Raw genomic sequence first — 144,179 nt, 5'->3', positions numbered from 1 at the left:
GTAGCAGAAAGAAATAACCCCTTTTGTGTGAGTGGGTGTGGATGAGTGTGCATGGGGGAGGTTGTTTGGGTTGATGCACTGATTGAAAGTGTATCTTGTGTTTTCTCTATGTAGATTTAATTTTTTTTTTAAATATATATGTATATTTTTTTTTTTTTTTTTTTTTTTAGAACAGGCCCGCGGGCGACTCATCTGGTCCTTACGGGCGACCTGGTGCCCGCGGGCACCGCGTTGGTGACCCCTGATCTAGTGCTTGTCAGGGGTGTCACCACCTCTAAAGTTACGATACTCCCGTACACTACCGATCATTACCTTATAAAATTCGAAGTTCTGACTCATTGTCAACAAACTAATAATAATAATAATAACTACTATAGCAGCCGCAACATTAATGCTGCTACAACGACGACTCTTACTGACCTACTGCCTTCGGTAATGGCACCATTCCCAAATTATGTGGGCTCTATTGATAACCTCACTAACAACTTTAATGACGCCCTGCGCGACACCATTGATAGTGTAGCACCGCTAAAGCTAAAAAGGGCCCCTAAAAGGCGTACCCCATGGTTTACAGAAGAAACTAAAGCCCAGAAATGATCATGTAGAAAGCTGGAACGCAAATGGCGTGCGACTAAACTTGAGGTTTTCCATCAAGCATGGTGTGATAGTTTAATAACTTATAAACGCATGCTTACCTCAGCTAAAGCTAAATATTACTCAAATCTCATCCACCTCAACAAAAATGATCCTAAATTTCTGTTTAGTACAGTAGCATCGCTAACCCAACAAGGGACTCCTCCCAGTAGCTCCACCCACTCAGCAGATGACTTTATGAATTTCTTTAATAAGAAAATTGAAGTCATTAGAAAAGAGATTAAAGACAATGCATCTCAGCTACAACTGGGTTCTATTAACACAGATATGACTGTATATACGACGGATACCGCCCTCCAAAATAGTTTCTCTCTCTTTGATGAAATAACATTGGAGGAATTGTCAAAATGTGTAAATGGGACAAAACAAACAACATGTTTACTTGACCCAATTCCTTGGAAACTTATCAAGGAGCTTTTTGTATTATTAGGTCCATCAGTGTTAAATATTATAAACTTATCACTTTCCTCTGGCACTGTTCCCCTAGCATTCAAAAAAGCGGTTATTCATCCTCTACTCAAAAGACCTAACCTCGATCCTGATCTCCTGGTAAACTACCGTTTATCTCGAAAATCCTCGAAAAAATTGTAGCACAGCAGCTAAATGAACACTTAGCGTCTAACAATCTCTGTGAACCTTTTCAGTCCGGTTTCAGGGCAAATCACTCTACGGAGACAGCCCTCGCAAAAATGACTAATGATCTATTGCTAACGATGGATTCTGATGCTTCATCTATGTTGCTGCTTCTTGATCTTAGCGCCGCTTTCGATACTGTTGATCATAATATTTTATTAGAGCGTATCAAAACGCGTATTGGGATGACAGACTTAGCCTTGTCTTGGTTTAACTCTTATCTTACTGACAGTATGCAGTGTGTCTCCCATAACAATGTGACCTCGGACTATGTTAAGGTAACGTGCGGAGTTCCCCAGGGTTCGGTTCTTTGCCCTGCACTCTTTAGTATTTACATGCTGCCGCTAGGTGACATCATACGCAAATACGGTGTTAGCTTTCACTGTTATGCTGATGACACCCAACTCTACATGCCCCTAAAGCTGACCAACACGCCGGATTGTAGTCAGCTGGAGGCGTGTCTTAATGAAATTAAACAATGGATGTCCGCTAACTTTTTGCAACTCAACGCTAAGAAAACGGAAATGCTGATTATCGGTCCTGCTCAACACCGACATCTATTTAATAATACCACCTTAACATTTGACAACCAAACAATTAAACAAGGCGACTCGGTAAAGAATCTGGGTATTATCTTTGACCCAACTCTCTCGTTTGAGTCACACATTAAGAGTGTTACCAAAACGGCCTTCTTTCATCTCCGTAATATCGCTAAAATTCGTTCCATTTTGTCCACAAGCGATGCTGAGATCATTATCCATGCGTTCGTTACATCTCGTCTCGATTACTGTAACGTTTTATTTTCGGGCCTCCCTATGTCTAGCATTAAAAGATTACAGATGGTACAAAATGCGGCTGCTAGACTTTTGACAAAAACAAGAAAGTTTGATCATATTACGCCTATACTGGCTCACTTGCACTGGCTTCCTGTGCACCAAAGATGCGACTTTAAGGTTTTACTACTTACGTATAAAATACTACACGGTCAAGCTCCTGCCTATCTTGACGATTGTATTGTACCATATGTCCCGGCAAGAAATCTGCGTTCAAAGAACTCCGGCTTATTAGTGATTCCCAGAGCCCAAAAAAAGTCTGCGGGCTATAGAGCGTTTTCTAATACTATGGAATGCCCTCCCGGTAAAAGTTAGAGATGCTACCTCAGTAGAATCATTTAAGTCTCATCTTAAAACTCATTTGTATACTCTAGCCTTTAAATAGACTCCCTTTTTAGACCAGTTGATCTGCCGTTTCTCTTCTTTTCTTTTCTACTCTGCTCCCATCAGATGGGGACATCTCTACGCTGCTGACCCGTCTCCACTCGGGATGGTTTCTGCTGGCCCCACTATGGACTGGACTTTCGCCGATGTGTTGGACTTTCACAATATTATGTCAGACCCACTCGACATCCATTGCTTTCGGTCTCCCCTAGAGGGGGGGGGGGGGGGGGGGGGGTTACCCACATATGCGGTACCCTCCAAGGTTTATCATAGTCATTCACATTGACGTCCCACTGGGGTGAGTTTTCCTTGCCCGTATGTGGGCTCTGTACCGAGGATGTCGTTGTGGCTTGTACAGCCCTTTGAGACACTTGTGATTTAGGGCTATATAAATAAACATTGATTGATTGATTGATTGATTGATTGATTGATAAAAAAGTAAGCTGTTTTTTTGTTTTTTTTTAAAGGGCCTAAAACGAACAAACAAAAAACATAAACAACAATACAACTTATAATTGATGGATGGATCTGAAGTTGATCTCCAGATTATTGTGTTAAAAGTAAACAGTTAAAAAATGTATAATTTATTTTTTAACAATTTAATGAGTAGAACCCTTTTGGATCCCCAATCATTTTTGTGTGATTTGTTTTTAAGTGTCATTGCTAAAAAAAAAAAAAAAAAAAAGAATTATAATCAATGTTGAGTTATTGAGTTATTGACCTTTTTAAGGCTCCAATTATTATATAATCTCAAATATTCCACTTAAAAATTTAATTGGGTGAAAATATTACATATTTTGTGTTTTTTCCATTAAAAAAACGTCTTATTGACAGATAGACCTAATGTTGATCTAGAGATTTAAACTTTGAATAATAATAACAATAATAATACTGAATAATGACACATTTTTTATAATTTTTGGACCAAAACCCTTTGCGGCCCCCGAGATCAAGCCTGAGTGGAAGCCTAAATGTAAAACGTTTTTATACATATATTGTATTGGTTTTTAAAAGAAAAAATATAAAAATGGCCCCCGCTTGCTTTGATTTTTCAGTGTGTTGCCCTCAGTGGAAAAAGTTTGGACACCCCTGCTGTAGGTAGTAGGAATGCTGGAAAAAAAATGTAATCACATCCAAATCGCAATTTTTTGTAAATTACTGTTGTGAAGTGATTCAACATTTTCAAGGATCAATTTTTAAAGACATATTTTTAGGCCGTCGCCTCCTTTACTTGCTGCAAGTATACAACGAGTATATATATATATTTCATCCCTACAAGCCTGTTTCGCAGGTTTCCCTGCTCTTTAAAATCCCCTGAAGAGCAGGGAAACCTGCAAAATATTCCGTATATTGCGCTCTACCCCGGTATTGAGCACTGTATAACGGATAAACCACGGAAACCTCGACTATAAAATAATGTATACATATAAATTCATATACCAAATAATAAACTGTGAGAATCGGATTGAACCGAGAATGGACTCCAAGAATCAAACTGAATTGTCGTACGATCCTCGTCCTTATGGATGTACTTTATTAATTCTGAAAAAAATTACCAGCTCATTTTAGAAATGTTTTCCGTCCAGATAATAATATTGTGTCCATTTTGTCCCATTTTTACAGTTTTGGACATGTTTACGTTTGAAAGTGTAAATATTTAAAGTAACACAATGTAACCTGTATGCATGTTTGAGATAAACGAATACCATGAACATAAAAGGTCTTGTTGTCGTGTTTCCGTTTCTTCCCCAGCTGACATGACCCCCAGTGATAGGCAGAGAAACGAGGCACGCATGAGAAAAGATCCAGAATACATGCTGAGGAAGAAACCCAAGTCATCCTGCTTAAAAGAGCAGAAATACGGCAGTTTGGTGCTCGAGATTCTTCTGCACGCCTCCATGTTTTCTGGATCCTTCTGCCCTTCTCTGCACTACTCCTAAAGTTTAGTTGCTGAAAGAGTTTCCCTTTTTCTGTTGCCTATAGTTGACTTCCGCCCTTGACTCTTTAAGGCAAGGCAAGGCAAGGTCAGCCCAGAGCCTGGGGGTCTTCAAAACCCTTCTTAAGACCTACCTCTTCTCACCTGAGCTGAGCCCGCCCACTAGGCCACCATTTTCTAGTCCTCCCCCACCCCCCTTTTTTTTTTCCAATTTGTGACACTTTTATTATTTCATTATTTTTATCTTGCAATTTTACTTATTATTCGAACCCTTTTACCCTATTGCTTTTGCACTATCTTGTTTAGCTCATTCATTGTTTATGTACTTTGTTTGTTTTTGTTTAGTTTTTTTACTCTATGCTTTTTAACCTGTAAAGCACTTTGGTCCAATTTAAAAATTGTTGTAAACGTGCTATATAAATTAAGTTGCCTTGCCTTGCCTTGCCTTTAAGGTTCAAACGAACTTTGCTCCAAGCCGCCATATTCTGCTTTTTTTTCTCCAGTCCCTATGCACCATTCCACATTTGTCTTACACATTATTTCCACCAAAAATGAATAAAAAATCTGTACTTAGCCTTTGTCTTTACATCACGTTTATAATCTTATTTTCGATGCATGTCTTGTTTAGGGGTTTAACCCAAACTAGTCCAGCAGGCACAATACATTTATACAACTTTGATTATACATACATGTCCTTTAAAAGTGACTTTGAAACAACGTTGCAAAATAGTTGTATTTGTAAATATAGACAACGTTGATGTCTAATGTTGGATCCACGTTGTTGGTTGGGAAATGACCAAATTTCAATGGACAAATCAACGACACAACATGACACTGAATAAACTTTGTCAAAAAGCATGTTGTTTTAACGTTGTATTGGTTTTGTAGAATATTGGTTGGGAAATTACCAAAATTCAATGGTCAAATCAACGTCAGAACCCGTCATCGGATAGATGTCGTCAAAAAGCATGTTGTTTCAACATTGCATTGGTTTTGAAGAATATTGGTTGGGAAATGAACAAAAGTCAATGGTCACATCAATGTCAGAACCCAACATTGATTAAACGTTGTCAAAAAGCATGTTGTTTCAACATTGCATTGGTTTTGAAGAATATTGGTTGGGAAATGAACAAAAGTCAATGGTCACATCAATGTCAGAACCCAACATTGATTAAACGTTGCCAAAAAGCATGTTGTTTCAACGTTGTATTTGTTTTGTAGAATATTGGTTGGGAAATGACCAAAATTCAATGGTGAAATCAATGTCACAACCTGACATTGAAAAAAACATCGTCAAAAAGCATGTTGTTTTAACATTGTATTTATGTTGTAGAATATTGGTTGGGAAATGACCAAAATTCAAAGGTGAGATCAACGTCAGAACCCAACATTGATTAAACATCGTTGTGGAGGGGGGCGTGGCCTGCGGGCCTGCAGCGAAGCGGGGTGTGCCCGGACCGGCCTCGAAGTCAGCGACAGGTGATTAGATAACAAGGCCCAGGTGGGCCATCTACGCACCCGTCGCTGACTTCGCGGCCGGTCCTGGCACACCCCGCTTCGCTGCAGGACCGCAGGCCGCGCCCCCCTCCACAGTCATCAAAAAGCATGTTGTTTCAAAGTTGCATTGGTTTTGTAGAATATTGGTTGAGAAATGACCCAAATTCAATGGTCAAATCAATGTCAGAATCCAACATTGATTAAAGAATGTCAAAAAGCATGTTGTTCCAACGTTATGTTTGAGTTGTAGAATATTGTTTGGGAAATGAAAAAAAGTCAATGGTGACATCAATGTCAGAACCCAACATTGATTAAACGTTGTCAAAAAGCATGTTGTTTCAACATTGTATTTGTTTTGTAGAATATTGGTTGGGAAATGACCAAAATTCAATGGTCAAATCAACGTCAGAAACCAACATTGATTAAACGTCGTCAAAAAGCATGTTGTTTCAAGGTTATGTTTGAGTTGTAGAATATTGGTTGGGAAATGACCAAAATTCAATGGTCAAATCAACGTTAGAAACCAACATTGATTAAACGTCGTCAAAAAGCATGTTGTTTCAACGTTATGTTTGAGTTGTAGAATATTGGTTGGGAAATGACCAAAATTCAATGGTGAAATCAACGTCAGAACCTGACATTGAAAAAAACATAGTTAAAAAGCATGTTATTTTAACATTGTATTTGTGTTGTAGGATATCGGTTGGGAAATGATCAAAATTCAATGGTGAGATCAACGTCACAACCCAACATTGATTAAACATCGTTGTGGAGGGGGGGCGTGGCCTGCGGGCCTGCAGCGAAGCAGGGTGTGCCCGGACCGGCCTCAAAGTCAGCAACAGGTGATTAGATAACAAGGCCCAGGTGGGCCATCTACGCACCTGTCGCTGACTTCGAGGCCGGTCCTGGCACACCCCGCTTCGCTGCAGGCCGGCAGGCCACGCCCCCCTCCACAGTCATCAAAAAGCATGTTGTTTCAAAGTTGTATTGGTTTTGTACAATATTGGTTGAGAAATGACCAAAATTCAATGGTCACATCAACGTCAGAACCCAACATTGATTAAAGAATGTCAAAAAGCATGTTGTTCCAACGTTATGTTTGAGTTGTAGAATATTGTTTGGGAAATGAACAAAAGTCAATGGTCAAATCAACAACACAACCTGACATTGAAAAAAACATTGTCAAAAAGCATGTTGTTTCAACGTTGTATTTGTTTTGTAGAATATTGGTTGGGAAATGACCAAAATTCAACATCACAACCTGACATTGAGTAAACATCGTCAAAAAAGCATGTTGTTTCAACGTTGTATTTGTGTTATAGAATGTGGGTTGGAAATGACCAAAATTCAATGGTCAAATCAACAACAGAACCCAACATTGATTAAACGTCGTCAAAAAACATGTTTCAACGTTATGTTTGAGTTGCTCAACGTCAGGACCTAATTCAACCAGTTCTCAACGTTATTTTAATGTCTTGTGTCTGTTGGGAGGTAACATTTGTTGGTAGTGTCATGCGAGCCCTTGACTGCAGAAGAAATGCACGCAAAGAAATAATCAAAACATGTAATCAGTCCTCACGAGGTACGACTTCACGGGTTACTTTTCCTCCCGGGCGGCGTTCCTAACGGGAGTGGAGCAGCGAGACACAGAAACAAAAACACCTCAGGAATCCGAGGCCTCCACAAGGGAATGCATCCATCCGAACCAGTCGGTTTGCATTCTCGCATGTGCTGCACCGATCGACACACCCCAACTTGCCGCATGGAAATCCTAACCAAGCCCAGCTGCAACAAAAAAAAGACAAAGGGACAGTGTGTGCCAACGCCGGGCGGGGAAATAAGAACAATAAACAACGAAGGACGTGCATATCCAACTAGCTACATTAGCTTCAGAAGCAACAATAACACCAAGCAAGTTCCTTAATGAGGACACGCAGAAGTCCTAAAAATAGCTTTAATTATTGCTTTGAGGCCACACTAAATATAGACAAGTTTACTAGATGCCGAGTTGAAATGTTTGTCATTCGGATTGATTTCACTGACAAAAACATGTTATTCTTTCATTTTTCTGTTAGCAGAAACATGTTTTGTCTTCATTGAACTGGTGCACACGTTTCACAGCAACGATTGCACACGTACGTGAAGGTAATGAAAGAGGTGTTGTGTTGACACACGCAGGGTGTGCACCGTGCAATCATCACTTCCGAAAGAACGTCGTCTTAGTCCGATTTCTGCAGGCATTTGCATCGTTTAAAATCAGTGCACACTTGCCACACATCCATTATGTTGACAATGTTCCAGCAGCGTTGGTATTCATCCCCAAACAGAGAACTGTGCACTGTGACTGTCTCCATGAGTCCCTGTATTCAACAAAATGGTCCAGGCATTGACCCCTGGGGTGCCCCGCGAAATATACCCAAGCATTTGTATTCTTCAACTGGTACTCACTGTGTGCTGCTTCCAAAGACGCCTCCAACTATACGCCCGGGGAGGAAAGAAGTGTCCTAGTCAGCGCGTCCCTCTGCTTCTGTCACTAGCGTGCCACCGATCTGCCAGTTAAATGCCGAGGAGCCGCGACGCAACCAGGAGAACCGGTCGGGCCGCTTCTCCAAGTACCCCCTGGCCCCTTGCAACACACACGTACACCTCCGTGTAAAAGTATGTTGGCGAAAGCGACGTGCAGGCCTTTTGGCATTCCAAAAAGGCTGGAAGCACATCGAGAGACAAAAAAACATGGAGAGAAACACGCCGCTCCTTTTTGTAACTGGACGGACCAGAACCAAGGATCAGCCATTTCATGAATAGCTGAACGTCCCTTTGTCACATTTGTGCTCGCATCTGTCGCAATTGTTTACCATTCATTCATTCAATCTTTCATTTATTTATTCATGTATCCATTCGTGTAATCATTGATTTGTTGATTCGTTTATTGATACATTCAATTAATCATTAATCCATGTATTTATTTTAGCAGTCAATCGCTTGTCTGTTCTTCCATATATTTATTAGTTTATTTATTCATTCATGTATTTATTTATTTATTTATTTATTAATACATTTGATAAAAAAGATGTTCATTTATTAGTTCACTGTTTATTCGTTTATTCATTTATTCATTAATGCAGTCATTTATTTATTCAATAACTTATTTATCTATTTGTTCAATTACTTATTTTGTCATTAATTTATTCAATCACTTAATTCATTCATGAGTTCATTCATCTGTTTATTCATTCTTTAATCTTTTTCATTTATTCATTAATGTCTCCATTTGTGTAATTATTGATTTGTTGATTCGTTTATTGATACATTCAATTAATCATTAATCCATGTATTCATTTCAGCAGTCAATCATTTATTCAATCGCTTGTTTGTTCTTCCATATATTTATTAGTTTAAATATTAATTTATTCATTCATGTATTTATTAATTTATTCATTAATACATTTGATTAAAAAAAGATGTTCATTTATTCATTCACTGTTTATTTGTTTGTTCATTTATTCATTAATGTAGTCATTTATTTATTCAATAACTTATTTATCTATTTGTTCAATTACCTATTTTGTCATTCATTTATTCAATCACTTAATTCATTCATAAGTTCATTCATCTAATCAGTGGCCTAGTGGTTAGAGTGTCTGCCCTGAGATCGGTGGGTTGTTAGTTCAAACCCCGGCAGAGTCATACCAAAGACTATAAAAATGGGACTCGTTACCTCCCTGCTTGGCACTCAGCATCAAGGGTTGGAATTGGGTGTTAAATCCCCAATAATAATTCCCGGGCGCAGCCACCGCTGCTGCCCACTGCTCCACTCACCTCCCAGGGGGTGAACAAGGGGTTGGGTCAAATGCAGAGGACACATTTCACCACACCTAGTGTGTGTGTGACAATCATAGGTACTTTAACTTTAACTTTAATCTGTTTATTCATTCTTTAATCTTTTTCATTTATTTATTAATGTATCCATTTGTGTAATAGTTGATTTGTTGATTAGTTTATTTATGCATTCAATTAAACATTAATCCATTTACTCATTTTAGCAGTTAATCATTTATTCTATCGCTTGTTTGTTCTTCCATATATTCATTAGTTCAATCATTAATTTAGTCATTCATGTATTTATTAATCCATCCATCCATCCATCTTCTTCCGCTTATCCGAGATCGGGTCGCGGGGGCAGCAGCCTCCCGAGGGAGGCGTTCGGTTGGCATCCTGACCAGATGCTCGAACCACCTCATCTGGCTCCTCTCGATGTGGAGGAGCAGCGGCTTTACTTTGAGCTCCCCCCGGATGGCAGATCTTCTCACCCTATCTCTAAGGGAGAGCCCCGCCACCCGGCGGAGGAAACTCATTTCGGCCGCCTGTACCCGTGATCTTGTCCTTTCGGTCATGACCCAAAGCTCATGACCATAGGTGAGGATGGGAACGTAGATCGACCGGTAAATTGAGAGCTTTGCCTTCCGGCTCAGCTCCTTCTTCACCACAACGGACCGATACAGCGTCCGCATTACTGAAGACGCCGCACCTATCCGCCTGTCGATCTCACGATCCACTTTTCCCTCACTCGTGAACAAGACTCCTAGGTACTTGAACTCCTCCACTTGGGGCAGGGTCTCCTCCCCAACCCGGAGATGGCACTCCACCCTTTTCCGGGAAAGAACCATGGACTCGGACTTGGAGGTGCTGATTCTCATCCCAGTCGCTTCACACACGGCTGCGAACCGATCCAGTGAGAGCTGAAGATCCTGGCCAGATGAAGCCATCAAGACCACATCATCTGCAAAAAGCAGAGACCTAATCCTGCAGCCACCAAACCAGATCCCCTCAACGCCTTGACTGCGCCTAGAAATTCTGTCCATAAAAGTTATGAACAGAATCGGTGACAAAGGGCAGCCTTGGCGGAGTCCAACCCTCACTGGAAACGTGTCCGACTTACTGCCGGCAATGCGGACCAAGCTCTGACACTGATCGTACAGGGAGTGGACAGCCACAATCAGACAGTCCGATACACCATACTCTCTGAGCACTCCCCACAACACCTCCCGAGGGACACGGTCGAATGCCTTCTCCAAGTCCACAAAGTATGTATTAATTTATTCATTAATTCATTTAATAAAAAAGATGTTAATTTATTCATTCACTGTTTATTTGTTTATTCATTTATTTATTATAATCACTTATTTATTCATTCATGTATTCATCTATTTGTTCAATTACCTATGTTGTCATTAATTTATTCAATAACTTAATTCATTCATTAGTTCATTCATATGTTTATTCATTCTTTAATTTTTTCATTTATTATATAACTCAATTATTTATTAACTGATCTATTTATGTATTCATTCATTCATCCATTCATTCAGTTATGTATTAATTCATTCAGGCATTGATTCATTTATTTATTTGTGTACTGATTCATTCCTGTATCCATTCCATTTGTCTTTAATGTATTTATTTATTCACTCATTTATGTATTCATTTATTCATTCTTTCTTGTATTCATTCATTTGTTCGTTTATTTGTTATTTAGTCATACACGTATTCAATTATTTATTTATCAAATCACTTATTTATTTATTCACATATTCATTGGTTTAGTTATTGATGTATTTGTGTATACATTTGTGTAATCATTATTGTATGTAATCCCTTATTTGTGTATTCACATTGTCATTTAAGTGTGTATTTATGCATTTATTTGTATATTTAGTCATTTTTTTATTCATTCATTTGTATATTCATGTATTTATTTCTCTGTGTATTTATTCATTCATTTATTTCTGTTCATTAATTTATTCAATCGCTTAAGTATTCATGTATTCATTTATTGACAGGCAGTTTCATCTTTTTAGTCACCTTGAAAAGAGTTAGTTTTTCTCACTTGCTTAAGCACGATTTTGAGTAAAGGGCCACACGACTCACAATTACCACAACATCTCAGATTATTTTCAAAATGAAACACTTGTAAAAACGACACACAATTGTATGAAAATGATATTTTGTTGCCATTAATTCAGTCTGAGCCAGTTACACACTGCCGTGCTTGACGTAAAACCCTTTTAGTAATTGTACTTCTCAGGGATTTGAGTAATGTAAGTGAAGTACACAGGGAAAACGCAAATATACAACACAAAACATTCACCAAGTACAACATAAGAACCAATACTGCAGAATGATGAAAACATAATTTATACCTCTAAATCGATCAAACTTTTGAAGTGTATTTCTGGTCTTGTCATCCTCGTCCGGACAGAAGGGCGACACGGCACTGCGGCTGGATCAAAAGAGACGTCGGAGACGCTTTACTGAACCAAAAGTTGCTTTATTCCAAGCGAGCGTCATTATTCAGGGCTGCAGCGCCTTGAGGAGAAAGGCAAAATTATATGTCTCTCCCAACATGGAGAAGCCAAAACATCAGTTTTATATTCCTCCTTCCTGTCTGTGTGTGTGTGTGTGTGCTAAGTCAGGAGAGCACATCCTGACCATAAAAGGAGATGTTCGTGTGTAAGTGTCTGGAAAACAACTGCTTTAAGTCATAACTTAAATGTTGGCGTTGAGCTCGACACATAGTCTCTACACAAGGATACGGCTATCACTTTTGCATGTTGAAGTCCCAATTAGAGCCTCTTTCCTACGAGAAGTGATCCAATCCACCTGTCAATATCTTATCTTAGCCTTATCTTATTATGTGCTCAAACTGAAATACCGCTATTTAATTAAACTTGGTGGTTCGCCTTTTCCAAGTTGGATGTAAATCTTCACCATAAGCAAAACATGATATGAGTTAATTAATTCACTTCACTTTCAACAAAAGATGTCAATTGTCACAGCGCATGCGCAATCCCTCATGCCTTCTGCTGCAAGTTCGGCTGGCAAGTCCGCTGGAAGCGCGCCGGGACACGCCCCTGCTCGCTCTGGCCGCAATGCGGTCACACGCCGGCAAAGCTGCAGGCAATCAGTAATCTGCGCAACTGGGACTAATGAAGACAGACAGCATAAAGACCAGCGGGCCCGAAGATCCAGTGCCGGAACTAGAGATGTCCGATAATGGCTTTTTTGCCGATATCCTATAGTCCGATATTGTCCAACTCTTAATTATCGATTCCGATATCAACCGATACCGATATATACATTTGTGGAATTAACACATTATTATGCCTAATTATGTTGTGATGCCTCGCTGGATGCATTAAACAATGTAACAAGGTTTTCCAAAATAAATCAACTCAAGTTATGGAAAAAAGTGCCAACATGGCACTGCCATATTTATCATTGAAGTCACAAAGTGCATTATTTTTTTTTAACATGCCTCAAAACAGCAGCTTGGAATTTGGGACATGCTCTCCCTGAGAGAGCATGAGGAGAGTGAGGTGGGCGGGGTTGGGGGGGCGGGGATGAAGTGAGGGGGGGTGGCGGGGGGTGTATATTCTAGTGTCCCGGAAGAGTTAGTGCTGCAAGGGGTTCTGGGTATTTGTTCTGTTATGTTTATGTTGTGTTACGGTGCGGATGTTCTCCCGAAATGTGTTTGTCATTCTTGTTTGGTGTGGGTTCACAGTGTGGCGCATATTTGTAACAGTGTTAAAGTTGTTTATACGGCCAACCTCAGTGTGACCTGTATGGCTGTTGACCAAGTATTCAAGTGTGAAAAGCCATAGATATTATGTGATTGGCCGGCACGCAAAGGCAGTGCCTTTAAGGTTTATTGGCGCTCTGTACTTCTCCCTATGTCCGTGTACCACTCCGTACAGCGGCGTTTTAAAAGTCATAAATTTTACTTTTTGAAACCGATACTGAAAATTTCCGATATTACATTTTAAAGCATTTATCTCTAGCCGTAACGTAGTTCACTCCTCGTAGTAAGCTCCCGCGTACTTGCTCTCTCTGTGTGACTTCCCCGTTCCCGTGTCTTATGCCCTTCGTGTTCCCCGCAGTGCTTCTGTTTCCCGTGATCGAGCTGTGTGCCTCGACTTCCTTCTGGATTCCGGACTGCCTCCCTCGATCCTCGACCCCTGCTTGGACACGGACCTCGTTGCTTCTCTCCAGCCCACGACCGCTTGCTCGCCCACGGGCTTCCTTCTCGTCTGACGAAGGATTCATCCAACACGCACATACAACAAACTCTGGTAACATTTACATGATTAATTCCACACATCGTCTTGCACCATTCACTTAGAGTAGCATACACACCCCAACACTTCATCATCGGGTTCAATAAACCTACTGTACTGATTCTTGCTGTTGTGTCGTCTCCTTCCCCCGCCGTACGTAACGTCCATGCTACAACAGTAGTGTGCATAACACTAAATAAATACCAACAAAAAAGAGAATATTATGATAAAAGATGGGGGGGGGGGACAACTGAAAAAAGAAATACATAAAAAGAAAATGGACAATACTAAGGATTAGAATTTCATCAACATCACAGGCGATATCTTCATTAGCGAAACAACACGGGAAGAACCGCCGTGCATGTTGAATCCATCCTTGAATGGCGATGGGGCCTCCTCCACGGCCAGAATGAGGGCAACATGAGCCTGAGGCTGGAGATCATACACATGTTGAGAAGAACTCCTGGATTGGATTGGGACATGGAGAGTATGGTGGAAGGTATAACACAGAAAACTGAGGACTGTGCCAAAGCCAGTTGTGGACCTGTGCAGAGTGGTGGACTGACACGTCGTCCCAGATGCCAACTTGTTGCATCTGTTGTACTTGGTCCGCTGTCAGGATGTTGTGCAGTTGGTTCAGAAATGTCAGAACGCGAGCTGTGTTCAAAGGGCCCGTGTCGGCATGACGTGTAGAACCCAGCAGGCAAAAGACACTGAAACGTCGTTTAGAACCTGTTGAATTAGGTCCTGACGTTGAGCAACTCAAACATAACATTGAAACAACATGTGTTTTTCAACCACTCACACTAGTGTGCCGTGAAATACAGTCTGGTGTGCCGTGGGAGATTAACTAATTTCACCTAATTGGGTTAAAAATATTTTTTGCACACATGTAATTATAATCCGTAAATAATGTGCCGTTGTTGAGTGTCTGTGCTGTTTAAAGCTCGGCAGAGTAACAATGTAATACTCTTCCATATCAGTAGGTGGCAGCCGGTAGCTAATTGCTTTGTAGATGTCGGGAACACGTCGCGTCGTGATCAGAATATGCAGACAACAGCGGGAAGCAGCGTGCAGGTAATAAGGTATCTTATGCTTAAAGGCCTACTGAAACCCACTACTACCGACCACGCAGTCTGATAGTTTACAAATCAATGATGAAATCTTAACATTGCAACACATGCCAATACGGCCGGGCTAACTTATAAAGTGCAATTTTAAATTTCCCGGCAAACTTCCGGCTGAAAACGTCTATGTATGATGACGTATGCGCGTGACGTCACTAGTTAAACGGAAGTATTGGTACCCCATTGAATCCAATACAAAAAAGCTCTGTTTTCATCTCAAAATTCCACAGTATTCTGGACATCTGTGTTGGTGAATCTTTTGCAATTTGTTTAATGAACAATGGAGACTGCAAAGAAGAAAGTTGTAGGTGGGATCGGTGTATTAGCGGCTGGCTGCAGCAACGCAACCAGGAGGACTTTGACTTGGATAGCAGACGCGCTAGCCGACGCTAGCCGCCGACCGCACGGATGATCGGGTGAAGACCTTCGTCCTTCCGTCGATCGCTGGAATGCAGGTGAGCACGGGTGTTGATGAGCAGATGAGGGCTGGCGTAGGTGGAGCGCTAATGTTTTTATCATAGCTCTGTGAGGTCCCGTTGCTAAGTTAGCTTCAATGGCGTCGTTAACAACAGCATTTTTAAGCTTCACCAAGCTGGAAATTATTAACCGTGTATTTACATGTCCACGGTTAAATAGTATTGTTGATTTTCTGTCTATCCTTCCAGTCAGTGGTTTATTTATTTTGTTTCTATTTGAGCCCGATGCTATCACGGTAGCTCAGTAGCTAAAGAGCTTCACCGATGTATTGTCGTGGAGATAAAAGTCACTGTGAATGTCCATTTCGTGTTCTCGACTCTCATTTTCAAGAGGATATAGTATCCGAGGTGGTTTAAAATACAAATCCGTGATCCACAATAGAAAAAGGAGAGAGTGTGGAATCTAATGAACCCTTGTACCTAAGTTACGGTCAGAGAGAAAAAAGATACGTCCTGCACTGCATTCTAGTCCTTCACTCTCACGTTCCTCATCCACAAATCTTTCATCCTCGCTCAAATTAATGGGGTAATCGTCGCTTTCTCGGTCCGAAAGTCTCTCGCTGCATTGTAAACAACGGGGAAATGTGAGCAGCACTCCAGCCTGTGACGTCACGCTACTTCCGGTAGGGGCAAGGCTTTTTTTTATCAGCGACCAAAAGTTGCGAACTTTATTGTCGTTGTTCTGTACTAAATCCTTTCAGCAAAAATATGGCAATATCGCGAAATGATCAAGTATGACACATAGAATGGATCTGCTATCCCCGTTTAAATAAAAAAAAATTCATTTTAGTAGGCCTTTAAACCAAAAAAGAAAAGGCATTGAAGCTTAGGCATGGCTATGCAAAACGAAACTAAAACTGAACCGGCTGCAAAGTAAACAAAACACAAAATGCTGGACGACAGCAAAGACTTACTGTGTGTGGAGCAGAGATGGCGTCCACAAAGTACATCCGTACATGACATGACAATCAACAATGTCCCCACAGAAAAACAAAAAAACTCAAAATAAGTCAGGGCGTGATGTGACAGGTGGTGACAGAGCTATAGTGATGCATGCTTGGTTATGGTTCAAATTCATATCCAATAATTGAGAGAACGACTTTTTATTGTCAATATTGGCTACTAAGTTTTGTTTTTTAATGATTTCTGCTTGTGGTGTGCTCTAGGAATTTTTCAATGAAAAAAATGTGCCTTGGCTCAAAAAAGGTTGAAAAACACGGTTTTAGACGACGTTAAATCAATGTTGGGTTCTGACCTTGATTTGACAATTGAATTTTGGGTCATTTCCCAACTAAGAGTCTACAACACAAATACAACGTTGAAACAACATTCTTGTTGATGTTTATTCAATGTCGGGTAGTGATTGAAACGTGGTAATTTTCCCAACCAACAACGTGGACACCAACGTTGTCTGAATTTACAAATACAAACTATTTCGCAAGGTTGTTTCAAAGTCCGTTTTAAAGGACATGTACGTATAATCAACGTTGTATCAATGTCTTGTGCCTGCTGGCTTGGTTATAGCCCAGTGGCCAATGATGTTTCTGCCCCTCCTTCTTGACTTTTGTGAGGTTAAACGCTGCCTCATCAATGCAGATAAACTTGTGTGGGATCTGTAAAACTCTTTGTAAACCTTCCGCCTTCACCTCTTTCTCGACCTCCTTCTCCCTCTCTCTCGTCCTTGTCTTACTTGTTTCATTGTGGTTGAACACAGATGAACTCACCTGCTGCCTTTGTGTGGTGCTTGAACCTGATTGCTGCGTCTGCAATTAAGCATTTATGTGCTGCTGCTTGTGTTCAACCAATTGGCTAATGAGTGTGCTTCTTTGAAAGTCAGCGCTTTGGTCTTTGCAAGGAAGTGACATCATGATATGCAACGGTGTTTACTTAGTGGTTTGCAAAAATTGAGGACATTGTGCTTATAGTTGTGCTAATCTGCTCGGTTGTTTTGCTCCTTGAGTGTAAGGTTTCGATAATTCTATAAGACTTTTGGTTTTAGTGTTCATGCATTTAAAAAAAAACTGTAGGCATCATGTGTTATGTTTGGTGTTATGTTGATGAAAGTAATATATCTGCATTGTCAGATCCAACAGCTTTTTATTTGTCGTGAGAATGCAATTAATAATAATTACCTCCGCCAGGAGGTTATGCAATCGGTTTGTTTGTTTGTTACTTAGTTAGATTGTTAGCTAGCAGCAAAACTCAAAATGTTATGGGTGGATATTCATGGAAGTTTCAGGAAATCTCAGAAATGGGATAAGAAACAAGTGATTAGATTTTGGGGCTGATCCGGATCATTTCTACTTTGTTATCTTATGTTACAAGCTTCATCTTCAGTGTGTGTGTTTGAGTGTGTTTATGATAGTGTCCTGCCTCCACCCATAGAGACAAAGACGGTGGGTGACTAACAAGAGTGCTCACTTCCTTTCTTTTATTCTAACTCAAAACATGAAATGAGATGAGGAACACTTCTAGATTCAGGACTTTTTTACTATTGGAAGGTCTGCGTGCAAACATAGAAATTGAAGGGCCACATCAATCCACCAATCTTAAGAAATTTCTGACACCAAATCAGATTTTTTTGCCCTAAAGTGAAACAGATCTTATTTTTTTCCCCCAGTCTGAACGCTCCAGACTTTTGGCATCAGATTCAGACCACATCAGGAGGTAGTCCTGAATCCGATTGAAATCTGATCTATTCAAATGTGACTTCAGTCTAAATGCAATGCGACCTGAATGTGAATTTTTGTTTCATCTGACATCACATGAACAAAGATAAGACCTTCTGGAGGAGAGTTCTATGGTCAGATGAAACAAAAATTGAGCTGTTTGGCCACAATACCCAGCAATATGTTTGGAGGAGAAAAGGTGAGGCCTTTAATCCCAGGAACACCATCCCTACCGTCAAGTATGGTGGTGGTAGTATTATGCTCGGGGCCTGTTTTGCTGCCAATGGAACTGGTGCTTTACAGAGAGTAAATGGAACAATGAAAAAGGAGGATTACCTCCAAATTCTTCAGGACAACCTAAAATCCTCAGCCCGGAGGTTGGGTCTTGGGCGCAGTTGGGTGTTCCAACAGGACGATTACCTCAAACACACGTCAAAAGTGGTAAAGGAATGGCTAAATCAGGCTAGAATTAAGGTTGTAGAATGGCCTTTCCAAAGTCCTGACATAAACCCCATTGAGAACATGTGGACAATGCTGAAGAAACAAGTCCATGTCAGAAAACCAACAAATTTAGCTAAACCGCACCAATTTTGTCAAGAGGAGTGGTCAAAAATTCAACCAGAAGCTTGCCAGAAGCTTGTGGATGGCTACCAAAAGCGCCTTATTGCAGTGAAACTTGCCAAGGGACATGTAACCAATTATTAACATTGCTGTATGTATACTTTTGACCCAGCAGATTTGCTCACATTTTCAGTAGACCCATAATAAATTCATAAAAGAACCAAACTTCATGAATATTTTTTGTGCTTCAATCACTCCATCACAAAAAAATAAGAGTTGTAGAAATGATTGGAAACTCAAGACAGCCATGACATTATGTTCTTCACAAGTGTATGTAAAGTTTTGACCACGACTCTACATCCATTCATACATTATATTACTTTCATTTATTTTCACGTAAAAAAAAAAAAAAAATTGAAGGTGTGGCAACTTTTATTTTATTTTGTAGTAGTAGCGATTTTTCTCCCTGTCAACTTCCTTTGTTTTCACTTTATAGAACTGCGCATGCAAGTGACGTCGGGGCCACATTGGGGCCAGATGCGTGTTTACGCTGGAGTCTGATAAAAATCACATTTTACTTGCAGTGTAAACAGACAGCTGGAAAAAAATCTAATCTAAAACATAACAGATTTAGAAAAAATATCAGATTTGGGCCACTTTGGCCTGCAGTGTAAACGTAGCCAAAAACTATTTTTTTGTTAAGATTTTTTTATAATGTTCTAATGGGATGTGGAAGTTTCCCTCCTCAGGGTTCCTCGGACCACCAAACATCCCCACACGAGCCCGGATCAGGGCTACAACACTGTTTTATTTCTCAATAATGTCTCTTCGTTGTGCTTTTCAGCAAGTCTTTCTCTGGTTGTCTCTCGCTCTCGCTCCAGCTCCACCTCTCTCCTCCCCTGAGACAGGTGATTAGATAAGCAGGCCCAGGAGGGCCATCTACGCACCTGTCGCTGATTTCGCAGCCGGTCCTGGCACACCCCGCTTCGCTGCAGGTCTGCAGGCCACGCCCCCTCCACATGTGGCCTCAAAATATTTCAGTGTGTTTTTAAAACTACAAAATAAGCCATCAAATAACTGATAGGCAGGTGGGGTCAATGATCCTCAAAAGACATTATCCTCCATATTTGATTCTGTTTATGGTAATAAATACAGTAACTGCATCATTAGATTCACTACCACAATAAAGTATAAATATAAAAATAGTGAGTCAATGTTATGTAGAAGAAGAAAACATTTGAAACATTAGCATAAAAAGTCAAAACACTTGAAAGTACTGAAGTTGTATGTGCATGCTATGGTAATTACTACTGTATTGTACAATTATTAGAACACAAAGTGGACAAAATTATGACACATAAAGATTACATAATAACTCATGCTGTAACGTTAATGTTGATCTCGCTAAGCTAGCCGCATGAGTCACTACATTCATATCATCATCATCATCATCATCGTCGTCGTTCCCATGACACTCCCAGAAGAAGAAACTACTGCTGATGAAGAACATTTGTACTTTTTTTTTTTAAATGTCTCTTTAAAGAACAAATATCATGATCTGGTTTTCGTTCATAATTGAAGGGTGAGCTAGGAAGATGGTAAACAGAAGCTGTGTCTAAAGTACAGCATAAAATACACATTTAAAATACTTTTATGTACATAAAGCTCATATTTTAAATGACTAAATATTGAATAATTAAACATTGGATAATAACAAATAATTGACAGAAGTACATCTTAATTATACGTATTTATAGGGGTGACTGATACAACTTTTTTTTAATATATATTAAATAATAATACATTAACATGAAAAAAATTAAGGCAAATTGAGCCACAATAACTTAACAGCACCATAGGCTCAGTAGGCAGAGATTACAAAGGAAAATAACAAGTTAGCCTTTACGCAAACCATAAACTGATAGGTATGGGCTGCACGTGGCATTGGAGCAATCAAAACTGCTCACACGGTCACTAAGGTGGGCACCTTGTTTGACATGTCAACATTGTTGTTGTAAATTGTGAGGTGTGTCTGTTAAAATCAAGGTGCGGTTGTATTGTATATTAAGTATGTGTCCATGAAAGGGCATTTTATGACTTTTTTCTTAATACTTGTGTATGATTTTATTGTCATAATTTTATTGCATGATTTTTGTATCCCTTTAATTTAGGTAGCCAGGGACTGCAGATGGAAATGAGCTATTTAGCTCTAATCTGGTACAGAACATATCTGTCTTTGAGCTTAATGTTTCTGTGCATTGTCCCTTCAAATAAAGACTAAACTAACTAAACCTGGGAACACACTGTGCACTTCTGATTGGTGTTTCTATGCATGCGCGTGTGTGTGTGTGCGACTGTGCGTGTCTATGAGGCTGCAGTGCGTTAAAAAATGTCCCCACACAATGTACATTTGACAGTGATTAATAGCAGGGAAGCTAACATCAGCCTACGGTGACAGCCAAAATATCTACTAACGTTACTTACCGCGATGTGCTTCCTCAAATTTGATGTTGAGTTCATGTACGCTTAAGCTTGTTATTGTTTTTCCGCTGAAACTTTTATGTTTCAGCGTCACATGACCAGGCGGTCATGAGACGGCCTGGCTTTGTTTGATTGGTGAAACGAAGTCAAACGTCACCAGTGACTGTATTTTATTGGTGAAACGCAGGCATGTGATAGATCCTACTTTGAAGGTCTGTCTGACAAATCAAAAGAAACAAAGCGTGCATTAACAGATCGATAAAAATCAGTAGCGAGTAGCGAGCTGAATGTAGATAAATGGAGCGGAGTAAAAGTAGTGTTTCTTCTCTATAAATATACTCAAGTAAAAGTGAAAGTATGTTGCATTAAAACTACTCTTAAAAGTACAATTTATCCCAAAAGTTACTCAAGTAGATGTAACGCAGTAAATGTAGCGCGTTACTACCCACCTCTGTTAAAATGTAATAATCACTTATTCTTCTGTTGTTTGATACTTTACATTAGTTTTCGATGGTACCACAAATTTGGGTATCAATCCGATACCAAGTAGTTACAGGATCATACATTGGTCATATTCAAAGTCCTCGTATGTCCAGGGACATATTTCCTGAGTTTATAAACATAATATAAAAACATTTTAAACGAAAGAAGATGTTGTGATGCCAAAAAATATCGACGTAATCATAGTAGTATCAACTAGATACGTGCCTGTACGTGATATCATTACAGTGGATGTCAGGTGTCAATCCACCAATGGCGTATGTTTACATTTTGATGCCGGTGAGCTATGGTGTGTAGTGAAGCATGTTTAGCTATTCCTTGTCCTGCAGCAATGATACTTGTAAGAAACTCACTTTATTTGTTGCCATGGAGACCAGGATTAGTGATTTAGTAGCTAAAACACTGCCGACGGCGGAGGGACGTTAGCCGCTAGCTAGCTAGCCATGTCTTAAAGCATCTCTTCCTGAGGGGGTTTCAGTGTTATAACTTCACCTTTATCGTTAGTTTTTAAGCCAAAATGCGTCTGTTCTCCCTTTTCTGTCTACACACTGTGTCTGCTTGTAAGTACTCTGTGATTGTGCGCTGCCGAACATGCTCCTCTGCTTGTAAAACAAGCAAAAAGAGTCGATGCAGCAGAAAATAGACATTATAAACAAAGAGAGGTAGCTAACATAGAAGCAGTCAGACAAATAAAAAATTAAAACTTGAGACTTCCCGCGGGCCGGATTTTGGACGCTGGCGGGCCATATTCCTAGTTTGGGGACCGCTGATTTAGGTCGTTTGGCTACACATGGATACGTAATTATACAAACCCCGTTTCCATATGAGTTGGGAAATTGTCCATCCATCCATCCATCTTCAACCGCTTATCCGGAATCGGGTCGCGGGGACAGCAGCTCCAGCAGAGACCCCCAGACTTCCCTCTCCAGAGCAACATTTGCGACTTCCTCCTGGGGAATCCCGAAGCGTTCCCAGGCCAGAGAGGAGATGTAATCCCCCCATCTGGTCCTTGGCCTGCCGCGGGGCCTCCTCCCAGTGGGACGTGCAACGAGGACCTCCCTAGGGAGACGCTCGTGAGGCATCCGCACGAGATGCCCGAACCACCTAAGCTGGCTCCTTTCCAAGCGAAGGAGCAGCGGCTCTACTCCGAGTCTCTCTCGGGTGACTGCACTTCTCACCCTATCTCTAAGGGAGATGCCAGCCACCCTTCTGAGGAAACTCATTTCGGCCGCTTGTATCCGCGATCTTATTCTTTCGGTCATTACCCACACTTCATGACCATAGGTGAGAGTAGGAATGTAGATAGCTCGGTAGACCGAGAGCTTTGCCTTCTGGCTCAGCTCCCGTTTCGTCACAACAGTGCGGCAGAGAGACTGCAATACTGCCCCAGCTGCTCCGATTCTCCGGCTGATTTCCTTCTCCATCTTTCCCTCACTCGTGAACAAGACCCCGAGATACTTAAACTCCTCCACCTGGGACAGAGTCCTGTCCCCTACCCGGACTGTACAAACCATCGGTTTCCTGCTGAGAACCATGGCCTCAGATTTGGAGATGCTGATCCTCATTCCAGCCGCTGAACACTCGGCTGCGAACCGATCCAGTGAGAGCTGAAGGTCACGAACCGAAGGTGCCATCAGGACCACATCATCTGCAAACAGCAGTGACGCAACCTTTAGCCCCCCGAGACGTATACCCTCTCCGCCATGGCCACGACTCCGCCTAGAAATCCTGTCCATGAAAATCACAAACAGGATAGGTGACAGAGCGCAGCCCTGGCGGAGACCAACCCCCACTGGAAACGGATCCGACTTACATCCAAGCACCCGGACACAACTCTCGCTTTGGTTGTACAGAGATTGGATGGCCCTCAACAGGGTTCCCCTCACTCCGTACTCCCTCAGCACCTCCCACAAGATCTCCCGAGGGACGCGGTCATACGCCTTCTCCAAATCCACAAAACACATGTAGACTGGATAGGCATACTCCCAGGCCCTCTCCAGGATTCCCGCAAGCGTAAAGAGTTGGTCAGTTGTTCCACGACCAGGACGGAATCCACATTGCTCCTCTTGAATCTGAGGTTCGACTATCGGCCGGACCCTCCTTTCCAGTACCTTGGCGTAAACTTTCCCAGGGAGGCTGAGTAGTGTGATACCCCTGTAATTAGCACACACCCTCTGGTCCCCCTTTTTGAAAAGGGGAACCACCACCCCAGTCTGCCACTCCCTCGGCACTGTCCCAGACTTCCACGCAATGTTGAAAAGGCGTATCAACCAAGACAGCCCATCAACACCCAGAGCCTTCAGCATTTCTGGACGGATCTCGTCAACCCCCGGAGCTTTGCCACTGTGGAGTTGTCTAACTACCTCAGTGACTTCACTCCGAGAGATCGACGTCGATCCCCCATCATCCTCAGGCCCTGCTCCTATCAGGGAGGGTGTGTCTGATGTATTTGGGTTCAGGAGTTCCTCAAAGTGCTCTTTCCAACGCCCCACGACTTCCTCACTTGAAGTCAGCAAAGTCCCATCCTTGCCGTACACAGCTTGGATGGTTCCCTGCGTCCCCCTCCTGAGGTGCCGTATGGTCTTCCAGAACAGCTTTGGAGCCGCCCGATAGTCCTTCTCCATGGATTCCCCGAACTGCTCCCACACCCTCTGCTTAGCCTCGTCCACAGCCACGGCCGCTGCCCTTCGGGCCCGTCGGTACCTTGCAACTGCCTCCGGAGTCCCCTGGGATAACATACCCCGGTAGGACTCCTTCTTCAGTCGGACGGCTTCCCTGACCACCACTGTCCACCAGGGTGTTCGAGGGTTACCGCCCCTTGAGGCACCTAAGACCTTCTGGCCACAGCTCGCATCTGCAGCTTTAGCAATAGAGGCTTTGAACATTGCCCATTCCTGTTCAATGTCCCCAACCTCCACAGGGATGGCAGAGAAGTCCCGCCGGAGGTGGGAGTTGAAGTCCTTCCGGACAGAGGACTCCTCCAAACGTTCCCAGCTCACCCGCACTACACGCTTGGGTTTGCCAGGTCTGTCCAGAGGTTTCCCCCGCCATCTAACCCAACTCACCACCAGATGGTGATCAGTTGACAGTTCAGCCCCTCTCTTCACCCGAGTGTCCAAAACATACGGCCTCAGATCAGCTGATACGATTACAAAATCGATCATTGATCTTTGGCCTAGGGTGCTCTGGTACCAGGTACACCTATGAGCATCCTTATGCTTGAACATGGTGTTTGTTATCGCAAGTCCGTGACTAGCACAGAAGTCCAATAACAATCCACCACTCAGGTTCAGATCAGGGAGACCGTTCCTCCCAATCACGCCAGTCCAAGTATCACTGTCATTGCCCACGTGCGCGTTGAAGTCCCCCAGCAAGACTATGGAATCCCCTGCCGGCGCCCCATACAGGACCCCATGCAAGGTATCCAAGAAGGCTGAATACTCTGAACTCCTGTTTGGTGCGTATGCACAAACAACAGTCAGAGTTTTCCCCCCTCCAACCCTAAGGCGAAGGGAGGCGACCCTCTTGTCCACTGGGGTGAACTCCAACGTACAGGCACTCAGCCGGGGACTCGTGAGTATCCCCACACCCGCCTGTGCCCTCACACCCTGAGCAACTCCAGAAGTGAACAAGGTCCATCCCTTGTCCAGGAGTGTGGTTTCAGAGCCCTTGCTATGCGTAGAGGTAAGCCCCACCAGATCCAACCGGTAGCGCTCCACCTCTCGCACCAGCTCAGGCTCCTTCCCCACCAGCGTAGAGACGTTCCACGTCCCGAAAGTCAGCCTCTGCTGCCCCGAATTGGTCCGTCCGGAGCCTCCACTTTCACCGCCATCCACTTGGCAGCGCACCCGACCCCACTGGTTCCGACCGCGGGTGGTGGGCCCACGTGGCAGAGAAGATGGTGTGTCCACGTAGCTTCTTCGGGCTGTGCCCGGCCGGGCTCCGTGGCAAGCCCGGCCACCAGGCGCTCGCTGACGAGCCCTACCTCCGGGCCTAGCTCCGGAGGAGGGCCCCGGGCTTCCTCCGGGCCGGGTAACGCATCCTCTTTTAGGGTAGTTCATGGGGGGTATCGTAACCCTGATGGGGGGGGCATTCGGGTGCTACACCTTGCCCAAGGGTGACCCGGAACTATGTAAGGCAGGGGCGTTCAACTCCCTGAGGCTTAATACAAGCCCACATACCTGTGGTCTTGTATTATATAAAAGTTGGGAAAATTGTGTTAGATGTAAATATAAACGGAATACAATGATTTGCAAATCCTTTTCAACCCATATTCAATTGAATGCACTACAAAGACAACATATTTGATGTTCAAACTCATAAACTTTTTTTTTTTTTGCAAATAATAATTAACTTAGAATTTCATGGCTGCAACACGTGCCAAAGTAGTTGGGAAAGAGCATGTTCACTACTGTGTTGCATGGCCTTTCCTTTTAACAACACTCTGTAAACGTTTCGGAACTGAGGAGACACATTTTTTAAGCTTCTCAGGTGGAATTCTTTCCCATTCTTGCTTGATGTACAGCTTAAGTTGTTCAACAGTCCGGGGGTCTCCGTTGTGCTATTTTAGGCTTCATAATGCGCCACACATTTTCAATGGGAGACAGGTCTGGACTACAGGCAGGCCAGTCTAGTACCCGCACTCTTTTACTATGAAGCCACGTTGATGTAACACGTGGCTTGGCATTGTCTTGCTGAAATAAGCAGGGGCGTCCATGGTAACATTGCTTGGATGCTCCCAAACCTGTATGTACCCCCAGCATTAATGGCGCCTTCACAGATGTGTAAGTTACCCATGTCTTGGGCACTAATACACCCCCATACCATCACAGATCTGGCTTTTCAACTGTGTGCTTATAACAATCCGGATGGTTCTTTTCCTCTTTGGTCCGGAGGACACGACGTCCACAGTTTCCAAAACAATTTGAAATGTGGACTTGTCAGACCACAGAACACTTTTCCACTTTGTATCAGTCCATCTTAGATGAGCTCAGGCCCAGTGAAGCCGACGGCGTTTCTGGGTGTTGTTGATAAACGGTTTTCGCCTTGCATAGGAGAGTTTCAACTTGCACTTACAGATGTAGCGACCAACTGTAGTTACTGACAGTGGGTTTCTGAAGTGTTCCTGAGCCCATGTGTTGATATCCTTTACACACTGATGTCGCTTGTTGATGCAGTACAGCCTGAGGGATCGAAGGTCACGGGCTTAGCTGCTTACGTGCAGTGATTTCTCCAGATTCTCTGAACCCTTTGATGATATTACGGACCGTAGATGGTGAAATCCCTAAATTCCTTGCAATAGCTGGTTGAGAAAGGTTTTTCTTAAACTGTTCAACAATTTGCTCACGCATTTGTTGACAAAGTGGTGACCCTCGCCCCATCCTTGTTTGTGAATGACTGAGCATTTCATGGAATCTACTTTTATACCCAATCATGGCACCCACCTGTTCCCAATTTACCTGTTCACCTGTCGGATGTTTCAAATAAGTGTTTGATGAGCATTCCTCAACTTTATCAGTATTTATTGCCACCTTTCCCAACTTCTTTGTCACGTGTTGCTGGCATCAAATTCTAAAGTTAATGATTATTTGCAAAAAAAAAAGTTTATCAGTTTGAACATCAAATATGTTGTCTTTGTAGCATATTCAACTGAATATGGGTTGAAAATGATTTGCAAATCATTGTATTCCGTTTTTATTTACATCTAACACAATTTCCCAACTCATATGGAAACAAGGTTTGTAGAAAATGACATATTGATGATACGTTTATTTAAATTGTTATCATTGTTATCCCATTGGGTTGAATTTTTCCTTGCCCTGATGTGGGATCTGAGCCGAGGATGTTGTTGTGGCTTGTGCGGCCCTTTGTTACACTCGTGATTTAGGGCTATATAAGTAAACATTGATTGATTGATAAATGAGTTGCTACTTCAAAGTATTTTGGAGCAGTAATTTGAACTGAGGAATGAGAAAATTGTCGGGTTGAGTTTCTGACCTTCCAGTCAGTGTGACTGGAGGACAGTTTCAGCATCATGTGATCAATCAACTATCAGATTGACGGACAGGATTGGTTGAGTGGAAGACAACACAATCCTGTCGTACTTATTCAATGTACACCTTTAATGTGGGTCATGTTAGCACGACAAATATGTTACATCAAACACTAATAACTTACAATTTGGTCCATAAAAATTCAGACAATAGGATAATTACTGTGCTGAGATTTGAATCCTGAATCAAAATGTAAATATGATCAAATATGCTCTCTTGTATATGACAGAACTTACTTTTGTTCTTTGGCCTGCAGAGGACGTGAATGATGCAACTTCCTCTGGACCACGTGACTTGTGGAATAGTGCACATTTCTCAGAGGGGTTAATGTTTCAGGGCAGGGGTGTGGTGACAAAGATAATAGTTGTAGCGTGGCTCGGTTGGTAGAGCGGCCGTGCCCCAGCAACTTAAAGGCCTACTGAAACCCACTACTACCGACCACGCAGTCTGATAGTTTATATATCAATGATGAAATCTTAACATTGCAACACATGCCAGTACGACCGGGTTAACTTATAAAGTGCAATTTTAATTTACCCGCAAAACTTCCGGTTGAAAACGTCTATGTATGATGACGTATGCGTGTGACGTCAATGGTTGAAACGGAAGTATTCGGACACCATTGTATCCAATACAAAAAGCTCTGTTTTCATCGCAAAATTCCACAGTATTCTGGACATCTGCGTTGGTGAATCTTTTGCAATTTGTTTAATGAACAATGGAGACTGCAAAGAAGAAAGCTGTAGGTGGGATCAGTGTATTAGCGGCTGGCTGCAGCAACACAACAAGGAGGACTTTGACTTGGATAGCAGACGCGCTATCCGACGCTAGCCGCCGACCGCATTGATGATCGGGTGAAGTCCTTCGTCGCTCCGTCGATCGCTGGAACGCAGGTGAGCACGGGTGTTGATGAGCAGATGAGGGCTGGCTGGCGTAGGTAGATAGCTAATGTTTTTATCATAGCTCTGACGAGGTACCGTAGCTAAGTTAGCTTCAATGGCGTCGTTAGCAACAGCATTGTTAAGCTTTGCCAGCCTGGAAAGCATTAACCGTGTATTTACAGGTCCATGGTTTAATAGTATTGTTGATTTTCTGTCTATCCTTCCAGTCAGGGGTTTATTTCTTTTGTTTCTATCTGCAGTTAAGCCCGATGCTATCACGTTAGCTCCGTAGCTAAAGTGCTTCGCCGATGTAATGTCGTGGAGATAAAATTCACTGTGAATGTCCATTTCGCGTTCTCGACTCTCATTTTCAAGAGGATATAGTATCCGAGGTGGTTTAAAATACAAATCCGTGATCCACAATAGAAAAAGGAGAAAGTGTGTAATCCAATGAGCCCTTGTACCTAAGTTACGGTCAGAGCGAAAAAAGATACGTCTTGCACTGCACTTTAGTCCTTCACTCTCACGTTCCTCATCCACGAATCTTTCATCCTCGCTCAAATTAATGGGGTAATCGTCGCTTTCTCTGTCCGAATCGCTCTCGCTTCTGGTGTAAACAATGGGGAAATGTGAGGAGCCTTTCAACCTGTGACGTCACGCTACTTCCGGTACAGGCAAGGCTTTTTTTATCAGCGACCAAAAGTTGCGAACTTTACCGTCGATGTTCTCTACTAAATCCTTTCAGCAAAAATATGGCAATATCAATAATAAATGATCAAGTATGACACATAGAATGGATCTGCTATCCCCGTTTAAATAAAACAAATTCATTTCAGTAGGCCTTTAAGGGTTCCAGGTTTGATCCCCGCTTCTTGCCGTTGTGTCCTTGGGCAAGACACTTTACCCACCTGCTCCCAGTGCCAACCACACTAGTTGAAATGTAACTTAGATAATGGCTTTCACTACGTAATGCGATTTGAGTCACTAGAGAAAAGCGCTATATAAATATAATTCACTTCAGTAGTTAGTTTTTATCCAGGAATCTGCAAATCATACCAATATATTCAAACCAGGTCATGTCCTGTTTTTGCCTTTGTTGTGGTTCTATTTCTGTTTCAGAACTCCCTTCATATAATTCCCTCTGGTTGCTAGGGGCGCTGATTGAACGCATGCACCTGCCTCTGATTAGTGATCAGGAGACTCACCTGCTCCTGATCGCTAATTAGAGAGTTTTATATACAGTGGAATCTCCATTCACGAACGCCTCTATTTGCGTTTTTTGAGATGGAGCCAAATATGCCTCGGTGTACAGTCATTTCATTCATTTATTTATTTAATTATTCATTTTGTTTACCACCGTATACTCTATGGGGGCTGCCGTTTTGATGACAACACTTCCTGTAAAATGCCAATTTGAAGAGGAGGGACCTATTTGTCACATCCTGTTTATGTTTTGCTCGGAGTACTAGCCTAGCAGTGCCGCCCACGGGACATGGATTGGCTCACATGTATGGCAAAAACAAGTCCAAACATTATCAAAAAGGATGTGTTAATGGTTGCTGATCTTGCAGAGAGAGTTAAAATATCTTCACAAGGACAGACAGAACGTGCAAGACAAAGTACAAAACCCAAAACCAGTGAAGTTGGCACGTTGTGTAAATCATAAATAAAAACAAAATACAATGATTTCCAAATCCTTTTCAACCTATATTCAATTGAATAGACTGCAAGACAAGATACTTAACGTTCGAACTGGAAAACTTAGTTATTTTTTGCAAATATTAGCTCATTTGGAATTTGATGGCTGCAACATGTTTCAAAAAAGCTGACCTTACCACTTTGGAACATCCCACAGGTGAACAGGCTAATTGGGAACAGGTGGGTGCCCTGATTGGGTATAAAAGCAGCTTCCATGAAATGCTCAGTCATTCACAAACAAGGATGGGGTGAGGGTCACCGCTTTGTGAACAAATGTGTGAGCAAATTGTCAAACAGTTTAAGAACAACAGACTGATATGGAGATTAAATATAGCTTAAGTGACATAATGGAATGATTATAGAAAAATGTGTTCTTCAAAAACTTTCGCAACTACAGAGATTATTATTATATGGGTGTGGTTATGTGTGGGCGGAGTTTGGGTTCCTGGCTTCCCAGTCTGGCACACCTGGCACTGATCATCCCACTCACCTGCCCGCCATCTTCTAATCACCTCCACTCCACAAAAGCCCAGGTCTCCTCACAAAACATTGCCAGATCCTTTCACAGCTCTCCAAGTGGTAACGCTCCTCGCCAGTTCTCTTAGCATTTTTTTTTTTTTTAATGTCCTGCCCAGCTTCTCGGGCAAATCATATAGCAGATGTAGATGCCCATATCGGCTGTTCAGATTTACTTTACAAAAGAGAAGTGTAGGATACTTCTCTTGTTGCCTTACTTGTATTTTGACTTTATTAAATTTATTTATATTATCATTTGGTGCAGCCGGGCCGGAGCAGGAGGGGATAGAAAGAGAGAAAAAGGAAGACAGAGGGGGGAATTGTGGGGACAAGAGGGGGATTAGACAGAGAGACAAAAACAACAACAGCAAACACAACAACAACAACAACAACAACAACAGAGCAACATCAGCAAATACGACATGTACAAATATGATGGTAAAAGTAATAGCAAATAAGCAGTTAGCGAAAATTTAAAAAATAAAAAATAAAAAAAAAATACAGAAATGACAATGAGCATTATTACACTAAAAATGGAGCAATATGAATACCAATAGAAATAGTGCTATTGATAATAAACAATACCAGTACTTTACCTTTATTATCAACAATACAATTGTTCAAATGCAACAATACATATACGTAATGATAACTTGAGATACGAAAGAATGCAGAAAAATGGAGGGGAAGAAAGAGAAGCAACCTTAACCTTGTAGATTGTTATAGTAACAATAGGTTAAGCTTTGTCAGTGTGCCATGTGTTGTACCCAGTTCACCCTAGGGCAACAACGTTAATATATGTTTGATGAAACGTGATTATGTGCATGAGTGTATGTGTGCATATGTACTTGTATATGTACAGTATGTGTATGTGTGCTTGTACAGTGAATGTATATGTACAGTATGTGTATATGTGTGTACAGCGAATGTATATGTACAGTATGTGTATACAGTATGTGTGTTCTCTTAGCATTTTGATGATCTTGTTGATCTGCCGTTTGTGCTTTTTGCTCCTGGTGTTTTGTTCCTCGACTTACCCTTGTTTTTTCTGCCTCCAAGCCTGCCTGCCTGCCAGACACCTCCACTCCAGCCGACGACGCCTTTCCCTCATCCCTCGTTTGCCTAAATTAAACCCGTTGGACTTTGAATCTGTCCTCTTGTCTGCTTTTGGGTCCGCCAGCTTGTTAAATCGTGACAGTAATGAGTTGACCTCAAAAGTACTTTCTTGATGGGACGGGACAAATTTTTGCTTTGCACGGACACTCTGTGCACCACAACGCTTTCTGCGTGGAATGGGATGAAATATTGTTATCTTTTTAAGGAGGTAAACTTACAAAAGTCAGTGGTTTGCCGTCAGGGCCAGCAAGGCCTTCTCTGCTGGTCTAACATAACCAGAAATCATGATCACAATTAAAAATAAAATGTACTTTCCCTGAATATATCTAAAAGTATTCCTATTCTCTTCATGTCATATTATACTAGGGCAGGGGTCGGCAACCCAAAATGTTGAAAGAGCCATATTGGACCAAAAATACAAAAACAAATCTGTCTGGAGCCGCAAAAAATTAAAAGCCATATTACATACAGATAGTGTGTCATGAGATATAAATTGAATTAAGATGACTTAAAGGAAACTAAATTACCTCAAATATACCTACAAATTAGGTATAATGCTGCAATATGCACATATAGTTAGCCTAAATAGCATGTTAGCATCGATTAGCTTGCAGTCATACAGTGACCAAATATGTCTGATTAGCGCTCCACACAAGTCAATAACAGCAACAAAATTCACCTTTGTGCATTCATGCACAACGTTAAAAGTGTGGTGGACAAAATGAGACAGAAAAAGAAGTGTCATAAAACACGTCCTAGAAAGTCGGAGAAAGTTATACATGTAAACAAACTACGGTGAGTTCAAGGACCGCCAAAATTAGTAGGACAAAACGGCGCTCGCCAAATACTCAAATCAGTGAAGCATGTTTAATATAAACAGTGTGCTTTATAACAATTAGGGAGGTTTGTGTCATGTTTGTCCTCCTACAGAAACCATATTAAAACAAAAACTTTTTTTTTTTCCCTCATCTTTTTCCATTTTTCATACATTTTTAAAAAAGCTCCAGAGAGCCACTAGGGCGGCGCTAAAGAGCCGCATGCAGCTCCAGAGCCGCGGGTTGCCGACCCCTGTACTAGGGGGACGGCGTGGCGCGGTTGGGAGAGTGGCTGTGCCAGCAACCTGAGGGTTCCTGGATCAATCCCCACCTTCTACCAACCTTGTCACGTCCGTTGTGTCCTTGAGCAAGAGGTCGTGGTTAGCGCCTTGCATGGCAGCTCCCGCCATCAGTGTGTAAATGGGTGAATGTGGAAATACTGTCAAAGCGCTTTGAGTACCTTGAAGGTATAAAAGCGCTATACAAGTATAACCCAGTTACTCCTTCCAGTACTGTTGTTTTTAGTTAAGGAGTTTGTATCCAATCAGAATTCAGCCAGCTTATGTTGCCATGCTGTACGAAATCTTTAGAATCAACAATGCAGGTGTCCGTGCACTGTAAGTGAACGGGCACATACAGTTGATAGACAATTGCCACAGCCAATCAGATCACGAGTTGTTGTCAGTAAGGCCTTCTAGACGGCCTCACGTCGAACGTGACATTTACACGTCCTGTGATTGGATACTCACGGGACCGTTAGCAGGTGAATTTGAGAACACATATAGTTGATAGACAGTTGCGATAGCCAATCAGATCAAAAGTTTTTGACAGTAGCATATCTAGGTAGCCTGGTGTTAACAAGACTGTGATTGGATACGCACTTGTCATTCACAAGTTGCAATTTAGCAGGAAGCAGGAAGAGCTATGCCGTAACCCACAAAGAAGGAGAACAAAACGTTGTTTAGGTGGCACCTACTCAGTGGCCTAGTGGTTAGAGTGTCCGCCCTGAGATCGGTAGGTTGTGAGTTCAAACCCTGGCCGAGTCATACCAAAGACTATAAAAACGATGGCTTGGCACTCAGCATCAAGGGTTGGAATTGGGGGTTAAATCACCAAAAATGATTCCCGGGCGCGGCCACCGCTGCTGCCCATTGCTCTCCTCACCTCCTGGGGGGTGATCAAGGGGATGGGTCAAATGCAGAGGACAAATTTCACCACACCTAGTGTGTGTGTGACAATCATTGGTACTTTAACTTTAACTTAGATTTATATTTGCGAGGCCATTTTCAAGAAGGATATTTAAAGAGAAACTACATCTTGTGAGACGATGTCGGCCAACCCCAGAAGCTAGCTCAGCTGTTACGGCGATGAAATGGGGAAATGCCCGCCATTTCCACTTGAATCAGACGACTACAAGGGGTACCACTGGCTTATACGGCGTTAAATGGGTGCTACAAATTGTGAGTTCAAATATTGTATTACTTAATTTTTTTACATATAATAAGTTCTTTGCAATTTTAATTTTGACAGTACCACATAAGATATGTTTTAATTGCTGATGCGGGTTTATTGATTTTTAAATGCGCCAGAAAAAAACAACATTTTGTACACTGTTGAGGTGTTTCAATTCATAGTAGTGCATAAATGTGTTTCTGTATAGCATTTTTCCAGCAATGGTCATGTGGTGACATAAATGATGGTACTTTGAGAGGTAATCGTGGAAGTCGGACATCATTAATGGCCTAGGTGGGAAACGCACAGCCCGCCACTGACAAAATTATATATAAAAAACGTATTTCCTTACTGTATACTTTATGTAACCTAATAGTTGTATGTTTGTGGTGGATAATGAATAGGCTGCAAATAAGAGGAGTCAAGTTGGATAAATCCTCTGCATGCGTTGTGTGTGTGTGTGTGTGTGTGTGTGTGTGTGTGTGTGTGTGTGTGTGTGTGTGTGTGTGTGTGTGTGTGTGTGTGTGTGTGTGTGTGTGTGTGTGTGTGTGTGTGTGTGTGTGTGTGTGTGTGTGTGTGAGTGTGTGTGTGTGTGTGTGTGTGTGTGTGTGTGTGTGCAAGTGAAGTAAGTGCACACACTTCGCCTTTCCGGTTGTTGCGAAGTTGTCTGCTAAGTGATACCCCGTTGAGCAAAGGTATGTGAAGCATGTAGAGGAAAGTCAGCGTCCTGCAGCATTACACAGCCTGACATGAGCTCACTGATTAGACACCCAAGTATGCCAAGGGTTAGATTCCTGCCTGGCCCGTTGACAGTCTTGAACCAGAGCAGAAAAACAAACTTTGGTGCCATAGGAGTTACGGCAGCGTCAATGTGATTGCGTAGTTTAAAAAAGCAGTGTACCCTAAGCAGGCATACACCACTTCAAAGCACAGCGGCTTGAGAACAATAAATAGAAACACTTAAACATATAAACCTTGCCGACTGTTCCAAAACAACACACAAGTCATTGCTTTTTTTGTCTATAGATAGATGCTATTTTTTTTACTGTAGGTAGAGAAAATGGATAACATTATAGGAGTGGGCCAAAGAAAAGGCAAACTAAAATAGACACATACAGAGATAGTTGTAGGGTGTCCCCAACTTAATTTGTACACTCTCAGTTCCATTAACATTGATATTATACATGTGAGCCCATAGATAGAAATTCCGTTAAAGGCCTACTGAAATGAATTTTTTTTATTTAAACGGGGATAGCAGATCTATTCTATGTGTCATACTTGATCATTTCGCGATATTGCCATATTTTTGCTGAAAGGATTTAGTATAGAACAACGACGATAAAGATTGCAACTTTTGGTATCTGATAAAAAAAAGGCTTGCCCCTACCGGAAGTAGCGTGACGTAGTCAGTTGAACATATACGCAAAGTTCCCTATTGTTTACAATGATGGCCGCATGAAGTGAGAGAGATTCGGACCGAGAAAGCGACGATTTCCCCATTAATTTGAGCGAGGATGAAAGATTTGTGGATGAGTAAAGTGCAAGTGAAGGACTAGTGGGGAGTTGAAGCTATTCAGATAGGGAAGATGCTGTGAGAGCCGGGGCTGACCTGATATTCAGCTGGGAATGACTACAACAGTAAATAAACACAAGACATATATATACTCTATTAGCCACAACACAACCAGGCTTATATTTAATATGCCACAAATTAATCCTGCATAAAAACACCTGCGTGTTTGTTACGCTAGCTCCTAGCTCCTCTGCTAGCTCCTAGCTCCATAGAACACGCCAATACAATTCAAACACCTGATCAACACACACAATCACTCAGCCCAAAAGACCGTTCACCTAACCCAAGGTTCATAAAGCTTATATATTTTTAAAAAGTTACGTACGTGACGCGCACATACGGTCAAGCTATCAAATGTTTAGCAGCCAAGGCTGCATACTCACGGTACCTGATATTCAGCTGGGAATGACTACAACAGTAAATAAACACAAGACATATATATACTCTATTAGCCACAACACAACCAGGCTTATATTTAATATGCCACAAATTAATCCTGCATAAAAACACCTGCGTGTTTGTTATGCTAGCTCCTAGCTCCTATGCTAGCTCCTAGCTCCATAGAACACGCCAATACAATTCAAACACCTGATCAACACACACAATCACTCAGCCCAAAAGACCGTTCACCTAACCCAAGGTTCATAAAGCTTATATATTTTTAAAAAGTTACGTACATACGCAAAAAAAAGTTGCGCACATACGGTCAAGCGATCAAATGTTTAGAAGCCAAAGCTGCATACTCACAGTAGCACATCTGCGTCTTTGTCATCCAAATCAAAGTAATCCTGGTAAGAGTCTGTGTTGTCCCAGTTCTCTACAGGCGTCTGTGTATCGAAGTCAAAAGTCCTCCTGGTTAGAGTCTCTGTTATCCGAGTTCTTCCATCTTGACTGCATCTTTCGGGAATGTAAACAAAGAAGCGCCGGCTGTGTACTGTTGTTGCTGACTACGTTCGAAAAATACGTCCATTTCGCACCGACAACTTTCTTCTTTGCTTGCTCAGCTTCCTTCTCCATAATGCAATGAACATGATTGCAACAGATTCACGAACACAGATGTCCAGAATACTGTGGAATTATGAAATGAAAACAGAGCTTTTTCGTATTGGCTTCAATGTGGAAGGCATACCCGTGTTCGCCGGGCTACGTCACGCGCATACGTCATCCTCAGAGGCGTTTCGAACCGGAAGTTTAGCGGCAAATTTAAAATGTCACTTTATAAGTTAACCCGGCCGTATTGGCATGTGTTATAATGTTAAGATTTCATCATTGATATATAAACTATCAGACTGCGTGGTCGGTAGTAGTGGGTTTCAGTAGGCCTTTAAATGAAGCTTTGATGTAGCAAGCTACTTTTGCCGTGTAGCTACGATTCTCCGGGGATAGCGTCCCCTGTAGCTTAGCTACATTCAGTCGAGAGTTACATGTAGATTAGCTCACTACATTTTCCAAGTGGCTTGCCCATCACTGCAAACAGGTCTACAGAGGAGGCCATCTCCACTGCCACCCATACTACCCTGCACCACCGAGAGAATCCTGGGATCTCAGTAAATTCATGAATTTCAGTTCGGCCTTTAATGCAATCATCCTCGTAACCGAGCTGGCCGACTTGGATCTGCACCCTGCCAAATGCGCCTGGATAGAAGACTTTCTCACTGACTGCCCACAGTCTCTCTGGATTGGTAACAGGAGTTCATCCACTCAGTACTGTCTGTCTATAGGAATGTGTGCTGACCCTCCCTCCTGTACACCATCTACACCTCCGTGTGTACTCCCGTTCATCCATGCAACACTGAGATCAAATTTGCCGATAACGCGACAGGCCACGTCAACAAGAATGACGATAAAGCCTACAGAGACGAGGTACAGCAATTGACAGAGTGGTGTGACAGCAAAAACCTCACGCTCAACATCACAAAGACCAAGGAGGTGGTGATGGACTCTCTAAGGAGAAAAGTGGATCCCCCACCTCTCTGCATAAAAAGGGTGTCCTCTTTCAAGTTCTTCTGGACCCACATCTCAGAGGACCTGCCGTGGTCGACTAACACGACATACTTGGTCAAGAAGGCCCAGCTGTACAATACATATGTGTGTATATATATATATATATATGTATATGTAATGTGTATATATATGTAATGTACAGTTGTGGTCAAAAGTTTACATATACTTGTAAAGAACATAATGTCATGGCTGTCTTGAGTTTCCAATAATTTCTACAACTCTTATCTTTTTTGTGATAGAGTGATTGAAGCACATACTTGCTTGTGCTACAATAAATAAAGTTGATCTCTTTAAATGTACACATTTATACATACATATATACATATACATACTTATATACATACATATATGTACATATACATACATACAGTATATACATACATATACATATATATATATATATATATATATATATATATATATATATATATATATATATATATATATATATATATATATATATATATATATATATATATATATATATATATATAAATATACAAACATATATACATGTACATGTGCATAATACTACCACCAGCATGCTTGACGGTGGGCATGGTGTTCCTGGGATTAAAGGCCTCACCTTTTCTCCTCCAAACATATTGCTGAGTATTGTGGCCAAACAGCTCAATTTTTGTTTAATCTGACATCACATCGACAAAGATAAGACCTTCTGGAGGAAAGTTCTGTGGTCAGATGAAACAAAAATGGAGCTGTTTGGCCACGATGCCCGGCAATATGTTTGGAGGAGTTAAGGATAATGAATCCCAGAAACACCAAGCCTGCCGTCAAGCGTGGTGGTGGTAGTATTATGCTCGGGGCCTGTTTTTCTGCCAATGGAAATGATGCTTTAAATGGGGCAATGAAAAAGGAGGACTCCAAATTCTTAAGGACAACCTAAAATCATCAGCCTGGAGTTTGGGTCTTGGGCGCAGTTGGGTGTTCCAACAGGACAATGACCCCAAACAAACCTCAAAAGTGGTAAAGGTATGGCTAAATCAGGCTAGAATTAAGGTTTTAGAATGGCCTTCCTAAAGTCCTGACTTAAACGTGTGGACAATGCTGAAGAAACAAGTCCATGACTGAGAACCAACAAATTTAGCTGAATTGCACCAATTTTGTCAAGAGGAGTGGTAACAAAACTCATCCAGAAGCTTGCCAGAAGCTTGTGGATGGCTACCAAAAGCGCCTTATTGCAGTGAAACTTGCCAAGGGACATGTAACCAAATATTAACATTGCTGTATGTATACTTTTGACCCAGCAGATTTGCTCACATTTTCAGTAGACCCATAATAAATTCATAAAAGAACCAAACTTCATGAAGGTTTTTTGTGACCAACAAGTATGTGCTCCAATTACTCTTTCACAAAAAAATAAGAGTTGTAGAACTTATTGGAAACTCAAGAGAGCCATGACATTATGTTCTTTACAAGTGTATGTAAACTTTTGATGCCTGTCTATCTGTGTTGGCCCTGTGATCAGGTGGCGACTTGTCCAGAGTGTACCCCGCCTTCCGCCCGAATGCAGCTGAGATAGGCTCCAGCACCCCCTGCGACCCCAAAAAGCGACAAGCGGTAGAAAATGGATGTACAGTATATGTATATATATATATATATATATACAGTATATATACTGTATATATATGTATGTGTATATATGAATGTATATGTATATATGTATGTACGTTTGTATGTGTATGTGTGTATGTATATACAGTATGTATATGCATATACATAGTTATATACATATTTTATATCTATCTATCATATTTTATATCTATCTATCTATTGACGGCGTGGCGAAGTTGGTAGAGTGGCTGTGCCAGCAATCGGAGGGTTGCTGGTTACTGGGGTTCAATCCCCACCTTCTACCATCCTAGTCACGTCCGTTGTGTCCTTGGGCAAGACACTTCACCCTTGCTCCTGATGGCTGCTGGTTAGCGCCTTGCATGGCAGCTCCCGCCATCAGTGTGTGAATGTGTGTGTGAATGGGTGAATGTGGAAATACTGTCAAAGCGCTTTGAGTACCTTGAAGGTAGAAAAGCGCTATACAAGTATAACCCATTTATCATTTATTTATTTATTATATCTATAATATAGTGATATAGATATTACATATATATATGTAATGTAATTAAATAAAGAATATAAATAAGTTTAATATCGAAATCACTACACAAACATCAGTCGTTCTTTAATTATTATGCATTCTAAGTCTGTGTGCTGTTTAATTCAGATTGACTGTCCGATAACGTTTACACAGCTGTTTCTACACAGCATCGGCGATCGCAATGCTTTAAATCTGCATATTAATTTATTTTCAAATTGAAGAAGGACGTTTGCCAGACTTGTGCCACCTACTCAGTGGCCTAGTGGTTAGAGTGTCCGCCCTGAGATCGGTAGGTTGTGAGTTCAAACCCCGGCCGGGTCATACCAAAGACTATAAAAAAATGGGACCCGTTACCTCCCTGCTTGGCACTCAGCATCAAGGGTTGGAATTGGGGGTTAAATCACCAAAAATGATTCCCGGGCGCGGCTACGCTGCTGCCCACTGCTCCCCTCACCTCCCAGGGGGTGATCAAGGGGATGGGTCAAATGCAGAGGACAAATTTCACCACACCTATTGTGTGTGTGACAATCATTGGTACTTTAACTTTTAACTTGTAAAAATACAGTCCAACCTTTGATTTTCGAGGGTAATTGCCAATACGCTGTCATATGGATGTACACGCATATTCACGCACAAAAACATGCTTAGTCAAATACATACATTACAACGCTTTTTTCGCGTTTGGAGTTGTCATTTGGAGTTTTCAGTCATGTGTGTTTCCAAGGAATGCAGTAAAACGACATTCTTATGTGTACACAATCATTTGTTCACTCTTGGACTATTTCAACGACATGCAAACCTTAGACAAAGTCTACCCCAAACACACAAAAATGACATAATCTTTGCTCGCTTCAGTACATCTGAATATCAATAGTGGCCATTTTTTAATTTTAAACTTGTTTTGTCGATATGGTTGTATCATTTATAAAGTTAGGGACAAGTTGTAGACACAGGGATGCTTTGAAAAATGTGAATAAGAGTCCATGGTAGTTTTTACTTTTATCTACTTATTTTGCAATAATAGCGTTATTTTGCACTATTGACATTATTTTGCACAATTAGCATTATTTTTGCACTATTGATATTATTTTCCACTTTTGACATTATCCACTATTTGCGTTATTTTTCACTATTGACTGTATTTTGCGATATTAACGATATTTAGTACTATTTACATTATTTTGCACTATTAACAATATTTTTCATTGATTTGCGCTCTCTATGTTATTTTGTGATATAATTGTTTCGCAGCATTGACATTATTTTGCAATATTACCTTTATTTTGCACATTTGACATCATTTATGCACTATTGTGGTTATTTTGTACTGCTGATGGTATTGTGCACTGTTGACATTATTTTGCACTATTGATGTTTATTTAACACTGAGACATTACTTTGCACTATTATCATTATTTTGCACTATTGACGTTATTTTGCACTATTAACATTGTTTTGAACTATTGTTATTATTTAGTACAATTGACATTATTTTGCACTAATGACATTACTTTTGCACTATTGATATCATTTTGCACTTGACGTTATCCACTATTTGCGTATTTTTCACTATTGATGGTATTTTGTGACATTAACGTTATTTTGTACTATTTATATTTTTTTGCAATATTGACATTATTTTGCACCACTAACAATATTTTAGACTATTGATGTTGTTTTGCACTCTCTATGTTATTTTGTGATATAATTAACATTGTTTGGCACTATTGACATTATTTTGCAATATTACCTTTATTTTGCACAATTGACATCATGTATGCACTATTGAGGTTATTTTGTACAACTGATGTTATTGTACACTGTTGACATTATTTTTCACTATTGATGTTATATTACACTATGGCATTACTTTGCGCTATTAACGTTATTTTGCACTGTTAACATTGTTTTGCACTATTGTTATTATTTAGTACAATTGACCTTATTTTGCACTGTTGACATTACTTTTTGAACCCGAGTGGTGTTTTGTTATTGGACTTTTGTGCTCGTCACAGATTGTCCATAACGAACACCATGTTCAAGCATAAGGGTGTCCATATGTGCACTTGGCACCAGGACACCCTAGGCCGCAGTTCCATGATCGACTTTGTAGTTGTGTCATCGGATTTGCGGCCTCATGTTTTGGACACTCGGGTGAAGAGAGGGGCGGAGCTTTCTACCGATCACCACCTGGTGGTGAGTTGGCTGCGATGGTGGGGGAGGATGCCGGACAGACCTGGCAGGCCCAAACGCATTGTGAGGGTCTGCTGGGAACGTCTGGCAGAGTCTCCTGTCAGAGAGAGTTTCAATTCCCACCTCCGGAAGAACTTTGAACATGTCACGAGGGAGGTGCTGGACATTGAGTCCGAGTGGACCATGATCCGCACCTCTATTGTCGAGGCGGCTGATTGGAGCTGTGGCCGCAAGGTAGTTGGTGCCTGTCGTGGCGGTAATTCTAGAACCCGTTGGTGGACACCGGCAGTGAGGGATGCCGTCAAGCTGAAGAAGGAGTCCTATCGGGTTCTTTTGGCTCATGGGACTCCTGAGGCAGCGGACAGGTACCGACAGGCCAAGCGGTGTGCGGCTTCAGCGGTCGCGGAGGCAAAAACTCGGACATGGGAGGAGTTCGGCGAAGCGATTTTGGACCACCATCCGCCGCCTCAGGAAGGGGAAGCAGTGCACTATCAACACCGTGTATGGTGCGGATGGTGTTCTGCTGACTTCGACTGCGGATGTTGTGGATCGGTGGAGGGAATACTTCGAAGACCTCCTCAATCCCACCGACACGTCTTCCTATGAGGAAGCAGTGCCTGGGGAATCTGTGGTGGGCTCTCCTATTTCTGGGGCTGAGGTTGCTGAAGTAGTTAAAAAGCTCCTCGGTGGCAAGGCCCCGGAGGTGGATGAGATCCGCCCGGAGTTCCTTAAGGCTCTGGATGCTGTGGGGCTGTCTTGGTTGACAAGACTCTGCAGCATCGCGTGGACATCTGGGGCGGTACCTCTGGATTGGCAGACCGGGGTGGTGGTTCCTCTCTTTAAGAAGGGAAACCGGAGGATGTGTTCCAACTATCGTGGGATCACACTCCTCAGCCTTCCCGGTAAGGTCTATTCGGGTGTACTGGAGAGGAGGCTACGCCGGATAGTCGAACCTCGGATTCAGGAGGAACAGTGTGGTTTTCGTTCTGGTCGTGGAACTGTGGACCAGCTCTATACTCTCGGCAGGGTCCTTGAGGTTGCATGGGAGTTTGCCCAACCAGTCTACATGTGCTTTGTGGACTTGGAGAAGGCATTCGACCGTGTCCCTCGGGAGGTCCTGTGGGGAGTGCTCAGAGAGTATGGGGTATCGGACTGTCTGATTGTGGCTGTCCGCTCCCTGTACGATCAGTGTCAGAACTTGGTCCGCATTTCCGGCAGTAAGTCGGACACGTTTCCAGTGAGGGTTGGACTCCGCCAAGGCTGCCCTTTGTCACCGATTCTGTTCATAACTTTTATGGACAGAATTTCTAGGCGCAGTCAAGGCGTTGAGGGTATCTGGTTTGGTGGCTGCAGGATTAGGTCTCTGCTTTTTGCAGATGATGTGGTCCTGATGGCTTCATCTGGCCAGGATCTTCAGCTCTCACTGGATCGGTTCGCAGCCGTGTGTGAAGCGACTGGGATGAGAATCAGCACCTCCAAGTCCGAGTCCATGGTTCTTGCCCGGAAAAGGGTGGAGTGCCATCTCCGGGTTGGGGAGGAGACCCTGCCCCAAGTGGAGGAGTTCAAGTACCTAGGAGTCTTGTTCACGAGTGAGGGAAAAGTGGATCGTGAGATCGACAGGCGAATCGGTGCGGCGTCTTCAGTAATGCGGACGCTGTATCGGTCCGTTGTGGTGAAGAAGGAGCTGAGCCGGAAGGCAAAGCTCTCAATTTACCGGTCGATCTACGTTCCCATCCTCACCTATGGTCATGAGCTTTGGGTCATGACCGAAAGGACAAGATCACGGGTACAGGTGGCCGAAATGAGTTTCCTCCGCCGGGTGGCGGGGCTCTCCCTTAGAGATAGGGTGAGAAGCTCTGCCATCCGGGGGGAACTCAAAGTAAAGCCGCTGCTCCTCCACATCGAGAGGAGCCAGATGAGGTGGTTCGGGCATCTGGTCAGGATGCCACCCGAACGCCTCCCTCGGGAGGTGTTTAGGGCACGTCCAACCGGTAGGAGGCCACGGGGAAGACCCAGGACACGTTGGGAAGACTATGTCTCCCGGCTGGCCTGGGAACGCCTCGGGATCCCCCGGGAGGAGCTGGACGAAGTGGCTGGGGAGAGGAAAATCTGGGCTTCCCTGCTTAGGCTGCTGCCCCCACGACCCGACCTCGGATAAGCGGAAGAAGATGGATGGATGGATGGACATTACTTTTGCGCTATTGATATAATTTTGCACTTTTGACATTACCCACTATTTGCATTTTTTTCACTATCGACAGTATTTTGCGATATTTACGTTATTTTGTACTATTTAACATTATTTTGCAATATTGACATTATTTTACACTACGACATTACTTTGCACTATTAAGGTTATTTTGCATTATTAACCTTGTTTGGCAATATTGTTATTATTTAGTCCAATTGATATTATTTTGCACTGTTCACATTACTTTTGCACTATTGATATTATTTTGCACTTTTGACAATATCCATTTTTTGCGTTATTTTTATTACTATGGACGGTATTTTGTGATATTAACATTATGTTGCATTATTGATGTTATTATGTGATATAGTAATGTTGCTTTTGCACTATTGACATCATTTGTGCACTATTGGGGTTATTTTGTACTACTGATGTTATTGTGCATTGTTGGCTATATTTTACACAATGACATTTATTTGCACTATTATCGTTATTTTTCACTTTTAATGTTATTTTGCAGTATTGACATTATTTTTGCACTATTACCGTTATTTTATTACTGTTAACGGTATTTTGTACTGTTTACTTTTTTTGCACTATTAATGTCATTTAGCACTAATACCATTATTTTGCAATATAGATAAAGGTAACTAATGAAAGGGATTTTTTTATTTGGTAGATATTTTTTACATTTTCTTATTTCTTTAAATGTATGCATTATTAAATAGTTCATAAACAGTTTTGTTGTTACAAACCAATTAAAATATGTGCCCTATATTTTATTCTGATTGTAGTTATCAAGAAATGAAAGACTAAATTACAAAATGATTCAATGAACTTGAATATTATCAAGTAAAAACTGTCTTCAGGAAGTTACTAAAGCAAAACATTTTCCAGACCAAAAATCACTTCGTATTCTCGACTGCTCTCTAGTGTTACCATATCTGAGTTATTGTGCAGAAATATGGGGAAACAACTACAAATGTGCGCTTCATTCACTGACGGTGTTACCAAAAAGATCAGTTAGAATAATACATAATGTTGGATATAGAGAACATACAAAACCTTTATTAATTGAATCGAAAATATTGAAATCCAACGATTTGGTGCATTTGCAAACAGCTAAAATGATGTACAAAGCAAACTATAACCTGCTACCCAAGAGTGTACAACAATTCTTCTCAACAAAAGATGAGAAATATAACCTTAGAGGAAAATGTAATTTAAAACATTTGTATGCTCATACAACACTTAAAACCTTTAGTATATCAGTATGTGGAATTAAATTATGGAATGGATTAACCAAAGAAATCAAGCTTAGAGTGTCCGTCCTGAGATCGGTAGGTTGTGAGTTCAAACCCCGGCCGAGTCATACCAAAGACTATAAAAATGGGACCCGTTACCTCCCTGCTTGGCACTCAGCATCAAGGGTTGGAATTGGGGTTAAATCACCAAAAATGATTCCCGGGCGCGGCCACCACTCCTCCTCTCACCTCCCAGGGGGTGAACAAGGGGATGGGTCAAATGCAGAGGACAAATTTCACCACACCTAGTGTGTGTGTGTGACAATCATTGGTACTTTAATTTGATTCAATTTAAGAGACTGTTCAAACTACAAGTGTTCACAAAGTACACAGAACAAGAATTATGATTAATATCTTGAACCGCTTTTTTTTTTATTGAGACTAACATTATTTATGTATTTTATATTTGTTTACTTACTATGGTATACTATTTGTTCACTGTTATGTACAGAGAACAAGGAAATGCCATCCCACTTTGTGTCCTGACTTTTGGAATAATTAGGAATTGAGTGCCAGAGGATCTCAGGTCAGGGTCAGGTCAGTAGGGTAAAAGCAAATCTGAAGAATAAAAAGGCCCAATACCATAAAAACATTTATAAACCATAAGAACCTTAAACTTGATCCTGAAACACATGGGGAGCAACTTGTGTACATTTTATACATACAGTAATAGTTTAAATATACAATACATACACTACATTTTGTATATTGTACACTTACAGTATATTTTATACAATTTCATACATACAATATATTCTGTACATACAATATTTTGTACGATTAACATATATTTTATAAATACAATATATTCTGTACATACAGTAAATGTTATACATAGTCCTTTTATTTTAGCATACAATATATTTTACCCATACAGTATATTTTATAGATATAATATTCTTTATACTTACAGTAATATTTGTAACATGTAACATTAATGCATACAAATTATTTTATACATACAGTATATTTCATACATACAATGTATTTTATACAGACAGTAATATTTTATACACACAATATTTTTTTTGCATGCAATATATTTTATACATACAGTACAGTTTATACATAAAATATATTTTATACGTGCAATATATTTTAGACTCGGAAGATATTTTATACATATCGTATAATTTATACATACAATATAATATATACATACAATATATTGTACACAACGTATATTTTATACATACAATATATTCTGTACATACAGTAAATGTTATACATAGTCCATTTATTACATCCAATATATTTTATACATAAAGTATATTTATACATATACTATATTTTACACTTACAGCGGTATTTGTTACATGCAATATATTTCATGCATATAAATTATTTTATACATACAGTATATTTCATACATACAATATATCTTATACAGACAGTATTATTTTATACAAGCAAAATATTTTTTGCATGCAATATATCTTATACATACAAGATATTGTATTCATGCAATACATTTTATAAATACAATATATTTTATATATACAGTATAGTTTATACATACAATATATTTTACACATACAGTATATTTTATATATACAGTATAGTTTATACATACAATATATTTTTATGTGCACTTTAAATGTGGCCGTTAAATGTGGCTGTCTAGTCTGGCCTTCCGCGTATTCTCCCGTCGACTTAGAGCGCCCCTCTAATGCTGACAACATTAGCACTTATTTGATAGTCCTGGACCTAAAAGTGATGTCTACAGGTAAAATTTTCCCCAAAATAGACCCAGTAGTGATTTTAGGCTTGTTTTCTTACCGAGCTTCAGCACATTTTGGAAGGCCCACTTTTAGCACCATAATGTGGGCATCAGCCTGCTGAAATCACCTGCAGGAGACCGGAGGCAATTTCATATTGGTTAGTACTAGAGATGTCCGATAATTGCGGCCTGCCGATATTATCGGCCGATAAATGCTTTAAAATGTAATATCGGAAATTATCTGTATCGTTTTTTTGCATTATCGGTATCGTTTTTTGTTTTTTTTGTTTTTTATTATTAAATCAACATAAAAAACACAAGATACACTTACAATTAGTACACCAACCCAAAAAACCTCCCTCCCCCATTTACACTCATTCACTCAAAAGGGTTGTTTCTTTCTGTTATTAATATTGTGGTTCCTACATTATATATCAATACATATCAATACGGTCTGCAAAGGATACAGTCCGTAAGCACACATGATTGTGTGTGCTGCTGGTCCACTAATAGTACTAACCTTTAACAGTTAATTTTACTCATTTTCATTAATTACTAGTTTCTCTGTAACTGTTTTTATATTGTTTTACTTTCTTTTTTATTCAAGAAAATGTTTTTAATTTATTTATCTTATTTTACTTTATAAAATTTTTTAAAATGGACCTTATCTTCACCATACCTGGTTGTCCAAATTAGGCATAATAATGTGTTGATTCCACGACTGTATATATCGGTATCGGTTGATATCGGTATCGGTAATTAAGAGCTGGACAATATCGGAATATCTGATATCGGCAAAAAGCCATTATCGGACATCCCTAGTTAGTACCGTATTTTTCGGACCATAAGGCGCACTTAAAATCCTTTCATTTTCTCAAAAATCGACAGTGCACCTTATAACCTAATGTACGGCATAATTCTGGTTGTGCTTACTGACCTCGAAGCTATTTTATTTGGTACATGGTGTAATAAATGTGACCAGTAGATGGCAATCACACATAAGAGATACGCTAGTAAACGACACCAAAACCTTAAATGTTCCATTGAGAATATAGAAAATTACACAATGTTTTAGTACGACTTCGGTAAGCTATGAAGCCGCACCGCTTGATGGATTGTCGGCGCATTAAACATACCAGTATTATTATGGTGCGTGTATAAGGATTGCAAAATGGCACCCATTAGCAGACATATTATCTGGCGTTTTGTTTCGCAATGTTATGCAAAACCAACTTTTCTTACCTTCTGGTACCTGCTGATCTGTATTTGGGATCTGCATAAGTACTGAAAATGTGCGCGTGTCCGCCATTGTAGTCCGTGCCGACACCGTAGTTGATAAGTTTCTTCTTTTTCTCTACCTTTTTGTTATGTGACATTCATCTTCCGCTGTTGCCATTTCTAATATAAAGTAGCATAAAGTTCTTACTTATATCTGTCAGTAGACTCGCTATCAAAGCGCTAAAAACTGTAGTGAGTTTACATTATTCACCCACGGAACTTTAGTTATTAGAGGGTTCCGGTCAGACGGTTTTTCACGGGACACATTTCCAGCGTTGATGTTGCATTATTGAGCCACGGATGAGAAGATGCTGCTCCGTTATGCCTGGTTCACACCAACGGCGCTTGCCGCGCTTTAAAGCGGCGAGCAAAGCGCCGTCATTTTTGTCAATTTTTCCACGAATATCCCGATCTCCGAAGTAATGTTATGCTTTGATACGCTCTGATACGCTCTGATACGAATTAGTACGAATTATTTCCCGCTTTGTTACCGTTCCTCACGATTTGATGCCGCTTTGATACGCTTTAAATCACGCTTTGATACGTTTTATTACGCTTTATTGAACTTTATTACGCTTTGATGCGATCCTGACGCTTTAAATCAGGCTCTGACACGATTATCAAGCTCTGTTGTGCATTGTTATGCTCTGTTACGCTCTGTTACGCATTGGAATTATAGAGGTCGCCGATGTCACTCCAGCGGTATATAAAGATGCAGCATATGCACAAAGTCATTGCATCTTTGGCTCCCGAACAGGATGGCAGAGCAACAAGATCAAGAAGTTCTAGGTGTACCAGAGCATGATCTATCCGAAGAAGACATGATGTTTGTCTCCCTTTTGTAGAACTACATCTTAACCCTTGAGGCGGAGGAGAGGGAGGAAGAACAGCAAAGACAAGGGGAGGTTGACCGACGAGCAGGAGGGAGAACACCGTTTATCCGGAGCTGCGGTGGCGACTGGGGTCCGCGCTTTGAACCAAGATCTGTTAAGCTTTCCTACGCTTTGAGTCAAGCTTTGCTGAGCTTTGTCACGCTTTGTCACGCTTTGTCACGCTTTGTCACGCTTTGATACGCTCTCGGCGCTTTATTCCATTCTTGACAGAGCGGCAAATTTTTTTAAACCGTTTAAAAAATGTTGGCGATCTTGCCGCATGTCCCGCTTCACTACAAGCTTTCCCACGATCCATTACGACCCTCACGCTTTAATCGCGCTTTGTTACGCTTTAACGCCGCTTTGCATGCCGCTTTAAAGCGCCGTCAAAGCGCCGTTGGTGTGAACCTAGCATTATTGATTTAAGTCAAGTCTGAATGTCATTAAAACATTTATCTCCATTTTTTGACACCTCTTCGACTCCCGTCCTTGCACGCTACACCGCTACAACAAAGATGACGGGGAGAAGACGCTGCTGAAGGTGAGCCACGTAAGTAAGACCGCCCACAAAACGGCCCATCCTGAAGAGACGCTCAGAAAGCTACTTGAAGATGATCTGTAAAACATAATCTATGCAACATTTTCAGCAAAGAACCACCATTACATGTTATGTAGACCACAAGGAAGTGTTTTAAATTTAATGCGCCTTATAATCCGGCGCGCCTTTTGTATGAAAATACACCTGAATAGACTTGCTCATCGGCAGTGCGCTTTATAATCCGGTGCGCCCTATGATCAGAAAAATATGGTCTTAGTTTTGGCGGCATCTCTCACGATACTTTAGCGCAGAACTTGAAGGGGTTATCAAAAAATGTCTGCAGGGTGCATTGTTGCAGATTGTAGCAAAACAACTAAAAGAGGGTCTGCCTGCATACTTTTCCAAACATGAGGAAAGTATGGACATCGTCGCAAAATGGGACGGACCGAGTGAGAGGCGATCATTTTAACGATTCTGAAGTGTGGATGTAAAAAATTATAAAAACTCCAGCCAAATGCGATCCCGAAAATCAAGAGCAACCTTGAAAGGAGAAAGATGGAAAAATGGAGAAACTAGAACAAACCATGTGCTCAAAAACGAGCGAAAAGATGGTGGGCTGTTGGCATGTATACAGTATAAGAATATAAAGAAAACTTATTTGTGAAATTTTGGTCATCTGGATGCTATGAGTACTTTAAGTACTTCTGTTCTTATTCGCCTATTAGGCTGGAATAAGTCCAGCGCCCTTGCAAGGTGAAACATCATATTGCACTTGAAGTTTGGATGCAGTGTACACCACACACAATAAAATGATAAAATAAACTTCTAGAAAACTACCATTGCTTCAATAAAAACATCCATCGAGACGATAAAAGGACCGTAATGCAACTCTGTATTAACTATCAAAAATGTAAATCAATCAATGTTTATTTATATAGCCCTAAATCACAAGTGTCTCAAAGGGCTGTACAAGCCACAACGACATCCTCGGTACAGAGCCCACATACGGGCAAGGAAAAACTCACCCCAGTGGGACGTCGGTGAATGACTATGAGAAACCTTGGAGAGGACCGCATATGTGGGTAACCCCCCGCCCCCTCTAGGGGAGACCGAAAGCAACGGATGTCGAGTGGGTCTGACATAACATTGTGAAAGTCCAGTCCACAGTGGATCCAACACATCAGCGGGAGTCCAGTCCACAGCGGGGCCAACAGGAAACCATCCCGAGCGGAGACGGGTCAGCAGCGCAGAGATGTCCCCAACCGATGCACAGGCTAGTGGTCCACCCGGGGTCCCGACTCTGGACAGCCAGCACTTCATCCATGGCCACCGGACCTATGCAACTCCCCCTCGCAAGGGACAGGGGAGAAGAGGAGAGAAGAAAAGAAACGGCAGATCAACTGGTCTAAAAAAGGGGGGGTCTATTTAAAGGCTAGATTATACAAATGAGTTTTAAGATGGGACTTAAATGCTTCTACTGAGGTAGCATCTCTAACTGTTACCGGGAGGGCATTCCAGAGTACTGGAGCCCGAATAGAAAACGCTCTATAGCCCGCAGACTTTTTTTTGGCTCTGGGAGTCACTAATAAGCCGGAGTTCTTTGAACGCAGATTTCTTGTCGGGACATATGGTACAATACAATCGGCGAGATAGGCTGGAGCTAAACCGTGTAATATTTTATACGTAAGTAGTAAAACCTTAAAGTCGCATCTTAAGTGCACAGGAAGCCAGTGCAAGTGAGCCAGTATAGGCGTAATATGATCAAACTTTCTTGTTTTTGTCAAAAGCCTTGCAGCCGCATTTTGTACCAACTGTAATCTTTTAATGCTAGACATAGGGAGGCCCGAAAATAATACGTTACAGTAATCGAGACGAGACGTAACGAACGCATGAATAATGATCTCAGCGTCGCTAGTGGACAAGATGGAACGAATTTTAGCGATATTACGGAGATGAAAGAAGGCCGTTTTAGTAACACTCTTAATGTGTGACTCAAACGAGAGAGTTGGGTCGAAGATAATACCCAGATTCTTTACCGAGTCGCCTTGTTTAATTGTTTGGTTGTCAAATGTTAAGGTGGTATTATTAAATAGATGTCGGTGTCTAGCAGGACCGATAATCAGCATTTCCGTTTTCTTAGCGTTGAGTTGCAAAAAGTTAGCGGACATCCATTGTTTAATTTCATTAAGACACGCCTCCAGCTGACTACAGTCCGGCGTGTTGGTCAGCTTTAGGGGCATGTAGAGTTGGGTGTCATCAGCATAACAGTGAAAGCTAACACCGTACTTGCGTATGATGTCACCCAGTGGCAGCATGTAAATACTAAAGAGTGCAGGGCCAAGAACCGAACCCTGGGGAACTCCGCACGTTACCTTGACATAGTCCGAGGTCACATTATGGGAGACACACTGCATCCTGTCAGTAAGATAAGAGTTAAACCAAGACAAGGCTAAGTCTGACATACCAATACGTGTTTTGATACGCTCTAATAAAATATTATGATCGACGGTATCGAAAGCGGCACTAAGATCAAGAAGCAGCAACATAGATGACGCATCAGAATCCATCGTTAGCAATAGATCATTAGTCAAATGCACATCACTTACCTGCTGTGTCTGTGTGTAAGTGGAAGAGAGGAAGACAGAGCATAAAACACAAGGTAACACACATATAGCTGCAGTTTTTGGACATCCTGGGACATTTGAAACTATTTCATCTGGACTACAGTATGAGACTATTTCATAGAAAATACATACAGTATATATACTTTGCCGTTCATCACAAACTATAAAAAGGACGAAGAGGTGATCATGTATTCAAAACACATGTATGCAAAAATGTAGCAAGCAGAATAACAAAATTTACTTTTTTGACAGTTATTGGCAAACCGTCTGTTCTCCAACTTGTACACACACACACACACACACACACAAGCGCGCACACACGCACACACAGTTTAAATGAGATTTTCTTATTGAAACGGGGATAGCAGATCCATTCTATGTGTCATACTTGATCATTTCGCGATATTGCCATATTTTTGCTGAAAGTATTTAGAAGAGAACATCGACGATAAAGTTCGCAACTTTTGGTCGCTGATAAAAAAGGCTTGCCTGTACCGGAAGTAGCGTGACGTCACAGGTTGTGGAGCTCCTCACATCTGCACATTGTTTACAATCATGGCCACAAGCAGCAAGAGCGATTCGGACCGAGAAAGCGACGATTTCCCCATTAATTTGAGCAAGGATGAAAGATTTGTGGATGAGGAAAGTGAGAGTGAAGGATTAGAGGGCAGTGGAAGCAATTCAGATAGGGAAGATGCTGTGAGAGGCGGGTGGGACCTGATATTCAGCTGGGAATGACTAAAACAGTAAATAAACACAAGACATATATATATATACTCTATTAGCCACAACGCAACCAGGCTTATATTTAATATGCCACAAATTAATCCGCATAACAAACACCTCCCCCCTCCCGTCCATATAACCCGCCAATACAAATCAAACACCTGCACAACACACTCAATCCCACAGCCCAAAGTACCGTTCATCTCCGCAAAGTTCATACAGCACATATATTTCCCCAAAGTTACGTACGTGACATGCACATAGCGGCACGCACGTATGGGCAAGCGATCAAATGTTTGGAAGCCGCAGCTGCGTACTCACGGTAGCGCATATCCAACTTAAAGTCCTCCTGGTAAGAGTCTCTGTTGTCCCAGGCCAATGGTAAAGCTTGTCCCAGGCCAATGGTAAAGCTGGACTGTCATCGTTCGGGAATGTAAACAATGAAACACCGGCTACGACATAGCCGCTACGTGTTTGTGTTGCTGCAGCCGGCCGCTAATACACCGCTTCCCACCTACAGCTTTCTTCTTTGCTATCTCCATTGTTCATTAAACAAATTGCAAAAGATTCACCAACACAGATGTCCAGAATACTGTGAAATTTTGCGATGAAAACAGACGACTTAATAGCTGGCCACAATGCTGTCCCAAAATGTCCGCTACAATCCGTGACGTCACGCGCAAACGTCATCATACCAAGACGTTTTCAGCAGGATATTTCGCGGGAAATTTAAAATTTCACTTTACTAATCTAACCCGGCCGTATTGGCATTTGTTGCAATGTTAAGATTTCATCATTGATATATAAACTATCAGACTGCGTGGTCGGTAGTAGTGGGTTTCAGTAGGCCTTTAAAGGCCTACTGAAATTAATTTTTTTTTATTTAAACGGGAATAGCAGATCCATTCTATGTGTCATACTTGATCATTTCGCGATATTGCCATATTTTTGCTGAAAGGATTTAGTAGAGAAAATCGACGATAAAGTTCGCAACTTTTTCTCGCTGATAAAAAAAGCCTTGCCTGTACCGGAAGTAGCGTGACGTCACAGGAGCTAGTATTCCTCACAATTCCCCGTTGTTTACAATGGAGCGAGAGATTCGGAGCGACAAAGCGACGATTACCCCATTAATTTGAGCGAGGATGAAAGATTCGTAGATGAGGAACGTTCCCACACAGCAAAAACACTCCGCGGCGGATCCCCCGCGGAGGTATCGCGCTTTCAGGAACGGAACCGCGAAACGGACCCGCATCGGCGTCCACTTCCTCTCGACCCGCCGCCGCGGCGGCGCGCTGAATCCGCTCCGCACCCATGATCAAAGCCTTATTTCCGCGGCGGGTGCGGCGGGTGCGGCGGGTGCGGCGCGCTGCATCCGCTCCGCACCCATGATCAAAGCCTAACCTCTCGCCGCGGACCAGCAACGGACTCATAAAAACCCTGGCTCATCTGGCCGTTTTAGACCCCTTTATCTTACTTTCAAAATCCCTTCTGTTCTTGTGATGGACCCGAGTGGTGGTATATTTAAAATCTAATAAAAATGTTGCTAAAAACAAATATAAAATATTAAGAACCCAATGAAGTGAGAGCAGCTGTCCAAAATAAGGGAAGATGATTTTGCTTGTTCACAATTTATTATAATATAGCTAAAAACAGTCAAGTAGATAACACTAAAAATACCAATTGGTAAACAATAAAACAGGTGAGGGTACAGCAACGACAGGCGTGGTCAATGTCCTGGTTCCGCTCACTTCCACAGCGTCCTCCTGCACACAAATTAAATCGGAGGCAGGCCACGGGGATAAAATAATTTAAAACCGCGGAGACGCTCTCAGGGCTGATGTCACACTTACGCGCAAGGCTGGGTTCCCCCTGCCTCTGCTGTAATTCGGCGTAGAAGTATTGGGCACGCCCACCCACCTCGCCAGTCCCCGGTCTCTCGCGGGACCTACCTAGCCGTACTTGTCCCGGCTCGCTCCGCCTCTTGGTCTCTCCCGGGAGTCACCGCAGGTCTCCGGGTCCCGACTGCTCCTGCTCACAGAACCACACAGCCAGCGCACGCCGCACGCCCCGCAAGCCCACAGCCCAAGGCAGTTGAATACCCCCGCAAATCCACAAGGCACGACACTTACTTTGGAGACAGAGTTTCCTCTGCCCCTGCGTGTTGTGGGATTCTGGGGGTTCGCTCCGGTAGCCTGCGGGTCTGCTGGATAGTCTGCTGGGATTCCTTCCCAGCCTGCGCGCGGTCGCCCGGTCCTTGTCAAGCCTGTCGAATCTCCCGGTTGCTCCTTTTTAAATGTATGCAGCCCTAATGCTCCACAGGTGCGTCTGATTTCAGGTGCCGTCCGATTGGCACTTTGGTTGTCAGGGGCAACAAGCTAAAAGGGGCAACGTCTTAAAATGCCAGCAATGTCCTCGAGGAGTAAAAACATGCAATTAAAAATACAATCGAAGTCCGCAAAGTGTAAAAACATGTAGTTAGAAATACAAAGTCCGCAAAAGTGTAAAAACATGGTTAAAAATACAATCAAAGTCCGCAATGTGTAAAAACATGCAATTAAAAGTACAATAATAAAACACTCTAAGACATGCATGGCAATGAAACATAAAAAAATAAAATCCCCTACTTGTCCCATCACATCCCCCATACCTTATCGTTGTCAGTCCCTGCAACGGTGGGAACTCTAATCTGCATAGCGGGCAGGCAACGAGTGGAGCGCCTGGGTTGCTCCACAGAACCCGGTGCCTCCAATGGAGCCTCTAATGTTTGGAGCATGTTGAGTAATGTTTGGTTAAAGCGCTCTACTCTACCGTTGCCGGCTGGATGGTAGGGTGTCGTGCGACTTTTTGCTATACCATACGTATCGCAAAGTTGCTGCATCAATGCACTCTCAAAGTTAGGGCCGCGATCTGAGTGGAAGCGTGCGGGACAGCCAAACTGCTATATTATGAATTTCCATACCATTTTTACAGTTGTTTGTGCAGTCTGGTCGCGTGTGGGTATTGCCCAGGCAAACCGTGTAAACAAATCAGTTGCTACTAAAATGTTTTGCCAAGGGTCAGTGGGGCGACCTAAAGTTAAAAAATCTAGCCCAATTACCTCCAACGGAAATGTTGCTGAGATAGGGCGGAGGGCAGCCCTGGGTTCAACCCGACTCTTCTGTAGGCTACATGCAAGACAGTGCTGATGGAACTGTCGTACCTCCCCCTCCATACCAGGCCAGTAGAACTGCTGCCGGATCCGGCCCAGGGTCTTGTCAGGTCCAAAGTGGGCTCCAGACTCATGGATACTCCTCCAGACCTCCTCACGCCTCATACTTGGGCACACAATCTGAGGGCACTCCTCCAGTGTGTCCCGATCAGTAACCACATGGTACAGCACTCCATCCCTCACCTCCAGCTTCCTCCAATGTTTCAGCAGTTTCTGAACAGGCTGAGACAAAGACAAGCGTTCTGCACGTTTAGGGAATCTCGTCCATTCCACGTACCTCTTCACAGTTTGGATGTCTGGGTCCAAAGTCTGAGCTTCTTCCCACTCTCTACCCAGAGTCACTTCGACAGCAGTAATGGTAGGTTCATGACTCTGTGGCGTTACCTCTCCCTCTGCAGGGAGAGGAAACCTGGACAGCACATCTGCATTGACGTTACATTTCCCTGAACGGTACTTTACAATATAATCAAAGGAAGCTAGTTGCGCCACCCAGCGTTGTTCTACCGCGCCCAAGTTTGCAGTCTGCAGGTGGGCCAAAGGATTGTTGTCTGTAAAGATGGTAAATTGAGCACCGATCAAATAGTCTTTAAACTTCTCTGTCACGGCCCATTTAAGTGCCAGAAGTTCGAGCTTAAAGGAACTATAATTAGCGTCATTCTGTTCTGCAGGGTGCAAGCTTCTACTAGCGTAAGCAACGACACGTTCACTTCCATCTTGGATTTGCGACAAAACGGCACCGAGCCCTTGATTACTTGCGTCCGTATAAACTATAAAGGGCTGGTCATAATGCGCATATGCCAGGATGGGTGTAGAGGTCAAAGCCTTTTTTAGCTCTTCAAAGGACATCTGACACTCTGGTGTCCACACTATTTTGTGGGCATGCGCCTTTTTGTCGGTGGGACGGCCAGTGAGGAGCCTATTTAGGGGACGGGCTATTTTAGCAAACCCCGCCACAAAACGTCGGTAATAGCCTGCCAAGCCAAGAAACGCTCTCACCTCCTTGACAGTGGTCGGAGCGGCCCAGTCCTGTACTGCCTTAATCTTACCCGGGTCTGGTCTCACCCCATCCCGATCCACCACGTGTCCCAACAATTTCACCTCACGCTGAAAGAGCTTGCACTTAGAGGGCTTGAGTTTAAGTCCATGTCGCTGCAACCTTTCAAACACCTGGTCCAGGTGCTGTAGATGGGCAGGGAAATCAACAGAAAAAATGATTATGTCATCAAGATAAACCAACAATGATTCCGCTATTTGACCATTCAAACAATGTTGCATAAGCCGTTGGAAAGTGGCAGGTGCATTGCAGAGACCAAATGGCATGCGTTCAAACTCAATTCCACGACATAGTGAATTTGCAAACAGCTAAAATTATAAACAAAGCAAACTATAACCTGTTACCCAAGAATATACAACAATTCTTCTCAAAAAAAGAGGAGAAAAATCATCTTAGAGAGAAATGTAATTTAAAACATTTGTACGCACGTACAACACTTAAGACCTTCAGTATATCAGTATGTGGAATTAAATTATGGAATGCATTAAGCAAAGCAATCAAACAATGTACTAATATGATCAATTATTTATGCTTACATGTGGAAATAATAATAATATTAAATAAAATAATAATAATAAAAAAAGGTAAATAAAGCATAAAATAGTCTCTAATAAATTAATTAAATAAAAAACAGCATATAAAATATATACATCAGCAAATAACAAAAATATAGATCAAGAAAAAGGATCCTTAATATGTGCAGCAATTTTTCCCACTCACATCACCTCATTTTATATTTTTTTCTACAATTAACTATGCCAAAAAACACGTAGACATACCTTTTTTTTGTAATGGAAACAAAAACAACATGGCGTCACACACAGCTAGTCCACAGTAAACAGGATCTCGAGCTCCACTAAAGAACAAAGAAAGAAATAATACACACTCATATTAATAGCAAAGAACGGCTGTTTCCACTCTGTTAACGTTACGTTGTTATAACGAAGTAATAGCGACCTGGGCCTAAACAACACTGACAATAAAGTAATACGCTTTCGTTTCAACCAGTTGGAAATATGTGGAATGTCGTAGCATGTAACCTACACACATTCACAGCGTCTAACAAAAGATAGCCTAAGTTAACTGTATTGAACGTTACTCACCGGCTTCACAAAACACAGATAAAAGACAATTTTACAATAGCACGGCGAAAAAATGACCGTCGTTGTGTGGGTTTTTTGACGAATAACACTCTTTTCCACTTTTCTTCGCTCGGGCCTCACCTACCGCGTGCAGCCATTTCGAATTTTCTGTATACGTGACGTCAGATGCACGTCCCCATGCAAAGCATTCTGGGAGGCGGCGCTGGAAATAAAATAGCCTTTTTCTACAGAATATAAAGTTTTACTGCTAGTCCTAATATCAAACAACGTCATTACAATCATACATAAATGATGATGGAAACACAAAGGCCGATCTTTACTGCGAATGTAGCAATAAATCAATAAATCTATACTTACGTTCGTGTTCCAGCAAAGAAAGTCCAGAGATCTTGGCTCATGCGCGTACACGCTAGTAGGTGCGTCCACGTCTGCGGGTGCAGACATTGGTCGGCTCAGCGCGCGTAGGCGGAGCCTATAACTCTAGGCGGCGCGCGCCGGTTTAGTTTGTCGCGCCCGCGTATGCGAATCAGACACGAGTCCGCTCAGGATGTGGGTTACAGTGAAGGACTAGAGAGGCAGTGATGGATGTGTCTTTTTTCGCTCTGACCGTAACTTAGGTACAAGCTGGCTCATTGGATTCCACACTCTCTCCTTTTTCTATTGTGGATCACAGATTTGTATTTTAAACCACCTCGGATACTATATCCTCTTGAAAATGAGAGTCGAGCACGCGAAATGGACATTTAAACATCGGTGACACACTTAGCTACTGAGCTAACGTGATAGCATCGTTCTCAAATGAAGATAGAGACAAAAGAAATAAACCCCTGACTGGAAGGATAGACAGAAGATCAACAATACTATTAAACCATGTACATGTAACTACACGGTTAAAAATTCTCAGCCTGGTAAGGCTTAACAATACTGTTGCTAACGACGCTAAGGCTAATTTAGCAACTTAGCAACCGGACCTCACAGAACTATGATAAAAACATTAGCGCTCCACCTACGCCAGCCAGCCCTCATCTTCCCATCAACAGCCGTGCTCACCTGCGTTCCAGCGATCGACGGCGCGACGAAGGACTTCATCCGTGGGTTGGGCGGCAAGCATCGGCTAGGCGTAGTAAGTAGTCCTTGTTGTGTTGCTGGCCATACTTAGCCGCTAATACACCGATCGATCCCACCTACAACGTTCTTCTTTGCAGCCTCCATTGTTCATTAAACAAATTGCAAAAGATTCACCAACACAGATGTCCAGAATACTGTGGAATTTTGTCGAAGAAAACAAGAGGTTTTTGTATCGGGTCGATGGGGTCCAACCACTTCCGTGGATTTTGTGACGTCACGCGCATAAAACATATCCAAAGTAGTTTTTCAACCGGAAGTGTGGCGGGAATTTTAAAATTGCACTTTATAAGTTAACCCGGCCGTATTGGCATGTGTTTCAATGTTAAGATTTCATCATTGATATATAAACTATCAGACTGCGTGGTCGGTAGTAGTGGGTTTCAGTAGGCCTTTAAGACCCTCTGACGTGTCACAGCTTCACAAACATTTGTACTAAACACAACTCTTAGCATCACAAATAACATCAGAGTGGTTATAATAACAAGTAAACAAAGTTTCATCCATGGATTATTATTCCCATCCAGCCAGGAAGAAGAAGCTGCTGTAGCATGCATACACACACTACATCACCATGACGACACGCGTTCGCACGACAAGCACTGCCTGGATTGTTACGTTCTTTTCAAATTCAAAGTGTTATCTTTTTTATACACCGAGGAAAAATATAACCCTTTTTGCTCCCATTTTTCATGAGTTGAACTCAAAGATCAAAGACTTTTATTATATACACAAAATATATATTCCTCTCAAATATTGTTCACAAATCGGTCTAAATCTGTGTTAGTGAGCATTTCTTCTTTGCCGAGATAATCCATTCCTTCTCACAGGTGTGGCATATCAAGATGCTGATTACACAGCATGACAGGTGTGCCTTCGGCTGCCCACAATAAAAGGCCACTCTGAAATGTGCAGTTTAATCACACAGCACAATGCCACAGATGTCACAGGTTTTGAGGGTGCTTGCAGTTGGCATGCAGACCGCAGGAATGTCCACCAGAGCTGTTGCCCGTGAGTTGAATGTTAATTTCTCAACCATAAAGGGGTTTCAGAGAATTTGGCAGTACATCCAACCGGCCTCACAGCCGCAGACCATGTGTAACCACACCAGCCCAGGACCTCCACGTCCAGCAGGTCCACCTCCATGATTGCCTGACACCAGCCACCCGGACAGCTGCTGCAACAATTGGTTTGTATAACCAAAGCATTTCTGCACAAACTGTGAGAAACCATCTTGGGGAAGCACATTTGCATGCTTGTCATCCTCATCGGGGTCTCGACCTGACTGCAATTCATCGTCGTAACTGACTTGAGTGGGCAAATGCTCACATTCGATGGCGTCTGGCACGTTAGAGAGGTGTTCTCTTTACGAATGAATCCTGATTTTCACTGTTTAGGGCAGATGGCAGAGTTTGCTGATGTCAACGTAGTGAATCGAGTGGCCCATGGTGGGGATGGGGTTATGGTATTGGCAGGCGTATGTTATGGACAACGAACGCATTTTAGTGCATTTTATTGATGGCACTTTGAATGCACAGAGATAGCAAGACGAGGTCCTAAGGCCCATTGTTGTGTCATTCACCCGAGACCATCACCTCATGTTGCAGCATGACAATGCACGGCCTTATGTTGCAAGGATCTGTAAACAATTCCTGGAAGCTGAAAACATTCTAGTTTTTGCTTGGCCAACATACCCACCGGACATGTCACACATTGAGCATGTTTGGAATGCTGTGGCTCGACGTATACGACAGCATGTTCCAGTTCCTGCCAATATCCAGCAACTTGGCACAGCCATTGAAGAGGTGTGGACCAACATTCCACAGGCCACAATCAACAACCTGATCAACTCTATGCGAATATGTGTTGCACTGCGTGAGGCAAATGGTGGTCACACCAGATACCGATTGCTTTTCTGACGCCCCACAGAGCAAAACTGCACATTTCAGAGTGGCCTTTTATTGTTGGCAGCCTAAGGCACACCTGCGCAATAATCAAGCATTGTGCTGTGTGATGAAACTGCACATTTCAGAGTGGCCTTATATTGTGGGCAGCCTAAGGCACACCTGTCATGCTGTTTAATAAGCATCTTAAAATGCCACACCTGTGAGGTGGGATGGATTATCTTGGCAAAGAAGAAATGCTCACTAACACAGATTTAGACAGATTTGTGAACAATACTTGAGAGGAATAGGTAAAAGTTTGAGTTTAACTCATGAAAAATTGGAGCAAAAACAAAAGTGTTGCGTTTATATTTTTGTTCAGTATATATTTCAATGACATTCCCAAGTGTTAGTACAACTTTGTGTACCACGATTTTAACACAACCAAGAACAAAAAGGTCTGCCTCATTAGTAATTAGCCCGCCTTCATCCCTGAGCACTTTTGCCTAATATATGCAGGGTTGTCGAGTCTGCAGGCTGGATTGGAGAATAAGAAAGAGTTTAAAATGCGCATCTTCAAACGCATCCATCCATCCATCCATCCATCTTCCGCTTATCCGAGGTCGGGTCGCGGGGGCAGCAGCCTAAGCAGGGAAACCCAGACTTTCCTCTCCCCAGCCACTTCGTCCAGCTCTTCCCGGGGGATCCCGAGGCGTTCCCAGGCCAGCCGGGAGACATAGTCTTCCCAACGTGTGCTGGGTCTTCCCCGTGGCTTCCTACCGGTCGGACATGCCCTAAACACCTCCCTAGGGAGGCGTTCGGGTGGCATCCTGACCAGATGCCCGAACCACCTCACCACTTCAAGCGCATAAAAAACATTTTGATTTTCAACTCTTAATGTGATAATACACATATTAAATTACTTTAAAAGGTTCCTAAGATGAAGAACACTCATTGGAGTAACAGGACTGAAAGTAACAAGAGTGGGTTTTTAGCATAGAATTATTAAATGCATGAAATATATTCATATTGCATTTATGCTAAACGTCTGTTGACACCAAGTACATTTCAACATTTTATGCAACATAACATTGCATTTTAAAAATAAATATCAACAAAATAATTTTGGTAACAGGACTGTGCTGTGATTTTACACAGTTGGTAGTTAAACTATGATGAAATATACATTAAAATAAATAAGTGAACTTAATTTTGTTTTTCAGAGGATGTGAATGATGCAACTTCCTGTGGACCATTTGACTTGTGGAATAGTCCACTGTGGAAGTTGCTTCCACTGTAGACACGGCACAGGAGCCAAGCGTGCACTTTTAACAAAGTTTTAATGGGCATAGATTATTGTCAGTCTTTCTCCAGCAGAACGAGACTTTTCAGTCACATCCGTATCCTCTCCCCCTCCTGCTCTCGGCCGCCTACTGTTAAAGACAACAGATGATTAGATTAACACGTACCATCTGGGAAGTCTAATCACCTGTCAGCTGTGTCTCGCCGTCAGCACATGCCCCGCCCCCATCCGATGGTGCTCGTCCTCAGCACCACAGAGGGAGGCGTTGACCTTTGGTCCTGCAGGCGCGCTGGCCACACCTCCCTCCACATCCACATTTTTCAGAGTGGAACAGGACTGACTAAAAACCTAGGAAAACCACAAAAGTGCACAATTAACTACATTTTTTAAGAAAATAAAGTTAAAGAATAGTTCAAATTACAAATAAAACCTGTATATAGAAAAATATAATTTCTGAAGGATTTTAATAATTATATTTTATGCTAACATCTAATTTTAGGAAGCAGGGACGAGCAACTAATGCAATTTTTTCCAGTCTTCAAGGTATTTTAAAATAATCATTTAAATTAGGGGTGTCCAAACTTCCACCAAAAGCAGCATACTATGTGGGGGACATTTTTTTATTTCAACAAAAGGCTAAAAGCTGATGTTATATATATTTAAAGATACAACTTACTTTGTGTCCACTTTGTATTGTAGGTGACTAAGTATATTATTAATTATTAGAACATTTCAGCTTTTACCCATTACGTTTAGATTTTTTTGCTCTTTTTTCTTACATTTTTACCCCTGTATGAATTGAATAATAATAATATTATTATTAATAAGAATACGATTGTGTAAACTGCTTAACCTGCATAATTCATCCTGCACAAAAATATTAATGTTGTATTGTAATTTTTCAAAAATAGTCAACTAATAAGTTAGAATTATATTTATTTTTTAATATTTTTATTTTATTTTCATTTCGAGAGCTTCTAATATTTTAGATCAGGGGTGTCAAAACTTTTACCACCAAAGTCCACATACCAAAAAGTCAACTGTGCGGGGGTCATTTTGATATTTTTTTAATAAAAAAAAAATGCTAAAAACAGACATTACCCAGCCGGCACACGATATTAAAAAAAGGTTGAGAACTTGTTGAATTAGGTCTTGAAGTTGAGCAACTCAAACATAACGTTGAAACAACATGCTTTTTGACAATGTTTGTTGTGTTTAACCATTGACATTTGGTTATTTTCCAACCAATATTCTACAACACAAATACAATGCTGAAACAACATGCTTTTTCACGTTTATTCAATGTCAGGTTGTGACGTTGATTTGACCATTGAAATTTGGTCATTTCCCAACCAACAACAAGGATCCAATGTCAGACATCAACATTGTCTCAATGTACAAATATAACTATTTTGCAATGTTATTTCAAAGTCAGTTTTAAAGGACATGTATGTACAAACGCCGTTTCCATATGAGTTGGGAAATTGTGTAAACTGTAAATATAAACGGAATACAATGATTTGCAAATAATTTTCAACCCATATTCAGTTGAATATGCTACAAAGACAACATATTTGATGTTCAAACTGATAAATCAATCATTAACTTTAGAATATGATGCAAGCAACACGTGACAAAGAAGTTAGGAAAGGTGGCAATAAATACTGATAAAGTTGAGGAATTCTCATCAAACACTTATTTGGAACATCCCACAGGTGAACAGGCAAATTGGGAACAGGTGGGTGCCATGATTGGGTATAAAAGTAGAGTCCATGAAATGCTCAGTCATTCACAAACAAGGATGGGGCGAGGGTCACCACTTTGTCAACAAATGCGTGAGCAAATTGTTGAACAGTTTAAGAAAAACCTTTCTCAACCAGCTATTGCAAGGAATTTATCATCAAAGGGTTCAGAGAATCTGGAGAAATCACTGCACGTAAGCAGCTAAGCCCGTGACCTTCGATCCCTCAGGCTGTACTGCATCAACAAGCGACATCAGTGTGTAAAGGATATCACCACATGGGCTCAGGAACACTTCAGAAACCCACTGTCAGTAACTACAGTTGGTCGCTACATCTGTAAGTGCAAGTTAAAACTCTCTTATGCAAGGCGAAAACCGTTTATCAACAACACCCAGAAACACCGTCGGCTTCGCTGGGCCTGAGCTCATCCAGGATGGACTGATACAAAGTGGAAAAGTGTTCTGTGGTCTGACGAGTCCACATTTCAAATTGTTTTTGGAAACTGTGGACGTCGTGTCCTCCGGATTAAAGAGAAAAAGAACCATCCGGATTGTTATAGGCGCAAAATTGAAAAGCCAGCATCTGTGATGGTATGGGGGTGTATTAGTGCCCAAGACATGGGTAACTTACACATCTGTGAAGGCGCCATTAATGCTGAAAGGTACATACAGGTTTTGGAGCAACATATGTTGCCATCCAAGCAACGTTACCATGGACGCCCTTGATTTTTTCAGCAAGACAATGCCAAGCCACGTGTTACATCAACATGGCTTCATAGTAAAAGAGTGCAGGTACTAGACTGGCCTGCCTGTAGTCCAGACCTGTCTCCCATTGAAAATGTGTGGCGCATTATGAAGCCTAAAATACCACAACGGAGACCCCCGGACTGTTGAACAACTTAAGCTGTACATCAAGCAAGAATGGGAAAGAATTCCACCTGAGAAGCTTAAAAAATGTGTCTTCTCAGTTCCCAAACGTTTACTGAGTGTTGTTAAAAGGAAAGGCCATGTAACACAGTGGTGAACATGCCCTTTCCCAACTTCTTTGGCACGTGTTGCAGCCATGAAATTCTAAGTTAATTATTATTTGCAACAACAAAAAAAAAGTTTATGAGTTTGAACATCAAATATCTTGTCTTTGTAGTGCATTCAATTGAATATGGGTTGAAAAGGATTTGAAATCATTGTATTCCGTTTATATTTACATCCAACACAATTTCCCAACTCATATGGAAACGGGGTTTGTATAATCAACGTTGTATCAATGTCTTGAGCCTGCTGGGTTTACATATATTTTTTCACAGTTTTTGTGTACGACAAAATGCTGCAGGCCAAAAACAAATGGACACCCCAGTTTTAAATTGTCTTTATTAAATATATAATTTGATAAATGTGCAGGACATTTTGTTTAGTAATATGTATTTCTTTATCGCCTATGTTTTGGATTAAAAACAAGTCCTTTAGTGCATTCTTTTCGGTATACAGCGACAACAAGCCTGTCCGAATAAAATGAGCTACTTCAAAGCAACAACATCCGAATCATCCCAAATATGTCGTCCGAGCAATGAAACTCATGCATGGGGGCTAAAGGTATGGACGAGTGCGAGTTCGAGGCCCCAAGCCCTTGTGCAACATGAGTCAGGCTGGTTGGAAAGAGACTGAGGAAACATGTTTGGTATTCGGATTAGCTCAGGAATTCCGCCCTGCAGCGAGCGTGGAACGAGATATGTAATAAAATGAACAGAACACATTTGTCTTCTTTGACAACACACTGCAAACATTACTGACATTGCAGCTGAAGCCTAAATAAGCAGGACGGTCAAGAAAAGCTACTTCACCAACTCCAATGCAGAAGAAAATGTATCTTCTATACCAGAGGTCTTCAACAGGGGTCCTAACATTTCTGCTTGATTAGACTATTTCTTTATATTACACCACAATGTAAATATCTTTATATGCACATTACCTTTATCTAACACAGTGTTTCTTAACCATAGGGCCATTGTTGCTCCCTAGAGGGCCGCCAAAAAATATCTGTTTCTTAGCTGTGGCCCGTCTGGGTGCCATTTGCAACTTCTTTACAGTAACATTTAAATATAACAACAACACCATTAGTGGTTTAGCAGAACACAGTTTTAGACAATTGTCTATATTTTTCCACAATTACAAAGGTTATGTAACAAACATTTTTTACAAGCCCCAATAAAATTATTGTTTACGGCTGTCACTCATCCGGTCTCGTCAACACGTACACGCAGGGAGCGCGTGCACACATACTAAAGTCCAAGTGATGCAACGAACAATTTGCAGTCATGTTGTTGTTATGATAGAATATACATTCAATGACAGCTAGCGCTAGCTATCCATATGGCTATTATTAGCCAACAGCACCTAAAGCTAATGTGCTTGTTTGTGTTACGTACGTACGTGATTACGTCATTACGTAGAAGCCGTGAGAGGGTGGTAGGGGTGTGGGAAAAAATCGATTGGATTTAAATCGCCATTCTCACGTTGTATGATTCAGTATTTTATTTTTTTAATTTTTATTAAATCCAACAAAACAATACACAGCAATACCATAACCATGCAATCTAATTCCAAATCCAAACACCCAGCAACACTCAGAACTGCAATAAACAGAGCAATTGAGAGGAGACACAAACACGACACAGAACAATCCAAAAGTAGTGAAACAAAAATGAATATTATCAACAACAGTATCAATATTAGTTACAATTTCAACATAGCAGTGATTAAAAATCCCTCATTGACATTTTCATTAGACATTTATAAAAAAAAAAAATACAAAAATAAAATAAAAATGAACAATAGTGTCACAGTGGCTTACACTTGCATCACATCTCATAAGCTTGACAACACACTGTGTCCAATATTTTCACAAAGATAAAATAAGTCATATTTTTGGTTTATTTAATAGTTAAAACAAATGTACATTATTGCAATCAGTTGATAAAACATTGTCCTTTACAATTATAAAAGCTTTTTACAAAAATGTACTACTCTGCTTGCATGTCAGCAGACTGGGGTAGATCCTGCTGAAATCCTATGTATTGAATGAATAGAGAATCGTTTTGAATCGGAAAAATATCGTTTTTGAATCGAGAATCGCGTTGAATCGAAAAAATGTATTATTATTATTATTATTATAATCTAATCGTGACCACAAGAATCAATATTGAATCGAATCGTGGGACACCCAAAGATTTGCAGCCCTAGTATGTAGTGTAAGATACAATTATTGAGTACGATTAAAATCAAGAGTAAGATTTCTAATTAAGTATTAATATTTGAGTGGGGCCCGGCCTCCTTTTTAGTGGAAAAGTATGGCCCTGAGGACAAAAAGTTTAAAAACCCCTGATCTAACACATTGTTGTGTAGTTACTAGTTTATGAATGGCAGTGGCATGTCCACCCTAATTACTCGGCCTTGCAGATTTAAATTAAAAACATGGTGTGGAGGTTGCCCCCGAGGGGGTTCTTTGGACCACCAAGCACCAACATGAGAGCCCGGTTCAGGGTTACAATACAGATTTATTGTGCCAATGTTCGCAGGTTGCTTTCCAGCAATTCGCTTGTGTCTCTCTGGCAGACTCGCTCTCACGTCAGCTCCAACACCTCTCTCCTACCGGCTGCTGCTTATACAGAGCGACAGGTGATTAGACAACAAGGCCCACCTGGGCCATCTACGCACCTGTCGTTGACTTCGAGGCCGGTCCTGGCACACCCCGTTCTGCTGCAGGCCTGGAGGCCACGCCCCCCTCCACACATGGATACGTAATTATACAAACCCCGTTTCCATATGAGTTGGGAAATTGTGTTAGATGTAAAAATAAACGGAATACAATGATTTGCAAATCCTTTTCAACCCATATTCAATTGAATGCACTACAAAGACAAGATATTTGATGTTCAAACTCATAAACTTTATTTTTTTTTTGCAAAGAATAATTAACTTAGAATTTCATGGCTGCAACACGTGCCAAAGTAGTTGGGAAAGGGCATGTTCACCACTGTGTTACATGGCCTTTCCTTTTAACAACACTCAGTAAACGTTTGGGAACTGAGGAGACACATTTTTTAAGCTTCTCAGGTGGAATTCTTTCCCATTCTTGCTTGATGTACAGCTTAAGTTGTTCAACAGTCCGGGGTCTTCGTTGTGGTATTTTAGGCTTCATAATGCGCCACACATTTTCAATGGGAGACAGGTCTGTACTACAGGCAGGCCAGTCTAGTACCCGCACTCTTTTACTATGAAGCCACGTTGATGTAACACGTGGCTTGGCATTGTCTTGCTGAAATAAGCAGGGGCGTCCATGGTAACGTTGCTTGGATGGCAATATATGTTGCTCCAAAACCTGTATGTACCTTTCAGTATTAATGGTGCCTTCACAGATTTCCCATGTCTTGGGCACTAATACACCCCCATACCATCACAGATGCTGGCTTTTCAACTTGCGCCTATAACAATCCGGATGGTTCTTTTCCTCTTTGGTCCGGAGGACACGACGTCCACAGTTTCCAAAAACAATTTGAAATGTGGACTCGTCAGACCACAGAACACTTTTCTACTTTTTATCAGTCCATCTTAGATAAGTTCAGGCCCAGCGAAGCCGACGGCGTTTCTGGGTGTTGTTGATAAACGGTTTTCGCCTTGCATAGGAGAGTTTTAACTTGCACTTACAGATGTAGCGACCAACTGTAGTTACTGACAGTGGGTTTCTGAAGTGTTCCTGAGCCCATGTGGTGATATCCTTTACACACTGATGTCGCTTGTTGATGCGACATGTCGGTTGATTCGAGTATAAATGGCGGGCATTTCCCCATTTCATCGCCGACATCGTCTCACAAGATGTAGTGTCTCTTTAAATATCCTTCTTGAAAATGGCCTTGCAAATATATATCTGCCACCTAAACAATGTTTTGTTCTCCTTTGTGGGTCAACACTTCCAGCTTCCTGCTACATCGCAGGTGATTGGATACTCACTTCGGAATGACGAGTATCCTATCACAGTCTCGTTAACATCAGGCTACCTAGATAGGCTACTGTCAACAACTTGTGATCTGATTGGCTATCGCAACTGTCTATCAACTGTATGTGTTCTCAAATTCATCCGCTAACGGTCCCAGGTGTGGCTCTGCTGATCTGCATCGCACTGCCGCTGCTCAAACCAGTGAGTATTCAATCACATGACGCGTAAATATCAAGTTAAACGTGAGGCCAGCTAGAAGGCCTTACTGACAACAACTCGTGGTCTGATTGGCTATCGCAATTATCTGCTGCTGACCCGTCTCCGCTCCGGACGGTTTCCTGCTGGCCCCACTATGGACTGGACTTTCGCTGATGTGTTGGATCCACTGTGGACTGGACTTTCACAATATTATGTCAGACCCACTCGACATCCATTGCTTTCGGTCTCCCCTAGAGGGGGGGGGGGGGGGGGGGGGGGGGTTTACCCACATATGCGGTCCTCTCCGAGGTTTCTCATAGTCATTCACATCGACGTCCCACTGGGGTGAGTTTTTCCTTGCCCGTATGTGGGCTCTGTACCGAGGATGTCGTTGTGGCTTGTGCAGCCCTTTGAGACACTTGTGATTTAGGGCTATATAAATAAACATTGATTGATTGATTGATCTATTAACTGTATGTGCCCATTTACTTTCAGTGCACAGACGCCTGCATTGTTGATTCTGAAAGCCTCGGGCAGATTTGGTACAGCATGGCAACATAAGCTAGCTAAATTCTGATTGGATACAAACTCTAATATGTATAAGCATAATATGACATGAAGAGAATATGAATACTTTTAGATATTTAGGGAAAGTTAAATAAAAAAATACTTCTATATTTAATTATGATCATTATTTCTGGTTATGTTAGGCCAGCAGAGAAGGCCTTGCTGGCCCTGACGGCACACCACTCTTATATTTATGTTAACATTTAAGATAGCTTGTGATTAGCGCTGTAGTTGCTAACTACTGATTAGTTTTGTTATCATTTGTCATATGTGCCAAAATTACAGCGGACATCAAGCAGAGCAAGAACTGGGCTTTAGCGGTAAAGATATCCTGTTTTGGTGTGACGTAATAGGTCATCCAGAAAAGAAATAGATTAAATTGAGTCTGAAGTCTTTTTATTAATTTTGAAATACAGCTAGGCCCTATTTAGAAATTATATTGGTGATTACCATAATTGTCCTTTGTACTACACTAACAACTGGATGAGGCAATTCCTGAAGGAAATGCGTGTGAATGCTCCAATGCTGAAGTTGAACTGAAATGCTGACAAAATGTAGTATGAATGTTAGTGAAGTGAATTACATTTATATAGCGCTTTTTCTCAAGTGACTCAAAGCGCTTTACATAGTGAAACCCAATATCTAAGTTACATTTAAACCAGTGTGGGTGGCACTGGGAGCAGGTGGGTAAAGCGTCTTGCCCAAGGACACAACGGCAGTGACTAGGATGGCGGAAGCGGGGATCGAACCTGCAACCCTCAAGTTGCTGGTACAGCCGCTCTACCAACCCAGCTATACCGCCCCACTAGTTAGAATAGTTTGAATGTTGAAGAGTTTGAATTTCCAGGAAAAACGGAATTTGGTTTATAACTTGGGAATGTTTGAATAGGTTGAAAACTGTGCGAATTGTGGAAGTTTAAAAAATTGACAATTCATTTTTAATTGGGGAAAATGTCCCTGAAAACTGGGAATTCTTGGAAATCCAGGATTATTTTTTAATTGTTGAAGGAGAGCACACAATTTTGAACAAGCTAAATAATTTGGAGTTACAACGGTTTGAATTGGATGAAAAATGTGGGAGTAGTGGAACTTTGAAAAATGTCCCATTCATTTGGGAATTTCATGGAAAAGCGGGAATATTTTGGAAACGGTTGAAAGACTTGAATGTTCTGAATGAGTTGAAATGGTTGGTGTTAGAATTTTTCAAATCAGTCGAGAAATGTTTAAGTAGTAACATGTTGAATTGAGAAATGGTATTACAGAATTCCTGGAAAATCAGGAAATCCGAGAATTTTTCCAGTTAAAAAAACAACTTACTTTTTAGTCCTAATTAAGAGGAATGTTTCGACGGTGGAACGGTTGAAGTGGGTTGAAAAATGTGGAAGGAGTAGTTGCCAAAAAAAAGGGTGGAAATAGGGCTTTGGAAAACCAGGAATTCTGGAAAATCCTGGAATTTTTTTGAACCTTGAAAAATGAATTTGAGTTTGATTTCCCAGGATGGTGGAATGTGTTGAAGGTGGAATGGTATGAATAGGTTGAAAAATGTGGAAATGGTGGAAGTTTGAAAAATGGCCAATTAATTTTGAATGGGGAAAAATGTCCCGGAAAAATGGGAATTCTGGGTTTTTTGGAACTTGTCAATAGAAAGCCCGCGATTCCCAAATAGGTTGAACAGTTTGAAGTTGGAACGGTTTGAATCGGATGACAAATGTGGAAGGTAGAGTGTGCCAAAATGTGGAGAAGAAGAAGTAGAAGAAAAACCATGCTTTGGAGCATTCACACAATAAATAGATGAATTTTGGTGTAGAAAACCATATGTATGAATGCTTTGGAGCATTCACACAATTAATCATCATTTTATAGCATTAATTTCTTTTTTAATTTGACATCCTTTCTCCTAATATTGTGTACTTTTGTTTAAAAAGGCAACACACGCGTGTTTTGGAAGCCTATTTTCAAACAGAAACAAATAATTTTGCTTACTGTGGGACCAGTTGAGAATCCTTGATTAGGAAATGTCTGTAATTCTAAGCATTTTGGGGTTTATGTTACAGAGAAAAACATTGATAACAAATTGGTAATGTCATAAACTACAATGTCACTGATAAAATGCAAACATTTGCTGCAACTTGGTTATTAAAAAAACAACCACGAAATCAGATACTTTGGTCTCAACAATCACAAAAACAGTAAAATCCTGGAGAGATTGGAAATGGACCACAGTCAACAACATCAGATGTGGAATGTGTGGGTAGAAGGTAGCTTTATTTAAAAAGTGTGCAATTATTGGTGAAATGACGGTGGACATACACGGTATGTTTAAAAAAAAGAAATATTGCAATCTGCTTGTTGTGGGTTAACTGGCCAACAGGTTGCCTTTAAGTGGATACACTGGCTCTTCTTTCGTAAAGGACGTCATCCTCTGAGTATCTCTGAAAAACACACAAGTGATCAACGCTATGCTGCCTGGATCGTATGGAAAATTTTGGGATGACTGACTAAAAATTACTATTAGGGGTGTCCTGAAATGATATTGGTCCGATATCATAAATAAAATAAAAAGGTTTGTTATTATATGTGATTGCATGCAAAATGTCCTATATAAACGCTTATACAAGCAGTCATGAAGTGTTTACTTTTTAAGTCAAGTCATTGACAAAAGGTAAACATGGTAGGCTATAGGCTACTAGGAGCTAGCAGCTACACAACAGCTAAGCACACAAACTAGACGTACATAATAAGTGTCCTACATCGAACAATATTGCAATCTAAAACAGCACGTGTCAATATAAACAAGTATTAAATAATTATAGTTTTATAGTACTTACACATACAGAAACAAATTAGAAAGTACCGGTATCTGGTAACTAATGTGTCCGCATCATTCCACTTACTGCTTTATTAGCTTAAAGTCATGAATTTTGTAACCACCAGGTGTCACCAAATAAAATGTATATATAAAAATTTAGCAAAGACAGCGTAAGTCCGTTCAAGACGGTTAATAATAAATGGGTTAGTGTTTTTCATGCTTACCATTGTTTTCTGACTATTTTCAAGTGAACAAACTTTTTCTAACACTACAAAATAATAAAGTATGTATGATTCATGCTGATTGTGTATCAGATTAAATCGGTATCAGCCAAAACTCAAGGCTCCAGTATTGTATGAGAAGTGAAAAAGTTGTATCGGGACACCCTTAATTATTATTACAAAAGCTACCATGTTACTTTTTAAAGCTGTAGTTCTTCCAGAGACAGCTAATGGTGGCTTGTACACCAGGGTTGTTCTCAATGTTTGAGTTGGAGGATTTCCTCCCAAAACCACCAGTTTTCTTCCTCAGCCCGCTAGCTCTGGCTGCGCCCAGTGCTTGCACCTGTGTGTCCTTAACCAGACGACCCAACTTGGGCTTTGGCAGACCGGCAATCTGAGAGGAGCACATGGAAAAACTTAGGGGTTGACAAACAATGATATTAAAATCATACAGTACATAAAATGTAGAGATGTCCCGATCCCACGATTTGACTTTATTTGGTGTAGCTTGCGCGGACCTTGATGTGGCCTGGGAGTGCATGTGGGAAACAGGGAAAGCGGAGTGCGGATGAAGAGAGATAATTTAAAAAAAAACAATGAGAAAGTGAAGAGAAACTGTGAAAGGTTGTGTGATCATTTATTTTTCTTGTTCTTATCATAAGGAATGTAATTCTTTGGGTCGTTTTTTTTATTGTTTGCAAAGTTAAGGAGTAAGTCTCTGAATACAGGAAGGCTTTGACAGCAAGACCCAATTGTGTTAAATGGGAGCCGATTAGGGCTGCACAATTAATCCATATCGAATAGACAATAAGGTTTTGATTAGTGCGGTAAATAACCATAAGAGGCGGAGTTTTCCTTTGTCTTCAACTGTCATTTATTTGTTATACACTAACAATGTATAACAAATTAAAAAAACAACTAAACTAAGAATAAACATTAGAAAATTATTTTACAGTTCTGATCATATTTTGCATTTTTAACACACCTCTTTTCTTTAAGTTTATGGATTGCAATGCCTTGAAGTGGATAGTTCTACTATTCGCTAATAATATAGGAACCACCTGTTTTGTATGTGTATATTTTAAAAAAAAATATGACATTGTTCTGACATGATACACGATTCATTTAATTTTCTTTTCACCATGCAATGATTACAGCTATCGAATCGTATCGCATTAAATCGTAATGTTTTGAAATGTATTGTTAGGGAATCGTATCGTAGCCCATGTATCGAGTATTATATCGGATCGCCATTTAAGGTAATAATTTTTGATATCAATCAATATAAAAAATGTATATCGTGATATAGTTTTCAGCCATATCGCCCGGCCCTCATTTCTATATGCCCAAACATCTGTAGTTTATTGTGTGAATGTATTAACACTAAACCTTGTATTTTATTTATGTAATATACACAATAGACATTATTTATGTAAAATACAAAATGGACATTACACTTTTGTAATGTTTATATTTTCAGTCCTATAAACCCAAACAAAGAAGTGTAAAGTAATAAAACTGAGGAGGAAAAATTCTAAATAAGGAACGTCCATCTTCAACAAAACTTCGGAAGTTTCTGTTTTTTCATGCTGTGAACTGTCTGTCTGGCTGCGCACGCTGGAAACGAGTAGCGAGGTCAGAATAATTAATTTATTGACAGTGCAGTGTCAAAGCCGATGTGTTTACTTTGCAAATAAGTAAACACAGTCTCAAAGGAATATAACCTGCGGAGGCTCTTTCTGACGAAACATCCACATTCCGATGTGGATGGATGGGTAGCTTTTGAGCCCTTGGGCTCTTGAAACTGCGGTCCTCTTCATTATGTAGTTGAATAGCGCTGATATGCAGTATATCCATTCATACAATATATTACTTACCTTTTTTACAGACAAAAAAATTGCTTCCATGTAAAAAAATATATATATTTTGAAGGTGTGGTGGCACGTATCTTGCTGTGGCAGTGCGCCATGATCAATTACATGTAAGGGAAACACTAAGATGACATTCCTTTCTCTTAATATTGGGCTATGAAACACATTTGGCACATGTATTAAAGTGACCGTTTGTTTAAAAGGGCAACATCAATTGTTTTTGAAGGTTCTTTTTTCAAATAGAAATAAATTAGCTTGCTTTTAATGAGCCACGGGAAAATGTGGGTCCCAGGATAAGACCAGTTGAGAACCCTGGATTAGGTAATGTCAGAAATCCTCAGATTTTTGGAGTTTATGTTACAAAGAGAAATACATCGATGGTAACACATTTGTTAAGTCGGGAGCTGATGCAATGTCTCTGCCGCAATTTGTAAAAAGATGCTAAGAAATCAGACATTAAGTGACAGAAACATGCTGACGTGCTGTCATCTAAATAAGTATGTTTAGTGTGTTAAATGAAATGACAGACATGCTCTGTATGAAAACTAATTTACCTTTGTTCTTTACTTCTACTCACTCTTACCTTGACCTATTTGGGGCTACCCTCCTAAGGGTAAACAAAGACTGCTTTGGCATATTAACAAAAACAAAAATGATTTGTGTTTGCACTGCAATAAGTGGAAAGCAGTCTAGTATACTGTCTGGAAAACTAGATTATGTTGCAGAAAAGAAACTTAAATATCTAATTCATCAGTGTTACCATTGTGACCTGATATTGTGGTACATTAACTTATGAGCATTTGGAGTTATGAGCTGCCTTTCAGCTTTTAGCTATAATTTAAGTTGCAAACATACTTTTGAGTTACGAGCATCCCCGCTACTGGTTAAAGTAGTGATTGCTGCCTTCCAAACAGCGGATTTGAGAAAGTGAGTGTGAAGAAGCGTGTCGAGAAAACGAATCGGACGACACCTACAGAATAAAAGAAACATGACCAACAATGTAGCTGACCCGGCAAGCCAGCCCAAACAAAGAACCGTCAGCCCGCACTGCACCGAAGCAGGATCTACCCTCTGGGCCAAAGCAAGGTCCAAATGGCAGGTACTGTATTTATCAATGAAAATATTGAGAAGCTGCTGATGGTGTTTCAGTTCGTTCTATCTTCTGGCTACAAACTGGACAATCAAGCATTACCTTTGCTCAATGAGTTTTACGTAGCCATACATGTCACTTGCTGTCAACTGTGACCTCAGGCCCTTCACTCAAAGATGTCCGTGTGCAACGTAAACTACAATAGCAAATCCTACTGTACATGACGTAGAAGCAGCCTGAAAGAGACATCGCAGAAGTCCACTCTCCAAGGTAAACGCTGTATATTTTTGTTACATTACTTCATAATACTATCGTTGTTTGTAGTACATTCTATCATACTGTTTTTCATACAATATTGTCTACTGTAAAAGTTAGTTTTTCTTAATGAAAGTCATGTTAAAGGTTTTAAATGATGCTGTTTTGAGGTTGGCCAAGCACCGTTTAAACTAATTTCAATGTCCGGCGTTGATTTGCGATACAAATATCTTGAGTTACAAGCTCGGTGATGGAACCAATTATTTTCTAATATAAATCCATAATGACAAAAACACATTGACGACATACACTTACCTTTGATTTCAAGATTCTTACTTTATGATCTTCTTTTGAACATGTGGGACTGTGCTCTGAATCTTCTTTTGATTCCATTTTCTGAGAGCAAACAAAACAGACATAAGACAAAGCACAATTGCAATTGTGAGAATACATACAGTAAAATGGTATTTATAATAGTCTGTGCTATAGAACGGATAGGATATGATAATTTATACAAATTAAAGACTGTATGGTAAATAAAGTAAGTTTTTTGTTTAAAATTAATTATTTAAAAAAAATAAAAAAATTATTTGGCGTAACAGGCTTTCATAGTTTGTCAGCACACAGAAGTGAAGTGAAGTGAATTATATTTATATAGCGCTTTTTCTCAAGTGACTCAAAGCGCTTTACATAGTGAAACCCAATATCTAAGTTACATTTATAAACCAGTGTGGGTGGCACTGGGAGCAGGTGGGTAAAGTGTCTTGCCCAACGACACAACGGCAGTGACTAGGATGGCGGAAGCGGGGATTGAACCTGCAACCCTGAAGTTGCTGGCACGGCCGCTCTACCAATCGAGCTATACCGCAATACAGAGCCGAGCAACAGTGGTAAATGTCAATATTTGTTTCCACAGAGTTTGGGGAATATATTCCTGTTAGTACAAATGCATATTTTGTTTTGTGCCAATTTTGTTCTGTTAAAATATAATTTGTTAAACATTTGTACAAGTTTAAAATGATCGCGATGCTAATTATAATTAGCAAATCAATGGGATCACCAATTTTATCTTAGCATTAAGTTAGCGGCCAACCTTCATCCTGTAAGGTTGCACTGCTTTTTCAGTTTATAATAAACTTATTGTTGATTATGATGATTCTTACAGGTTTGTGAAATTAATGTGTACATTATGCGTGCTTAATTTTACTGTAACTTCAACGTGGACACAATCAATAAACAACCTCAAGTTGGACATTTTTTCATCTCTAGTTTAAAAGACAGTTTAACTATCTGCCAAACTATACTCCAACATTCAGGGAGGGAAGACTAACAAATTTAAATAAACCAGGGCTGTACAAAGTGCCCATCGTAGAAATAATGATAATGATTGTGTGGAAATTCTTCTAAACTTACAGGCGCAGCATGCTCCTCATGAAAGACATTCAAGTCACTAGAGAGGGCTTCTTCTATGTGTAGAGAAGGCTGGGACTGGGAAAAATAAGCGCTGTCTTGGGAGGTTGTGGGGTTGACCTCATCATCTGGCTGCCTGTCAGTTGGGGACTTTGTGGAAATGGAGAAACTGTCCTTCTTGTACTGGAAATGCTGCAGCGAGTTCAGACCTGACGTCGACTTTGGTGTCTGCGATCGATCCATCGAGGGCGAACAACCTGACCAGTTAAACAGCCTGAGACCTTGGCTGCCTGAGCGGGGGATGGTGGTATTTGGAGATGGAGGTGGACTGGGTGTCTCCACAGATGAGACATCTGGACCGTCACTGTCACTGGTCTGAGCAGTGACAGCGGGGGTGTCTTTGACACCGCTGCAAGCTTTGCGACTGAAACCCACCTGAGCAGATTCCTGCACATCCCTGGCAGCTGGACTGGAATTACTAAAGAATCTACACGTGAATGAGAGAGAGAGAGAGAGAGAGAGAGAGAGAGAGAGAGAGAGAGAGAGAGAGAGAGAGAGAGAGAGAGAGAGAGAGAGAGAGAGAGAGAGAGAGAGAGAGAGAGAGAGAGAGAGATTTAATCTAAAGAAGATAATGTAGTAGAAGTTCTTGTTGACTTATGGGGAAAAAAATTATATCTAAAGACATAAGTATTTTATTGTGTCATTAAAATACAAGTGAGTGGGCTTCTTGCCACAAACCACCGCAGAGTTTCCTCCAGGTTTACGGTTATGTGGCAAGGGGACACCCCCACAAACACACATGACATGTAGAGACAGAAATGGCATGATGTCATGCAAACAAGATAAGCATATTTACTTCAGTGTTTTCAATACATTCATATACTTTGGGTGCCCTGCCACAAGTAAATTTAGGGCCGCTACAATTAAGAGAAGTTACTGGAAGGTAACAATTCACCTTCGAGGTGATATATGTGCTGCGATCTCCTGGCAATAGTGTTTTACAAAACATCGACTACATTATTTGTTTAAAAAAATGTTGTTTGTGGTTTGAGAAACAGGCTTTTGTAGTTAACACACGCGCACACAAACAATTTTATTATGTTAAAACCTCATTTGTTAAACCGATTGCAATTATTTTCTTTAGCCTGTCAATAGGGTCATTTATTGTATTGTTAGCATCAAGCTAGCGGAATGGGAGCCAACCTTCGTCCTGTATCGTATTGCTTTTTTTCAGTTTACGCTAAACTGTATTGTTGAATTAAGATAATTCATGTATGCACTCTTCTTGTGTACAAACCACGGGGTTGGGAAATTGTGTTAGATGTAAATATAAACGGAATACAATGATTTGCAAATCATTTTCAACCCATATTCAGTCTAATATGCTGCAAAGACAACATATTTGATGTTCAAACTGATAAACATTTTTTTTGTGCAAATAATCATTAACTTTAGAATTTGATGCCAGCAACACGTGACAAAGAAGTTGGGAAAGGTGGCAATAAATACTGATAAAGTTGAGGAATGCTCATCAAACACTTAGTTGGAACATCCCACAGGTAAACAGGCAAATTGGGAACAGGTGGGTGCCATGATTGGGTATAAAAGTAGATTCCATGAAATGCTCAGTCATTCACAAACAAGGATGGGGCGAGGGTCACCACTTTGTCAACAAATGCGTGAGCAAATTGTTGAACAGTTTAAGAAAAACCTTTCTCAACCAGCTATGCAAGGAATTTAGGGATTTCACCATCTACGGTCCGTAATATCATCAAAGGGTTCAGAGAATCTGGAGAAATCACTGCACGTAAGCAGCTAAGCCCGTGACCTTCGATCCCTCAGGCTGTTCTGCATCAACAAGCGACATCAGTGTGTAAACTAGGATATCACCACATGGGCTCAGGAACACATCAGAAACCCACTGTCAGTAACTACAGTTGGTCGCTACATCTGTAAGTCCAAGTTAAAACTCTCCTATGAAAGGCGAAAACCGTTTATCAACAACACCCAGAAACGCAGTCGGCTTCGCTGGGCCTGAGTTCGTCTAAGATGGACTGATACAAAGTGGAAAAGTGTTCTGTGGTCTGACGAGTCCACATTTCAAATTGTTTTTGGAAACTGTGGACGTCGTGTCCTCCGGACCAAAGAGGAAAAGAACCATCCGGATTGTTCTAGCCAGCATCTGTGATGGTATGGGGGTGTAATAGTGCCCAAGACATGGGTAATTTACACATCTGTGAAGGCGCCATTAATGCTGAAAGGTGCATACAGGTTTTGGAACAACATATGTTGCCATCCAAGCAACGTTACCATGGACGCCCCTGCTTATTTCAGCAAGACAATGCCAAGCCACGTGTTACATCAACGTGGCTTCATAGTAAAACACTGCGGGTACTAGACTGGCCTGCCTGTAGTCCAGACCTGTCTCCCATTGAAAATGTGTGGCGCATTATGAAGCCTAAAATACCACAACGGAGACCCCCGGACTGAAGAACAACTTAAGCTGTACATCAAGCAAGAATGGGAAAGAATTCCACCTGAGAAGCTTAAGAAATGTGTCTCCTCAGTTCCCAAACGTTTACTGAGTGTTGTTAAAAGGGAAGGCCATGTAACACAGTGGTGAACATGCCCTTTCCCAACTACTTTGGCATGTGTTGCAGCCATGAAATTCTAAGTTAATTATTATTTGCAAAAAAAAAATAAAGTTTATGAGTTTGAACATCAAATATCTTGTCTTTGTAGTGCATTCAATTGAATATGGGTTGAAAAGGATTTGCAAATCATTGTATTACGTTTATATTTACATCTAACACAATTTCCCAACTCATATGGAAACGGGGTTTGTATATCAATGTACTTTTATTTGTGTGTTTATTATCCACAGTGAAGTTGCTGTAAAACTAAACATCCTAAAGTTTGAGTTTTTTCATCTCTAAATTAAAAGGACTGTTTTCCTATCTGCCAAACTACATTCCAACATTCAGGGAGGTCAGAATCCATCCTTCCATCCATTTTCTACCGCTTATTCCCTTCGGGGTCGCGGGGGCACTGGAGCCTATCTCAGCTACAATCGGGCGGAAGGCGGGGTACACCCTGGACAAGTCGCCACCTCATCGCAGGGCCAACACAGATAGACAGACAACATTCACACACTAGGGCCAATTTAGTGTTGCCAATCAACCTATCCCCAGGTGCATGTCTTTGGAGGTGGGAGGAAGCCGGAGTACCCGGAGGGAACCCACGCAGTCACGGGGAGAACATGCAAACTCCACACAGAAAGATCCCGAGGCCGGGATTGAACTCACGACTACTCAGGACCTTCGTATTGTGAGGCAGACGCACTAACCCCTCTGCCACCGTGCTGCCCGGTAGGTCAGAATGATATATGTAAATAAACCATGGGTGTACAAAGTGCAGCCTGTGTTTCATTGTAGTAATAGGCAGCAACAATTTAAAAAAAATACGATAGTGTGACAAATAAAAATATATGTTGATACTAATCAGTAAAAACACAAATTTGTCTTTAAATAATTATATATTTTTTTTAGACTTTTAAAAAAATAATACACTCGTCATAGCTAATTAAACAATTTATATATGATGATGTATTTTTTTACACAAGGCCACGCCCCTGCTGCCACAAATTGATTGTAGATCTGTGAGAAACAATGTAGTTTGTTAAATAAAATAATGTATAACATCACCGACATGAAAAGTGTCAATATATGACTTCTGTATAATTAAAAGGACTATCTTAATATAACGGTAAGAGAAACAAAAACAATATCAATTAGGGCACCTGCTGCTTATGGCTGGGCCGTTCTCATCAGCATCCTGGTTCCTCATCTGCAAAACCGTAGCGAAGCGGTTCCGCGGCCGTGGCTGACCGTTCTGCGTTAAATCGTCTGGCTGCTGCTGCTCGGTCTTTGCTCGCTTCATGCTGGAAGAGGAGTACTGCTGCAGGACATCTTGATCTGACAGACTGATGTCTGAGGCAGGAAAAACAAGTTTTAATTGCAGTCTCGGTGCATTTATCGTAACATAAACAAATATTTTTGTTGAATCAAATAGAAAAGCTATCCACTTGTGCAAGACTAAATAAACACTTAGAGAACACAACTTGAGAACACACCCAAAAAAGAAACTTTTTATCAATAAAAAAAGACATTGAAATGTAATATTGCTTTAATTGAAGCAAATAAAGAGTTATCCAAAGTGCAACCCTGGGAACGTTTGTGGTGTGTGGCTTTTTTTGGCCAGTGGCAGATTGTAGACATAAAAGTCAATGGAACTCTAATAATGTTTAAAAAAAAACGTATTTAAAAGGTCGTAAACAGTCAGACTATGAAAATATATAATTAATTAGTAATACTTTTTTGCAAAAATGTGTTTATCACGGTCAGGCCTGCAATCAATTTCAGGGGCTGTTTGCAACCTTTACACAAATGCCTTAAGGGCTCTAACTTTCCAATGTATTTTAAGCATTATATCTGGCTTCCTTGCGGCCTTTAGTTCGTAATGACGTGAACTACACGTGCACGTAACATGCGCATTAGCTTTGTGTTTTAGCTATTTTGGCAAGCTAGCGTTAGCTAAAAAAAAAAATTAAAACATAGAATGTATATTCATCATAAGGATAAATGTAACTTTAAACATTTATATGCACATACAACACTTCAAACCTTATATATATATATATATATATATATATATATATATATATATATATATATATATATATATATATATATATATATATCTGTATGTGGAATTAAATAATGGAATGCATTAAGAAAAAAATCCAAAAGTGTACTAATATGATGCAATTTAAGAAACTGTTCAAACTCAAAATGTTTACAAGGTACAAAGAAGAAGAACCATGATAAAAATTCTGAATTTATTGATAATCTTATTTATCTCACCATATGACATACACCTTACTTCACTAATTATTATAATTATTTTTTAATGTTATTATTTATGGAGTATATTGTGAATAAATTGAGAACAGGAAGTGAACAAAAGTGTTAGCAATTGCTATGTTATGGAAAAGAAGTAGGATTAAATAAGCTCTGCTTCTTCCTACTCCTTTTTCAAACATTTGAAAAGAGAAACTGGAAATTGTAATGTATCATGTAAGTGTATGCAGGTTCGAAATAAACTCAAACCATAAACATGACTGCAAATTGTTTAAGCTTGCCGGTGTTATATTTTTTGGTTGGGAAAAAAATGTTGCGAGCAATTTGCAAACAGCCCTTCTGACAGCGATAAATGACGGACCACAACATGTTGCTGTTTATTTACCAAATAAATAATCGTAATGTATTTAAGTGTGCTAAAGCGTTTGATACATTTCCATGTTCCTTGTTTTTTTATTTAAATTATCAAGTGTAGCTTCCATCCATCCATTTTCTACCGCTTGTCCCTTTCGGGGTCGCTTAGCCTGTACATTAAAATGGACAGAGTCTTCCCTGCATTACAGCAAGAAAAAAAGACAGTGGGAAGTATGCAAACACATGTTGTCAGTCATGAAATCTTAGCTCTGTACAGATAATGCTATGATGGATTTCAGCTCAGTGAGGCAGTCTCACCCAGTCGAGGTCTCTTCGCTTGTACATTCTTCAAGGGAAGCCCGACACCAGCCAGGCTGATGATCCTCTCCTTCCCCCTGGTGGACGGAGGCCTGTCAAGGGCAGTTGCAGGCTGCGGTGCTGGGACACCATTCGTCTTTCTACTCCAGATACTGAGCTGGGCGGAAACCCTGTTCTCATTCCAGCTGTGACTGCGTTGTCTTGCGGACTGCACACATACAGTACGTACTTGGAGTCATACTTTGATGAAATAGTGCTTTTCTTTAAAATAATTACCTGTGCCATAGGTATGTCTGGGTCGTAGTCATCTATTTTCTCCTGTGTGTTGATGTCAAGGTTCCCTAAGGCCATCTGCAAGGCTGTGTTGTCTCCTAAAGGACTACATCCAATTAAGTTAAGGTAAGTGAAAGAGAGGTAATGAGGAATGACCAGTGTGTGCTTGTTGTGTTTTTAGTAGAGCAGGATACACTCCGGCATAGCTGAGGGTGGCTGGGTTGATGTCTTCTGGGTACGCGTTGAGGGGGACAAGCTTCCTGTTTACAGGATCAAACACCAGCTGGTAAAGGAAGGTTTGATTGGCCCTGACGAACCCTTCAATGTACTCTTCAGGGATTACTAGGTTCATCTTTAGGTACTGGTTCATCTTCCTGATCACCTGACAGCACAAACAAACCAGGAAATTAAGTCATGATCTTGTACACAAACAAGCTTACTTATACTATGTACTGTAATGTATTTAAACTATGAACAACACCTGGCTGAAAGAGATTATCTTTTCGTTTTTCAGCATCCGTGTCCCTGCAAACTCAAACATTTTTGGTCCAAATTGTTTTAATTTGTGGGAAAACCCACCTATGCGTCATGATCCCACATGACAGCGTGGATCACTTCCATTGCTGGTACTATTGTTTTGTCAATTATTCCTATTTAGTGTCTGTGTTTTGCAGCATCTTTACTTTGTTCCTTGTCCTGCCAGCACACCTGATCCTCATTAATTAGTTTTATTTAGTTCCACCTTGTTCCCTAATTCCGTGCTGGTTCATTATTTTGTGTATGCCAAAGCGTGTTATTGATTTCCTGCTAAACCTTTTACATTTCTTCTGCCTGGTTCCTATAATTAAACAACCTTCTACCTGCACAACACTTGCTTTTTCTGCATCCTGGGATCACTACAACAGCCGACATACAGCATCGTCACACCATTTGTGCCTTTTCTCTCTGAAAATAGCTTCAATCAATGTAATTAAAGGGTCTCCTCTGGAATTTAACAGTGTCAAAAATATATACAACTTTTACAGTAAGCAGACTACCATATAGGGGAGCTTTACCAATCAATTGTATATACATTGCAGGCACGGATCAGTCTTGCCGACCACAGGACAGCAGAGACATGGCAGGAAAGATTTGGATGGTGGTTGTTAGGCTCAGAGATCCAAGTGAGGTAAACCTGCGTGGCGCGGTTGGGAGAGTGGCCGTGCCAGCAACCTAAGGGTTCCCGGTTCGATTCCCACCTTCTACCAAGCTCGTCACGCCCGTTGTGTCCTTCAGCAAGACACTTCACCCTTGCCCCTGATGGGTCGTGGTTAGGGCCTTGCATGGCAGCTCCCGCCATCAGTGTGTGAATGGTAGAATGTGGAAATAGTGTCAAAGCGCTTTGAGTACCTTGAAGGTAGAAAAGTGCTACACAAGTATAACCCATTTACCATTTACCATAAAAATAGAGAAATTTAAAAATATTAGCCAGGGTTTCGGTTGAAGAGATTTTACCATTTTTTAGAAAATATCTTCACCGTATTAATATTAGCCATTCCAAAATTGTATGACATCCATAGTTTAAGTCATTTGTTCAATATTTTGGTTGACAAAATATATTTGCCATATGTCTCCCGGCTGGCCTGGGAACACCTCGGGATCCCCCGGGAGGAGCTGGACGAAGTGGCTGGGGAGAGGGAAGTCTGGGTTTCCCTGCTTAGGCTGCTGCCCCCGCGACCCGACCTCGGATAAGCGGAGGAAGATGGATGGATGGATGGATATCAATACAAGCCATTCCAAAATGTACAACATCCATAGTTTATTTCATTAGTTCAATATTTTTGTCTGGTTTGAGATAATCTCTTCACTACATCACTATAAGGCATTTCATGAATACATGAGATACGATAGCTTTATTTGATATAAAATATTGTAATTGTAAAAACTCAAATATTTTTAAACTGGTGAGTTACTTAGTAAAGTCATGGACGTAAGACTGCATTCATGGTATCTGCTACAAGTTTGTTTGTTCAATTATAACATAGCTTTTTATTACATGTAATCTTAATAAATTCATAATTATAAATATATTGTAATGGTGGCGGAGACATGAAGGAGGCAGAATGACTGTGCACAAGTCAGCCTTTTGTTTTTTTTCTCACAAAACTAGCACTGTATAGCTAACAGGCAAGAATGCAACACACACTCACAAGAACAGCTCCTCTACGAAAATATTATTGTAGCCAAATTATTTGCAAACGTGTATTTCAATTTTTGCGTGTGTAATACAATTTGTGTGCAAGTGTACTAATGTGTGTGTCTGTATAGCAATCTGAGTGTGTGTATTCAGACCTGCGTACTTGTGTTTTAGATCGGCGTTGGTGTGTTTTAAGTTGTCTGTATGTCCCTAATCAGAGAGAACCCTCGATAGGCTGTCTACTTACACGTGAGTTTTGCGGCACATCCGCTGTGTAAGGTTTGAGCGCGCGCATGCAGATTTGTGAGCGTGTAATACAACTTGTGTGCACGCATTCAGTCTGGGTATGCGTAATTGAGGTGTGCCTACATTTAACCAACCGCGGAAGACACCCCGCAATTTAAACCAATCAGAAACAACGTACAGCTGAGGTGTGTGAAAGAGAGACGCCAAGACCCGCCTTACGTTGTTTCTGATTGGTTTAAATTGCGTAGTGTCTTCCGTGATTGGTTTGAATGTAGGCACGGTGGATTGAAGGCTTGGTCTAAAATTGGTTACTCCTTTAACTCTGAACTCTCAATGTTTTTCCTGAATATTTAAACATGTGTATTGTCACCATACAGTTTAATTCGGAGCTTGTTTTAAACCTTTCTTTTTGTAAAATTCATGACTTTAGTTTACCCCAATTAAAATCTTAAATCTTCTCATCTCAAATCTTCTACAGTGTTATCTCCTGTTGATATTCCTGTCACCACTACTCTAGTCCCCCTTATATTTTTTCTTTTCTTCCATTTTATTACACAACTTTTGCAATTTCATTGCTTTGTTCTTTTGCTCTCCATTTTTGTGTTTTATCAATAGACTTTCAGTCCCTTAGCACTTTCGCCATTTCCACTTCTCCAATATTTTTCTTAAACCTTTAGCTAGTGTCATAAAGCTAATATCATTTATGTCTTTGTTTGATTTAAATGTCAATATAATCTTGTGCTTCTCCATCATAATCTTTTCCCCCTCTTCCCTTTCCTCATATTCTTTGCCCTTTTACTAGCACTCGATCTTCCATTATTTCTTCCTCCTTTTCTTCCCTCTCTCCTGTTGTCCTATTTGTTTGCATGTGTTCCTCATATATCCCGCCACTATCCCCTCCGCTTCGATGCAGTCACAAGTCAGAGTATGCCTTACTACCAAAAGATTTAAACGTAAGTTAATAGGCTCACGGATCATATCAATGACAGCGTCATTGTCGGACCCCGACTTAAACAAGTTGAAAAACTTATTCGGGTGTTACCATTTAGTGGTCAATTGTACGGAATATGTACTTCACTGTGCAACCTACTAATAAAAGTCTCAATCAATCAATCAATTCTCCTCAAGACCAGCTGGCCAAAACACAGGCAAAACCCGCCGGACGTTGCTTCTAATTAGTTTATATTGTGTGGTGCCTTCCTTGGTTGGTTAGACTAAGGCATACAGGGTTGATAAATTGGTTTGGGATTGATTTTCTCGTGCAGCCAACCAGGGTTATTTGAACTATTGCAACTCACGAGGACCAAAGTTCTTCATCATGAAAAAAATATACATAGAGTAGTGCAAAGCTATTCAACTACATAATGAAGAGGGCCGCAGTTTCAATAGCGCAAGGGCTCAGGGGATGGACATCAACATGTGAGTGCTTCCGCAGATTACATTTCTTTGAGACTGCGTTTACCTAATTACAAAATAAACACATCGGCTTTCCCACTGCACTTTCAATAAAATAAAAACTGTTGATTGATGTTCCTTCTTTTTAATTATTTTCCTTCCTTTGTTTTATTTCTTTACACTTCTCCCTTCATTTAGATTTGTAAGACTGTAAATATAAACATAAAATTATAACGTTCATTGTGTATTTTACATGAATAATGTCCATAGAGTATTTTACAAATAATAAAATAAAAGGTTTAGTGTGCAGTGTACTCACAATAAACAAATGTTTACAAATATAGAAATTACACAACATTCTCCCACTAAACATTGTATGTGACTTATCACTATTAGCACTACATTATTAAACGAGGATTGATAGGCTCCAGCATGGATGGATGGATGATTATTACTCTCAGACAAAAAACAACATGACCACGAATACAAAAGAGATCACGAAGTCAGCAATTTCAAAATAAAACAAAATAAATATCTTTATGCACAAATTATGTCTACATACAAATGTTTGACTAAGTTTTGTGATGAAGCTTACATGCTGGGATTTCTACCATTGTTGTGGTTTTTCTGGATCAGTGTGTCTGTCTCTTAAAAAGTCAGCCAGAAAACAATGGCTCGAGCACTTGCTCGGGGTAGAACATTCATACTTTGTTGTCCAGTCGTTGTTAAAAGTCAGATTTGTACATTTTTTTTAAAAATGTATTTTCCAGGGTTGAATGAGTAGTCATCCACTACTCACCCCACTGCTGCTTCACTGTGACACATATGCCTCGCTGTTGGGGGCGGGAGTACTACATACATGATGAACCCTAGTTTTAATGGTTTCATCAAGCCTACTTGGGCGATGTTCGGCGTGCCAAATGAAAAGCTTTGGCGGGCTGCCAGTAGAATAGGCCTGGTGTAGTGAATGGGGAAATATAAGTGTGAGAAATGTCAAGTGTGGCGTGAGAATGGGTTAAATTGCTTGACTCTCAAGCTCAAAGCGTGAGGTAGCTCTGTGTTTTATTCTGCGGAATTACTACAATCCATCAAATATGTTGACTATTTTCAACCTTGTTTGGAGTCGTTGTGTTAAATAATTTAGTGTAAGAAGAGCGCATTAAATAATTGAAACCTATTCATTACGCACACAAATGTGGTCGCAAGTGAGGGGATCATCTTGTATCTTAATTGTGTCATGAATTGTGCTTATCATCAAGGAATAATCTGCTGTGAGCGATCGCATTACAGTCGTTGTATGATTATACTACGCATTTGTATGGAATCGTGCCAGGCCCCAGACCACTTCTTTCAATCGTTCCGTGCATTAGGTGTTAAGCACAGTACAATTGGTCAAGTGTGAAAATGCTCTGAATCTATGTTCCGCACCCGCTGGGATGGAAGACAAGCACTAGAACAGGGACGCAAACATTTGGATGGAGGCCAGTCTTCTAAACTTACCTTGAGAATATTAGGGTCACTCGCAATCCGTAGCAGTTTGCAAGCCTTGCCCAGGCCAATGCCATGCAGGGAAGCCAGGTAGTCACAACCGGAAAGGATGCACATGTAGCGAAACTTCTCCTCAGTGAAGACGTTCCCCAGAGCGCGACATCGGCCGAGATTACTTTGGTCTATCTCCAAGCCATTCCCTTGTTTGTCCATTTTCAGAATCACCTGCGGTTTTTGGAAAGATGTAAAATGAAGACGATGTCTGGCAAGTTAGACACATACCTACACAGTGTGCCTTGGTCAATAACATCAATACTAGCTAAAATGTTTTGTCAACTCATCGACTTGAGTTGTCCGTGAGGCACCAAGATTGTGTGTTAGATGTGAGGTATCACTCCTCTTTATTTTTGTTGGCCAAACTGTTGCACTGAAGTACATGGTTGTTGTTGAAGAACAAAGCTTGTTTATTTGACTTTATCTTCATTAGCCAAACTGCTTTATCTTTTATATTGATATCAAGAAGTAAACACCATGTTGTTACTTGTTTTTTTTCTCCATTCCATAATGTAATTACTTTAATAACCATTCATGTGACATAGCATTTTGTTAATGTTTTATGGTGTATAATTCCTATACGACCGATTTCTACTCAAACTCTCAATGGATCTGTCCTGATACAGCATGTACATGTACACACATTAGTACATGTGTGCACATAACTTAAAAAATACCTCTCTATGAAAATGTAAAACTAGAGATTAAGGCATCGTGTAATAAAAAATCTGACACGCTGATACTATAAATGAACAAAAACACAAATATTTGTCTTTAAATATACAGATCCAGAATGTAGAGCATTTTTATTAGATATTACAAATTACCCCAACACTGCTTTACCAAACATAGTGAATAGTCATGATTAATAATTATGATTTCAATATTGATAAAAAATAATCTTTATTATTTTGTCCATAATCGTGCAGTGCTAGGTATAAGACTTGACCTCATATATTAACACTATTTGTATCTATATGGCCAAAGTGCAGTTACGTCTTATGTCCATAAGGTGCCATCTTGCGAATTTTTCCCACAATTATTTTTATTTATTTATTGTATTATTTTGTTTCTGCCATATTACTTTGTTTATAATGCTCGTGTTGCTTTCATATGCACATTCAGCTTTCTACTTGAGGTACATATATACATTGTGAATGTGTGTTTAAAAAAAAAGAATGTGGTAAAAGGATTTCAGTATAAGTAGTGAGCCCTCCTTTAAGGCAACACTTGCCTTGACCTTAAAAAGTAAAAATTTGAGGCCTGGAAGTGGCTCGCTGCAGTCAGCCGAATTTTAGAATAGTCTGCATTACTTTATTTACAATAAATCAATTGATTATCAATTATTGACGTTTACTAAATGATTTTATAATCCTCCATGTCCGAATTGCGATGCATCGAAATATCTATTTTCCCCCCACCTCTAATCATGAGGTGGGGGGAAATCACTTTAGCACATTGTTGGTGACTGCACCTCATAGTCCCAAAGACGGTGGAAAAACAACATTGTTACGTCATTCTGCTACATGACAGTCAACATATTAGACACAGCTGTCAACCTTGACTGGTAAAATACCTTTCTTATCTTTGTAAAGACACAAGGGTTCTATTGTTTAGGGATCAGTATGTTGATGTAGTAAATCACAGCGCTTCAAGGGCTCGATACCTTTTTGCAGCCAAATGCTAGCAGGTCAGAGTCTTCCGTGATGACTGCATGAGCCAAACCACATTTAGTCAAGTAGGCCAACTGAGCGTCAGCTTCATATGGAGCCACCACACAGTCTACTCCCTTTGCCCGTGCAGTCTGGAACAAGAAAACACAAACAATACCATTGATCACCATGTCAGTGTTTGACTGATCATGTGACGACAGAAACCAGCCTAAATAAACTACACAAAAGGAAGAGAAAAGGCTTTGTGCGATTGTAGAAAGTGTTTGTGTATACAACAGTCTGTCATGACATGGTTAGTGGCATTTTTTCAAACTGAAAGCTATACGTTACACAACAGCTTCTAGGTATGTAAAGAAGTGCAAATCAGCTTACAAAACATTGTGTGCAATTGCGTAACAGTGCTTCGCAACCCGTTTTTCTTTCAGTGTTGTCTATTGTAAGTTTTATTGAAGTGGGAAAAATATACTGTATGTCAAAACAAGTTGTCTCCTGGATCAAAGAGCTTACATGTAATGGAAGTATTTCTGAAGGGGTGCATTATAAATATCTAACCGCTTATAATTTTACACCAATAAATCCAATACCAATGAGGTAAAAAAACGTTTCGACAACTGCTAAAAATATAAATTTTCAATCATGTGGGATTTTAAAATAAGGAAATAACAATTCTTTGTGTTAGGGTGAGTAAATGATATGCTTCTTTCCCTTCTCTGTGCCGTAAACAGCCTGTCGTGAACTTCCCCTAATCTCATTGAAAACGTCAATTGCCTGAGACTTCTTTAAGGTTTCAGAGAAATACCTTTTGTGTGATATTTGCACCAAATGTGGGGCTGGGCAATTATGGCAATTTTGATTGATATTGTAATTACGATTAATTACACATTTATTCATTAATTTGAAAACATGCATATTTTTTTACCACCAAAATTCTAAATATGAATAATTTTAAATTTTAAAAACCCAGCTCTAAATTTGTAACAAAGAAACCACAAGTTAAATAACAATAAATCAAAAATAATAGCTATATAAAAAACAATACAATTAAGTTTTTGCTTTTCTTTTTTTAATGCAGTTTTTCACCCTTTACACTTATTTTACCACCATAGAGTGTGTGCTTTATGTGATGAATAAAAATTGGAATTAAACGCAAATATCCTCACATTGTTTGAAGCAAAACATCTTTGGACAATTTTGACCAGTATTTTAGGTCAAAACTTAATTTTTTTTTTATTTATCAATAAGTGCTTTACGTACGTTATGCTTGTGTAATGTACTTTTTTGAAACATTTATTACGTTATTTTGTTTGTCATTTCGGAGGTGGCGCATAACGCAATTATTGTGAAGGCGGGGAAGTGTGTTGTGCTGTGGTTCTCAGCTTGATGTTTAAAGAGGCGACTCACTTCAGGTTGTAAAAAAAGGAGCGACTCTTAAGATGCATCCGCTGTTCTGTTTGCACATTAATCCTACATCGATGATGTGGTTCACAACAACACAAGCAGATGAGATGTGCTGTGGGGGTATGGATTGTTCTTCCAACGGGGACGGCGTGGCGCGGTTGGGAGAGTGGCCATGCCAGCAACTTGAGGGTTCCTGGTTCGATCCCTACCTTCTACCAACCTTGTCATGTCTCTTGTGTCCTTGAGCAAGACACTTCACCCTTGCTCCTAATGGGTTGTGGTTAGGGCCTTGCATGGCAGCTCCCGCCATCAGTGTGTGAATGTGTGTGTGAATGGGTGAATGTGGAAATAGTGTCAAAGCTTTGAGTACCTTGAAGGTAGAAAAGCGCTATACAAGTATAACCCATTTACCATTACCATTTACAAGCTTTAGCTTCGTAGTTTAGTCGACCGTCTCTACATCGAACAGGGTGTCTGAGTGTGTCGGGGATGAATGAGCCCAACTGGACACACTATTTTCCCCCAAACAAATGTTCCTTCTCCTCACAATGACAATATATCCTGCGTTTAGCAGCGAGTTCCGTTTTATTGGCCAATTATGTGACTCAGTCCGAGATTGCATGAATGCGGACATCATATGGCTTTTTTGTTGAGTTTAGTGATTATTGATCAGGCATACTAGCGCTGCGTCAAATAAAGTTTTGTTTCCATGATTCTCCATTCAAAAATTCCTTTTGAATCAATTCTGTGCCGCCAGTCTTTTTTTTGCTTTGGACCTACATTTGCTCCGAGACCTTCTTGATTGTAGCGTCATGATCATTTCTTGATTGATTATTGCTATTTAACATCAGCATAGGCATTAGAGACGTAACATGTGCCAATACTACAGCGGACATCACGTACAACAGAGCTAAGCTGTTTTTTTGTGACGTCATAGCCAACTGGAAAAGCAATACAATAATCTGCGCTAAAAGGAAATAAGCGCCCCCCCAATGTACGGGAGGTACACAGAATATGACCGTAGGTGGCAAAATGATGGCATAGATAAATTAATAGACATCCTTACGAATATGAATATATGGCATTATATGCACTGCATAAATTATTGCCTTGATAAATGAATAGACATCCTCACAAATAAGAATATAAAGCATTAAATGCATTGGCGAAGAAGTTTGTCCATGCCTCACTCTTTTACATTGTTTAAATCAAATGTTGGCAAAGCCCAAACAACCACCTTGGGTGTCGCCAAATCATCCATAGCATGTGAAAATGTGCATATGTATGTGAGCCATAAAGTTGGCATGAGGCACCGCACACTTACACATTAAGCTCACGCTTGATACATCTCAACTTTGCCGTAAAAAAGGGCATACGCCAGGTTTTTGTGCGTACGCCCTTGCTGTATTGCAACATCAGAAAGTGGGTTTACAGGAGTCACCTCACCTTAATCAGGTTATGAGCCATGGCTGGAGTGATGTTAACACAGCGAGTGAAACAGTCTCTGGCCTCAGAAAGCTTGCCTTCACGCAACAGCTGTCTGCCTTTTTGAAGGTTGGCTTCTCGGCGCCTGCAGTGCACATAAATAATACACAAATACACTTCACTAAGAAGTAAATGAATAGTTGGGCATGTTATTACTTCTAAATACAACTTCAAGGCATCCTTTCAATACCAATGTCATATTACACAGTAGGTGTCTCAGCATTGTGCTATTATAGTCAGGAATGTCCATTAAAAAGTTGCCAGATCAACAAAACTAATTTAAGGATATATTTGATATAAAAAAGCATACATGTTTGTTTATTTCAACAAACTAAATAATCTGGGAAAAACATTGCACTAAAACACATCAAACCTTATCAGCCGCCTGAAATGCCAGCATTGCTATGACTGTTTTGAAAGCCTACGCTGTTAAAGAAGCTGCCCCAAAGCCAGCGCCAATGAAAGGTGTGAACAAATTATAGTTCTATCTACCGTAATTTCCGGACTATAAGCCGCTACTTTTTCCCCTCGTTCTGGTCCCTGCGGCTTATACAAGGGTGCGGCTTATTTACGGCCTGTTCTTCTCCGACACCGACGAAGAGGATTTCGGTGGTTTTAGTACGCAGGAGGAAGACGATGACACAATGATTAAAGACTGACTTTTCATATACCGGTAGGCTGGTTATTTTGATAACGTACAGGCGAGCACTTTGTATTACTTTGCACCGTTGTATTATTTGTACTCTGCACGAATGCTGTTCGCCATGTCAAAGATGTGAAAGTTTGATTGAATGATTGAAAGATTTATTGTTAATAAATGGGACGCTTTGCGTTCCCAAACAGTCATCTCTGTCCCGACAATCCCCTCCGTGGTAGCAGGAACCCCTATATACTACGGTAATTACACATCAAAACCCTGCGGCTTATAGTCGGGTGCGGCTTATATATGGAGCAATCTGTATTTTCCCCTAAATTTAGCTGGTGCGGCTTATAGTCAGGTGCGGCTTATAGTCCGGAAATTACGGTACATTTAAAAATAATCAATAACAATACGTTTTAGATTATTGCTATCGGTCTTGAGAAGCAGAAAGTTATCTTTATCGGCCTAAAAAATATATTGTTAACAGTCAGGATTCCAACTCACTCTCTGCGAGCCTTTTCCACTTCTCGTTTTGAAGGTAGATTGCGTCCATCGAATACTAGGATTGGTTTCACACCAAAAGTCAACAGCATGTCCACATATTTCATGCAGTATGATACATACCTAAAAATGGGCACACATAAATAACACAATCAGCTATCTGTATTATATTTAATGAAACTTCATTTAGAAATATGAGCCACTTACTGAACAGTCGGCTCTCCTTTAGCAAGCTTCTCAGCACATGAAAATGCTCCTTTATGAAGCCAACAATATGTGTCCACCGCCACTGTCTGGCCTTTGTATTTCTTCACATTGATGGGCTCTCCTGCATCTTTGATAAACTGCAGCAGTCCTTGGATGCCCATTTTGGCTACAGGTATTGTAGCTGCACTGGAAACTGTAAAACTAACCACAGATGGAGGAAAAACATTTATGAAGACAGCTTTACAACAATACACTTCCATGCTTGACTATTTGCAGATGAGATAGCTACAGTGTGGAATATATGTATTTGAGTCCCCTGGTCCTTGCTTGATTTAGGCCAGGGGTCGGCAACCCGCGGCTCCGGAGCCGCATGCGGCTCCTTGACCACTCTGATGCGGCTCAGCTACATACATGCCGACCCCCCCGATTTTCCCAGGAGACTTATGGATCTCAGTGTCTCTCAGAGATTACTCCCAGGGAAAAAATAATCCTATTTACACTCTAATTACTAAATAAAGGGAGTGCCCTAATTGCACTGCAGTAATTGTCCTCTATAGCATTTACATACAGCGTGCCAGTCCAGCCACATGTTGCATGTTGTTATTACTTGCACACACAGGAGACAGCAAAGCATACTTACTCATCAGCCACACAGCTTACACTGACGGTAGCCGTATCAAACAACTTTAACATTGTTACGTTACAAATATGCGCCACACTGTGAACCCACACCAAAAAAGAATGAAAAACACATTTCTGGAGAACATCCCACCGTAACACAACATAAACACAACACAACCATTACCCAGAATCCCATGCAGCCCTAACTTTTCCGGTCTACATTATACACCCCCGCTACCACCAAATCCCCCCACACATCAACCCCCCCCCCCTCCGTGCGTTGGTTGAGCGGAAGAGTTAGGGCTGCATGGGATTCTGGGTATTGGTACCGTCAGTGTAAGATGTGTGGCTGCTGAGGTAGTACGCCTTGCTGTCACTTACGTGAGCAAGGTGAAATTGCATTCTACGTGTGGTCGAGCAGGTACACTGTTAAGGCAGGCTGTATAGGGCACCAAATGCAGTGTCATCACGCTCTGATATTTGGGAGTCTCCCGGGAAAAATGAGAGGGTTGGCAAGTATGACGCTATCAAGCGCCATTCATTCAAAACTCGCGGGCTGCACTATCATCAAATTTCCACATTAAAGTGCGTGCCGGTGCGTGTGTCGGAGACCCCTGGTTAACATAGCACAAAGCATTTAAGCTTTGTATGCGGTGTTTTTCATTTTAAATTTTAAAACATTTTTTGTGGCTCCCATTACTTTCTTTAATTTGTGAAACTTGCCAAAATGGCTCTTTGAGTGGTAAAGGTTGCCGACCCCTGATTTAGGCCAATATGTTTTAATATCATCCAACTGTGGCCACAAGGGGGAGTTGTTTCCGTTTTTGCAGACTAGAACGTCCCATTCCTAACATCCGCCCACAGTTTAAAAAAAAGATCTTCAGTCTGTACAGGTTGCATAGAACTAACATAAAAATAACTAACTAAGCTATCTAAAGAACATTAGTCCAAGCAAGGAGTTGGTTAAGTTTAGGGTGGGGGAAAAGGGAAAGACCATAGTTATATAAAAAAAAAATGTCAGGTTAACAGTTGAATGTATATAGGTGGCTTACAATCATGTGACCTAAAGGCACGTCCCGGCACTTCTGGGTTTCAGGCGAGGGTCTAGAGCCCCAATAGGCTACTGTTTATTTACCTGCATCAGTGCAGATTTGGGCGTATTTTTTAAAGGCAAATATATAAGCGATCATGAAAAAAATAGTTAAAATTGGATGGAGTGAATTTAAACACTCTTAAGAAAAATATTTTTTTTATGACATAAACCAAGACGTTACTGCTCGCCACATCTTCACTTCATTTGACACTTACGGTATTTAGAGAAGACAAGATTGTAGGTACAATGGGAGGTTCTCTATTCCGCCCATAAAACCCAATAAAAAAACATCCAAAAAGCGCAAACAATACTTTATTTATATTTTGTGACTTGAATATGAACCAAATATTGGTGATATTGTTATTATAAACACTAAAGCAGACAAACTATTCCTCGTTACCTTGCTCGTCAAACTTTATTGTAGATCATAAATCATGCCTCTCACCTGGATAGTAGAAGGACGAGGATGTATTCTGACAAGTTGGTACACTTTGAGAGCCAATTTAGACCCGGATATGGCAAAAACAACACAAAGACGCTAGGTTCCGACCCCCTTTGCAAGGATTATGAGTCATTCCTCATCTAAATGGGAATATAACAAGATTCTATTAGTCGGCATCCCAATGACAGCAGACATTGTACAGTAAGTGATTGTTTGTTGGCTCTCATGAAGTCTGCAGTGAGCAATAATCAGTAATGGAGTTGGAAAAAAGCTAACGTTGTGATGCGTTTTTTAAATGAGCGCACTGCGTATGCTTAAAATTATCAAAATACGCAAATATCAAATGTCATTATAAATGTGCCATTTACTACATTACCTTAATGGAAACCTTAATGGAGATGTTTGGATGTTTTAAGGGCTTTTTAGGCAGATTTGAGCAGCTCCCAAGGCTCCTTTTGATCGCATGTATTTAATATTTAGAATGCAAAAAAAACAAACATCCATCTTCATGTCTCACATAATGATTGTGAACGATAGGCAAATTTCCAACAAAAAGCAGTTCCCCTTTAACTCTTATAATAAACAAACAAAAACTTGAAAAATATTTCATGTCCACACCGGCATGTCACCTTTTCCCACTGAATGCCACCAACAGAAAAACTGAAGGATGCGGAGTGTAAAAAAATAGAATTTGACATTGTGAGGAAGAAATAATGATGTAATTAATTATTTATTTAGTGTCTTGGAGGGAAGGAGATAATGTGAAAATTAATAATTGGGTTGTGGTCTAACAAAAGAGGTTCTTAACCTTTTTTTTACCGCAGGGCCTAACTTTTCCGCTATAGAGGGCCCACTCAAATACTAACACTGAATTAGTCATCTTATTTTTTATTTTAAATCACATTTAATATTCATATTTAACCTACTCACAGTTTAACAGGATAAACCTTGTCAAATGATATAAAATGTGTTAATTATAAAGATTATTATTAAGCTTTAGGTCAGACTGAGTATAAAATCAATACTAATGAAATATACTGCAAAAGAAGGGACTCAAAAACTGATGAAAAATAAATTAACACACAGTTATGCAGTGCTAAAATAAATAGATTCTTAACAAATTGATAATAAATAAACTGTCAATAGAATTTAAGTGCATATGAAAATACAACTTCACCACTTTAGTCATATTTTTTGCGCTGAAGAAACTTCTGTATGACTTTATCTCCAGACCTCTTCTGTTTGGTATAGATTGTCATTACTTCTATAAGTGCAGAGTCGTGTATAAAGAGAGTATGGCCAACTAGACGACAGGCGCCATGACTGCAACCAAAGACGTGTGCAGCTGTGCCTGTACGCATGCAATTGCTGTCGTTTTGAGGTTAGTTTTTCTGACGAAATAAACCAAAATAATATGTCTATATAAAGTTCTGATAGTTCTAAACATACTCCAGCTCAAAAACCTATAAAACATACTTTTATTTTGTGAAAGTATGATTTTTCAGCCGTATTTGACGCACACTGCTGCTACATTCCTGCTGCGTTTCGTGACCACCAGGCCCTCTAACACACGCTGACGGCACAATAAACATGAAAAAATGCACAGAGCGACCAACAAATAACTTATTACCCTCATTTTGCCAAAATCTTAATTAGTTGTGGACAAACAATCACAGATAAAATTATACTTTTGTGTAAAGTATGTCATGTGGAGGCTGCCTCCAAAGTATTTGTAATCACTGTACGTATCACTCATTAGGCATTACTGTAACTCATTCTCACTCATTTATTTTCTGTAACATGGTAAGTGAATAAATGTACTTTTATTGTTATTTCCCCAAATGTCCGCACAATAACTCAGATATGGTAACACTGGTGCGCAGTACAGAATATGGAGTGATTTTTGGTCCAGAATATATTTTGCTTTATTCATTATTGATATATTTTCTGCCACTTTGTTGTATATTTTTATCAGATTCCCAGCTAATTTTTTCATCTATTATTACATCCAAAATTTGGTTTGTTTTAATCTTTCAATGTCTATCTATTTGTATTTGTCTTTAAGTTTCTCCTCTACTGTTACCAGCAAGCGGCTTTTGTCATAGTGTTCTGGGCAACATTTTGCGTTCCTCTGAGAAAAATGCATTATGCTTGCTTTGTTTTCGGCTGTTGCAACCGTTCAAAACGCGAAAAGGATAAGTTTTTTCAAGATTCCTTCAGAGGTAATCAAGAAGGGCGAAAAAGTGCAAGATTTTACTAAAAACAATGAGAAAAGCAGGGGAGCATAGTTGAAAAATGCACAAGTTTGCAGTGATCTCTCAGTTAAAGGTTTGTTTTATATACTTTTAATGTTTAGTATTTCCCATTTACGTATTATCTTGATATTATTTGTATTTTATCTCGTTTTGGACTTTTTAAAAACACATTTTTTGCTACTAGTGTTTCGTAAAGCACCAACGCGACGAGTCTAAATAAAAGAAAGCAAATGTGAGCAAAACCTAAAAGAGTTGAGCTTTTACGAAATAAATGAAGCTTTCAGCACATACACAATGTTGACATCTATACTTGTGTTGTCCTAAAGTCAATTGTTAATATTCTTTACATAATTACTTGATAATAATTTTGTATTATTGACTGCAAGACTTTAATTTGGAGCTAAAGTTGTTTATATGTATTGTATATGCTATAATCGGTAAACAGCAGTTAGATGATGTCACTTCCGCTAAATTACTTCCTGTTGGTCGACTTCGTTCAAAAGCAAGTCATACATGTTGCGGTCTTCTGTGGTTCTTTCTGTTGCCATCCTACACAAAGCGGCGAAGAAGCAATGCCGTAAGTTGTCTTTAATAAGTTAACAACATGTCAGACACGTTAAAAAGTGTAATAGTGCCGATATGTTAAATATAATTGTCGAACTAGATACAATGTGTTCAAGTCATTCAGACAGACGAGAGTCTCCCTCTGCTGGACATTTTGGGACATTACCGTTACATTTTCATATGTCATTGTTGACAAATATGTATAGAGACAATAAGTGTGTTTGTGTCTCTTTGTTCTTTTTAGTTTTTCACCATCTTGTCTATGAAGAATTGTCAAAAGTAAATGGTCAAGCTTACAACGACGTTCTCTTCATTGACTCCGGTTTGGCTTGGTGTTGAGTGGCGTTTCTACACGTCTCACGAGAACACTAAAATACTTATATTTTGATAAAGATGGGGAAAAACACGCGTACTCGTGAACGGCTCGGCTCATACAACAGCAACAAACATCAGTAGACGTGAAATTAAATCATGAAATGCAACTTGAAAAAGGCACGTTCCGGCTGCCCTACGGTATCAACATGGCGACAAGTCACAGTGGAAGCACCAAAACGTCAGTATCCACAGTAAGCGCAGCTCTTGTTAGAGCTAAAGCAGAAGCCGCCAAAGTGCGAGCGTCGTACGCAAGCCAAGAAGCTAAGCTAAAAATGGAAGAAGCTAAGCTAAAACTGGAAAAGGCCTCCAGAGACGCTCATAATCAATTAGAAACAACGAGAATAAGCACAGAATTAGAAGTGCTTACATTACAACGAGAAGCAGATGCAGCTGAGGCGGAAGCTCAAGTATGGGAGGAGGCTACGGCAGCACAATCCACAGGCGATGACAGGAAAACTGAATCTGAAAAGGCAAAAATTGAACGCACCAGTGAATACGTTCAATCACAGATCGACCTTCAACAGCTGTTGGCATCTCCAGCTGCCTTGTGTCCAGCAATAAATAAGCAACCGTGTCCGTTAACACAAGCTACCATCAACACCTGGCATCTGTATGAAAATACTCCATATATGCAACCCAGTCCTAATAAAACAAACTTTAAGAGCGATAAAGAATCCCACTTTTCCACACCAATCTTAAATAAGCCAATTAAAGCTACGACAAACTTTGAAGAAAAAAGACAATCTGGCTCAAACATACATGCTCCGCCCTATGTTCCCTGACAGGTTCCACAAGCCAGCATGCCGTCTTCAGTTGAACCGTTCGCTCACTATTCGGCAACACGAGATCTCATCACCTCAGGACTGTACTACTTCGCCGATAAACCAGAAGATTATCGCGCATGGGAGTCGTCATTCACTACAGCGGTCAGCGGTGCCCACCTCACAACAACCCAAGAACTAGACCTCATGACAAAGTGGCTTGGTAAGGAGTCTGGAGAACATGTGAGACGCATCCGCTCAATGTATGTAAACCATCCAGAACTGGCTCTACACAAAGCATGGGAGAGACTGTGTGACTGTTATGCTGCTCCTGAAATCATTGAAAAATCACTATTTCATCGGCTGGACAATTTCCCAAAAATTTCTAATAAAGACAACGCTAAACTACGTGAACTGGGAGATTTGCTCATGGAAATTCAAGGTTTCAAGGAGGAAGGCTATGTCACCGGCTTGTCCTATCTGGATACGTCACGAGGAATTAGGCCTATTGTGGACAAGCTTCCTTATAGCCTTCAGGAAAAATGGACGTCTTCTGGGTTTTTGTACAAAGAACATAATAACGGTTGCTTCCCTCCCTTCCACTACTTCTGTGTTTTTGTGTGCACCGAGGCAAAGAAACGAAACGACCCCAGTTTCACCCACCAATACAATACAACTGCTAACCCTGACAAACACATTGCAAAAAGTTTTAACCCCAACAGACCCATCTCAGTGCACAAAACAGACATTTTAACAACCAATAGTGACCCCAATGAATGTTGTCCTCTACACAACAAACCACACCCCCTTAAGAGATGCAGGACATTTTGAAACAAATCCCTGGATGATAGAAAGGCCTTTTTGAAGGAAAAAGGGATATGTTTTAAATGTTGTTCCTCAGTTTCACATCTCGCCAAACACTGCCAGTCTTCTGTGAGGTGTTATGAATGTGGAAGCACTCATCACGAGGCAGCAATGCATCCTGGTCCATCCCCTCAAATGGCCAAGGCTCCTCCACCTCTTAAAGAGAATGGCGGGGAGGGAGAAGAACAGTATGACATGCCTGATGTTAGCACAAGCTGTACAGATGTTTGCGGTCAAGGTCAGTGGGGGCGCTCATGCTCAAAAATATGCCTTACTAAAATGTACCATAAAGACTTCAAGGACAAGGCCATCAAAGCCTACGTAATTCTGGATGACCAAAGTAATCGATCATTGGCAAGACCAGAATTGTTTAAAATGTTCAATGTGGACAGCAAACCAATCCCCTATAATCTCAGAACTTGTTCTGGCCTTGTAGAAGCACACGGCAGGGAGGCTGAGGGTTTCCAGATTGAGTCCCTAGATGGTAAAGTTCTCATCTCACTTCCAACACTCCTCGAGTGTCAAGAGATTCCAAATAATCGGAAAGAGATCCCAACACCAACTGCAGTTTTGCATCAACCCCATCTCCATCACATTGCCAAACACATCCCTGAATTGGACCCATATGCCCAAATACTCCTGCTCCTTGGAAGGGATGTAATCAGGGCACACAAGGTCAGACAGCAAGTAAATGGACCACACAACGCTCCTTTTGCACAACGTATGGATTTAGGCTGGGTGGTGATGGGAGAAGTGTGTTTAGGCAATACACACAAACCAACAATTAATTCAATGAAAACGTATGGGAAAATGGACGTCATTCCATCTTTCAACCCTGCATCAGCGTCATGTGTGTTAAGAAGCAACAAACCTTCAACCAGTCCTGCAAATCACAAGAAAGGATGCTGGGATCAACAGTTTTCAACCAAACTGAACATGACAACAAACCCGCTCCATCAATGGATGACCTCCTCTTTCTAAAGATCATGGACATTCACACCTACAGAGATGGATCCAACAATTGTGTCGCTCCACCTCCTCCAACTTTGGCTCAGAGGATGGGCTTGGTGGCCCCGCCTGCGGGCAGTCCGAGTGAGGACCAGTGGACGCGGGTGAAGACCAGGTCACTCCAGCAGCGGGAGTCCGAGCAGCCTTGTTCAATATGCAGAGAGGCTTTCTGCCTTCAGCCTCAGGTGCTGCTGTCCTGCTCCCACGTCTTCCACAAAGCATGTCTGCAGGTCTTCGAGAGGTTCTCTGGAAGAAAGTGCTGCCCGATGTGCAGGAGGAGCAGTACGAAACGTGTGTGATCCACGATGCTTCGCGCCTCTTTCGCAACCAGTGTGCCACCAGAATCCAGGCTTTCTGGCGAGGCTACATTGTACGGAAGTGGTGCAGGAATATTCGGAGAAACGTCTGCCCAAAAGACAAGCGCCTGCGCCGTAAATTCTATGAAGCAAAGGATTGTAAAGTAAGCAGCAAGTTGGTGATCACCTCAGTGGCCCTTCAGGATCACATCAGAAGGAACCTTCTAGAGCCAGAGTTCTTGCTTTCTGACCCCCTGCTGAAGTACAGAAGCAAAACACCTTTAAGGCAGAGAGGGAAGCAAAAGGATGTGCAGAGACCAGAACTTCCAGAGGAGTGAGAATATGTACTTGGTCCTCCTCCACCTCCACCTGGAGAATTCACAGAGAAGGACCTTTACACCAAACAATGGAAGCAAGTGCAAGCATTTGCAAACCAGTTTTGGAGCCGATGGAGAAGGAAGTACCTTCCTTCTTTGCAACAGAGACAGAAATGGAATATGTCACAGCGAAATCTTCAAGAAGGAGATCTAGTTCTCCTCAAGGACAAGCAAGCTGCTCGTAACTACTGGCCTATGGCCATGGTCACCGCCACGTTCCCCGGGATCGACAATTTGGTCAGGAAGGTTGAAGTGAAGACTACAGACCAAGGAACCCCAAAAACATTTCTGAGACCAGTAACAGAAGTTGTTTTACTCCTGCCCAAAGATTAGAGTTGTTTGGTGATCTTAAGTGGCCTCACATAGGCCAGGCGGGGAGTGTGTTATCCTAAAGTCAATTGTTAATATTCTTTACATAATTACTTGATAATAATTTTGTATTATTGACTGCAAGACTTTAATTTGGAGCTAAAGTTGTTTATATTTATTGTATATGCTATAATCGGTAAACAGCAGTTAGATGATGTCACTTCCGCTAAATTACTTCCTGTTGGTCGACTTCGTTCGAAAGCAAGTCATACATGTTGCGGTCTTCTGTGGTTCTTTCTGTTGCCATCCTACACAAAGCGGCGAAGAAGCAATGCCGTAAGTTGTCTTTAATAAGTTAACAACATGTCAGACACGTTAAAAAGTGTAATAGTGCCGATATGTTAAATATAATTGTCGAACTAGATACAATGTGTTCAAGTCATTCAGACAGACGAGAGTCTCCCTCTGCTGGACATTTTGGGACATTACCGTTACATTTTCATATGTCATTGTTGACAAATATGTGTAGAGACAATAAGTGTGTTTGTGTCTCTTTGTTCTTTTTAGTTTTTCACCATCTTGTCTATGAAGAATTGTCAAAAGTAAATGGTCAAGCTTACAACGACGTTCTCTTCATTGACTCCGGTTTGGCTTGGTGTTGAGTGGCGTTTCTACACGTCTCACGAGAACACTAAAATACTTATATTTTGATAAAGATGGGGAAAAACACGCGTACTCGTGAACGGCTCGGCTCATACAACAGCAACAAACATCAGTAGACGTGAAATTAAATCATGAAATGCAACTTTCCCTGAGCAAAAACGATGCATGTTTTATCAAAGAAGTTGTAGACCTCCATGCTTTTCCAAGTTTTCACCGGTTTTGTCATGAAGAACGATGTCTGAAGCACCAGATAGTTTGACATGTCGGGATACACGACTGACAGATAATCCTTGGGGTCTTAGATCTATGGTCAGTGATGGACAAGCTTCTTGGAAAATGTAGTAAGCTGAGATACAACTTACTCTTGTTTAAATGTAGCTAAGCTACAGGGGGAGCTATCCCCGCAGAATTGTAGCCAGCTACATTACAAGCTACAAGGCGAAAGTAGCTTGCTACGTCAAAGCTACATATAACCAATAAGAGTCCATTACTATTAACTATCTGTCATTTAGCTGGGGACACCCTACAACTACCTCTAGGGCAGGGGTGGGCAAACTTTGGGTTTTGAAATTTGACAACCGGGCAAGTACATGATGCATTTCATATCTGTTGGAACTAAGAGTAGGCATGTCAAACATGGGCTGTTTTAATCATAATACATATATTTTCAACAATATCACATCAGAACATCAAAGAAACAAAGAAATTAAAAGGTTAACACTTACATTCTCTTTTAGTGGGAGCAGTGTTGTTGATTACCCTTTTTTGCCAGTGTGTCCAAGTCTAGTATCAGTTTTGTTGTGGCAATTCTCAAAACAGATCTTTGCTCAAATCGGTTTTAATATTTTGCGGGCCGTATTAAAAGGACCAGTTGTAGTATGCCCACCACTGCTGTAGGGGTTCCCGCACCCTCCTGTATTTATTTATTTTAGTTTGCCTTTTCTTTGGCCCACCCATATAATGTTATTAATTTTCTCTATCTACAGTGGAAAAACAATATATATCTATAGCTTCACAAAAAAAAAACAATGATTTGTGTATTGTTTGGCAACAGTTGGCGATGGTTATGTGCAGTAAAACTTTTCATGAACTCAACTCATCTAATGTTTGTTCCTAAATGTGTGTCGGATGTCTTACATCAGTGGTTCTTAACCTTGTTGGAGGTACCGAACCCCACCAGTTTCATATGCGCATTCACCGAACCCTTCTTTAGTGAAAAATTAAATGTTGTTTTTTTTCAAATTCAAGACAAAGTTATATGTTTTTGGTAACACTTTAGTATGGGGGACTTAATTTAGAGTTTTTGGACACTAGGGGAACATATTCTAAGTAACAAAGACTTGATTTAGAGTTTTTTGGACACTAGGGGAACATATTCTAAGTAAAAAGACTTCATTTAGAGTTTTTTGGACACTAGGGGAACATATTCTAAGTAACAAATACTTAATTTAGAGTTTTTTGGACACTAGGGGAACATATTCCAAGTAAAAAGACTTAATTTAGAGTTTTTGGACACTAGGGGAACATATTCTAAGTGAAAAAGACTTAATTTAGAGTTATTTGGTTAGGGTTATAATAAGGCCATGCCGTTTAAAGCATTAATAAGTACTTAATAATGACTAGTTAAGAGCCAATATGTTAATAATTTGCATGTTAATAAGCAACTAATTAATGGTGAATCTGTTCCCCATACTAAAGTGTTATGTTTTTTTACTCGTGCACAAAATTAACCGTGCATGAACATCACCTTGTTCAAAGAACAAAACCAACAGTGCATGAACTCACAACAAATTACACACCTGCAAATCAGTGTGACTTCTGCTGTTGCCGTATCTGCAATACGCCCGATAGGGAGAAGTTTTTATTCACACGATGAGTCGGGTGTGTCTTGACCTCCGCCGAACCCCTGAGCCCGACTCACCGAACCCCTAGGGTTCGATCGAACCCAGGTTAAGAACCACTGTCTTAGATGAAGAGACCAGTTAGGATTTTGGTTTACAAAAACTAAGGTTTTGGGACTGGGTTTCTCCAAACGCATACAATTGTCTAAATATAGCCAAGGACAGGCATTATTGTGGGTTTCCTGGATGTAGTCTTAATCACTAAATAAAAATTCTAATCTTCTGCCATTTTCAACTATGGTTCTTTTTTTGAGTGGTCAGCTTGAGGCGTCCCTCTGTCTCCAACTCCCTTGTCGTCATGTGACATGAGTTTATTTATGTTATGATTTTGCTTCCTGGTTTCGATGACACGCCTTATCTAGCTTTGATTTTCTCTGTATGTATGGATGTTCTCATTTATCCAGGTCATTGTATTTTCTCCATATTTTTGGGGGCCTGGATTCGCAGTTTATTTTCTCTCTTTGTAGCTTGTAGCTTTGATCTAAGCTACAAGAAAAGCTAATTGTTTAAAAGGTAGCTATGCTACTGCCAAGCTACTGGGAAATGTAGTTAAGCTTTGTAACTTAGGTAATGTCCACACGAACACGGAGAGTTTCAAAAAACACATTTGGTGTTAAAACAATCTCCATCCACACAAGTGTAGTTTCAAAACTGTCTCTGTCTACACACAAACGCATACACCTGCTGTCATGCACATTTTGTCCAATCAGAAGCCTGAAAAAAGCAGAAATAGCTGACTTGGTGGCATTACACCTCCTATTGTGTTTATTTTGATATACTAGACGTACAATGACATGTATATTATCTTTAAAACCAGCCTGCACGTACACAAAATTCTGGGAACATTGTTAAAGAGCGAATGCACGCCTGTGCTGCTGAAACCCAACACTCATAAAATTATAACATGTTCAGCAACATGGTGATGTATTACATGTGCAGTGAAGTCTACATTATTTCTAAAATCAGCACGCACTAACAAGCCAAGGAAACCATTTTGCATGTTTAAGTGTCTATGTAAAGCACACGGACGTGCGTGTGCCGCTGCAAAACTCTCATGGAATTCCATCCATCCATCTAGCTATTTTCTACCGCTTGTCCCTTTTGGAGTCGCGGGGGGTACTGGAGCCTATCCCAGCTGCATTCGGGCGGAAGGCGATGTACAAGTCGCCACCTCATCACAGGGCCAACATAGATAGACAGACAACATTCACATTCACACACTAGGGCCAATTTTTTAGTGTTGCCAATCAACCTATCTCCAGGTGCATATCTTTGGAGGTGGGAGGAAGCCGGAGAACCCACGCAGTCACGGGGAGAACATGCAAGCTCCACACAGAAAGATCCCGAGCCCGGGATTGAACTCAGGACCTTCGTATTGTGAGGCACATGTGCCAACGTGCTGCCCTCTCATGGAATTATAAAGCATTTAATCATTGATATAGTAATATGGTACATGTGTAATGAAGTGTATATTGTCTTTAACATCAATACGCACTAAGACGGAGGACGCTACATTATGCGTTTCTTTAGTTGCTTGGTCGCTTTTTCCTGGCTACACAAATAGAAGCAATACACATTAGTCAACTTCATGATCTGTTGTTAAACAAGGACAAAAAACATAAGATAATGTTGCACCTTTCTTATGACACAGAGCAAAAAGTCTTGCTTGTCAAAGTTGTCCCATCAGCTGGAGGTTCCACAGCGATCGTATCCAAAACAGCGGACTGTTGTTTGCGTCGGCGGGAGTGTCGCAAACCCCATTTCCCATCCATCCATCCATTTTCTACCGCTTATCCCTTTCGGGATCGCTGGGAAGCTGGAGCCTATCTCAGCTACAATCAGGCGGAAGGCGGTGTACACCCTGGACAAGTCGCCACCTCATCCCCCATTTTGTTGTGTCTTTTTAATTAATGTTGAGCGAAAATAGCAGCATGTTTACGTTCAAATATACAGTAAGTCATCTTATAGCGTGTTTAAAGGCAGCAAAGCAGTGTTGTTGAGCTTTGGAAATGACAGCGCACAACCGTCGTCACAAGTCTCCATTTGTGCGGTGTACACGCATACGCTTTTGATCTCTACACTTTGGCGGAAGGCGGGGTACAAGTCGCCACCTCATCACAGGGCCAACACCGAGACAGACAACATTCACACACACACTAGGGCCAATTTTTCAGTCTTGCCAATCAACCTATCTCCACGTGCATATCTTTGGAGGTGGGAAGAAGCCGGAGTACCCGGAGAGAACCCACGCAGTCACGGGGAGAACATGCAAGCTCCACACAGAAAGATCCCGAGCCCGGGATTGAACTCAGGACCTTCGTATTGTGAGGCACATGTGCCAACGTGCTGCCCTCTCATGGAATTATAAAGCATTTAATCATTGATATAGTGATATGGTACATGTGTAATGAAGTGTATATTGTCTTTAACATCAATACACACTAAGACGGAGGACGCTACATTATGCGTTTCTTTAGTTGCTTGGTACTTTTTTCCTGGCTACACAAATGGAAGCAATACACGTTAGTCAACTTCATGATCTGTCGTTTAACAAGGACAAAAAACATAAGATTATGTTGCACCTTTCTTATCACAGAGCAAAAAGTCTTGCTTGTCAAAGTTGTCCCATCAGCTGAAGGTTCCACAGCGATCGTATCCAAAACAGCGGACTGTCGTTTGCGTCGGCGGGAGTGGTGCAAAGCCCATTTTCCATCCATTTCTACCGCTTATCCCTTTCAGGGTCACGGGGATGCTGGAGCATATCTCAGCTACAAGTCGCCACCTCATCCCCCATTTTGATGTGTCTTTTTAATTAATGTTGAGTGAAAATACCAGCATGTTTATGTTCAAACTAGGGCTGCAACTAACGATTAATTTGATAATCGATTAATCTGTCGATTATTGCTTCGATTAATCGATTAATAATCGGGTAAAGGAGACAAACTACATTTCTATCCTTTCCAGTATTTTATTGAAAAAAAACAGCATACTGGCACCATACTTATTTTGATTATTGTTTCTCAGCTGTTTGTACATGTTGCAGTTTATAAATAAAGGTTTATTAAAAAAAATTAAAAAAATGTTTTTTTTAAAAGCCTCTGCGCATGCGCATAGCATAGATCCAACGAATCGATGACTAAATTAATCGGCAACTATTTTTATAATCGATTTTAATCGATTAGTTGTTGCAGCCCTAGTTCAAACATACAGTAAGTCATCTTATAGTGTGTTTAAAGGCAGTGTTGTTGAGCTTTGGAAATGACAGCGCACAACCGTGACGTCGTCACAATCTCCATTTGTGCCGTGTACACGCATACGCTAACGGAGAGTTTTGGATCTCTACACTTTGGCCAGCAAAAGTCTGCATTTTTAAAGACAGAAGTATGCGTCTGCGTGTGGACAAGAGGCCTAAACGCAGAGGTAAGTATGAGTTTATTAAAGGCCTACTGAAACCCACTACTACCGACCACGCAGTCTGATAGTTTATATATCAATGATGAAATCTTAACATTGCAACACATGCCAATACGGCCGGGTTAACTTATAAAGTGCAATTCTAAATTTCCCGGCAAACTTCTGGCTGAAAACGTTTCGATATGATGACGTTTGCGTGTGACGTAAACAGTGGAAGCGGAAGTATTCGGAGCCCATTGAATCCAATACAAAAAGCTCTGTTTTCATTTCAAAATTCCACAGTATTCTGGACATCTGTGTTGGTGAATCTTTTGCAATTTGGTTAATGAACAATGGAGACTGCAAAGAAGAAAGCTGTAGGTGTGATCGGTGTATTAGCGGCGGACTACAGCAACACAACCAGGAGCACTTTGAGGATAGCAGACGCGCTAGCCGAACGACCTCACCTTGACTTCCTCTGTCTCCGGGCCGCCAACCGCATCGGTGATCGGGTGAAGTCCTTCGTCGTACCGCCGATCGCTGGAACGCAGGTGAGCACGGGTCGTGATGAGCAGATGAGAGCTGGCGTAGGTGCAGAGCTAATGTTTTTAGCATAGCTCTGTCGAGGTTCCATGGCTAAGTTAGCTTCAATGGCGTCGTTAGCAACAGCATTATTAAGCTTCGCCAAGCTGGAAAGCATTAACCGTTTATTTACATGTCCAGAGTGGTAGTATTGTTGATCTTGTGTTTATCCTTCCAGTCAGGGACTTATTTGTTTTGTTTCTATATGCAGTAAAGCCTGATGCTATCACGTTAGCTCAGTAGCTAAAGAGCTTCACTGATGTATTGACGTGGAGATAAAAGTCACTGTGAATGTCCATTTCGCGTTCTCGACTCTCATTTTCAAAAGGATATAGTATCCGAGATGGTTTAAAATACAAATCCGTGATCCACAATAGAAAAAGGAGAGAGTGTGGAATCCAATGAACCCTTGTACCTAAGTTACGGTCAGAGCGAAAAAAGATACGTTCTGCACTGCACGCTAGTCCTTCACTTTCACGTTCCTCATCCACAAATTTTTCATCCTCGCTCAAATTGATGGGGTAATCGTCGCTTTCTCGGTCCGAATCTCTCTCGCTGCTGGTGTAAACAATAGGAAAATATGAGCAGCCCTTCCTCCGGTGACGTCACGCTACTTCCGGTAGGGGCAAGGCTTTTTTTTATCAGAGACCAAAAGTTGCGAACTTTATCGTTGTGGTTCTATACTAAATCTTTTCAGCAAAAATATGGCAATATCGCGAAATGATCAAGTATGACACATTGAATGGATCTGCTATCCCAGTTTGAATAAAAAAAATTCATTTCAGTAGGCCTTTAAGTATCTGTGTTCATGTGGACATGGCATTGGCTACATGTAGCTGGTTACTGCCTACAGTGGTTAAGAAACACGGGTCTAATACATTTGTTAATTGCTGTAAGTCAACATGTGCATGATATGCTCCTTGTTTGGTTTTCTTTTCAGTGTTAGTCCTATAAACCTTTTTTGTGAAGTTCTGGTGTGGGCTTAAATATTTTAACTGTACTTAAAATGGACCGAGGGCTAATCAAAAACAAGCTGCGGGCTGCAAAATGGCTCTCTTGCCGCACTTTGGACATCCCTGCGTTTGCTAATCAAAACTTGATACATGAAAACAATATTTACGTGCAGAACTAGTGGGGTAAACTGTAACATAAAACACAATGGTCACATAGATGTAGATGTTGACGGAAGGAACACAACTTGACTCCACGGAAGTGTAAATGTCCATCACACGGTAGGCTACGAGAGTATCTAGGACGGTACTTTTTCACTGGTCGCAATGAAAAATTAAGTCCGGTGGGTGAAAATTGGACAACATTTGCAATAAGGAGAGTTTAACGGGTGAAAACTTACCTATTGTCTCTCACTCTGTGTTGTAACACGGTGGCAGGGGAAAGAACTGGAGATTCTAGTTTTAGCGGCAAAACGAGGGTTTAGTAAGAGCTGCTACAATTGGATAAAATGACACACGGGGCGGAGCCATGTGTCGTGACGTCACATAGTTCATCACATGGTCGCATCAGGAGTCGTTTTGTTGTGAAGGGGAATGTTCTTCAGTAGTCGTTTTGTTGTGAAGGAGAGTGTTTTACCCAAGTTTTAGGTGTAAGGTGTAGAAAAGACAAACAAGCAACTGCTTAAATTGTTTCATATTCATATTTGGCTTCCTATTTGTCCCAGTTAGTTTCACACTGCGACAACGTTTTCTTGGTGTTATTAATAGTAGTATTCCGACCTTATAACCACGCGTTTAGGGCAGGAAACTATGTCAAAATACTAATATTCTTAAATGGTCGTGTTTTTTTAGATTACAAAATATATCGCTACACTTTATTTTTTCCGAGCAGTTGTAAGGTGACTTGCATGCAACACACGACGTTTTTTTTTTGTGTATGTATTTACAATATTTATTGTTAAACAAAAGCTAAAATATATAACATCATTATCAAGTAAAAGTCAAATGTGAGATATTTCAAATAGAGAAATGTGAATAAGAAGAGTAAGGTACACATAATAAAAACATTGTATTGATTGATTGATTGATTGAGACTTTTATTAGTAGATTGCACAGTACAGTACATATTCCGTACAGTTGACCACTAAATGGTAACACCCGATCCGAATAAGTTTTTCAACTTGTTTAAGTCGGGGTCCACGTTAATCAATTCATGGTAAACAATACATTCAAGAAACATTCGTAAAAAAACAAGAGGCTTTCTATATTTTTTTTTTGTTTGTTATTCTGAAAAACATTTTTAGAATTGTTTTTTTTTTCATTTCTTAGCTTTCCCAAAAATAATATTTTTAGATAGTGTGTCATTATAAAATAAATGTTCTTTTGAGCACAAAAAAGCATGAAAAAGTGTTATCATCAACAGCAAAACGGCGTTTGGGATATTCGACTTTCGAAGGGTAAATCATCATAATATGATCTTAAGACGTGTCACTTTGTGTGTCACATTCCCCAACGTCCCGTACACTTCCGGCATCCGGTTTCCTGCCGTCACAGAATCGACATCGAAAACAAGATGCGATTGTCATAACTCCCCAAATATCTGTGATCACTGATCAATGACACCAATCACCTGGGATCACCGGCAACTGTGTTCTTCGAGTGCTGTTTTGTAGGATCGATGCATTCAAACTGACACGATGCCGTTTTCTCCGAACAACGGAGACTTTACGTTCGTCTCCTCGACAGAAGCGCAAGGTAAGCTAATGCTAGTCGAGCTACACGGCGAGCATAGCAGGCCAAAGATGAAATCGCTGGGCGTCCTAGCACTGTTATCATCTTCTCCGTACTTTGCTTTTTTTAAGGTATTGTCCCACAAATGTAGAAAATAGTTTGTAGAAAAACTGTTACGTATAGTAGAATTGACAGTGTGTTAACTTAAGTTTTCTGTCGACGTGTAGCTGCATACAATTCATATGCATACATTTATGAATTATTGGTATGTATATACAGTCCCTCATAAAAGTGAGTGCAACCCTCACAGAAGAGGGGGGCTTTTTAGTTGTAAGACTGTCATTTACAGTGTCCAGCTCGTATGAAAAACAGTGAAAGTTTAGTCTCTCAAACTACACTATATTGCCTAAAGTATTTGGCCACCTGCCTTGACTCACATATGAACTTGAAGTGCCATCCCATTCCTAACCCATAAGGTTCAATATGATGTCGGTCCACCTTTTGCGGCTATTACAGTTTCAACTCTTCTGGGAAGGCTGTCCACAAGGTTGCAGGTTTATAGCAATTTTCGAGCATTCTTCCAAAAGTGCATTCACACTCACACACTGATGTTGGTCGAGAAGGCCTGGCTCATAGTCTCCGTTCTAATTCATCCCAAAGGTGTCCTATCGGGTTCAGGTCAGGACTCTGTGCAGGCCAGTCAAGTTCATCCACACCAGACTCCATCCATGTTTTTATGGCATACTTGCCAACTCTCCCGATTTTCACAGGAGACTCCTGAATTTCAGTGCCCCTCCTGAAAATCTCCCGGGGCAACCATTCTCCCGAATTTCTCCCGATTTCCACCCGGACAACAATATTGGGGGCACTGCCTTTAACGTCCTCTACAACCTGTTGTCACGTCCGCTTTTCCTCTATACAAACAGTGTGCCGGCCCAGTCACATAAAATATGCGGCTTTTACACACACATAAGTGAATGCAATGGATACTTGATCAACAGCCATACAGGTCACACTGAGGGTGAATGTATAAACAACTTTAACACTGTTACAAATATGCGCCACACTGTAAACCCACACCAAACAAGAATGACAAACACATTTCGGGAGAACATCCGCACCGTAACACAACATAAACACAACAGAACAAATACCCAGAACCCCTTACAGCACTAACTCTTCCTGGACGCTACAATATGCACCCCCGCTACCACCAAACCCGCCCCCCCAACCCCACCCACCTCAAGCCCGCCCAAACCCCGCCAAACACACCCCCCATCTCCCGAATTCGGAGGTCTCAAGGTTGGCAAGCATGCTTTATGGACCTTGCTTCGTGCACTGGTGCACAGTCATGTTGGAAGAGGAAGGGGTATGGCGTCACATTAGTACCAAAAATCCAAGCGCGTAAAAACTGTTATTGCGCGCTGATTCTCCACTTTGTGTGCGCGCGCGACACCCTTTTGCGCGCGCGTGGTGCCTTTCTGCGCGCGCGCTGTCTCGGTCTGTGCGCTGTCATGTTTCATTTTGGTACTTTGGGGGCGGGCATGCTTAGACCGCCCCTTCTTTCTGATTGGCTTTGAAAAAAAAAATCATTAGGCCCAATGTGTAAGATTATTCTATTAGTATTAGTTATTTTTATGTTTTATCATATCTTAGCTTATTTTTATGTTTTATCATATCTTAGCCTATTTTTATATGGTCTTATTATATTTATATTTCAGTTTTTATTGTATTTTATTTTATTTTGTAGTTTTTCATATTGTAGTTTATTTTTATGTTTGATTATATCTTATCTTATTTCATATTATTTTTGGACTTTTACCTGATGTGTATTTTAATTATTTTTAATCCATTTATTTGATCATCTAGTGTTTCCTCAAAGAGCCCTCTGGATCTCCACGTCCAGAGGGTTCCTGTGATTGGCTATTGTCATTGTGTTGTTATTATTATTGTTGTTGTTGTTGTTGTTTGTTTATTTTTATGTACATGTTTGACTGTCTTCATGGGGTGTGGGTGTTATTTCTCATTTTGTTTTTAACTATGTAAAGCACTTTGAGCTGCATTTTAAATGTATGAAAAGTGCTTTATAAATAAAAATGTATTATTATTATTTTTAGTAATAGTACCCTTACAATCACTCCAAACCAGTTCAATAACTTACCTCTTTTTCAGCCAACATTTTTTTATCCACTTCTTCCAATGACCCGCCCTGCTATACTTCTGATTGCTTAAAGCCAATCAGAAAGAAGGGGCTGTCTAAGCATGCCCGCCCCCAAAGTACCAAAATGAAACATGACAGCGTGCAGACCGAGACAGCGCGCGCGCGCAAAAGGGTGTCGCGCGCGCACGAAGTGGAGAATCAGCGCGCGATAACAGTTTTTACGCGCTTGGATTTTTGGTACTAATGTGACGCCATAAAGTGGCCCGCTCCAAACTGTTCCCACAAGGTTGGGAGCATGGAATTGTCCAAAATGTTTTGGTATCCTGGAGCATTCAAAGTTCCTTTCACTGGATATAAGGGGCCAAGCCCAACTCCTGAAAAACAACCCCACACCATAATTCCTCTTCCACCAAATTTCACACTCGGCACAATGCAGGATATATTTTAATTTGTGTAGTGTTTTTTTAATACAAGTTTTGATTGATTTATTGTATTTCTATTTTTCTGCTTGTATTTCAATCAATCAATCAATCAATCAATCAAAGTTTATTTCTATAGCCCTAAATCACAAGTGTCTCAAAGGGCTGCACAAGCCACAACGATCAGATCCAACATGTCTTTTATTAGGGGTTTTTTAATTGTTGCAGTATGTTTTTCTTCTGTGATATGAATCCCCCTGGGTCTGAAATAAATGACTATAATATAATAATATACATAATCCTATTAAAGCGTTTTTAATTGAAAAACATATCTGTAGGTGTGACGGGAGAGATAAACTATAGTGACTCTTTTTTTTTTCTCTCAATTGTTTTCTCCTCAACAGAGCTGAGTGGCACAATCGCTGCCCCTGACATTCAAGTAAATATGAGCAGTGACAGTGGTAAAGATCCATATGCCACTGCTTTCCTTAGGCAGCGAGGCTATGGTTGGCTGCTGGAGGTAGAGGAGGAGGACAGCGAGGAGAGCAAACCACTTTTGTAAGTCAATATTTGCTTTTGTTGTATTATGTTTAGGAACAGGCTGTGTTTACTGACAACTATTTACTTTTATAGAACTGCAATAGGTGGAAAAAGTTGCACGTTATAGTCCGGTGTGTCCCGAGCCTATAGTTTTTAACCAAAAAAATGGTTTCCATGAACTTGTGTATGAAATGTCCGATATAAGTACTCTGAAACAAACAGCGTGTTTCGCTGTACAGCCAGTTAACATCTAAATGTCCTCCAATACGCACACAAGGTTGGTCTTTTCTTGTATTTTAGTCAAGTTGTTTACAAAAGGTAATCATGGTAGGCTATAGGCTTCTAGGAGCTAGCAGTTACACAACAGCTAAGCACACAATAGCACACAAGCTATACGTAACAGGTGTCCTTCACTGAACAATATTGCCGTCCAAAACAGCACATTTGTCAATATAAACAAGTATGAAATATTTATAGTTGCATATTACTTACACTTACACAAAGCCTCCAGAGAAAAAGCGTATTAAAAAGTATACAGTAACAAACGTGTTTACAACATTCACTTAGCTTAACTAAATGAAGCATTGTGGTGGTTGGTGTTTTTGGCAAAGGTGTTGCCAAAAACAGTTACCGCTCCACTTCAACTTAAAGACAGCATAAGTCCATTCTAAAGGTTAATAATAATTAGGTTAGTGTTTTTCAAAGCAACCATTGTTCCCTGTTTGTCTAATTCCACTTGATCAAACCTTTTCTAACATTCCACACTACAAATTAACAAAACTATGCATGATTCCTGCTGATATCCTATCGCATCAATATCGATATCGGCCAATACTCAAGGCTCCAATATTGGTATCTTATCGGAAGTGAAACCGTTGTATCAAGACACTCCTAATAATAATATTGCTATTTTGATTGTTTTGACTTTTTGTCATTATATTGACCTTTTGTAACAATGCATGAGTCAGCACAGGTTGTCCAAAATAAAAGCAAGATTAGTAGAGTTCGACCGATATGTTGACCGATAGGCTGATACCTAGTAGTCAAAGAGGCTGATATAATATTTGGAGTAGAGATGTCCGATAATATCGGCCGATAAATGCTTTAAAATGTAATATCGGAAATTATCGGTATCGGTTTCAAAAAGTTAAATTTATGACTTTTTAAAACGCCGCTGTACGGAGTGGTAAACGGACGTAGAGAGAAGTACAGAGCGTCAATAAACCTTAAAGGCACTGCCTTTGCGTGCCGGCCCAATCACATAATATCTACGGCTTTTCACACACACAAGTGAATGCAAGGCATACTTGGTCAACAGCCATACAGGTCACACTGAGGGTGACCGTATAAACAACTTTAACACTGTTACAAATATGCGCCACACTGTGAACCCACACCAAACAAGAATCCATCCATCCATTTTCTACCGCTTATTCCCTTTTGGGGTCGCGGGGGGCACTGGAGCCTATCTCAGCTACAATCGGGCGGAAGGCGGGGTACACCCTGGACAAGTCGCCACCTCATCGCAGGGCCAACACAGATAGACAGACAACATTCACACTCACATTCACACACTAGGGCCAATTTAGTGTTGCCAATCAACCTATCCCCAGGTGCATGTCTTTGGACCAAACAAGAATGACAAACACATTTCGGGAGAACATCCGCACCATAACACAACATAAACACAACAGCATAAATACCCAGAACCCCTTGCAGCACTAACTCTTCCGGGACGCTACAATATACACCCCCCGCTACCCACCTCAACCCCGCCCCCCTTACCCCGCCCACCTCAACCTCCTCATGCTCTCTCAGGGAGAGCATGTCCCAAATTCCAAGCTGCTGTTTTGAGGCATTGTCACGCCAAATTTCTTCCCTCTACAAAAACCTTCCCACCCCCATTTACTTCCGTGGTCATGTTTCCTCTTACGTCATTGACATCGATCAATAGCACTTCGGCTTTGACTGCCCGTCGCTGGAAGGATACTTCGTCTTTGACAGCTGCTGGAATCTGAAGAAATCGATTACTGTTTTTTTTTTTGTTCAGGCGCGAAACAGGACAGTCGCGTGCAGGTTAAGGACCCCCGGCAACTTTGTGATTTTATTGGACGCAGCCCCGGAAGTAAATGGGGGAGGGAAGGTTTTTGTAGAGGGAAGAAATTTGGCGTGACAGCATGTTAAAAAAAATAATGCACTTTGTGACTTCAATAATAAATATGGCAGTGCCATGTTGGCATTTTTTTCAATAACTTGAGTTGATTTATTTTGGAAAACCTTGTTACATTGTTTAATGCATCCAGCGGGGCATCACAACAAAATTAGGCATAATAATGTGTTAATTCCACGACTGTATATATCGGTATGGGTTGATATCGGAATCGGTAATTAAGAGTTGGACAATATCAAAATATCAGATATTGGCAAAAAAGCCATTATCGGACATCTCTAGTTGTGAATCCTCATTTGTCAAAAAATAGTTGTCTTTGTTGTTTGTTACCAAGTCTGCCATGATTTGGAAACACACTCGCGTTTATGTATCCGGAAGGGGTTGTTGCCAAAAATCAGACGTGCGCTGCTATGGAAACGGAAATAAATGCGCCAAAGAACTAGTTCTGGCAATGATCAAAATGACCAAAATACGATAAATATTATACATATTAGATATTGTTATGAACGTGTCTGTTACTACATTATATAAAGACTTGCAGTGTGTATATAAAACGTTGATAGAGGGTTTTGAACGGTTACTCCCATTAGCTAATAATAATAATAATAATGGATTAGATTTTATATAGCGCTTTTCTACTATTAGATACTCAAAGCGCTCACAGAGAAGTGAGAACCCATCATTCATTCACACCTGGTGGTGGTAAGCTACATTTGTAGCCACAGCTGCCCTGGGGTAGACTGACGGAAGCTGCATATTTCAAGCATTTTTTATCCTCTTTTAAATCCTAAAGAAAAAAAAATATGTGCGTGTTCTTGTCTCTCATAATGATTGTGAACAATAGGCAAAATTCCAAAAAAGTGCAGTTCCCATTTAGGTTGTTTTTAATTTTTAAATTGTTTTGTTTTTTGGAAACGTCTGACCAGTATTGACTTAATGTTTTATAAGGCACACATTTTCTGGTTAGTTTAGCACAAAAAATATCAGGGGATTTCACAAACACTTATTACGTGTGTCTAACGCTGCGGGTCAGAGGAGCATCAACATTTGTATTTCAAAATATGGGAAATCTGCTAGGAAAATTGGTAAAAATATGGGATTTCCCTACATTACAATACCATACCATACCATACCAACTTTATTTATAAAGCCCTTTAAAAACAACCACAGTTGACACAATTACCTACCATCTACTAAATTGTATAAAATGTTATAGCAGTTTATGGATTTAATACAGTTTAAGGTTTCCTCATGAGGAACCCTGTAATATTCTGTAACAATTCTTGGCTCTTTCACATAGCATATAGATGAGACATTTTTTAGCTGGCTGACATATTTTCTTCCTGGATGTTACAGAAAGTATAAGAATGTGTGAACTGCTGCCTGCTCTTCTTTACTTATATAATATGTCTACTTTTTGTCAAGATATTTACACAAAGTTTAGATTTTTGGCAGATGTGTCTCTTCTGACATTTTTATAACCATCTATCTCTGTTGCGTTATTTGATTGAATGATAGAACATGAAACTCACGGCGCTCCTTTAATGAGCCCACGCGTCGAGTGTTGCGGAGGAGGCTTTGTCGAGTGACTCCATCGCTGCTGTAGCGAAAACAAACAAAACAGGACCGGTAAGATGCCAGTCCGCTCTTCGGTGAAAGCAGCTGAGCACAACAACTCAAATAAATGCCCTGTCAGATATCAAAGCATATTTGGGGAGAATTATCGACAATGAGAGCAATTTTTATTTTTAAATGAATTTAAAAAATTTAAAAAGTGATTTTTTCTCATGCGAGGTGAACAGGCTTGTGATTGAGAAATGACGGTCACTATTTACTTCACAAATTATTTGTTTAGTACTAGATAATGGTGTCATATATTTGTATCTGCTGATGTAGTTGTGTAAAAAAAAAAAAAAAAAACGGATATATATCAAAACGCCAAAAATTGGCGTGGATAATCGATCTCTAAGTGTTAGTATATTTAATTTACAATTGAATATTGTGAATAAGTGACCATTGTTTCCTTTAGGACACGTATAGGCAAGCTTGACTTTGGACTTGACTTGTTACAACAGAATAAACAGAAGTAGCGTGTGCACATGTAACAGAAGGAGATGGTGTGACTGCACATGTTCCTCATGCCAGTTGAGCTGTCTGCTTGATATGTGGCCAGGATTGAGCAACAAACAACGTAATGCAACATTCAAATATATTTTCAAAACAAGCGCAAAAGCAGGCCTCCACACTCCTAGTGGTAATCCCACGCAGTCCAGGCTCGATCCACCGACCGCATATCCCCACTGTTTGAGAGTTATCATATTTTCCCGACTATAGAGAGCACCAGTATATAAGCCGCACCCATTTAAATTTAGGGGGGAAAAAATTCTATATATTAGCCACACCAGATTATAAACTGCAGATATACCGGACTATAAGATGCGGATATATAAATGTAAAATGAGTTATTTACACAGAAAGATTTTGTAAATGTTTATTTACATACCAAACGGTGGTGTAACACAACAGTAAAACGGCTGATCAAACAAAACATAAGTCATCATCATGGACCCTCAGCTGCAAGAGCTAGCTCTCCAATCAGATAAACAAACTCAATAACTTCACAATGTCTTTTTGGAGAATTTAATGAGGAATTTGCGAAACTGGAAAAATATAAAAAGAATGCCACTGCAAGTTTATGATGCTAACACAGACACTCGTTAATGTGTTAGCATTAGGGATGATGTTTGATAAGAAATTATCGAGTTCGAGCCCATTATCAAATTCTCTTTTCGAACCGATTCCTTATCGATTCTCTTATTATCTTATCGTATTTTTTTGTAAGATGAAGCCATGTCTTGAGGCGTTTTTTCCGGTCCATCATTTTTGCTGCTTTCTGTATCTGCCGCCTAATGACTGAGCTACGTCATTTCCTGTGATGTCCCACAGGGCATTTCCTGTGGGACGGGATTCGTTCCCAGGGATTCGAATAAAGAACCAACTCTTTTTCTTTACTATAGTGGCCTCGATAACGGGAACCGGTTCTCAAAAAGTGATTCGAGTCCATGGAATCGGTTCTTTTCTTATCGAACAACCGGGAGAACTGGTTTTGAACATCATCCCTAGTTAGCATATTAGCTAATGCTAACGACGCTAGGTAATTACATTACAATAGCACATACAAATATGCATGAAAACACTCCTACAGACATCACACACGGGACGGTTTAGAAAGTATAAATAGTTTTATTCATATTGTAAAACTTACAAACGTTGCTCGATGTGATGAATGGAGAATCCATACGAATAGAACGCTATGGACGGCTAGAAGACGGCACTTGTACTTCCGGTTTAAAGCATTAAACGGAAGAAAACACAGAAGACATTCACTCCGCAGCACCTGCAGTGAGCGAACTCGTGCAAAAGATTGCGCCATAGCACAAACAATAACTCACCTTTTCAGTGTCACTGCTTGTTTTCAATGAATACATTATGGCCGTTAGCGAAGAAAAATCCATAAATTAGCCCCACCATTTTATTAACCGTAGGGTCCAAAGCCTTGAAAAAAATGTAGCGGCTTACAGTTTGGAATTTACAGTAAGTCCAGCAGCACTAAACAGTCAACATCAATGACAAAAAAGCCCAGGAAATCCTGTAAGGCAGGAGTCTCCAACCTTTTTTGCACCTGGGTCCAGTTTAATGCAGGCATTCTTTTCATGCACCAACCTTCCACGTGTGGCAGATAAATACAGCAAAAATGAGTGCATGAAAAACCCACCTCACCATAACACTTGTTTTTACATATTTTCGCTAACTTGTGGGTTAATTTTTTGGCTAACGTATCTGATTTGTGATTTATACGTGATACGTCATTGTTGAGGACAAGAGCAGAGATATATACTTGCCATTAGTTCCAATGGATTTCTATGGAACTAAGGGCTTTCTACGGATTTCTATTCTAAAAGTTTTGTATTCATATTTTGTGCAATATTTCATACAGAAATACACCTATGTATGCTTTTTTTGGTGCTATTTTCTATGTATAAACACATCTGTAAATGCTAACTACCAGTGCAAAAGGACTATGTGCAATAATACTAACACTTTAACTTACTAGGTTATGGGGCTAAATTTTCTTATTTGAGCACACTTATTACAACAATTTAGCACACTTGCACTTTAGCACTTCTCCATCTTGAACTATTATGGTGACTTTAGCCTTGATCTGTCTGAGCTGAGGTCATGCAGAAACCTACTTTCATATGGGTCTCCAATTTATTTTATTCTTATTATATCTGAGTGTGTATTTTATTGTACTGTTTATTATGTCTGATGTTGCTGCTGTCTAACTTCACTTTTAATGGACACCATCTACATGCCATGGACTGCAGATGGAAATAAGCTTTTGACTACTATCTGGCACATGTACATTTTATATCCTTATTAATGTGCATTGTCCCATGTAACAAATATATACCAAAAAGCGACTTCCTATCAGCAGTTTTATTATACATCTATTAACAAGCTAATTGGTGTGTCTACTGTGACAGACGCAAGTTAAAGGGGACCTACAGTATTATGCAAAACCAACTTCTAAGTTAAAGTTAAAGTACCAATGATTGTCACAGACACACTTGGTGTGGCGAAATTAATCTCTGCATTTGACCCATCACCTTTGATCACCCCCTGGGAGGTGAGGGGAGCAGTGGGAAGCAGCGGTGGCCACGCACGGGAATCACTTTTGGTGATTTAACACCCAATTCCAACTCTGATGCTGAGTGCCAAGCAGGGAGGTAATGGGTCTAATTTTTATAGTCTTTGGTATGACTCGGCTGGGGTTTGAACTCACAACCTACCGATCTCAGGGCAGACACTAATTTCTTACCTATTGGTGCCTGTTTTTGTGTGTATGGGATCTGCCGTTGCTGCATTTTGCTTTGTTTCTTGCACTGAACAAAGAGGGTGTACCAAGTTAAATTAATTGTGGGTTAAACATACTTGACCAATAAAGCGGATTCTGACTGTGATAAGTACCGAATATTTGAAATCAAACCATGGAGGAATGGCGGAGATATTTATAAAACAATCTTGCCTTCCTCCAAACGAGCCGTTTTAAATTTGCCCAATTTGTGACGTTTTTCCCAATTGTGATGTCAGCGGATATCTCAATACAGTTTATAGTAAAAATTCACCCAAAGTGCTTTGCGTGAGTCCGCCATTATAGTCGCACTGTAGTCAATAAGCTCCTTCTTTTTAGCTATCCTCTTGTTGTGGGGCAGACTGGCTCATACATGCACATGCATGCTCCGCTCTTGCCATTTCTAATTTAAAAAATTAGCGTATAGTTGTAACTTATATCTGTCAGTAGACTCGCCTTGGAAGCGCTGCAAACTACAACATGGCTGACGGGGAGAAGACGCAGTCGAAGTGGAGCCACGCAAATATGACCCCCCCTTACTGCGCATCTTGAAGAGACGGTCAGAAAGTAGCTCGAAGATGGTCTGTAAAATATAATCAATGCAAAATGTTGACCAAAAAAACACCATAGACCACAGGGAAGTGTTTTAGATGTAGAAAAAAATAAAATAAAATAATTAATCGGACAAAATGCGTTTGGTAACAAATGCGTGACAGACCAATATCGGTCCCCGGACCAGTGGTTTGGGACCACTGCTGTAGGGTATGAATAATACCGAGTCATACCAAAGACTATAAAAATGGGACCCATTACCTCCCTGCTTGACACTCAGCATCAAGGGTTGGAATTGGGGGTTAAATCACCCGAAATGATTCTCGGGCGCGGCCACCGCTGCTGCTCACTGCTCCCCTCACCTCCCAGGGGGTGATCAAGGGTGATGGGTCAAATGTAGAGAATAATTTCGCCACACCTAGTGTGTGTGTGACAATCATTGGTACTTTAACTTTAATATCATAGTACTGGCACAAGTGGGCTCACTAGTAACAGCTTTAAATGCATTATGTAAACTAGTATTTGTGTGTGTTGAAAAGAGATTTACTGGTGGACATTTCTACATTTCATATTATTACTTTTATCCAGCAATGTCAATCTTTTGTTATCTATAAAATGTGATGTTATGTGTGATCAGAGAGGAGCTGGACATTGACCTAAAGGACATCTATTACAAGATCCGCTGTGTGCTGATGCCAATGCCTTCATTGGGTTACAACCGGCAGGTGGTCCGAGATAATCCTGACTTCTGGGGCCCACTCGCTGTGGTGCTGCTCTTCTCCATGATCTCCATCTACGGACAGTTCAGGGTGAGCAGATCATTCAGTGTTGACACCGACTAGTCTTTAGAATTGATGGTTGCTTCTCGTTTGTCAGTTGTATAGCAGGATTATGCAAGAACCAGATCAATTATTTGAACAATTATTATTTTCATCATAATAGTTTTTCTTTATTGATAAAGCTCTATTTGCATTGCAGTAAGATCAAAATCTAGTTCAGACATATAATTTGACAACACGTTTCAACATGTCTCCAAAAATTGTGAACAGTATTTACAAAGTGGTGCGCACATTCTCATGTCAACGTAAGTTGTGTAGAAAATGGCGTACACAACTTTTCGACCCTGTTTTTTGCATTAGCCAGCTTTACAGAGTAGACCCTGGGTAATTGAAAATACTCACAGACATGTCAGAGATTTTAGTTTTATAATACATTCAAACGATCAGAAATAGCATATCTTCATAAGACATGTAGTTATCACTAGTTTACCCAAAATAGGGTAATTTCTCATACCACCGTAATTTATGGATTGCAAATGTCTAATCCAACCCGCGTAAAGCACCATGTATGTGCTGTATAGGGGTCATATTATGATTATTTTTCTATATACGATACACTTACTTATGGTTTACATCAGGGGTTCTTGACCTTTTCGACCTCAGGGCCTAACTTTTCCACTACACAAGGGTATGGGGCCCACTCAAATATTAACACTGAATTAGTAATCTTACTCTTGATTTTAATCGGTTTTATTAATAATATCTAACCTACTTACAGTTTACAACCTCGTTAATGAAACCATGTGTTAATCACAAATATTGTATTTATTTACCACACAAACCTTAGGCTTAGGTCAGGCAGTAAAATAAGTACTAACCAAATATACTGCATAAAAAGGCACTCATATATGAAAGATGAAAAAATCAATTACATACAATTATGAAGTGCTAAAATAAATAAACTAAATCAATAATCAATATGTTTCTTAAACTGTCACAAAAATTTGAGTACAAATGAAAATACAACTTCATCACTTTAGTCATAATTTTTGCACTTAAAGGGGAACTTCACTTTTTTTTGGAATTGTGCCTATCGTTCACAATCATTATGAAAATCATGATAACGGATGGATTTTTTTTAATGCATTCTAAATATTAAGCATAAATAAAAGATTGCTTACAGCGCAGCCAATGGGAGCGCCACTATTCCCCCCATAAAATCTGATAAATAACTATTCAAAAAGCACCATCAATACTCCATTTACATTTCGTGACTTGAATATTAACCAAGTATTAGTGATATTGGTATTATGAACGCTCACGCAGACAAACTATTTATAGCGGCGATGTGATCACTTCCATGTGTCCCTATGTTTACATCATCGAGTGGTCTGCTGTTTCCTCGCTTCCCTGCTCCCTGTAAGTTTATTGTAGATCATAAATCATGCCTCTCACTTGAAAAGTAGATGGCTGAGGATATAATCAGTCAAGTTGAGACACTTTGACAGCCATTTAGGACCTAGAACTTGTTCTTTAGTCAAAATTTTGCATAGATTGTTTTACAGACCTTATTTAAGCCGCTTCTGACTGTCACTAAGGCACTTGGCTTGGTCTCCACCCTATCAGCCATGTTTTAGTTTTTAGCGCTTCCATATCGAGTTTACTGACAAATGTAAGTTAGAACTATACACTACTTTTAAAAAAATGGCTTCAGCAGAGGACTATATAATGCATGTTAAGGATGTAACGATAAACGTTAATAATGATAACTGCGGTAAAACTCCCAATGGTTGGTATTACAGTTTTGAATTAAAGTTATCGATAAACTGCGATTGATAACTACACTTTGACCAACTATTGGACTGACTGGTGCCAGCTTAAATGCTAACATGAAAACAAGACACATTATTGTCTTTTCCCATTACGAAACAAGATAAACTTATATAAACACATTGCTGTCTGAGCAGCAAATCTATTCAATTGTGCACATTGAATCTACAAGCTGTGCTCTCTCAGCACAGAGTGATTGTTCCATACTCAGAGGCATATGAGACACGTGTTTTTATGGTGCGTTCAAGGACCGCTGAACACAGTAAGACGCAAGAGCGCCCGCTAGAGATAATACAAATAATAATTAATTTCATTTTACGCACTTGTCGTTTAAATAAATCTTAAAGTGCTACAGTACAAACTAAAATTTAAAACAAGAAAAGCTAAGCCATTAAAAAAGATGAAATACATCAGTGAAGCATAAGAAACACAAAACATGCAAAACAGTGGGTTTTCTAACAATGTGTCTATTTTAGTTATTTCAAAAAACATCTTGGTCTAAAGCAGTGCTTCTCAAATATTTTCTGTTACGCCCCCCTTACAAAGAACACAATATTTTGCGCCCCCCTACCATGATTTTAATCGTATAATTTGTTTATAAAGTTGTTTCTCTGCATAACATTGTAAGCTTATTAACATTAAAGGAAAAAACACACCGGTCTTTTCCTCATCTCCCATCGTGGTTGCAGTGAAGCCAAGTGCTACATTGGCTTCATCATATTCTGGTACGGCAAAAAAAATATTGTTTCATCCCTAATGCATGTGCATGTACGAGCCAGTCTACTCCACAACGAGAGGATAGAGAAAAATAAGGCACTTACTGACTACAACTTTGGACTACAACTGAATAAAATTTGCGAACTCGTCCAAAGCTCTTCTGCTAACCTCTACCATATGTGGAGATATGCGCTGATGTAACGAAGGCAAAATGCGTCACTAAATTATCAAATTCCAAAAGCTTGTTTGAAACAGGTTTGGAAGAAGGCGAGAATGTTCTATAAATATCTCCGCCACGCATCCTTGGTTATATTTCACATTGTCAGGATTTACAGGGATCAAAAGTACAAATACCAACAGGTAAGAAAAGTTGGTTTTGCATAATAAAGCCCCTTTAATGTTTGCTGAAATGATTCCAAAATTGCTTCCCTATTGGCCTCCCAGCTAGCTGTCTGCAAACTCTGGAAGAGATTTCTGGAACAGAGGCGTCTCTTTAATGAGGTGCGTAGTAAGGGGACCAGTGTTGCCACAGTTAATTTGAAAAAGTAATCTGGATATATGGATTACTGATTACTCATTTGCTGATTACTGTATTTTAAAAGTAATTAAGTTAGATTACAAGATGCTTTATTAGTTACATTTTGTTGCCAGCACAAAGTGAACAACAAACCTTAATAGTCTTATCTTTAGCTGACAAAAAGTCAACATAATGTGTGTGTACAGTGCATCCAGAAAGTATTGAAAGCGCTTAACATTTTCCACATTTTGTTATGTTACAGCCTTATTCCAAAATGGATTTAATTAATTTTTGTCTATAAAATTCTACAGACAATACCCCACAATGACAATGTGAAACGTTTTTTTTTGGGGGGGGAACAAAAAGCAAATGTATTAAAAGTATTAAAATCACATGTATTGTCAAGGGTGCGACATTTATACATAGACCGGTGTGTGCGTTACAAAATCATGTCCAACCAACCGAATCTACCACAGGTGGACTCCAGTTAAGCTTTAGGCACATCTCAAGGATGATCATTTGAAACATGTTGCACCCGAGCTCACTTATAAGCTTCATGGCAGAGGCCGTCAATACTAATGTACATGTGATTTCTTAGTTTTCATTTTTAATACATTTGCAAAAAATAAAAATTCACATTATCATTATGGGGTATTGTGTGTAGAATCTTGAGGAAAAAAACAAGTGTATTAAATTTTGGAATAAGGTTGTAACATAACATTTGGAAAAAGTAAAGCGCTGTGAATACTTTCTGTATGCTGAGCTGCGTGCTAGGCATTCTGCCTAAAAATTAATTCTGCCTCCAATTGTCAGGTTGTTTCCTGGATCATCACCATCTGGATATTTGGATCACTAACAATCTTCCTCTTGGCACGTGTACTTGGCGGTGAGGTAAGCGGATCAGTTTTTTGCCACAGATTCTATCCCCACACGACAGCAGACTGACAAAAGTGTCTTTGCATTATTGCTTTGACTCTTGTTTTTGAGCAGGTTTCCTACGGTCAGGTCCTTGGAGTGATCGGATATTCCCTTCTTCCTCTCATTGTTGTAGCCCCTCTGCTTGTTGTCATTGGAAGCTTCCAGTTGATTTCTACCTTAACCAAAGTGAGCAAATTGCATTCCAATTCTGTTTTTTTGTTGTCTGAATGGTCATTTGTTAAATCAAAATACCGGTAAAACAAAGCATAAATAACTGTCTTTGAATCTCAGTAAAACTAAAATAATGCTATTTGGTAACAGTAGAAGAGAAAGTCAAACACAAATACAAATAGACGGAATAGAAATTGAAAGAGTAAATGAAACCAAATTTCTAGGTATAATGATTGATGATAAATTGAACTGGAAATCTCACGTAAAAAATATACAACATAAAGTAGCAAGAAACACGTCAATAATGAATAAAGCAAAACATGTTCTAGACCAAAAATCACTTCATATTCTCTACTGCTCGCTAGTGTTACATATCTGAGTTATTGTGTAGAAATATGGGGAAACAACAGAAAAGTACACTTCATTCATTAACGGTGTTACAAAAAAGATCAGTTAGAATAATACGTAATGTTGGATATAGAGAACATACAAACCCTTTATTTATTGAATCAAAAATACTGAAATTCCACGACATAGTGAATTTGCAAACAGCTAAAATTATGCACAAAGCAAACTATAACCTGCTACCCAAGAATGTACAACAATTCTTCTCAAAAAAAGAGGAGAAATATAATCTTAGAGAAAAATGTAATTTAAAACATTTGTATGCATGTACAACACTTAGGACCTTCAGTATATCTGTATGTGGAATTAAATTATGGAATGGATTAAGCAAAGCAATCAAACAATGTACTAATATAATCCACTTCAAGAAACTCTTCAAACTTAAAGTGTTTACAAAGTACAAAGAAGAAGAACCATGATAAACATTCTGAATTTATTTCATCCATCCATTCATTCTCAAAATAATCTTACTCATCTCACCATATGAAATGTAACTTACTTCACCGAATATTATTTATTTATTTTTATTGTGATTACTCATGGAGTATATTGTGAATAAATTGAGAACAGGAACTGTTACGTAAAAGAAAAGGGGTCGGAATAAATAAGCTCTGCTTCTTCCTACTCCTTTTCGAACATGTTGAAAAGAGAAACTGGAAATTGTGATGTATCATGTTGTATGCATGCATGTTTGAAATAAACTCAAACTCAACTCAACTCAACTCAGTCTAGACACATATTGCACAGATTTTGTGTTCTTAGGCATCATATGGTCTTCAAATATGAAATATGAGTCCAATATTGGATAAAAAGCGGGTAAGATCAATCAATCAATCAATCAATCAATGTTTATTTATATAGCCCTAAATCACAAGTGTCTCAAAGGGCTGTACAAGATAAGTATTTGATTCCCTGGGAGGCTCTCTCATTTTTCTCACAGTCATTCTTACCCACCAGTTGAAATCTTGCATGAATCCCCAAAAGCACAGGTGTTGACTGTTACCTTGTATTTTTTACATTTATTAATTACTGCACCAATTCAGCTCTCTTTCTTACCAAATGTATTGTTGGTGCTCTTGTAGTTCATTGCAGTATTGGTCTAAATTCTTGTCATTGAGGTTAGCTTGTTGTTCTTTCCCTGGGGGTTTGAATGTGTAACAGGTGTATTTTATACACAAAACAAGTTGAGATTAGTAGTCATTTCTTAAAGGGGAACTGCACTTTTTGGGGAATTTTGCTTATCGTTCACAATCATTATGAGGGACATGACGACGGATTGTTGTTGTTTTTGCATTCTAAATATTAAATAAATGCGATCAAACACCTCTTGAGGTTTTATAATCATGACGTAAGTATATATGTTATGTAGTATTGATTGCATTCATAATAACATTAATATTAACATATTTTGATCATTTTAGGCATACATGGGAAAACGCATCACTGATTATGCTAGGTTCACACCAACGGCGCTTTGACGGCGCTTTAAAGCGGCATGCAAAGCGGCGTTAAAGCGTAACAAAGCGTGATTAAAGCGTGAGGGTCGTAATGGATCGTGGGAAAGCTTGTAGTGAAGCGGGACATGCGGCAAGATCGCCAACAAATTTTAAACGGTTTAAAAAAATTTGCCGCTCTGTCAAGAATGGAATAAAGAGCCTAGAGCGTATCAAAGCGTGACAAAGCTCGGCAAAGCTTGACTCAAAGCGTAGGAAAGCTTAACAGATCTTGGTTCAAAGCGCGGACCCCAGTCGCCACCGCAGCTCCGGATAAACGGTGTTCTCCCTCCTGCTCGTCGGTCAACCTCCCCTTGTCTTTGCTGTTCTTCCTCCCTCTCCTCCGCCTCAAGGGTTAAGATGTAGTTCTACAAAAGGGAGACAAACATCATGTCTTCTTCGGATAGATCATGCTCTGGTACACCTACAACTTCTTGATCTTGTTGCTCTGCCATCCTGTTCGGGAGCCAAAGATGCAATGACTTTGTGCATATGCTGCATCTTTATATACCGCTGGAGTGACATCGGCGACCTCTATAATTCCAATGCGTAACAGAGCGTAACAATGCACAACAGAGCTTGATAATCGTGTCAGAGCCTGATTTAAAGCGTCAGGATCGCATCAAAGCGTAATAAAGTTCAATAAAGCGTAATAAAACGTATCAAAGCGTGATTTAAAGCGTATCAAAGCGGCATCAAATCGTGAGGAACGGTAACAAAGCGGGAAAGAATTCGTACTAATTCGTATCAGAGCGTATCAAAGCATAACATTACTTCGGAGATCGGGATATTCGTGGAAAAATTGACAAAAATGACGGCGCTTTGCTCGCCGCTTTAAAGCGCAGCAAGCGCCGTTGGTGTGAACCAGGCATCATTATTACTCACTGCAGACTTTATGAAAGCCAACAAACATGACAAAACATCACTTACTGTACAATGTCTGCTGTCATAAGGATGCTGACTGCTGGGATGTTCATATATTCCCATTTAGGTAAAGAATGACTCATAATCCTCACGAAGAAACGGGGTGGGGGAGGGGGAGAACAAGCGTCTTTTCGTGTCGTCCTCGCCAGTTTAGCTAAATGGCTGTCAAAGTGTACCAACTTGTCGGAATACCTACTCAGACGTCTCATGTCCAGGTGAGATGCATGATTTATCATCTATAATAAACTTACAGGGAGTAAGGAAGCGAGAAAGCAGCAGAACACTCGATGATGTAAACATAGAAACACACGGAAGTGCTAATAACACTATCACTAATACTTGGTTAATATTCAAATCACAAAATGTAAATGAGGTATTGTTGGCGCTTTTTGAATAGTTATTTATTGGACTTAATGGGTGAAGTAGAGGAGCTCCCATCGGCTCTGCAAATAAGCAGACTTTTATTTACGTTTATTTAATATTTAGAATACATTTTTTTTGTCATGTCTTTCGTAATTATAGGGAACAAAATTTACCAAAAAAGTGCAGTTCCCCTTCAAAATAACTCAGCATATAAATAAATACATTTAAAATAAAAAAATACCAATTTTATTTTGTGAAAAACACAAAACATCACTCAACAAAATATAACTTTAAACGTGCAAAACAAAACAAAAGCAGTATCCAAGTGAGGTTTTAGTGAAGCTCGGCATTCAAAAAAACCAATGGCCTCAGCTTTGAGGGGCTGATCCTGTTTCTCCTTTCTGGGTGTATATTTCTGGGATGCTACAAAATACACGCCCCGCTACCACCACCTTGTAGCGTCCCGGAAGAGTTAGTGCTCCAAAGGGTGGGTATTTGTTCTGTTGTGTTTATGTTGTGTTACGGTGCGGATGTTCTCCCGAAATGTGTTTGTCATTCTTGTTTGTTGTGGGTTCACATTTTGGCGCATATTTCTAACAGTGTTGAAGTTGTTTATACGGTCACACTCAGTGTGACCTGTATCGCTGTTGATCAAGTATGTGTTGCATTCACTTGTGTGTGCGTGCAGAAGCCGCACATATTATGTGACTGGGCCAGCACTCGTTGGACTGGGTGAAAAGCAGACGTGACGATTTTCGGGAGGGGCACTGAAATTTGGGAGTCTCCCGGGAGGGTTGGCAAGTATGAGAATTAGTGGTGAATGCGGTGTTACCGCGGCACCGCCGCTGTATATAATCGGCAGGCCAGCTCTAGTGTTAATTTGATATCGCCTCAAGGGCCAAGTGAAATTACACCGCGGGCCAATTTTGGCCCGCTGGGCAGAGTTTGACACCAATGCTCTATTTGTGCTGTTAGGAGACCAAAATATTAGGAACCGCTCTTAGCAAGTCGACACAACTGCATTTATTCTTTATAGGGGAAAATGAAACGGGTCATACAAATATTTTATGTAATTTTATTTTTTTATAAAGCTGTTTGATGTTTGAATGTCCCTAATGATGGCCACTATCTGCTCGTCTTTCAGCTCTTTGGAGTCTTCTGGGCTGCTTACAGCGCTGCTTCACTGCTTGTTGGCGATGAATTCAAGACCAAGAAGCCTCTTCTCATATATCCCATTTTCCTTTTGTACATTTACTTCCTGTCGTTGTACACCGGGGTCTGACTTTTGATATGGACCTTTTCATGGACACTAACCCACGAGCAGAAAAGCCGTTCTTACTTTGGAACCAGGAATGATGTATATTTCTCTGTTAGATTGTAGACTGTGGGGATATATACAGTGTGTGTATATGTATGTATATATTTATACATTATACACACACTTACAGTATTTCCTTGTATATAGTTTTGTCTCGTCTTTGTTCAATAAAAAGCATCTGTTTTAAACTCTGCAGCCCTCTCCTTACTGTACTAGTACAATACATCCCACATACAGAGGGACCGTTATGTCCAACAACTCAAGTCCTGGGGTCGTACTTATCAAGCTTCTTAGAGTGCCATTTTTCACTTAAGTCCTGAGAATTTGCGAAATTTAGTCCTACTCTCAAACTTAAGAATAAAAGCTTTTTATCAACGTTCTTAAGTCTAAGAATCACTCCTACTCTCCACGATATTTAAGAGACCTTCAGAGGTGTCTTAAGTGGTTAGGAGTTGCCAGCAGGGGATGGCACTGAGGCGAGAGAGACGTGCGCGAACGTTCAGGGAGCGGAACAATGTTTTGTTTTGTTTTTATGACGAGCAGCTGATCAAACGGTATCGTTTAGACAGAGCGGATATTATTTTTGTCACAGATTTAATAATTTTCGATTCCTTGTTGATTTCTGCATGTGTCTGCAGTGGGCTAGTATATATAGAGCCACCCACACCAGTTTCAAATTAGTTGCCTAATTAATGAATTGGAAAGAAAATGTTATGACAGTAGCGTATGTGTGTGGCCGTGAGGTGAGTGACGTCAGTGAGTGTGTGTGGGCGATAGAAGAGAGGGAGCGGTAGCGTGAGTGCCGGTGGGGACTAGTTTGTTTTGTATTATTTTGTAGTTTATTGTCAAAATATACACTCCCATTGTCCACTTAAATATTTCCAAGATATTTGTTTATTCTTAGACAACGGATTCCCTTCCGTGATTGGTCATTTCTATGGACACAGAAATGACGTCACCTAAAATTCCGTTTACGGCACATAGTAATGTCGTAATTCAGCTCTGAGTGTGACACTTAAGATTCAGTCCTACACTTCGCTGAAAGTGTGAGTAAGACGCTTGATAACTAACTTTTAAGTGCAGCTTTCAGCGAAGAATTTATTTACTCTTAAGTCAACTCTTAGCAGACTTCTTAGGAGTAATTCTAAGAAGCTTGATAAGTACGGCCCCTGGTCTTGTTCATTCTAAAAAAATAAAATAAAAAGTGTCATAAGTCAATGTCGACATACAGTGAAAGTCAAAAATTATTAGACAACAAAGAAGGTTGGAACATTTCTCTACAATGTTTGCAATATTTGTAACTTTTTATAGTAGGCAGCTAAGTGCCAGTTATATCTAAATGTCCTCCAATAAACACACAACGTTGTTTTTTTCTTGTATTTCAGTCATTTGCAAAAGGTAAACATAGTAAGCTATAGGCTACTAAGAGCTAGCAGCTACACCACAGTTAAGCACACAATAGCACACGAGCTAGACTTTTGAAATGAATGTCTTTAATTGAACAATATTGCCGTGTAAACCAGCACATTTGTCAATATAAACAAGTATCAAACAATTATAGTTGCATATTACTTACACATACAGAGTCTCCAAGGCAAGAAGTCTATTAGAAGGGATCCAGTAACAAATGTGTCCACATCATTAAACTTATTGACATGATCCTAACTTTGTAAATTATAAAAAGCAATGAGCACTCCACTTCAACTTTTAAGATCGCGTAAGTTCATTTAAGACAGTTAATAATAATTGGGCTACAAAATATTAAGAGTGTGTATGACGCTAAGAAAACGGAAATGCTGATTATCGGTCCTGCTAGACACCAACATCTATTTAATAATACCACCTTAACATTTGACAACCAAACAATTAAACAAGGAGACTCGGTAAAGAATCTGGGTATTATCTTCGACCCAACTCTCTCGTTTGAGTCACACATTAAGAGTGTTACTAAAACGGCCTTCTTTCATCTCCGTAATATCGCTAAAATTCGTTCCATTTTGTCCACTAGCGACGCTGAGATCATTATTCATGCGTTCGTTACGTCTCGTCTCGATTACTGTAACATATTATTTTCGGGCCTCCCTATGTCTAGCATTAAAAGATTACAGTTGGTACAAAATGCGGCTGCTAGACTTTTGACAAAAACAAGAAAGTTTGATCATATTACGCCTATACTGGCTCACTTGCACTGGCTTCCTGTGCACTTAAGATGCGACTTTAAGGTTTTACTACTTACGTATAAAATATTACACGGTTTAGCTCCAGCCTATCTCGCCGATTGTATTGTACCATATGTCCCGACAAGAAATCTGCGTTCAAAGAACTCCGGCTTATTAGTGATTCCCAGAGCCAAAAAAAAGTCTGCGGGCTATAGAGCGTTTTCTATTCGGGCTCCAGTACTCTGGAATGCCCTCCCGGTAACAGTTAGAGATGCTACCTCAGTAGAAGCATTTAAGTCCCATCTTAAAACTCATTTGTATAATCTAGCCTTTAAATAGACCCCCCCTTTTTTAGACCAGTTGATCTGCCGTTTCTTTTCTTCTCTCCTCTTCTCCCCTGTCCCTTGCGAGGGGGAGTTGCATAGGTCCGGTGGCCATGGATGAAGTGCTGGCTGTCCAGAGCCGGGACCCCGGGTGGACCACTAGCCTGTGCATCGGTTGGGGACATCTCTGCGCTGCTGACCCGTCTCCGCTCGGGATGGTTTCCTGTTGGCCCCGCTGTGGACCGGACTCCCGCTGATGTGTTGGATCCACTGTGGACTGGACTTTCACAATGTTATGTCAGACCCACTCGACATCCGTTGCTTTCGGTCTCCCCTAGAGGGGGGGGGGTTACCCACATATGCGGTCCTCTCCAAGGTTTCTCATAGTCATTCACCGACGTCCCACTGGGGTGAGTTTTTCCTTGCCCGTATGTGGGCTCTGTACCGAGGATGTCGTTGTGGCTTGTACAGCCCTTTGAGACACTTGTGATTTAGGGCTATATAAATAAACATTGATTGATTGATTGATATGACTCCTGCTGATATCGTATCGCATCAATATAGTTTCAGGCCAATACTCAAGGTTAATTTTTGGTTTAATCATTGCATACCATTTTACCTGCACGCTGTTTCCCGCTGTGCTCTGCATATTGGGATCACGACAAACCACCCTCGACGCATTCCGACTTCTACAAAGCAATGAACTACCTGCTGCCAACTACTGATATGGAGTATTACATGGTTAAACTGCTGAGCTCTATACAGCACAGGCACTCGACAACGGCACATTATTTGCAGATTATAATTATTGATTTGCAAAAAAAAATGTTTGGACCAATTAGGTAAAGTTGCAAAATTTCCCACGGCACACCAGATAATATCTCACTGCACTGCACACTAGTGTGCCACGGCACAGTGGTTGAAAAACACTGTCGTACAGTGTGTAGACGACTATCGAAGGTTGTTGTTGTCCATCCATCCATCCGTTTCCTACCGCTTGTCCCTCTCGGGGTTGCGGGGGCCTCTATTTTATTTTATTTTATTAACTATTAAAAACAGAAGATTACAAACAAAATATACATACCATATTTTTCTGACCATAGGGTGCACCAGATTATAAGGAGCTCTGCTGATGAGCGGGTCTATTCAGGTCTATTTTCATACAAAAGGTTTACCGAATTATAAGGCGCATTAAAGGGGTCATATTATGATTTTTTTCAGGATTTATGCTAATCCCAAATACACATCAGCAGATACAAATAGGTAAGAACATTTATTTTTGTATTATAGTGCGAAACAAAATGTCAGATATTGTCTTCTAATAGGTGCTTTTTTGGGGTCCTTATACACACACCATAATTTTTTTTATTTTATTTTTTATTTTTTTCATAATGTCCTGCCCAGCTTCTCGGGCAAATCATATAGCAGATGTAGATGCCCATATCGGCTGTTCAGATTTACTTTACAAAAGAGAAGTGTAGGATACTTCTCTTGTTGCCTTACTTGTATTTTGACTTCATTAAATGTATTTATATTATCATTTGGTGCAGCCGGGCCGGAGCAGGAGGGGATAGAAAGAGAGAAAAAGGAAGACAGAGGGGGGAATTGTGGGGACAAGAGGGGGATTAGACAGAGAGACAAAAACAACAACAGCAAACACAACAACAACAACAACAGAGCAACATCAGCAAATATGACATGTACAAATATGATGGTAAAAGTAATAGCAAATAAGCAGTTAGCGAAAATTTTAAAAAAAAAAAATACAGAAATGACAATGAGCATTATTACACTAAAAATGGAGCAATATGAATACCAATAGAAATAGTGCTATTGATAATAAACAATACCAGTACTTTACCTTTATTATCAACAATACAATTGTTCAAATGCAACAATACATATACGTAATGATAACTTGAGATACGAAAGAATGCAGAAAAATGGAGGGGAAGAAAGAGAAGCAACCTTAACCTTGTAGATTGTTATAGTAACAATAGGTTAAGGTGAATGTATATGTACAGTATGTGTATATGTGTGTACAGCGAATGTATATGTACAGTATGTGTATACAGTATGTGTGTTTGAACAGTGAATGTATATGTACAGTATGTGTAAATGTGTGTTTGTACAGTGAATGTATACGTACAGTATATGTATGTGTGTGTTTGTACAGTGAATGGATGTGTAGTATGTGTATGTGTGTGTTTGTACAGTGAATGTATATGTACAGTATGTGTATATGTATGTTTTTACAGTGAATGTATATGTACAGTATGTGTATACAGAATGTTTGTATAATGAATGTGCGTGTGGATGTACGAACTTTGAGTGTGTAAATATGTACTGTATTTATTTGTATATGTATGTGGGAGCGTAGGTACCTATGTATGTCTGTATGTATGTGTGTGAGTATATGTGAATTTGCATGTACAATACATTTGACTCCCAGTGTGTGCGGGAGCCAGAGTACGGCCCCAGCCTCCCCGAGAACCCATCCCACAAACAGTAGGTGTGGTGCCCAGGGAACCAGGGGCCACCGCCCCCACGCAGCCAAGCCGGACAGCGACAGGAACCCCAGAGCCTGGCCCACCGTGCCGCCCACAAGGGCCAGCAGCAGGCCGCAGACAGACGCACCCGGCAGAGGACAAGGCACGAGAAAAGCAGGGGGAAGCCAGACCCCAAGCCAGCGAGAGACCACACCCCACACGGACAGAAAGGCGGGACGCCCCGCCCGAGGGGCCCGGAGACCCCCCGCAACCGGACGGGAAGACCACCCCCGCCCCACCGGCAACAGGGCCCCCACGAGCCCCCCCCCCCCCACCCCCGGAGAGCGCGGCGAGGCCAGCCCACGGCCACCCCACCCAAGCCGGCCGCCACAGGACCACCCAGCACGGGGCCACAGGAACCACCCACCCCACCCGCAGGGACCCCAACGATGGAGATGGAACAACCAGCAACCGCCCCGCCGAGTCCCCCCCCTGAGGTAGGGGAATAAATAAATAAAATAAATAAATACATAATAATAATAATAATAATAATATTAATAAAACATTTTTTTTTTTTTTTTTTTTTTTAAAAAAAGGGGAAAAAAATAAATAAATAAATAATTAAATCTATTTATAAAAATAAAAAAAATTAATAAATAAATAAAAAAAGAATTAAAAGAAGATCACGGACATGCTGACACACAAGGTCGCTACCCCAACAACTGGCCGACTCGCAGCAACTCGGAATACCCTGCAGCACCAAGCCACCACAGTAGACGCAGGGACCAGACCCAGCAGGCCCCAACCAAGACGGCCACCCGGAAGGGATGGACGGCGGGACCCAGGAGCTCCAGACACGCAGTCCGGATGCAGTAGCCTGAGGGGCCGACCCCCACCCGACAGGCAGGCCCAGAACGTACCCCCAGAAATATACATACATATATATATACATACACATAAACATACACATGTACACATACACACACATACACATGCATACACATATATATACATACATACATACATACATACATACACACACACACATACACATACATATACACAGTTTGTCAGCCCCGACAACCACCACGCGCGCGCGCTGCGACCAGTCACAACATCAGCCACCCCCCTGCACCAGACCCAGCAGCCACGGGCGCCCACACCACAAACAAACGGCAGCAGAAACAGCAGCAACACACCATAACAATACCTGTATGTTGAAGCACAGTACGTCCGACTATGGTAGCCATAATGTTCCAACTAAAACATTTTGACAGATTTTTGAGCACTCTGTGTAAGGTCCTATGTTCTCAATGAAACGTCAAAGTTTTGGGCTCGCTTGCTAACCAAAAACCCAAATGTAAACTGTGTACAAATTGAGAACAAGAAGTGAACATATGTGTTAGTAATTGCTGTGAAGTAGAAAGGGGTAGGATTAGATCAATCAATCAATCAATCAATGTTTATTTATATAGCCCTAAATCACAAGTGTCTCAAAGGGCTGTACAAGCCACAACGACATCCTCGGTACAGAGCCCACATACGGGCAAGGAAAAACTCACCCCAGTGGGACGTCGGTGAATGACTATGAGAAACCTTGGAGAGGACCGCATATGTGGGTAACCCCCCCCCTCTAGGGGAGACCGAAAGCAACGGATGTCGAGTGGGTCTGACATAACATTGTGAAAGTCCAGTCCACAGTGGATCCAACACATCAGCGGGAGTCCAGTCCACAGCGGGGCCAACAGGAAACCATCCCGAGCGGAGACGGGTCAGCAGCGCAGAGATGTCCCCAACCGATGCACAGGCTAGTGGTCCACCCGGGGTCCCGGCTCTGGACAGCCAGCACTTCATCCATGGCCACCGGACCTATGCAACTCCCCCTCGCAAGGGAAAGGGGAGAAGAGGAGAGAAGAAAAGAAACGGCAGATCAACTGGTCTAAAAAAGGGGGGGTCTATTTAAAGGCTAGATTATACAAATGAGTTTTAAGATGGGACTTAAATGCTTCTACTGAGGTAGCATCTCTAACTGTTACCGGGAGGGCATTCCAGAGTACTGGAGCCCGAATAGAAAACGCTCTATAGCCCGCAGACTTTTTTTTGGCTCTGGGAATCACTAATAAGCCGGAGTTCTTTGAACGCAGATTTCTTGTCGGGACATATGGTACAATACAATCGGCGAGATAGGCTGGAGCTAAACCGTGTAATATTTTATACGTAAGTAGTAAAACCTTAAAGTCGCATCTTAAGTGCACAGGAAGCCAGTGCAAGTGAGCCAGTATAGGCGTAATATGATCAAACTTTCTTGTTTTTGTCAAAAGTCTAGCAGCCGCATTTTGTACCAACTGTAATCTTTTAATGCTAGACATAGGGAGGCCCGAAAATAATACGTTACAGTAATCGAGACGAGACGTAACGAACGCATGAATAATGATCTCAGCGTCGCTAGTGGACAAGATGGAACGAATTTTAGCGATATTACGGAGATGAAAGAAGGCCGTTTTAGTAACACTCTTAATGTGTGACTCAAACGAGAGAGTTGGGTCGAAGATAATACCCAGATTCTTTACCGAGTCTCCTTGTTTAATTGTTTGGTTGTCAAATGTTAAGGTGGTATTATTAAATAGATGTTGGTGTCTAGCAGGACCGATAATCAGCATTTCCGTTTTCTTAGCGTTGAGTTGCAAAAAGTTAGCGGACATCCATTGTTTAATTTCATTAAGACACGCCTCCAGCTGACTACAGTCCGGCGTGTTGGTGATAAGCTCTATTCTTCTTCCTACTCCTTTTCGGACATGTTGTCATGAAAATATAAGAAAATATGTGTCAGGTTCAAACACCGATGACATCTATTAAACAGACAAGAAGCAAGGAATTAAACAAGAGACAGGATTCAATTTAGCTCAATGAGGAGAAACGTCTGGGCTGTACTCTTGTACAGTCTTCCACCACGCTCTGACGAAAGGATTGCACGCCTCCTCTTTTATTTGTACTTTCCCTGATTACATGGCAACAGCTGTTTCTAAGGGGAGAGGGGGTTGTAAACAGCTGTTGCCCTCGGTGACAAAACAGTTAAAAGAAAAGATGCCTGGAGCTTGCGTCAGGTCCTGCTTCCTCTCCGCTTTGTGGATCTCGGGTCAAGACAAGATCTTCCTGTGGATTACAATAGATCAAAGAAGCCGACACTTTCATGTCGCTTCCCATCCTACACTGTGGAGTTTTACAAGCCTTTTGCTTGGTAAGATCAAAGACAGCTTTTGTTCTCTCGCCGGGAACTCATGTGAACAGAAAGTTTTGTGACATTCTGACAATATGTACAATATGTGATGAATCATATTGAAACCATAAACTAAACATGTTCGAAATAAACTTCAAACCTGTACTTGCTAGCGCCATTTATTGAACAGGCGTCAACCTGCAGTCCTCACGTATCTTTAAAGTGTGACTGCCATCTACTGGTCACACTTATCATTACTCTATGTACCAAATAAAATTGCTTTGATGTCAGTAAGCACAACCAGAATTAATACGTACATACACCGCCTTATAGTCCGAAAAATACAGTAATAGTTCACACGTGCAATCTTTGAGGGTGCCAAATGTAAAAATTCCGTCACACTTTGCTAGCAGATATATTTTTCACATTTAACACTCTTTTCTCTCATTCAGCTCTTTTCATCACATTGAAGTTTTTATTTAATAGTGACTTTAAATGTTCTATCTAAATGTCAAAAGGGTCATGTCATGATATTTTGTTCTACATTTAAAAAACTGTGGTCTACATCAGTGTTTTTCAACCTTTTTTGAGCCTAGGCACATTTTTTTTTATTGAAAAAACCCGGAGGCACACCACCAGCAGAAATCATTAAGAAGTGAAACTCAGCAGACAATAAAAAGTTGTTGTAGCAATTGTTGGATATGAATTTAAACCATAACCAACCATGCATCACTATAGCTCTTGTCTCAAAGTAGGTGTACTGTCACCACCTGTCACATCACACCGTGACTTATTTGGAGTTTTTTGCTGTTTTCCCGTGTTTAGTGTTTTAGTTCTTGTCTTGCGCTCCTATTTTGGTGGCTTTTCCTCTTTTGTTGGTGTTTTCCTATAGCAGTTTCATGTCTTCCTTTGAGCGATATTCCCCGCACCTGCTTTGTTTTAGCAATCAAAACTATTTAAATTGTTGCTATCTTTTTTTGTGTGGACATTGTTGATTGTCATGTACGGATGTACTTTGTGGACGCCCTCTGTGCTCCACACGCTGTAAGTCTTTGCTGTCGTCCAGCATTCTGTTTTCGTTTACTTTGTAGCCAGTTCCGTTTTAGTTTCGTTCTGCATAGCCATTCATAAGCTTCAATGCCTTTTCTTGAGGCCACTCACCTTTTGTTTATTTTTGGTTTAAGCATTAGATACCATTTTACCTGAACGCTACCTCCCGCTGTCGTCTGCATATATTGTGATCACGACAAACCCCCGTCGTCTCACACGACGTGTTCCCGACATCTACAAAGCAATTAGCTACCGGCTGCCACCTACTGATATGGTATGGTATAACATGGTTACTCTGCCGAGCTCTAAACAGCACCGACACTCAACAACGGCACATTATTTGCGGATTATAATTACTGGTTTCCAAAAAATAGGTAAAACTACATAATCTCCCACGGCACACCAGACTGTATCTGGTGTGCCACGGCACCGTGGCACAGTAGTTAAAAAACACTGGTCTACATAACATGTAATGTTGGTTCTTTGGTCTAAATGTTGCACAGATTATGTTTTACAAACCATCTTCATGGCGCGTCGTTTTGTGGGCGGGCTCTCCGGCTGCGTCTTCTCCCTGTCTGCCATGTTGTAGTTTTTAGCGCTTCCATATGGAGTCTACTGACAGATATATTTGCAAATGATGCGCTACTTTGTATTAGAAATGACGACAGCGAAGGGTTCATGTGCATGTACGAGCCATTCTGCTCCCACAACAAGAGGATGGAGAAAAAGAAGGTGCTTATTGACTACAATGGCAGACCTGCGCAGAGCTTTTCGGGTAACCCTCTACCAGATACCCACTGACGTCACAGGGCAGAAAACGTCACAGGATAGCGTAAATACCAAATAATTTTTTTGGAGGAAGTATGAAGTAAAGCAATTTTATTTTAGAAATGTCTCCACAATGCTTCCATTGTTTGATTTCAAATTTGGGGGACTTATGATGATCACAAATACACAAAAGCAGGTACAATCAAGTAATAAAAGTTGGTTTTGCATAATAAGTCCCCTCTAAATCTCAATGTTAAATCTAAATGCAATTATTGAATATAAATTGAGATGGTAAATATAAATGTTCA

At 40.6% G+C, this 144,179-nt stretch overlaps 3 protein-coding genes and 1 pseudogene across 8 annotated transcripts in view; 2 read left to right on the top strand and 2 right to left on the bottom strand.

Moving 5' to 3' along the window:
* The window catches only part of si:ch211-125o16.4 (neuroblast differentiation-associated protein AHNAK), a 23,057-nt gene extending 14,612 nt beyond the window's left edge, over positions 1-8,445 (bottom strand). Inside the window, exon 1 of the mRNA XM_062058992.1 lies at positions 8,386-8,445. The gene's annotated coding sequence lies outside the window, so the exon portion shown is untranslated. The remainder of the gene's footprint in view (positions 1-8,385) is intronic.
* A 64,506-nt stretch (positions 8,446-72,951) lies between these two features.
* On the bottom strand, positions 72,952-112,470 carry exo1 (exonuclease 1). Of its 5 annotated transcripts, none has more exons than XM_062057757.1 (16): positions 112,344-112,447; positions 97,648-97,784; positions 95,489-95,689; positions 95,285-95,404; positions 94,102-94,225; positions 91,251-91,388; positions 89,543-89,755; positions 84,420-84,607; positions 84,229-84,331; positions 83,953-84,160; positions 82,161-82,350; positions 78,365-78,848; positions 77,267-77,347; positions 74,193-74,264; positions 73,933-74,129; positions 72,952-73,137 (listed from the first exon to the last, which is right to left on the bottom strand). In XM_062057757.1, exons 3-16 carry the CDS (start codon positions 95,647-95,649, stop codon positions 73,062-73,064), a joined length of 2,355 nt encoding a protein of 784 aa, XP_061913741.1. In that variant the 5' UTR covers positions 95,650-95,689; positions 97,648-97,784; positions 112,344-112,447; the 3' UTR covers positions 72,952-73,061. The 5 variants fall into 5 exon arrangements, with proteins under 5 accessions (XP_061913741.1, XP_061913743.1, XP_061913742.1 ...); XM_062057759.1 differs by having other exon boundaries at positions 77,288-77,347; XM_062057758.1 differs by lacking the exon at positions 97,648-97,784 and having other exon boundaries at positions 112,344-112,470.
* LOC133657001 (RING finger protein 32-like) lies at positions 103,263-104,105 on the top strand (annotated as a pseudogene).
* A 971-nt stretch (positions 112,471-113,441) lies between the features above and the next one.
* yipf4 (Yip1 domain family, member 4) lies at positions 113,442-134,052 on the top strand. 2 transcript variants are annotated; one of them, XM_062058990.1, is made up of 7 exons: positions 113,442-113,697; positions 116,658-116,811; positions 125,068-125,239; positions 128,201-128,257; positions 129,087-129,164; positions 129,264-129,377; positions 133,692-134,052. In XM_062058990.1, exons 1-7 carry the CDS (start codon positions 113,640-113,642, stop codon positions 133,827-133,829), a joined length of 771 nt encoding a protein of 256 aa, XP_061914974.1. In that variant the 5' UTR covers positions 113,442-113,639; the 3' UTR covers positions 133,830-134,052. The 2 variants fall into 2 exon arrangements, with proteins under 2 accessions (XP_061914974.1, XP_061914975.1); XM_062058991.1 differs by lacking the exon at positions 128,201-128,257 and having other exon boundaries at positions 113,444-113,697.
* Positions 134,053-144,179: the final 10,127 nt, after the last annotated feature.

The sequence above is a fragment of the Entelurus aequoreus genome, linkage group LG09 (genome assembly GCF_033978785.1).
Source record: "Entelurus aequoreus isolate RoL-2023_Sb linkage group LG09, RoL_Eaeq_v1.1, whole genome shotgun sequence".
In the NCBI taxonomy this organism is placed as follows: domain Eukaryota; kingdom Metazoa; phylum Chordata; class Actinopteri; order Syngnathiformes; family Syngnathidae; genus Entelurus; species Entelurus aequoreus.
The sequence above is the reverse complement of the archived record's forward strand: the minus strand, read 5'-3'. Positions and strand labels throughout refer to the sequence as shown.

What these genes read in the sequence shown, in the direction of transcription:
- yipf4 (XM_062058990.1), top strand. Translation starts at nt 113,640, where the DNA reads ATGCCGTTTTCTCCGAACAACGGAGACTTTACGTTCGTCTCCTCGACA. An exon ending in GAGGAGAGCAAACCACTTTT is followed by an intron (nt 116,812 to 125,067) that starts GTAAGTCAATAT and finishes ATGTGTGATCAG; the next exon opens with AGAGGAGCTGGACATTGACC. An exon ending in CACGTGTACTTGGCGGTGAG is followed by an intron (nt 129,165 to 129,263) that starts GTAAGCGGATCA and finishes GTTTTTGAGCAG; the next exon opens with GTTTCCTACGGTCAGGTCCT.
- exo1 (XM_062057758.1), bottom strand. Translation starts at nt 95,649, where the DNA reads ATGGGCATCCAAGGACTGCTGCAGTTTATCAAAGATGCAGGAGAGCCC. An exon ending in AAAGGAGAGCCGACTGTTCA is followed by an intron (nt 95,405 to 95,488) that starts GTAAGTGGCTCA and finishes GCCCATTTTTAG; the next exon opens with GTATGTATCATACTGCATGA. An exon ending in TAAGAATCTTGAAATCAAAG is followed by an intron (nt 74,265 to 77,266) that starts GTAAGTGTATGT and finishes ATGCACTCCCAG; the next exon opens with GCCACATCAAGGTCCGCGCA.